General features: G+C 51.0%; 6 protein-coding genes across 9 annotated transcripts in view; 3 read left to right on the top strand and 3 right to left on the bottom strand.

The window, feature by feature from the left end:
• Positions 1 to 20,474, bottom strand: part of LOC144737057 (receptor-type tyrosine-protein phosphatase beta-like) — a 39,973-nt gene extending 19,499 nt beyond the window's left edge. The window contains exons 1-4 of the mRNA XM_078619706.1: positions 20,240 to 20,474; positions 13,014 to 13,219; positions 11,208 to 11,400; positions 7,576 to 7,691 (exon numbers count right to left, since the gene is read on the bottom strand). Of these exons, the coding sequence (XP_078475832.1) occupies positions 7,576 to 7,691; positions 11,208 to 11,400; positions 13,014 to 13,219; positions 20,240 to 20,294 (570 nt within the window). The 5' untranslated portion in view covers positions 20,295 to 20,474. The remainder of the gene's footprint in view (positions 1 to 7,575; positions 7,692 to 11,207; positions 11,401 to 13,013; positions 13,220 to 20,239) is intronic.
• Positions 20,475 to 36,176: 15,702 nt separating this feature from the next.
• On the top strand, positions 36,177 to 46,909 carry UBE2T (ubiquitin conjugating enzyme E2 T). 2 transcript variants are annotated; one of them, XM_078619676.1, is made up of 8 exons: positions 36,177 to 36,315; positions 37,241 to 37,378; positions 38,429 to 38,577; positions 39,521 to 39,590; positions 40,369 to 40,474; positions 41,795 to 41,893; positions 43,543 to 43,623; positions 44,942 to 46,909. In XM_078619676.1, the coding sequence occupies exons 3-8, from the start codon at positions 38,466 to 38,468 to the stop codon at positions 45,068 to 45,070; spliced, it is 597 nt and encodes a 198-aa protein (XP_078475802.1). In that variant the 5' UTR covers positions 36,177 to 36,315; positions 37,241 to 37,378; positions 38,429 to 38,465; the 3' UTR covers positions 45,071 to 46,909. The 2 variants fall into 2 exon arrangements, with proteins under 2 accessions (XP_078475802.1, XP_078475801.1); XM_078619675.1 differs by having other exon boundaries at positions 43,543 to 43,635; positions 44,942 to 45,905.
• A 1,805-nt stretch (positions 46,910 to 48,714) lies between these two features.
• CCDC34 (coiled-coil domain containing 34) lies at positions 48,715 to 57,985 on the top strand. Of its 3 annotated transcripts, none has more exons than XM_078619730.1 (7): positions 48,715 to 48,929; positions 51,838 to 52,079; positions 52,388 to 52,628; positions 53,332 to 53,439; positions 54,092 to 54,244; positions 55,027 to 55,159; positions 55,930 to 57,985. In XM_078619730.1, exons 2-7 carry the CDS (start codon positions 51,850 to 51,852, stop codon positions 56,127 to 56,129), a joined length of 1,065 nt encoding a protein of 354 aa, XP_078475856.1. In that variant the 5' UTR covers positions 48,715 to 48,929; positions 51,838 to 51,849; the 3' UTR covers positions 56,130 to 57,985. The 3 variants fall into 3 exon arrangements, with proteins under 3 accessions (XP_078475856.1, XP_078475855.1, XP_078475857.1); XM_078619729.1 differs by having other exon boundaries at positions 54,086 to 54,244; XM_078619731.1 differs by having other exon boundaries at positions 48,716 to 48,929; positions 52,439 to 52,628; positions 54,086 to 54,244.
• A 1,111-nt stretch (positions 57,986 to 59,096) lies between these two features.
• Positions 59,097 to 114,343, bottom strand: ZFC3H1 (zinc finger C3H1-type containing). Its single transcript, XM_078619733.1, is given in 36 exon segments — positions 59,097 to 60,563; positions 61,995 to 62,034; positions 64,505 to 64,606; positions 65,627 to 65,727; positions 67,357 to 67,522; positions 69,567 to 69,671; positions 71,016 to 71,126; positions 71,705 to 71,796; positions 72,188 to 72,280; positions 72,282 to 72,396; positions 73,654 to 73,801; positions 74,329 to 74,602; positions 76,098 to 76,301; positions 77,422 to 77,611; positions 78,856 to 79,030; positions 79,367 to 79,516; positions 80,757 to 80,858; positions 81,657 to 81,778; positions 82,834 to 82,965; positions 83,848 to 83,960; positions 85,015 to 86,028; positions 86,801 to 86,968; positions 92,452 to 92,626; positions 93,752 to 93,898; positions 94,847 to 94,968; positions 96,305 to 96,451; positions 98,094 to 98,435; positions 99,049 to 99,267; positions 99,550 to 99,656; positions 100,708 to 100,831; positions 102,082 to 102,389; positions 104,643 to 104,955; positions 107,488 to 107,526; positions 108,790 to 108,872; positions 109,481 to 110,632; positions 113,668 to 114,343. Coding segments are annotated over 36 exon segments (7,722 nt in total). The 5' UTR covers positions 114,158 to 114,343; the 3' UTR covers positions 59,097 to 60,326.
• On the top strand, positions 113,588 to 120,758 carry SVIP (small VCP interacting protein). Its single transcript, XM_078619732.1, has 5 exons — positions 113,588 to 114,790; positions 116,257 to 116,348; positions 117,649 to 117,699; positions 118,882 to 119,001; positions 119,646 to 120,758. The coding sequence occupies exons 2-5, from the start codon at positions 116,283 to 116,285 to the stop codon at positions 119,658 to 119,660; spliced, it is 252 nt and encodes an 83-aa protein (XP_078475858.1). The 5' UTR covers positions 113,588 to 114,790; positions 116,257 to 116,282; the 3' UTR covers positions 119,661 to 120,758.
• A 10,105-nt stretch (positions 120,759 to 130,863) lies between these two features.
• Positions 130,864 to 136,452, bottom strand: LOC144737056 (homeobox protein DBX1-like). Its single transcript, XM_078619705.1, has 5 exons — positions 135,859 to 136,452; positions 133,890 to 134,012; positions 132,177 to 132,352; positions 131,473 to 131,599; positions 130,864 to 130,889 (listed from the first exon to the last, which is right to left on the bottom strand). The coding sequence occupies exons 1-5, from the start codon at positions 136,220 to 136,222 to the stop codon at positions 130,864 to 130,866; spliced, it is 816 nt and encodes a 271-aa protein (XP_078475831.1). The 5' UTR covers positions 136,223 to 136,452.
• Positions 136,453 to 142,455: the final 6,003 nt, after the last annotated feature.

Raw genomic sequence — 142,455 nt, 5'->3', positions numbered from 1 at the left:
CGTGATTTTTATTTTATTTTTATTTAACTTTTATTAATTTTAGTTTACATTTTTTTACCTACGTGACTTTACCGAAAAAACCCAAGAATATGAATCCTTGCAGTCACGAAAGCTTCAAATCTAGAATTTGGTAGTTTTTCGCAGCGAGTATTCGACAATTGCGGAAAGGTGCCCGCTTTGGATGTCTGGCCCCAGTCAAAAGGTATTGGAGAGCCCTTATTGGGCCCTCAGGAAGGAAAGTATCCCCACCCCGACACACAAAGACAAAAGCAGGAAGCGCCTCAAATCAATTACCAGTCACATTCCAGGCGGACAGGAATTGGCCTTTGCCTCAGCGGATTCTTGGATCTATCTGTGCGGTGACTTCGCGTGTTACACACCCCCCCCCCCCCGCCGCTCCTCATCCCCTTCTCGTGTGCGTGGAGGGGTTTTCTCCGGGTTCTCCGGTTTGATCCGACAAAGATTTTAGATCCCCCGTATAGCCTTCACAGACAGTAGGGGCAAGTGCTGTTAGCAAGCACCTATGAAGGCCGGCATGGCACACGAGTGGGTGGGTGGCCAGCGCCACGCCCGACCGCCTTTGTCTCCCCAGTGGCGATGTTTACTGCACACCGCACCAGGTACTCATTTGAGGCTGAGTCGACCTAGGGGAGGACCAGGACCGAATCAGATAAATCGTCGCTTGGTGTTGGCCGTGAGCGGGAATCGAACTCAGGTCGCCGGGTTCATAGCGCAGCGTAGCGCTAACTGCTATGCTATCCACACACACACACACGCGCGTAGCCAAACAATGTTAATTTTGCTCATGTTTATATCTTGTTTGCATTCTATGGAGGAGCACAAATGTGTTCGATTGCCAGTGCCCTTGCGAATAACGTCCGGCAGTGCAGTGGGGATATTTTGCCGAACGAGTCTGACTCTGCTGATGAGCCTACAGAAAGTTGAAACCGGCCCAGAGTGGTCTTTTATATTTGCTCGCTAAAATAATGCCGTTAGAAATTGCATTCTAATTGCCACACGTGAGCTCCTCTCCCCCATGCCACGGGTGACGTTATTTTGGATTGCTTTCAACATTTCCATTGTACACAGTGACGGTTGTTTTTTTTCGTGTTTTGTTTTAGCCATGTTTATGAAATGTCCCTGCTTTTGTTCAACGCGGCCTCCGTAAAGCCTCTCTTCCCATGCGTGTATGTTTGTGTGTTGAACTTCGTTCGCGCCGTACGTAGCCAACCGTGGCCAATCGGAGTTGCGGGGGGAAGTCAACAAACTAAACAATGTGTGTGTGTGTTGAACTTCATTCGCACCATACTTAGTCAACCGTGGCCAATCGGGGGTGCGGGGGAAGGACACACAAACTGAACACAAAAAGCAGTTCTCAAGAAATGAGTTTGGCAATCTAAACGACGATGATTCAAAAGTTGCACAGCTCAAAGCGACTTCCGAATATCGGGAGGGAAGAGAGCGTTCCAGACGGCTGCATCTGAAAGCGCGTGATGCCGTGAGCATCTTTGTGCGATGGCGAGCCAAAAGCTGCCACCGTCGTACCAGCCCCTGTAAACCCTCGCTTCCCATGTAGTGTGCTGGCTACCGTCCTACCAGCGGCTTTATACAGCCCCATGTAAACCCTCCCTTCCCACGTAACGTACCTGTCACTTTGGCCGGGTTTCCATTGATAGATAGAATCTTAGCTCAATGGACATTACCCCAAATAAACTTGCTGACTTGCTGGATACCATTAATTTGGAAAGCCAATACAGATAGTCCTCGGCTTATGAACACCCGCACTTACGAACTAGATTCCATGAAATATTTGTGTTTGTTCCATTGGAACCTCACTTGCCAGAAGAAAAAATATGATAATTGTTTTATTACCCTTTTATCTGGCAACAAAACTGACACCTTTTTTACAAGGAGTCATGTTTGCATAGACCACAATACCTGCAGTCGTAATGCAAACAAAAAACATAACTCTGATAATGTATAAGCACTGTCCTTGAAGTTGATTGGTCCACACCCGAGACAGCTTTCCTTAGAGCCTAGTCTCACATGGTGTTGGACCTGATGACGCCAAAAGGCGCCTTTTGGCGTCATCTGGTGTTTGTTGTTTAGCATTGACTTAAAACGCGAACTCTCGCTTGCAAAATGCACTGTGTCACTTTTTTGTCCGGCTGAACGATCCTCCTTGAGATGTAGCGAGCAGGCCTCGTGCTGGGAGTGAGTGTTTGACGTGTGTGGGCATTTAAATAACGTCGATTACAGGGACTCCTTTATTTACGAACATTCGACTTACGAACTTTCAGAGATACTAACAAAACCTGGTCCGTATGTCATGTAGATGCCACGTGAAGAACCAGTGGCATCTACATCTGCAGAACATGAAAAGCCAGTGGCATCTACATTTGCAGAACGTGAAGAACCAGTGGCATCTACATCTGCAGAACGTGAAGAGCCAGTGGCATCTACATCTTCAGAACAAGGAACCAGTGGCATCTACATCTGCAGAACAAGGAACCAGTGGCATCTACATCTGCAGAACAAGGAATCAGTGGCATCTACAACTGCAGAACATGAAGAGCCAGTGGCATCTACATCTACAGAACGTGAAGAACCAGTGGCATCTACATCTGCAGAACAAGGAACCAGTGGCATCTACATCTACAGAACGTGAAGAACCAGTGGCATCTACATCTGCAGAACGTAAGGAACCAGTGGCATCTACATCTGCAGAACGTGAAAAACCAGTGGCATCTACATCTACAGAACGTGAAGAACCAGTGGCATCTTCAACTGCAGAACGTGAAGAACCAGTGGCATCTACATCTGCAGAACGTGAAGAACCAGTGGCATCTACATCTGCAGAACGTGAAGAACCAGTGGAATCTACATCTGCAGACAATAATAACCAGTGGCATCTACATCTGCAGGAGATTATACAACGTTTCAAGCCATCCCACCATGTTTAGCGTACACGCTGCACAACATGTTTGGAATGGACAGGAGTAAAGTTGGGACAAATCGACTTTCGAACAGAGACCTCTAGAACCTAACTCATTCGTAAACAGACGAGTTCCTGTCTGTGTTCCGACTCACGAACCGTTCAACTTACGTACGGGTCCCAGGAACGAATTACGCTCGTATGTCGAGGACTGCCCGTAGGCTGATGGACTAATCATAAGCCTATGAGACCTCATTTACCAGTGGCAAAATATAGCAGGTTTTTACCCTTTCAACTGGTACAAAACTGACACCTTTATACAAGGCATCATGTTTGCAATAACCACAACACAAGCAGTCAAAATGCAAACAAAAAGAAACAACACCAATGGAGACTAGGTTCTAATAAAAGCTGTCTCGGGTGTGGACCAATCAACTTCAAGGACAGTGCATATCATTATCATTATCAGAGTTGTTTCTTTTTGTTTGCATTTTGACTGCTTGTGTTGTGGTTATTGCAAACATGATGCCTTGTATAAAGGTGTCAGTTTTGTACCAGTTGAAAGGGTCAAAACCTACTATAATCATAAGCCTGTTTATATATATACATTCTACTTGAAGACACAGAATGAGAGTTCAGCTTACGTTCGAACGTGCGTTGCTACGTGTATATCGTAGGATCTTCACATCGCTGCGACCGCCCTGGCCGTGAGTTACAACGCAAAAAAGAAATGGTTGCGTCCGAGCTTTTTTGTGGGAATTGGTAAATCGCCGGACACACGCTGCTTGGAAGCCAAGTTCAAAAAAAAAATTTCATGATTCCAAAACGACTTTCTCGAGCCGACCCTCAGGGACCGCCGCTGGGCGAGCCGGCGACTCGAAGTGCCTCTGGCAATCGTCTCGGCGACAATGCAACAATGAAAGGAAAAAGGTTTTTTAGCGTTCGACGAAGCGAGGGGGGAAAAAAAAAATTGGTGACAACAAGTAAGAAAAATCGTGCGCGCGCGTGGATTTTGTAATTTTAAATATTAACTTTTCCAACACGCGTTTGTCAATTACTTTTGTTTGTTTGTTTAACCGTTGATTTTTCAGTTCTTCCACGTTTTGGGGAGGGGGTTCCCCAATGATTTTTGTAAAATTTAAACAGATTATGTCGGTGGTGACGATGCTCTTGTGTTCCCGTTACTGCGTTGTCGGTGGTGCAGACGCAGAGGCAACGATCCACCTCGGCACGTTGGAGCAATGCTCCTTCCTCGCAGCACGTGGAGAGGCCAGGGAGGTGTTAGAGTGGAATGTCTCTACCTCCCTACGTGCTATGAAGAAGAGGCCATCGTTACGCATTTATTTTAAGGCCACGGTGTTATTGACGGAAGGCGTTGAGTTTCTTAAATGGGCTCTGTCCAGCACCCCCAAAGGGTACAAGTCCCAAATCGCAGCACGACTCATTCCGGCACCTCCCATTTGCACGGTTGGCTACGTACGGTGCGAAAGAAGTTCACCATACATACATAGACTCGCACAGAGACCCATAGACTCGCACAGAGACCCATAGACTCACACAGAGATACATAGACTCACACAAAGACCCATAAACTCACAGAGACCCATAGACTCACACAGAGCCCCATAGACTTGCACAGAGACACATAGACTCACACAGAGACCCATAGACTCACACAGAGACCCATAGACTCACGCAGAGACCCATAGACTCACACAGAGACACAGACTCACGCAGAGACCCATAGACTCACACAGAGACCCATAGACACCCACGGACGGACAGAGTTGACGCGTTCACGCTTGCCAACCATAAGTTGGAAAGCATTAAAACGACAAAGGACCCTCGGTATACCCGTTTATAAATTATCGGGGCAACCCTGCTAATCTATGGGTGTCTCTGTGGGTTTCAATGGGTGCCTCTGTGGGTCTCTGTGTGTGTACGCGTATGTGTGTTGAACTTATTTACACCGTTCGTAGAAAACCCTGTTAATCTATGGGTGCCTCTGTGGGTGTCTCTGTGGGTGTCTCTGTGTATGTACTGTATGTTGAACTTTTTTCGCACCGTACGTAGTCACCTGTGCTAATCTATGGGTGTATCTGTGGGTGTCTATGCGTGTCTCTGTGAGTCTCTGTGTATATACTGTATGTTGAATTTTTTTCGCACCGTACGTAGTCACCTGTGCTATTCTATTGGTGTCTCTGTGAGTCTCTGTGTATGTACTGTATGTTGAACTTCTTTCGCATCGTACGTAGCCAACGGTGCAAATCGGAGGTTTCAGCGAGCACCAACGAAGGCCGGTTCACTGCGCGCAATCTGGTGGCCATCATCACGCCTGGCCGCCTTTGTCTCCCCAGTGTCAGAGTTATTGTGAACCCTCCGTTACAGACAGACAATCCGACATAGGTAATATATTGACGATCTTAACCTTGATAATTGTTTTTTTACCCTTCTATCTGGCAACAAAACTGACACCTTTTTTTTACAAGGAGTCATGTTTACATAGACCACAATACCTGCAGTCATAATGCAAACCAAAAACATAACTCTGATAATGTATGCACTGTCCTTGAAGTTGATTGGTCCACACCCGAGACAGCTTTCCTTAAAGCCTAGTCTCACATGGTGTTGGACCAGATGACGCCAAAAGGCGCACAACTCAAAGACAATGCACCATCAGAGTATGAGAGCTCGGGGTAAGCATTTACACCATTGGAACCTCATTTGCATTATGACTGCAGGTATTGTGGTCTATGTGAACATGACTCCTTGTAAAAAAAGGTGTCAGTTTTGTTGCCAGATAGAAGGGTAAAAAAACAATTATCATATTTTTACTGGCAAATGAGGTTCCAATGGTGATCTTAACCTTCGTTTGAAAAGCGTCAAACTGATAACAGAAGTAGTGGTGCCTACTGCACTATTAAAACACGACTTTTATTTTGCCAGGTAAGCCCCCACTGAGCTATGCAGCTCTTTCTTAGAAGTGACCTGGCCACAAATCACGAACGACAGCTCAACGAAGTGGCTTCTCATCATCGCGTGGAAATTGTAAAGCAGCCAAATGCTCTAAACGCGTGTTTCTAAATGTGGAGGGGGAAACTGCAGGACCCGGAGAAAAATCCACACGACCACGAGGAGAGAGAGACACCGCAAACTCCAAATATACATCAGCAGGCGTCAGGGTTGGGAACGAACCCACGACCTCCTGTATACCAGGCGAGGAAGTTAACATCTCCTAGCCACTGTGATGATGATGAGAGATGAAAACTCCAAATATACAGCAGCAGGTGTCAGGGTCGGGATCAGGATCGAACCCACGACCTCCGGTATACCAGTCGAGGTAGTCAACATCTCCTTGCCACCGTGATGATGATGAGAGACGCAAACTCCAAATATACAGCAGCAGCAGGCGTCAGGGTCGGGATCGAACCCACGACCTCCTGAATACAAGGCGAGGTAGTCAACATCTCATAGTCACCATGGCAGCAATTCAATTGGAATGCGCCAAACCTCGGAAGCTAAGCTGGCTTTGAGCCTGGACAGTCCTGGGAAGGACGACCGCCGTGGACATAATTCCAGCTGGGTCTGCCCGGGGTAAGTGACCCGGGAAAACAACAACAACAACAAACAAATATCCGCAACCGGCACACCGCATCGAGTATACGGGATAAGCCCTCACTTGCACAGGGCACCGTGAGCCGGGCGTGTGTGAATTTGTGTTGCAGAGAGCGCGCACTTCACACGGGGAACTCGTGTTGTGTGGGTGTGCAGGCCACGTGTGCAGGCCACGTGTGCAGGCCACGTGTGCAGGCCACGTGTGCAGGCCACGTGTGCAGGCCACGTGTGCAGGCCACGTGTGCAGGCCACGTGTGCAGGCCACGTGTGCAGGCCACGTGTGCAGGCCACGTGTGCAGGCCACGTGTGCAGGCCACGTGTGCAGGCCACGTGTGCAGGCCACGTGTGCAGGCCACGTGTGCAGGCCACGTGTGCAGGCCACGTGTGCAGGCCACGTGTGCAGGCCACGTGTGCAGGCCACGTGTGCAGGCCACGTGTGCAGGCCACGTGTGCAGGCCACGTGTGCAGGCCACGTGTGCAGGCCACGTGTGCAGGCCACGTGTGCAGGCCACGTGTGCAGGCCACGTGTGCAGGCCACGTGTGCAGGCCACGTGTGCAGGCCACGTGTGCAGGCCACGTGTGCAGGCCACGTGTGCAGGCCACGTGTGCAGGCCACGTGTGCAGGCCACGTGTGCAGGCCACGTGTGCAGGCCACGTGTGCAGGCCACGTGTGCAGGCCACGTGTGCAGGCCACGTGTGCAGGCCACGTGTGCAGGCCACGTGTGCAGGCCACGTGTGCAGGCCACGTGTGCAGGCCACGTGTGCAGGCCACGTGTGCAGGCCACGTGTGCAGGCCACGTGTGCAGGCCACGTGTGCAGGCCACGTGTGCAGGCCACGTGTGCAGGCCACGTGTGCAGGCCACGTGTGCAGGCCACGTGTGCAGGCCACGTGTGCAGGCCACGTGTGCAGGCCACGTGTGCAGGCCACGTGTGCAGGCCACGTGTGCAGGCCACGTGTGCAGGCCACGTGTGCAGGCCACGTGTGCAGGCCACGTGTGCAGGCCACGTGCGCTTAAGGACCACACCTGGGTGATCGTCTCGTTGCTGCTCAACTCGGCCTCGTCGCTGGGCAGGGCCACCTTGTACTTGGCCCTGACCTGGAGTTCAACCTCCTCCTCCTCCTCGTATGTTGGCCGTGGCTCTGCGGGCAGTCACAACAGGGAGAGCGGTCACAACAAGGGCAGTCGCAGGAGGGCAGTCATGGCAGGGGCAGTCACCGAGTGGACTGACAAGAGGGCAGTGACGAGAGTAATCACGGGGGAGGGGCGCAGCTACAATTGCCAAAAAGGTCGTCGCGTGAAAGGGCAGTCAAGGGAAGGGCAGTCAAACGGAGACTGATGTTCGCGCAGTTGCGGCCGTAACTACTGGAAGTGCAGTCACGGGGTAGGCCAGTCAGGGAACAGTAACAGAAGGAGAGTAACAGGTTAGTCACGGGGCAATTGCAGAAGGGCAGTCGCGGTAAAGGGCAGAAGGGCAGGTGGACCTGGCTCCGAGATGGAACCTCGGTCTCGTGAGCTGGTGTGAGAGCGTGAGATTGCGTGAGAGTGATTGCGTGAGAGTGATTGCGTGAGAGTGCGTGGAAGTGATTGCATTAAATTGCGTGAGACCGATTGCGCGAGACCGATTGCGTGAGAGTCAGATTTCTTGTCGAGTGAATGCATGAGATTGCGCGAGACCGATTGCACGAGACCGATTGCGCGAGACCGATTGCGTGAGACCGATTGCGCGAGACCGATTGCGTGAGACCGATTGCGCGAGACCGATTGCGCGAGACCGATTGCGTGAGAGAACAGAATGCAAGAGCTCACGTCTCCCTCCTCTCGACTGCGCGCCACGCTCACCTCTGAACAATCATCGCGGGCTATAAAGGATGTACAATTATTTTATTATTTATTATATCCGCGCACGGGACTTTGTTTCCAAGTCGTATAAATATCACAGGTCAGACGGGGGTAGTCCCTCTCTTTTTGTTGTTGTTGTTGTTTAAACCAGACGCTTCCAAACTTCTAAATCGCCACGTCCTCCACGGTGGCTAGGAGATGTTAACTACCTCGCCTGGTGTACAGGAGGTCGTGGGTTCGATCCCCGACCCTGACGCCTGCTGCTGTATATTTGGAGTTTGCGTCTCTCATCAAAATCACGGTGGCTAGGAGATGTTAACTACCTCGCCTGGTACGCAAGAGGTCGTGGGTTCGATCCCTACCCTGACGCCTGCTGCTGTATATTTGGAGTTTGCGTCTCTCATCATCATCACGGTGGCTAGGAGATGTTAACTACCTCGCCTGGTACGCAAGAGGTCGTGGGTTCGAGCCCGACCCTGATGCCTGCTGCTGTATATTTGGAGTTTGCGTCTCTCATCATCATCACGGTGGCTAGGAGATGTTGACTACCTCGCCTGGTGTACAGGAGGTCGTGGGTTCCATCCCCGACCCTGACGCCTGCTGCTGTATATTTTGAGTTTGCGTCTCTCATCATCATCACGGTGGCTAGGAGATGTTAACTACCTCGCCTGGTGCACAAGAGATCTTGGATTCGATCCCCAACCCTGACGCCTGCTGCTGTATATTTGGAGTTTGCGTGTTCTCTCTCTCCCCCCGTGGTGGCGAGTATTTTAATCTCCGGGTCCTCCGGTTTCCCCCCACCCCCCTTCACAGGTATAAGTTGTCTTGTGGTTGTTGTTTGACTTGCATCCCACTGGGATTTTTGCACAGCGTTGGTGTATGGTGCTTTTTTTCTGGAAGACTTTGCAGTTTTTTCCTGGATTTTTCTGTTTTGCGCATAGTCACTTCAAGATGTTTTCTTGTTCATGTTTTTGTTTTCTGTTTGTTGCGGTTGCACCCGATTCAAGAGCCGAATGGCTCACAGGGCTATACCAAATAAATGAAACTGAAACTGAAATCATCAACAGCACGCGTTTAGCGTATTGGGCTGCTGTACATTGCCACGTGATGATGATGAGCCAATTCGTTTTGCTATCATTTGTGGCCAGGAGATACGTAGCTCAGTGAGCCTTACCTGGTAACATTAAAAATAGAGTGTACTTCTCTGTGTATCCATCACTATATGTGTCAGCCTCTCTGTCCATCTATCCGTTTGTCTAAAAATTTGTCTCTGTGTCCCTGTGATGTGTGTGTGTGTGTCTGAGCCGGCCTTCATATGTGCTCACGAACAGCACTTTCCCCAAATGTCTGTGGAGGCTATACGGGGGATCTTTGTCTTGTCTTGTATAGCCGCAAGAGTCTGTTAAGGCTATACGGGGGTCTTTGTATACATATGCCTGTGTGTGTATGTCTGTGCGGATGTGTGTGTGTGTGTGCGTTTGTCTGTGTGTGTGTGGGGGGAACGGTAGTGTAGCGGTTAGCGCGCTGCGCTACGAACCTGGCGAGTTCGATTCCCACTCACGGCTAAAACCAGTGACGAGTATCTGAACCGGTCCTGGGCCTCCCCTAGGTCGACTCAGCCTCAAATGAGCACCTGGTGCGATGTGTAGTAAACATCGCCACTGGGGAGACAAAGGCGGCCGGGCGTGGTGTTGGCCACCCACCCCCTCGTGTGCCGTGCCGGCCTTCATAGGTGCTGCTCGCTAACAGCACTTGCCCCAACAGTCTGTTCAGGCTATACGGGGGGGTCTTTATTTGTCTTTGGAGCGGTCGTGTAGTGGTTAGAGTGGTTAGAGCACTTTATTACGACCTCGGTTACCCGAGTTAGATTCCCGGCCATGTCCAACATCACGGGTGAGCAATACCCCAAACCTTCACCACCAACCAGTGTGGTGAAGTATGGTCAAACCCCCCCCCTCCCCCGCAACTAGAACAACTTCTCATTGGTTAACCCTGTGCTGGAGAACCACGGGTGTGGAAGAGCATCATCAGTTACATCTGCAGAACGTGAAGAACCAGTGGCATCAACATCTGCAGAACATGAAGAATCAGTTGGTATATACATCTGCAGAACGTGAAGAAACAGTGGCATCTACATCTACAGAACGTGAAGAACCAGTGGCATCTACATCTGCAGAACGTGAAGAAACAGTGGCATCTACATCTACAGAACGTGAAGAAAAAGTGGCATCTACATCTACAGAACGTGAAGAACCAGTGGCATCTACATCTGCAGAACGTGAAGAACCAGTGGCATCTACATCTACAGAACGTGAAGAAAAAGTGGCATCTACATCTGCAGAACGTGAAAAACCAGTGGCATCAACATCTGCAGAACGTGAAGAAAAAGTGGCATCTACATCTGCAGAACGTGAAGGAACAGTGGCATCTACATCTACAGAACATGAAGAGCCAGTGGCATCTGCAGAACGTGAAGAACCAGTGGCATCTACATCTGCAGAACATTAAGAACCAGTGGCATCTACATCTACAGAACGTGAAGAACCAGTGGCAATGTAGTCACTACGCCACTGATAATGTAATCACTGATAATGTAGTTACTACACCACTGATAATGTAGTCGGCCGAAACCGAAACCAGACCAAAAGCAAAAAATTTACTTTCGGCCAAAACCGAAAGTTACAAATTAACTTTCGGCCGAAACCAAAAGTTTTCCGAAAGAGGCCATTTTCCAACTTTCGGCGTCAAAACCGAAACAAAATTTTGGTCGACCTCCAGACACGACGCCACTGCCGTACGCTCCCCACGCGTCTCACCTGCGCAGAGCGAGGCGAGGCTTCGCCCGGTCTCTGCGCGCCGCCACGAGCTCGGGTACTTGCGCTCGAAGTGTCGCACCACGACCCACGTGCCCTGCTTGCTGAGCAGCAGCGAGCGGTCGCGCACCGCCAGGAGGTCCGCGTCACGGTCGCGCGTCACGCACGCCCACCCGGGGGCGTGCCGGCAGCTCACCTGGTGGGGGGGAGGGGGCACAACACGCCGTGTAGTGTATAGTGTAGTGTGTAGTGTAGTGTATAGTGTAGTGTATAGTGTAGTGTGTAGTCTGTAGTCTGTAGTGTAGTATATAGTGTAGTCTATAGTATGTCGTGTATAGTGTATAATGTATAGTGTAGTGTGTAGTGTAGTGTATAGTGGTGTAGTGTAGTCTATAGTGTAGTGTATAGTGTAGTGTATAGTGTAGTGTATAGTGTAGTCTGTAGTGTATAGTGTAGTGTATAGTGTAGTGTATAGTGTAGTCTGTAGTCTGTAGTGTAGTATATAGTGTAGTTTATGGTGTATAGTGTAGTGTATAGTGTAGTCTGTAGTCTGTAGTGTAGTATATAGTGTAGTCTGTAGTGTATAGTGTAGTGTATAGTGTAGTGTGTAGTGTATAGTGTATAGTGTAGTGTATAATGTAGTCTGTAGTCTGTAGTGTCGTATATAGTGTAGTTTATGGTGTATAGTGTAGTCTGTAGTCTGTAGTGTAGTATATAGTGTAGTTTATGGTGTATAGTGTAGTGTATAGTGTAGTCTGTAGTCTGTAGTGTAGTATATAGTGTAGTTTATGGTGTATAGTGTAGTGTGTAGTGTAGTCTGTAGTCTGTAGTGTAGTATATAGTGTAGTTTATGGTGTATAGTGTAGTATATAGTGTAGTCTATAGTGTAGTGTATAGTGTAGTTTATAGTGTAGTCTGTAGTGTATAGTATAGTCTATAGTGTATAGTGTAGTGTAGTGTATAGTGTAGTCTATGGTGTAGTGTAGTGTATAGTGTAGTGTATAGTGTAGTGTATAGTGTAGTATATAGTGTAGTCTGTAGTGTAGTGTATAGTGTAGTCTGTAGTGTATAGTGTAGTGTATAGTGTAGTCTATAGTGTAGTGTATAGTGTAGTGTATAGTGTAGTCTATAGTGTATAGTGTAGTGTGTAGTGTAGTCTATAGTGTAGTGTATAGTGTAGTGTATAGTGTAGTGTATAGTGTAGTGTGTAGTGTAGTATATAGTGTAGTTTATAGTGTATAGTGTAGTGTATAGTGTAGTCTGTAGTCTGTAGTGTAGTATATAGTGTAGTCTGTAGTGTATAGTGTAGTGTATAGTGTAGTCTATAGTGTAGTGTATAGTGTAGTGTATAGTGTAGTCTGTAGTGTATAGTGTAGTCTATAGTGTATAGTGTAGTGTGTAGTGTAGTGTATAGTGTAGTCTATGGTGTAGTGTAGTGTATAGTGTAGTGTATAGTGTAGTGTATAGTGTAGTCTATGGTGTAGTCTATAGTGTAGTGTAGTGTATAGTGTAGTGTATAGTAGTGTATAGTGTAGTGTATAGTGTATAGTAGTGTATAGTGTATAGTAGTGTAGTGTATAGAAGTGTAGTGTATAGTAGTGTATAGTGTATAGTAGTGTAGTCTATAGTGTAGTGTATAGTAGTGTATAGTGTATAGTAGTGTAGTGTATAGTGTAGTGTATAGTAGTGTATAGTGTAGTCTATAGTCTATAGTGTAGTCTGTGTCTACACTACAACGTAGCCCATAGCCTACAGCAGTGATATCCGCGCCAAACGTTGTCATTCCAACCAAAACCTCTGTCGGCTCACCAGGCTGGCGAGCTGGCCCAGGTGGAAGCGGGAGCCGCTGTACCCCAGGCAGGAGCCCTCCGCGTGGCTGCGCAGGCGACCCCCGGGTAGCCACAGCCACCGCTGGCCGGGCAGCCGTTCGTCGCACTTCGACATCCAGAGACGCGGGGAGCCCGCGGCCGTGGACAGGCAGTCGGGGCTCTTGGCGTTGCGGATCTGGAACGGGTCTAGAGCAGCACGGGTCGCAGGTGAGATGGAGGAAACTGGCACGGGTCTAGAGCAGCACAGGTTGCAAGTGAGATGCAGGAAACTGGCACGGGTCTAGGGCAGCACGGGTAGCAGGTGAGATGCAGGAAACTGGCACGGGTCTAGGGCAGCACGGGTCGCAGGTGAGAGGCAGGATACTGGCACGGGTCTAGGGCAGCACGGGTTGCAGGTAAGATGCAGGAAACTGGAACGGGTCTAGAGCAGCACGGGTGGCAGGTGAGATGCAGGAAACTGGCACGGGTCTAGGGCAGCACGGGGCACAGGTGAGATGCAGGAAACTGGCACGGGTCTAGGGCAGCACGGGGCACAGGTGAGATGCAGGAAACTGGCACGGGTCTAGAGCAGCACGGGGCACAGGTGAAATGCAGGAAACTGGCACGGGTCTAGAGCAGCACGTGTCGCAGGTGAGATGGATGTAGTGTATAGTGTAGTGTACTACTTCAGTGTGTTAGAGAGTAAATCCACAAGATTTACAATTTGAGTGAACACAACACAAAACATAATTGATCGACGTTTTCATCCGTTTCAGATTTGACAACGCCTCATTGGAACCCCCGCACGGATACCGATTTGCGTGCACGCGGTGGTGAGTCGGGCCCGCGCACAAGAACAAACATCTCCCCTATACTCTTTGGTTCTTTCGGTAAAGTCACGTAGGTATAAAATAAAATAAATCACGACGTTTCGATTGCAACACAAGCAATCATCATCATCATCATCAGGTGATTGCTTGTGTTGCAATCGAAAGGTCGTGATTTATTTTATTTTATACCTACGTGACTTTACCGAAAGAACCAAAGAGTATGGATTCCTGCAGTCACGAAAGCTTCAAATCTAGAAATCTCCCCTATAGCCTTCAATAGAGCATCACTCGTGAAGGCCGGCACGGGCGCGCCTATTAAACTAACAAATTAAACTATAAAACTACGTAAAATAACACTATGTTTTAGCAGGTTAAGGCTCACTGAGCAACACCAGCTCTCGCGACAAATTATATCTCAAAGAAGTGGCTTATGATTAACCACGTGGGAAACGGAGAGCAGCCAATTAACTATAAAACGCGTGATGTTGATTCCAGATGTGGAGGGGGAAACCGGAGGAGCCGGAGAAAAATCCACGCGACCGCGGGGAGAGAGAGAGAGACACGCAAACTCCAAATATACAGCAGCAGGCGTCAGGGTCGGGGATCGAACCCACGACCTCCTGTATACCAGGCGAGGTAGTTGACATCTCATAGCCACCATGATGATGATGAGAGACGCAAACTGCAAATATACAGCAGCAGGTGTCAGGGTCGGGATCGAACCCACGACCTCCTGCGCACCAGGCGAGGTAGTTAACATCTCCTAGCCACCGTGACGCCCTATCGAAGGCTGGTGGTCACCAGCACCACACCCGGCCGCCTTTGTCTCCCCAGTGCTGACGTTTGCACATCGCACCAAGGACTCATTGAAGTTTTGATTTAAAGCTTTCGCGACTGCAGGGATTCAGGTACGCGTGCCCTAGACTGTCGAAACACCTGAACGTGGCAGCATTATGGTGTGCAGGGACGCAAAGAATTCCCAGCAAAGACACACACACACACAAACGCACAGATCCAGAATCTTGATTTGTACTGGAGGAATCCGATGAGCTAACGAAGCTCATTTTGTTCGCACGACACACGACACCAGCAGAACCAACACAAAATACATATATATGCACGCTCGCAAACGGAAACGCAGATATTTCGAATGAGAAAATGAGACGCAAGAGACGCACGGACAGAGACAGACATTCGCAGCAGCGAGGGGATTCGTATAGACACGGACAAACCCGCATATCCGGACCGCTAATAAGCAGTGACAGGCAGACACAAACATTCATAGACGTATACATAGCACGGACGGAGACGCGGTGACGCTCACCCAGGCAGACAAAGCAAATATCCCCCGTGTAGCCTTAACAGACTGTAGGGGCAAGTGCTGTTAGCGAGCACCTATGAAGGCAGGTACGGCACACGAGGGGGTGGCCAGCAATACGCCCGGCCGCCTTTGTCTTCCTAGCGGCGATGTTTACACATCGCACCAGGTACTCATTTGAGGCTGAGTCGACCTAGGGGAGGCCCGGGACCGGTTAAGACGATCGTCACTGGTGGTGGCCGTGAGCGGGAATCGAACCCGGGTGGACAGGTTCGTAGCGCAGCGTCGCGCTAACCGCTGCACCACCGCTCCCCCAGACAGACACACACACTGACGCACATACCAAGACACACACACTGACGCACACACAGGCACACACACTGACGCGCACACACTGACACAGACACACACACACTGACGCACACACAGACACACACACTGACGCACACACACAGACACACACACTGACGCGCACACACTGACACACACACTGACGCACACACACACTGACACACACACACTGACACACACTGACGCACACACAAAGACACACACACTGACGCACACGCGAATGGATGTAATACTAACACGGGGGGCACAAAGACAAAGATCCCCCGGATAGCCTTTGGACAGACTGTTGGGGCAAGTGCTGTTAGCGAGTAGCAGCACCCCATGAAAGCCGGCACGGTGGCACCCGAGGGGGTGGGTGGTCCGCCAACACCACGCTAGGGCTGACCGATTTGGGGAAAACGTCTAATTGCGATTTTTCTGACAGATATTGCGATTTGATCTGCGATAAAAAAAAATGTAAGTCAAGCTTTAATTCTAGATTTGAAGCTTTCGTGACTGCAAGGATTCATATTCTTAGGTTTTTTCGGTAAAGTCACGTAGGTAAAAAATTTAAATTAATAAAAGTAAAATAAAAAATCACGACGTTTCGGAGGCAACACAAGCTTCCGTCTTCAGGTGGAACCGTCACAGCACGATAGCTGTATCACGTCGTGATTTTTATTTTATTTTTTATTTTACTTTTATTAATTTTAATTTTTTACCTACGTGACTTTACCGAAAAAACCTAAGAATAGTCAAGCTTTAGTTCAAAATTCACTGTGTAATAGATGTAAAACATTCGATGGAGAATTATCACGTGATACCATCAAAATATGAACTGCTCTGAGTATCAAACTCTCTGGTTCTTTCGGTAAAGTCACGTAGATAGGAAAAATAATAAAAGAAACACGACGCTTCGGTCGCAACACAAGCGTCCGTCTTCAAGACTGCTCTACATATTGTAATGCAAGGATGAGAACTTAAAATATATTAATTGCTTCCAACGCGTATTTATTAAAATGTTTTAATTGCAATAGAACAATCAAACATATAACAATTGTGAAGTTAAACTAATTAAGTTATAATAATAATAGAATAAAACAATTCCCATAAGAAGATAATTAATAGGACGTTTCAAATCGCAAAAAAAATCGCGATTTTCTAATCGCATTGTTTGAAATTGCGATTAATCGATTTGAAATCGATTAATAGATTTGAAATCGATTAATCGATGTGAAATCGATTAATCGTTCAGCGCTCCACCACGCTCCACCACGCCCGACGTTGACTACACACCGCACCAAGTACTCACTTGAGGCTGAGTCGATCTAGAGGGGAGCACAGGTTCAGGCACCCGTCACTGCTGTTGGTGACCGTGAGTTGGACGCGAACTCGGGGGGTGTGGGGAGGGGTGCCGAGTTCGTACCGCAGCGCGCTATACCACTGCTACAACTACCGCCCCCCCCCCCCACCGTATCAACTCCACAGTCACACGCCGAGGACACAAATACAACACGAGCACACGCGCGCGCGCGCACGAAAATACACGGGAGGACACTCGGACACAGAAAGACAAAGATCCCCCATATAAATTTCGATTTAAAGCTTTCGTGACTGCAGGGATTCATCTTCTTGGTTCTTTCGGTAAAGTCACGTAAAAGGAAAATAATAAAATAAAATAAATTACCCCTATCCCCTCCCTTTGATGCTGCTAATCCTGCATAATGCACGGGCATAATATGACTTTGAAACCCCCCGCCCACCTCCTACGCATTTCACAAGTAGTGACTAATCCCATATCTGCGTTTCCCATAAATATGCTAAATTCCTCTTGATATGCAAATTCCTTTGTCAAGGCGCTTTTCTCCCACCAACCCAGCTTAAATATACGCTCCAAGCTTGGTGGTGTTTCATTCTTCACCTGAGGACGGCTGCTTGCGTTGTGGCCGAAACGTCGTGAGAATTATTTTATAATGTTTTATTTTTATTATTTTATTATTTTCCTTCTACGTGACTTTACCGAACGAACCAAGAAGATGAATCCCCCATATAGCCTTAACAGACTGTAGGGGCAAGTGCTGTTAGCGAGCACCTATGAAGGCCGGCACGGCACACGAGGGGGTGGGGGTGGCCAACACCACGCCCGGCCGCCTTTGTCTCCCTAGCGGCGATGTTTACACATCGCACCGCGTACTCATTTGAGGCTAAGTCGACCTAGGGGAGGCCCGGGGCCGGTTCAGATAATCGTCACTCGTGTTGGCCGTTGAGCGGGAATCGAACCCGGGTCGCCAGGTTTGTAGCGCAGCGTAGCGCTAACCGCTGCACCACCGCTCCCCACTTCTCGAACGCACGCACGCATGCCGAGACGCAACGGAGGCACGCAGCACTCACGGACACGTAACCCAAAGAGACACGCGCACACACAAGGACATGTGTGTGTACACACACACAGACGCATGCATTACTAAGACACACACGCGCACGCACACCGTGCAGTGTTTACATAGACACACGTAAACAGGCACGCCGAGTTGGGTTTAACACGTGGTAGGAGGAGGCTTTCGCGACCACTATGATCCATTAGAGGGCTTTTTTTCAGGTTAAATCGCGTAAATACAAATGTGTCGTTAAACCCGCCACCACCCGACATAGCCAATTAGTAAAGGGTTTGTCACGTAAACAGAACGTGACCAATTCGTTACTGGTACAGCACCACAACGATTGTGTGTTGGAGAGTAAAACCCACTACAACATCTACAACTATAGTGTAGTGTATAGTGTAATGTATAGTGTAGTCTATAATAGTGTATAGTGTAGTGTAAATTAGTGTATTGTATAGTGTAAATTAGTGTATAGTAGTGTAGTCTATAGTAGTGTATAGTAGTGTAGTATATAGTAGTGTATAGTGTAGTGTAAAGTAGTGTATTGTATAGTGTAGTGTATAGTAGTGTATAGTGTAGTGTAAAGTAGTGTATTGTATAGTGGAGGGTATAGTAGTGTATAGTGTAGTGTATAGTGTATAGTGTAGTGTATAGTGTAGTGTATAGTGTAGTGTAAAGTAGTGTATTGTATAATGTAGTTTATAGTAGTGTAGTCTATAGTAGTGTAGTGTATAGTGTAGTATACTAGTACAGCACTACACCGATTGTGTGTTGGAGAGTAAAACCCACTACAACATTTACAATTATAGTGTAGTGTATAGTGTAGTGTAAAGTAGTGTATTGTATAGTGTAGTGTATGGTGTAGTCTATTGTAGTGTATAGTGTAGTGTATAGTAGTCTAGTCTATAGTAGTGTATAGTGTAGTGTATAGTAGTGTAAAGTGTAGTGTATAGTGTAGTATACTAGTACAGCACTACACCGATTGTGTGTTGGAGAGTAAAACCCACTACAACATTAAAAATTAGATTACTGTGACGTGTTGCCGGTCATTATAAAAACAACAACAACCACCAGCATCATCAGGCGACGGCCAGAAGCTATGGGGAAATCCTCCTGTGCCAGTCTTGAACACACACGGACACTCGCACGCAGGAGTACGCGCAGACAGACAGGCACACTTTACACCACCCATCAGCACGAATTGGCGACGTACGGCGCGAAAGAAGTTCAACGCACGCGCACTCAAAGACGAGCATCATTGACAGACACAGCGATCAACACGACACACAGACACACACACACACAGAGTGCTTGAAACGGACACCACCATACGCACACTTTAAAATCGATTCAATTCACACGCGGTCAAACAACGGCACCGATGGACAGGACACGTTGTTTCACGTACCCAAGCGCACACACACGCGCGTTTAGCATTTAAAGCCGTCGGTCGGCTACCTGCTAACGTGAGTTGTACGCTCGTGCAATTGAAATCAATCTTGCACCTTCACCGTCACCGTCAGCAAAGGCGACACAGACCCCCCGTGTAGCCTTTAACAAACTGGTTCAACAGTTCTACTGCTGGATACATTTGTTTCCGCCTGAGGACGACCGCTTGTGTTGCAATCGAAACGTCGCGATATAAAAAAAATAATTCTACCTACGTGACTTTACCGAAAGAACCAGAGAGTATGATACATAGAGCAGTTCATAGTTTGATGGTATCACGTGGTAATGCTCCATCGCATGTTTTACATCTATTACACAGTGAATATTGAACTGAAGCTTGTCTTAAAATTTTGTTTTTATCGCAGATCAAATCGCAATATGTCAGAAAAGCCCCAAATGTTTCAGCCCTAGCGTGTGCCACCGTGCCCAATGCTTTCATGGGGTATGGATTCCTGCAGTCACGAAAACTTCAAATCAAATTGTAACAGACTGTTGGGGCAAGTGCTGTTAGCGAGCACCTATGAAGGCCGGAACAGTACACGAGGGGGTGGATTGCCAGCAACACGCCCGGCCGCCTTTGTCTCCCCAGTGGCGATGTTTACCACACACCGCAACCAGGTTCTCATTTTGAGGCCGAGTCGACCTAGGGGAGGCCCAGGGCCGGTTCAGATATAATCGGTCACAGTTGTTGTTGTTGTTGGCCGTGAGCGGGAATCGAATTCGGGGTCGCCGGGTTCGTAGCGCTAACCGCGTGCACCACCGCTCGCCACCACCGCCACTACCACAATTAAAAACAAGCCGCTTAATGAAATGTTTATCAATGAATTCCGCTACGCACGCACACGCCCCGAGAAACGTTCCAAAGCAATTTCCTTTCTTTGTGAAACTCAGCAAAGCCCCCCTCGTTTCTGCCACTCACCTGCCAGCACGTTCCCCGCGGCCAGTAGCAGACACAGCAGGATCAGCGCTGGCATGCTGATGCTGCCCAACACGAGGAAGACGACGGTTGTAATGGTGCTGGTGGTGCTGGTGATGATGATGACGATAGCCTCTCGATCGGTCTCGACAACCCTGCGGACATTCACGGTGTCGCGCGCCTATCGCTTCGGCTGACAATCGCGTTGAGTAGTTTGAGATTCGTGATGCTCAAAGAGAGAGAGAGAGAGGGGAGCAGAGAGAGAGAGAGAGCGAGAGAAGGCGTCCTCCGGATAAGCCCCCCCCCCCTCCCGGCTGTCGTTGTCCAGCGGATGGAATTCGCAGCGGACCGCTCGTCAGATAGGCCGTGACAAGGGCTGGTGACGAATTGAAATCGCTCCTTCTCTTCCTTCCACGCATTGTCACAGCCTGCTGACCTCCCGTCCACAGAGAGAGAGAGAGATGGGGGTGGGGGTGTAGCGAGTATCTCTCGTTATAATACCCCCCCCATCGCCACCAACTATGCCCACACAAACACCAAGATCCCCACACCCCCCCACCCACACACACACACCCGGATAGCGAGAATGGATTGTGTTTTTTGGGGGGGGTGGGTGGTAATGTTCATTCTAGATTTGAAGTTTTCGTGATTGCAAGGATCCATACTCTTTGGTTCTTTCGGTAAAGTCACGTAGGTGAAAATAAAAAAATAAGAATACAAGTTAAAATAAAGAATAAAATATTAAATATATTAAATCACGACGTTTCGATTGCAACACAAGCAATCACCATCACGTGTGAAAACTACGGAAATACATTTTTTTTTAGCTGAAAAAAGTTTCTTGCTGTAGTTTTCATACCCGAGGACGATTGCTTGTGTTGCAATCGAAACGTCGTGATTTTATTTATTTTATACCTTATACCAGAGGTGTGGACTCGAGTCATGCGACTTGGACTCGAGTCAGACTCGAGTCATGATTTTGATGACTTCAGACTCGACTTGGACTTGCCTCATCTTTGACTCGACTTGACTCGGGACTCGAGAGCAAAGACTTGAGACTTACTTGTGACTTGCATAACAATGACTTTGTCCCACCTCTGCCTTATACCTATGTGACTTTACCGAAATAACCAAAGAGTATGGGGTGGTAATGCTTCTAGCGAACAGCACCTATTGAACACGGCACACGAGGTGTGTAGGCTGGCCAGCACCTCGCACGGTCGCCTTTGTCTCCCTCCCCCTCACCCACCCACCAGGCGCTCCTATTTGAAGCCGAGTCGACCTAGGGGAGGCCCAGAACCGGTGCAGACAATCGTCACCGGTGTTGGTTGTGGCCGTGGAGCGGACATCGAATTCGCTTGGGGGTTGTGGTGGTGGTGGGGGTCGCTGGATTCGTGGCGCTGTGCGCTAAAGGGGCCATCCATTCAGTGCGTACGCAAAACTCTGTCATAACTTGACCCCCCCCTCTCCCTGTAGGCACGCGGACTTTTTAAACCTTCCCTGACTAACCTGCGTACCTACGCTTGACGCACCCCCCCCCCCCCCACGAATCCTATAGAACGGCCGATATTTAATCTGCGCAGAAACGATCAAAGATGAATAACACTGGTCAACAAAAAAAAAATTCTGGCCTGGACTTTTGCAGCTGTTTTAGACTAATTTCAGGGTGCTGATTCCAAATCTGATCTCAGATTTGCTCTATCACATCTCATTTTTATGCTATCGGCATACCCCATTTTCATTGATTTTACCCGAAATTAACTCCGTCACTTATGATTGCAAGTTGTTGAGAGTCAGTGACTGCTTTAGTGTTAAAATATGGTGCTGTATTTTTAGGATAGTGTGTTTATAATATCATTTTATGTAGATATCCACATTTATTTAATATTTTTCTTCCGCAGTTTTTATTGAAAATGCAATATTTTATATCTCGAAAACCTGATATGATAGACAAAAACTGATATCAGATTTGGAATCAGCACCCCAAAATTACCTTAAAACAGTTGGAATACCTTATGCCAGAAAAAGTGTGTTGACCTGTCCGTAATATTAACGTGTTTAAGCAAATCACGACGTTTCGATTGCAACACAAGCAATCATCATCAGCTGGTAAAACCACAGCAAGATTTGTTTCTTGCGGTGGTTTTCCCACCTGATGATGATTGCTTGCGTTGCAATCGAAGCGTCGTGATTTAATTTATTTTATTTTATACCTACGGTGACTTCACCGAAAGAACCAAAGAATATTGATCTCTGCGGTCACGAAAACTTCAAATCTAGAGTGTTTAAGCAAACAGAAACAGAGAGTCCACACCGCCGGATTATCTAACTCATTTGAAGGCCAGAGTCGATATATTATTATCGAGGCGTCACCCCACCCCCCCCGTTTCCTATGCGTACGCACATTGTCAGTAGACCCCCTATACGCAAGCTACGCATTTGGGTCAACCCCCCACCTCCCTGCATGCGTACGTACTAAACGGATGGCCCCTAAGGCCCATTGGGCCTATGATAGCTCGTTTTGCACAAGCGACCTGGCCGCAAACGATAGCCCGAAGTAGTGGGCTCACCATCGCGTGGAAATATCTAGCAAACCAAACACTCTCAACGCGTGGGTGACGTTCATTCTAAATTCGGAGGGGGAAAAAAACCGGAGGAAAAATCCACGCGACCACGGGGAGAGTCACACGCAGACCCCCGACGATTATACAGCAGCAGGGTCGGTTGATGGAACCGACGACCTCCTGTACACCAGGCGAGGGAGTTAACATCTCGCAATGTCCCACGTGGCTTGCAGTTCCGTTTCCCCAAATCGCTACAACCGCCTCTCGCTCTGCGTTTCGACGCAGACATTTGTTTCAAGCTGCGGGGAAAAACCTCCCGCGGGCTTATGGGGCCGTCCATAAATGACGTCACGCACCTAGGGGGGGGGGGTCAGACATTTGTGACGATGTGTGTTGAGAAATGTGACGTCACATCAAAATGCGCAACTTTATAAAATAAATATAGACAACACGTTCTACTTAATTAAATAGACTTTTTAATAAATGTGTTCTCCTACAACATCAGAGTGCAGCGCCACATTAAATAAGCACGTATCTGGCGTGGACCAATCAGTTTCAAAGACAATGCATTTATATACAGCCAGCATTGGTATAAACATGGGCATTTTCGTTCTTTTGTCTATCATGTGTATCAGACCTCCCCTCCCCCTCTCTGTCCATTGTGTTGGCGTGTGCAGTAGTTTGTGGCTTGCGCACAATCGCTTCCACGCCGTCGCCCACCCTTTTGGCCCCGCCCCCCCTCCCTCCCGATACGTTCCATTCATTGGCTACCATATTCTGATGAGCTCCCCCCTCCCTCTCCTCCCCCCTCAACTCGCTTTTAAGGGATTACATCTTGAATCATTGCCTCACTTGATGCAGCTAATCTGGCTGTGACGGTCCCACCTGATGACGGAGACTTGTGTTGCCTCCGAAACGTCGTGATTTTTCTTTTTATTTTATTTTATTTTCATTAATTTTGATGTTTTACCTACGTGACTTTACCGAAAAAACCTAAGAATATGCATTTATATTATCAGAGCGTGTTTTCTGTTTGCATTGTTTGCATTCCGACCACCAGTATTGTTCGAGACCGTGCAACGATGTGATGCGATTCGGGAAAGAGGAGCCCGAGATATTTAAAAAAAAATAGCTTTAAATTTCGATTTAAAGCTTTCGTGACTGCAGGGATTCATCTTCTTGATTCTTTCGGTAAAGTCACGTAGAAGGGAAATAATAAAATAATACAATTAAAACATAATAAAATAATTATCACGACGTTTCGGCCACAACGCAAGCAGCCGTCCTCAGGTGAAGAACAAGGTCTGTCGGGGAGACAGCATCTGAATGAAACACCCCAGGCTTGGAGCGTCTATTTAAGCTGTAAATATAATAGCCTCTAGGTGCGACCGTGCGAGAGACAAATCAAATCAATGGGGCGCCATACTATTTGGTTCTTTCGGTAAAGTCACGTAGTTAGGCCTGATGACGGTCGCTTGCGTTGCGATCGAAACGTCGTGATTTGTTTTATTTTATTTTATACCCCACGTGACTTTACCGAAAGAGCCAAAGAGTATGGATTCCTGCAGTCACGAAAGCTTCAAATCAATGGGGTGCCACCTGGACCAATTGCAGCACCCATTGAGCTTCAGGGTGCCACGGTGGCTATGAGATGTTAACTACCTCGCCTGGTACACAGGAGGTCGTGGGTTTGAACCCGACTCTGACGCCTGCTGCTGCTATATATTTTATTTGGAGTTTGCGTCTCTCTCGTCATCACGGTAGCAAGGAGATGTTAACTACGTCGCCTGGTACACAGGAGGTCGTGGGTTCGATCCCGACCCTGACGCCTGCTGCTGCTGTATATTTGGAGTTTGCGCGTCTCTCTCTCCCCCCCCCCCATTTTTGCGGGAATTTTTCTCCGGGTCCTCCGGTTTTTCCCTCCACATTTAGAATCCACGTGCCTTTATAAAGTGTTCGCCTGCTACAAATGTCCACGTGATACGCCACTTTGTCATTTATGGACGGCCCCTTTGTTTTTCAAACGTAAAAATATAAATTTAACAATGTTATTAACTACATAGAGGGTTTGATGAAGCAATGCAACAGCTGGAAAGGAATTCCATCTCCGGATGCAAGCACGTCAGTTGTGTTAACGGGGGAGATTAAGGGCCGTCCATAAATGACGTCACGCACCTAGGGGAGGGGGGGGGGGTCAGACATTTGTGACGATGTGTGACGAGGGGGGGGGGGGGGTTTGAGAAATGTGACGTCACATCAAAATGCGCAACTTTAAATATATATAAACAACACGTTCCACTTAATTAAATAGACTTTTTAATAAATGTTTTCTCCTACAACATCAGAGTGCAGCGCCACATTAAATATGCACTACAATGACAATAGTTTAAAGCGATTTGAAGCATGTTTTATTTTCAAAATGGAAATATGGTTTGGGGGGGGGAGAGCTTTGTGACGTCATATTTAAGGGGGGGGGGTCTGACCACCATCCACCACCACCACCCACCACCACCAGAACCACCTCCACCACCACCCCCACAACCACCCACCACCCCCACCACCCCCACCACCCCCACCACCACCACCTCCACCACAACCACCCACCATCACCCCCACCACCCCCACCACCTCCACCCCCACCACCACCACCACCACCACCCACACCACCCCCACCACCTCCACCACCACCATCACCACCCCCACCACCACCACCCACCACCCCCACCACCCCCACCACCACCACCACCCACCACCCACCACCCACCACCACTACCCCCACCACCACCACCACCACCCCCACCACCCCCACCCCCACCACCACCCCCACCACCCCCACCACAACCACCCACCACCACCCCCACCCCCACTACCACCCCCACCACCCCCACCACCACCCCCACCACCCACCACCCCCCACCACCACCACCACCACTCCCCACCACCCCCACCCCCACCACCACCCCCACCACCACCCCACCCACCACCACCCCCACCACCACCCCCCACCACCACCCCCACCACCACCCCCACCACCACCCCACCCACCACCACCCCCACCACCACCACCACCCCCACCACCCCCCACCACCACCCTCCCCCCCCCCGAGCGAGGAAGTGAGTAGGTGACCTGCACCCGGCCGACGGGAAAAGGCATCGCGCAGGAAGTGCGGGGCAGGCCGTAGCGACTTGCCTGCCCCCCCCCCTCCCCCCACCACCAACACGCTGCCTGCCCCCCCCCACCACCACCACCACCACCCTGCCTGTCCCCCCCCCCACCACCACCACCCTGCCTGCCCCCCCCCCCACCACCAGCACCACGCTGCCTGCCCCCCCCCCACCACCACCACCACCACGCTGCCTTGCCTGCCCCCCCCCCAGGTGCGGTGCGTCTCGAGGTACAGGAGGGGCACATTCCGAGAAGAGTCCTTCGAGACAACGACCGCTCCGTTCCGTCCGCCTGTCACCACACCCACATCCACCTCTCCCTCCTCCCCGGGTCATAAGCGACTGCTGTGTTTATAATTCGTTCACACCAATCTGTGTGTGTGTGTCACTCTGTTCGCACCGTATGTATGAGTTTGTGGGTCTCTGTGTGAGTCTGTGGGTCTCTGTGTGAGTCTATGGGTCTATGTGTGCGTCTGTGGGTCTCTGTGTGAGTCTGTGGGTCTCTGTGTGAGTCTGTGGGTCTGTGTGAGTCTCTATGCGTATGATTCTCTGTGTGAGTCGGTGGGTCTCTGTGTGAGTCCATGGGTCTCTGTGTGTGTGTATGGGTCTCTGTGTGAGTCCATGGGTCTCTGTGTGAGCCTATGGGTCTCTGTGTATGTCTATGGGTCTCTCTGTGTGTGTATGGGTCTCTGTGTGAGTCCATGGGTCTATGTGTGAGTCTATGGGTCTCTGTGTGTGTGTATGGGTCTCTGTGTGAGTCCATGGGTCTCTGTGTGAGCCTATGGGTCTCTGTGTGTGTCTATGGGTCTGTGTGTATGTCTATGGGTCTCTGTGTGTGTCTATGGGTCTGTGTGTGTGTATGGGTCTATGTGTGAATCTATGGGTCTCTGTGTGAGTTTATGGGTCTCTGTGTGTGTCTATGGGTCTGTGTGTGTGTCTATGGGTCTTTGTGTGTGTCTATGAGTCTCTGTGTGAGTCTATGGGTCTCTGTGTGTGTCTATGGGTCGCTGAGTGAGTCTATGGGTCTTTGTGTGAGTCTATGGGTCGCTGTGTGAGTCTATGGGTCTCCGTGTGAGTCTATGGGTCTCTGTGTGAGTCCATGGGTCTCTGTGTGAGTCCATGGGTCTCTGTGTGAGTCTATGGGTCGCTGTGTGAGTCTATGGGTCTCCGTGTGAGTCTATGGGTCTCTGTGTGAGTCCATGGGTCTCTGTGTGTGTCTATGGGGCTGTGTGTGTGTCTGGCACAAGCGTCGTGGTGACGTCACCGCCACTTAGTGGCGAATGTCGGTTGTTGTTGTGAGTCTATGGGTCTCTGTGTGAGTCTATAGGTCTCTGTGTGTGTCTATGGGTCTCTGTGTGAGGACTTTTTAGTTGTGTTGAGGCGCGCTATCATGTTAACTAATGACCATAAACAGATTTTTTTAATTTTCAGGTCAAATATAATTTACTCGAGTCCCCGATTAGTGCGGCTAAGTTGCTCGTGCAGTGATGGGATGAATGTCATTCGACGGTCCGTTTCAAAGTGGCAGTCCCCTGGGACTTTATTTGAGTTGGGTATGTAGTGTGTTGAACTTCTTTCGCACCGTACGTAGCCGACCGTTGCCAATCGGCCCAGGGTTTTTGGACCAGACCATGCATAACCACATCCGGTATTTATAAATCTCGCTTATGAGTAGCCTCACGCCATGTGCCACATCACGGATTTCATCAAGGCTGGAAAATATCACATTGAGAGGAAACGTAAGCCCCTCGGTAAGTCTGGCGTGGCCACGACTGCAGGTATGAAACAAAACCGCGGTGACTTGGTGCGGTGATGGGGGGGGGTAGTGCCGGATTATCATCGTTGCAAAAGTAGCTGTGTATCTACTTTGTAGCTGCTACAGGTGTAGCTGTTACACGTGTAGCTGCTACAGGTGTAGCTGCTACAGGTGCAGCTACTACAGGTGTGTAGCTACTACAGATGCGTAGCTGCTACAGATGTAGCTGCTACTACAGATGTAGTAGCAGCTACTACACGTGCGCAGCTACTACACGTGTGCAGCTACTACACGTGCAGCAGCTGCACGTGTAGTAAGTAGCTGCACGTGTAGTAGCTGCACGTGTAGTAGCTGCACGTGTAGTAGCTGCACGTGTAGTAGCTGCACGTGTAGTAGCTGCACGTGTAGTAGCTGCACGTGTAGTAGCTGCACGTGTAGTAGCTGCACGTGTAGTAACTGCACGTGTAGTAGCTGCACGTGTAGTAGCTGCACGTGTAGTAGCTGCACGTGTAGTAGCTGCACGTGTAGTAGCTACGGGCCCCGGACTTTCAAGGGCCCCGCGCTAAACGCTTTTAAGCGATCAATTCCGGCTCAGTGATTCTGCACTTGCTCTATTACTATAGTACTACACCGCCCTTCAACATTTACGACCGATTTGTCGCATTATCCGGGCCGTCTAGCAAATGACCAAAATCTAATTACTTTACTGTGCGAGTTAAAAAAACAAATACGCGTTTTAATATTTACGTGTGTTTAAAAAAAAAAAATTAGGGCCCCTTTATAACATTTGCGACAGGCCCCGCTACTAGCTTCATCCGGCGCTGGTGGTGGGGAGAGAAAGAATGAAGGGGGGACGTGACGGGCGGGGGTTGCAATGGGAGATGCAGGGAGATGCAGGAGGCAGTGGGGGAGGGAGGAGAGCGAACGAGCGAGCGAGTGAGAGCTCAGAGGAAGCACCGAAAACAATGGGACGCAGTTGCCGAGGCGGGGAGGAAAAGGAAGGCGCCAGTCCACAGGCGAGGAACATGACTTACGTCTCTCAGTGGTTCGGGCAGACCTGGGACCTCCACCCACCCACCCCTCCACCTACCCACCCACCCCTCCACCTACCCACCCACCCCTCCACCTACCCACCCACCCCTCCACCTACCCACCCACCCCTCCACCTACCCACCCACCCCTCCACCTACCCACCCACCCCTCCACCTACCCACCCACCCCTCCACCCCTCCACCTACCCACCCACCCCTCCACCTACCCACCCACCCCTCCACCTACCCACCCACCCCTCCACCTACCCACCCACGCCTCCACCTACCCACCCACCCCTCCACCTACCCACCCACCCCTCCACCTATAAAGTCGAGAAGAAGCGTCGTACTCCCCCGCGTAGGTCTACTCGGCATTGAATGTTTCGTTCTAGATTTAAAGCTTTCGTGACTGCAAGGATTCAGTTTTTTCGGTAAAAAATGAAATTAAAATTAATAAAAATAAAATAATAATAAATCATTTTATTATAATAATAAAATCATTTTGTTATTTTAGTTTCATTAATTTTAATTTCATGTTTTACCTCTTAGTTTTTTCGGTAAAGTCACGTAGGTAAAAATGAAATTAAAATTAATAAAAATAAAATAAAAATAAACATTGTATTATTTTATTTTTATTAATTTTAATTTCATTTTTTGCCTCTTAGTTTTTTCGGTAAAGTCACGTAGGTAAAAAATGAAATTAAAATTCATAAAATAAAATAATAATAAATAATTTTATTAGGTAAAAAATGAAATTAAAATTAATAAAAATAAATTAGTAATAAATCTTTTTATTATTTTATTTTTTATTAATTTGTATTTAATGTTATTATTTTATTTTTATTAATTTTAATTTCATTTTTTTACCTACGTGACTTTACCGAAAAAACTAAGAGCATTGAATGTTTCGGTTTAGGGGCACAACGGCACCTGGCGGGCAGGTGGAGGCGATTGAGGAAGAGATTTTTCGCGACTCGTGAATTTTGACAACACAAATGTTTGGTCGTTGGTTTACGTGGCTTATCGTCATCATCGCAATGATCTCGCTGTTCAAGGTTCAGTCGAAACAAAAACGTGTGTGGACCACTCTGTCGGATGTGGATAAAGCACAGAGAGTTGGCACAGTAGGGGGGCACAGGTGGTGCATCGGCCATTCGTCTCAGTCAGTCGACCCGTGGCACTGCTATATAGCTATTAAAATATATTTTCTGAAAGTCTGTTTCCCAAATCCTTGCAAAAGAGACTTTTTTTCTGATGGGCTATCGTCATCGTCATCATCGTCGTCATCATCGTCGTCATCGTCATCATCGTCGTCGTCGTCATCATCATCATCGTCATCGTCGTCATCATCGTCGTCATAATCATCGTCATCATCATCGTCGTCGTCGTCATCGTCGTCGTCATCATCGTCGTCATAATCATCGTCATCATCATCGTCGTCGTCGTCATCGTCGTCGTCATCATCGTCATCATCATCGTCGTCATCATCATCATCATCGTCGTCATCATCATCGTCATTATCATCGTCGTCATCATCGTCGTCATCATCATCATCGTCGTCGTCGTCGTCATCATCGTCGTCATCGTCGTCATCCTCTACAGCTATGGTCAATCCACTGCTGGATGAGTGGCTCACATAGCTGCCACCATCTCCTACATCTGGAACTGACAATTGAAAACGAATTTATTTCGAACTGCTTTGTGTCTTTAGTTTGTTGTCCTTCCCCTCGCACCTCCGATGAGCACGGTTGGCTACGTACGGTACGAAAGAAGTTCAATATACATACATAGACTCACACAGAGACCCATAGACTCACACAGAGACCCATAGACTCACACAGAGACCCATAGACTCACACAGAGACCCATAGACTCACACAGAGACCCATAGACTCACACAGAGACCCATAGACTCACACAGAGGCCAATAGTCTTAAGACACTGTTTATGAGGTTCCTGCATTCGGATGGGGGATTTTTTTTTGCTAAACCAAAATTATAATATTTTTAAACCAAGATTATATTATGTTTTTTTTTTAAATAAAAATTCAACTTTTTTAAAATCTAAATACTATTTTTTTTAAACCAAAATTATACTTTTTCTACCAAAATTATACTTTTTTTAACCAAAATAATATATTATTTAAACCAAAAATATTCTTTTTTTCCAACAAAAGTAATATATTTTTTTCTTAAAGGGGGTGTGTTTCTGTGTGCGCGTGTGCAAGGAAACCGAAGTGTCCAGAGAGCAAAACTAAAAAAAGAAAACCCCATCGACCCCCACACGAGTGTCGCTTGTTCACGACATACGAAGGCAATCCCCAGTGGCGAACGTCCAATGTAGTTGACGTTGCCATACACCCAGCACCTGTACAGCAGGTGTCACAGGTAGTCACCTGTACAGCAGGTGTCACATGACGTCACCTGTACAGCAGGTGTCAGATGACGTCACCTGTACAACAGGTGTCACATGACGTCACCTGTACAACAGGTGTCACATGACGCCACCTGTACAGCAGGAGGGGGGGAGTGTGATTCTCCAGAGCTCAGATGCCCGCTGCTTGTGCCTCACCTTCACCAACATCCCAATCGACCCGATGGCAACTGCAGTCTCACCGTGGCCGGCTACATGAAAGCGACACCCCCCCCCACCGCTCCCCAAGCGGTCCGCATTCATGGTTCACGTTGGACATTCGCAAGCCCCCTCGCCTTTCTCGACGAAGGCAGTGGCACAGAGGAAGGGGAAAATGGTCCCCCCCCCACTCCCCCTGCGGCATTCCGCTCATGATTGAAGCGACCGAGGCAGGCTTTCCCATCCGTCCCATCCCCTCCCCTCCTCCCTCCTTGGCAAGCGAGCACGCCCATTGTGAACTCGTGCACGTTTCCTCGGTTCCCACACTAAATATAGCAAACCAGGGTCCTGTAGATTCTACTCGGCACGGCTCCCTCACTGCCCAAGACGCGAGAGGGCTTCTCAGATGCTGCGCGTGCCCCCTCTGTCGACGGATGACCGATAAACTATGAAACGATAAGAAGGGGTTTTAAACGCTTGCTTTTGGATACTGGCACAAATGTTTTTTTCACATGTTGTAGTCGGTTTACTCTCTAACACACAAGCGGTGATTGTGAATGTTGTAGTGGGTTTACTCTCTAACACACAGGCGGTGATTGTGAATGTTGTAGTGGGTTTACTCTCTAACACACAGGCGGTGATTGTGAGTGTTGTAGTGGGTTTACTCTCTAACACACAGGCGGTGATTGTGAGTGTTGTAGTGGGTTTACTCTCTAACACACAGGCGGTGATTGTGAGTGTTGTAGTGGGTTTACTCTCTAACACACAGGCGGTGATTGTGAGTGTTGTAGTGGGTTTACTCTCTAACACACAGGCGGTGGTTGTGAGTGTTGTAGTGGGTTTACTCTCTAACACACAGGCGGTGATTGTGAATGTTGTAGTGGGTTTACTCTCTAACACACAGGCGGTGATTGTGAGTGTTGTAGTGGGTTTACTCTCTAACACACAGGCGGTGATTGTGAATGTTGTAGTGGGTTTACTCTCTAACACACAGGCGGTGATTGTGAATGTTGTAGTGGGTTTACTCTCCAACACACAGGCGGTGATTGTGAATGTTGTAGTGGGTTTACTCTCCAACACACAGGCGGTGATTGTGAATGTTGTAGTGGGTTTACTCTCTAACACACAGGCGGTGATTGTGAATGTTGTAGTGGGTTTACTCTCTAACACACAGGCGGTGATTGTGAATGTTGTAGTGGGTTTACTCTCCAACACACAGGCGGTGATTGTGAGTGTTGTAGTGGGTTTACTCTCTAACACACAGGCGGTGATTGTGAATGTTGTAGTGGGTTTACTCTCCAACACACAGGCGGTGATTGTGAATGTTGTAGTGGGTTTACTCTCTAACACACAGGCGGTGATTGTGAATGTTGTAGTGGGTTTACTCTCTAACACACAGGCGGTGATTGTGAATGTTGTAGTGGGTTTACTCTCCAACACACAGGCGGTGATTGTGAATGTTGTAGTGGGTTTACTCTCTAACACACAAGCGGTGATTGTGAATGTTGTAGTGGGTTTACTCTCTAACGCACAGGCGGTGATTGTGAATGTTGTAGTGGGTTTACTCTCTAACACACAGGCGGTGATTGTGAATGTTGTAGTGGGTTTACTCTCTAACACACAGGCGGTGATTGTGAATGTTGTAGTGGGTTTACTCTCTAACACACAAGCGGTGATTGTGAATGTTGTAGTGGGTTTACTCTCCAACACACAAGCGGTGATTGTGAATGTTGTAGTGGGTTTACTCTCCAACACACAGGCGGTGATTGTGAATGCTGTAGTGGGTTTACTCTCCAACACACAAGCGATGATTGTGAATGTTGTAGTGGGTTTACTCTCCAACACACAGGCGGTGATTGTGAATGCTGTAGTGGGTTTACTCTCCAACACACAAGCGATGATTGTGAATGTTGTAGTGGGTTTACTCTCTAACACACAGGCGGTGATTGTGAATGCTGTAGTGGGTTTACTCTCCAACACACAAGCGATGATTGTGAATGTTGTAGTGGGTTTACTCTCTAACACACAGGCGGTGATTGTGAATGTTGTAGTCGGTTTACTCTCTAACACACAAGCGGTGATTGTGAATGTTGTAGTGGGTTTACTCTCTAACACACAGGCGGTGATTGTGAATGTTGTAGTCGGTTTACTCTCTAACACACAGGCGGTGATTGTGAATGCTGTAGTGGGTTTACTCTCCAACACACAGGCGGTGATTGTGAATGTTGTAGTGGGTTTACTCTCTAACACACAAGCGGTGATTGTGAATGCTGTAGTGGGTTTACTCTCTAACACACAGGCGGTGATTGTGAGTGTTGTAGTGGGTTTACTCTCTAACACACAGGCGGTGATTGTGAGTGTTGTAGTGGGTTTACTCTCTAACACACAGGCGGTGATTGTGAATGTTGTAGTGGGTTTACTCTCTAACACACAGGCGGTGATTGTGAATGTTGTAGTGGGTTTACTCTCTAACACACAGGCGGTGATTGTGAGTGTTGTAGTGGGTTTACTCTCTAACACACAGGCGGTGATTGTGAATGTTGTAGTGGGTTTACTCTCTAACACACAGGCGGTGGTTGTGAATGTTGTAGTGTGGGTTGACAGCTATTGTGATTGTCTCCTCCGATAACCAAGTCCGTGAGACGTCTGGCTCCCGATCGATTGCAGCCAACATGAAACACACAACTAAAACACATGGTTTCCTTACGCTTTGGTTCTTTCGGTAAAGTCACGTAGGTTTCCTGCGTATCCCCCCCCCTCACTCATCCCCTCCCCCCTTTGAAGTGTCTTGGGGTGTACATTATTTGTTTTGGAAGGGAAGTGAGTGGGAGTAGCAAGCTTGTGTAGCGTGCAATGATTCACCGCCTGACGCTGAGACAGCACATCCTCGAATATGGGAAGACAAGCTGAGTTAGTTACATATTGGCACCACGAAAGCGATACAAATGTACAGTAATCCCTCGCCACTTCGCGGTTCAAGTTTCGCGGCCTCAGTGCATCGCGGATTTAAAGGCCTCGTTATACCTGTGCAGTAACACCATCATCATCATCATTCATCATCACATTCATCGAACTGCACAGGTCTGTCATCGTCATTGTCATCGTCGTCGTCGTCATTACTGGAGTCAAGTCTCAAGATACTACTGTCATTGGTGAGTGTAGAACACCATGATACGTATCGTATGAGAGAGAGAGAGTGAATGTATAATATTAAGGTTTTATAATTAAATAGATGTAAGTTAAATATATATTTAAAGTATAAATATACATATTTTAAACATTCTGGTACCCACACACACATATACAGAAATTCCTAGGGGGCCAATCCTACTTCGCGGATTTTCACCTATCGCGAGGGGGTTCCGGTCCCCATTAACCGCGATAAACGAGGGATCACTGTAGTGACATATGACGTCACTTCTGTGTCGGCCCGTACGAGGGCTGGGGGCCCCAAGGGGGTGCCTGGGGAGGTCACGTGGTGGAGGGACCCAGACCTTCACTTGAGGTGGGGGAAGGGAGGCGTGGCCTGGGCAGGGAGGCGTGGCCTGGGAAGGGAGGCGTGGCCTGGAAAGGGAGGCGTGGCCTGGGAAGGGAGGCGTGGCCTGTGAAGGGAGGCGTGGCCTGGAAAGGGAGGCGTAGGCCTGGGAAAGGAGGCGTGGCCTGGGAAGGGAGGCGTGGCCTGTGAAGGGAGGCGTGGCCTGGAAAGGGAGGCGTAGGCCTGGGAAAGGAGGCGTGGCCTGGGAAGGGAGGCGTGGCCTGGGAAGGGAGGCGTGGCCTGGAAAGGGAGGCGTAGGCCTGGGAAAGGAGGCGTGGCCTGGGAAGGGAGGCGTGGCTTGGGAATGGAGGCGTGGCCTGGGAAAGGGAGGCGTGGCCTGGGAAGGGGATATAAGCGGGGTGTGGACGCAGAGCGGGGGGCTGTTGTACTCCGAAGTGAAGACGACATCATCGGTCCTCAAGTCCCGGGTCGTCGTCCTGGACCAGGCAGCCCATTGCCTGCCTGGTCCACTCTGTGTCGTGTTTCAGATTGTTAGTGAGTTGAGGAATGTGGTCACCACCTCATGTACAGTGTTATATTACTTACCGTTTAATAAATAGTGTTGCCTCCAAGCTGTGTGTGTGTGCACCTAATTCGAACCCACTACACAAAGATTCCCTGAAGAAGACCCTCACTGCTTGCTGCATCGATCACCGTCAGTGGGCAACACAAGCGGCTGATCGCAACTCCTGGCGGCACACAGTCCACCAGGTCACCTCCTTCTTCGAAGATACCCGCAGGGCCTGTATAGAGGACAAAATGAGAAGGAGGAAGAACCGCGACCCCTCAGCACCCATTCCAGATCAGACCGATACTTGCAGCCGTTGTGGCAGGACCTGCCTGTCCGGCATAGGCCTCGTCAGCCACCAGCGTGCTTGCAGAAGACGTGGATGTCCTTCCTAGATCTTCGTTCGCGAAGCCAAGTAAAGCCATGATGAGGATATGCATTTTTCGATTTAAAGCTTTCGTGACTGCAGGGATTCATCTTCTTGGTTCTTTCGGTAAAGTCACGTAGAAGGGAAATAATAAAATAATAAAAATAAAACTAATAATAAAATACAATACAATTGTAGTTATTTTATTATTTTATTATTTCCCTTATACGTGACTTTACCGAAAGAACCAAGAAGATGAATCCCTGCAGTCACGAAAGCTTTAAATCGAAATTCAGATTTAGATTGTAATTCTGTTAATAAAATCCGTGACGTCATAGGCACTCAGCCCCGCCCCCTCTCCAGCCCTGCCTCCTGCACCCCCCCCTCCCGCCCAGATCCCGCCCGTGGGATTATCAACGAGATCTCGCGAGACTTGGACGAGTGCAAAAGCGCGCCAAATCCAGACTGCTACTACTGCTCCCTCTCGCGCAACGGCGCCCGTGACCTCCTCACCACGACTGTGACCTCTTCCTGACCCCCGTGACCTCCTGATGCCCGTGACCTCCTCACGCTCAACGTTGAGTAAGTGACCGACTCGGACGACTGCTCCGCTCACTCGCTTCGCTTTAACGGAGTGCTCCAGATACTGGACGTCTTGTGTGACCACCACCCCCCCCCCCCTCCATTTAATTCTATAAACTTCATATTTTTTTGTGGTAAGTACGGTTAAGGTTGATTAAATAATGAATATGCGAAGGGGGCCGGGGAGGAATGTTAACATTTTAGGCCCCGAATGTACTGTACCCTCGTGCTGTTGTGTAAACATCGCCGCTGGGGAGACAAAGGCGGCCGGGAGTGGTCTTGGCCACCCACCCCCTCGTGTGCCGTTCTGGCCTTCATAGGTGCTACTCGCTAACAGCACTTGCCCCTACAGTGTGTTAAGGCTATAGGGGAGATCTTTGTGTGCCTCGGTGCGGTGTGTAAACATCGTCACTCGTGTGCCGTTCCGGCCTTCATAGGTGCTACTCGCTAACAGCACTTGCCCCTACAGTCTGTTAAGGCTATAGGGGGATCTTTGTGTGCCTTGGTGCTGTGTGTAAACATCGTTACGAGGGAGACAAAGGCGGCCGGGCGTGGTGCTGGCCACCCACCCCCTCGTGTGCTGTGCCGGCCTTCATAGGTGCTACTCGCTAAACAGCACTTGCCCTGACAGCCTGTTAAAATGCTACACGTGAGGATCTTTGTGTGTGTGTTGGACGCCCCTCTACTACCACACGTGTTGTTATACAGTGCGTGTACAGGCAACCCGCGCCACGCGGGGTCTTATTTGGCCATACTTCACCACGCTGGTCCGCGCGGGGTTATAAAGTTCGCGGAAGCAGTGTTGCCACTCGTGCGGGTTCGACCCGGAGAGTCGGGGAATGGAGCATCTATTCATGGTGGCCAGGGATTATTGATTTGTACCCCGAGGTGTGGTAACGCAATTGCCTTGAACGTTTCATTGCAGTTTACTGAACAGTTGGAGAGAAGCTGCAGCAGCAGCTGGGAGCATCAACAGAAGAAGCAACTGGCACAGCAGCAGGAGCAACAGTAGCTGAAGAAGCAGCTGGAGCATCAACAGCAGCTGCAGCAAGAGCAGCAGCAGGTGATCCGGGGTGCAAGTGTTGAGGTGCAACAGAAGACGCAGTTCTTTAGTAGGGGCGGAATGCTAGCATTTATTAAGGGTTAATAACCGGGAACTTATAACGGCTTATGCCTAACAGTTGGCAACGTAGAATCTCTCCCCAGGGGAAAAGGTACTGGGAGGTACCTAGCGCTTCCCAGGCTATTTGTGCTCTTCCCTCAGCACCAACCGAGGGGCAGAGGTCCCAACCGGGTATCCGATACCCGTACCCTACCCGATACCCGTACCCTACCCGCTACCCGGCTACCCGTACCCGGCCGGGTACGGGTAGCCGTTTGCGACCCTGGTGCGGCCGGGTACGGGTACGGGTAGGCCGTGAGTCAATGGTGAGTAATCGTTTGTCACTCATTTCGGGTAGGGTACGGGTACGGGTAGGGAACGGGTACCCGTACCCGGCCTGGTACCGGGTACCCATTTGCGACCCTGGTGCGGCCGGGTACGGGTAAGGAATCAAAACTCGTTTGCGACCTCTGCCGAGGGGTCATCCAACTCGGTTAGACGGGTGAAGTAGCCCCCCGTACCCCTGGTACTAATTCTCCCTACCCCGGGGGTCCGACTCCCTCAACTCTCTCCGATCCTGGCCCCTCTGGACGACCCCCCTTACGATAATTGTTTTTTTACCCTTTTATCTGGCAACAAAACTGACACCTTTTTTTACAAGGAGTCATGTTTGCATAGACCACAATACCTGCAGTCGTAATGCAAACAAAAAACATAACTCTGATAATGTATGCACTGTCCTTGAAGTTGACACCATGTGAGACTAGGCTCTAAGGAAAGCTGTCTCGGGTGTGGACCAATCAACTTCAAGGACAGTGCATACATTATCAGAGTTATGTTTTTTGTTTGTATTATGACTGCAGGTATTGTGGTCTATGCAAACATGACTCCTTGTAAAAAAAAAGTGTCAGTTTTGTTGCCAGATAAAAGAGTAAAAAAGACCCCCCTTACGTCACGGGTTCCCCTTATATATCCCCGCGTAACATGACGTCATCACTCTCTGTCTCCCAGAGTGACATCTCGTCATCCACTACTCATCTACACAAGGATGATGCAGCGAGTGTCCCGCCTGGCGCGGGAGGTGGAGCGTCTGGCGAGCGAGCCTCCACCCGGCGTGTCGTGCTGGCTCTGCGACGAGGCGTCCGGGGAGCTGCGTGCTCGTAAGTACCCGCCACGTCCCCCCTACACGTTGTACCGTGCCGATTGTAATCATCGCTGTCATGCAGAGGATGTGGCTCGGAGGGTCGGTCTGAGCGCTATGACAACGGCAACCCGCTGAAGGTGGTGGCATTGAAGCCAGCTTGTAGCGGCCTGTAGTTTAAACAAGTTTCGCCAAATTCGCCGAGTTGATGGTCTCGGCCTGGTCATCGGTAAATGTACAAAACCCATTGCGTTTAAATTTGGTTCAGAACTTAATTTGGATAAATTCCAGCTCTTGAAAATTGATGAACATTACTCATGTGGGAGAATGCTACCAAAGTGCATAACTTTGACCACGCTAGAAGTATAGGCATTGGCTGTGTGCTCAGTGCTACTTGAAAAACAACAGGTAACTTTAACGCGCAATAAAATTCGAAACCATATTGCCAAGTTGAAAATGTTCACATCTAGTGTCCGATTAGTGCAGCTAAGCTACAATGACAGGTTTTATTGTATTCTCTGGTTCATAAGCCACTTTTTTTCCTGTATTTAAATGCAAAAAATGTGGCTTTATCTTATAATCAGGTAGCTGAGTGTGACACCAGATTCTTGTAACTACACAGGGCTCAAACTTGGGGACTCGTCTTTTTTGCGTTGTGGCCAAAACGTTGTGAGAATTGTATTTTATTATGTTTTATTTTTATTATTTCCATTCTACGTGACTTTACCGAAAGAACCAAGAAGATTAGCTACTTCGTTCAGCTATCATTTGTGGCCAAGTCACTTCTGCCTGGTAAAATTAAAAATAGTTTATTTTTTTATTTAATGGAAGTTGTGGGTCGTGTCTTGCCCAAGGGGGGCCATACGTTCCGCACCCATGCCCTGGCCGACATGAGTGCCCCTTTGAGGTGATTGCATCACGTGGGTTGTCTCAGCTTGGATTCGCATCTTGTCTCCATCTAGAGATCTTGGGAGGTGCGGGCACTCCCTACGAGGAAGGCATCTTCAGCTTGGAAGTGCAGATACCTGACAGGTAATGGACATGCTGGGAGCAGGTATATAACAAAGGGACACTTAACTCCATCACAAAACTAATCTGAAAAAATACATTGTTTTATATTAACCCCTGACTTCCACCCCTCTTCCATTATATTCACTATTATGGAGTGTTATGGACAATAATGGGGAGTGTGGTTGTTGCAATGGTTTGCCCCATGTGCTATGAACCTGGCTACCTGAGTTTGATTTCCCGGCTTTAAATGAGAACTGAACCAGTTCTGGGTCCTCAAAGATCAACCTGCAATAAACACATTCCTGTGGAGGGAGCTGGTAGGAACGTTGGGTTGCTCGGTCAATGGCCAGGGTCAACGGCGGCGTGGTGTATTCCGCAAATATGCCTGACTGTGAGGGCGGGCACAAGCCGGCGTGTGTAGGTTAAACATTGAGTTTTATAAGGGCACCACGGGATAACCAGCCCCTCCCCACCCAGCCCCAACCAGCCCCTCCCCACCCTCTCCTCCCCACCCAGCCCCTCCCTGTGGGCTGGTGTTACCAGGAGGTTCCTACCAGTACCAGCATGGTGGAGTAGTATTGTCAAACAACCTCCACAACCAACGGTGGGGAGCCCATCACCCAGAAGTGCATGCAAGAGGGCCATACTAGAATGCTTTTTGTGATGGTTTGTTGTCTGATTAGCACGGTTGGCTACGTACGGTGCAAAAGAAGTTCAACACACACACATAATCATTTAGTATCGTCAGTTGGTGTACGTGATTAATGCGCTGGTTTTTTTTGTTCTCATCTGTGTGCAGGTATCCATTTGAGCCCCCAAAGGTGACGTTCCTGACGCCCATCTATCACCCGAACATCGACACGGCCGGCCGAATATGCCTCGACATTCTCAAGATGCCACCTAAGGTGCTTATTTCCCCCAAGGTGCCTTCACACTCGCCTGGCTCTCTCCTAATTAAACAAAGGAATGTATTTCGGAAAGTGCCTTGGTGCTGCATATCCTCGTGTTGATGTGGGGAACTTATGGCCTACAGGCCAAATAAGGTTCGCGATTTTAATTTGGCACGATCCGCGGTCACGCGAGGCGTATTAATTTTAACGCATTTATTCTATAACGCCGAGGTTTATGTGTTAATGTTGTGGCCCACCATAGACCCAATAAAAAATAAGAACATTTTAAAGATTGTACAGCGGTTGTGCGTGCAGTGAAAGATTAAACGCATTTGTCAACAAAACGGCCTTAGAAGGAAAAAAATAGAAAAGCCCTCTTAACGACGGTAATTGGTTCCATGAAACCGGTCGTTAAGTGATTTGGTAGTTAAGCGAGTATAGGAAATACATGTTAAAGGCTTAATGCGTTCCGATAGCATCAAAGGTTACCTTTTTTCACCCAAAAAACGTACTTTATAATATTTAAAACAATTGACATTAAAACATAAAAATACTAACAACATTATAAACATATTAAACGAAACATGGGTAATCAATGCATTAATTAATATACACCGATGAATGGTCGGTAAGCGAACACATTGGGCTCCATGAAGGCCTGTCGTCAAGCAATTAGTCGTTAACGGGTGGTCGTTTAAAGGGGTTCTACTGTATACTCAAAGAATATATGTAAAAATAAATAAAAGGCGACATTTCGATACCTTTCTAGCCTTGGCTAACATCGATGGCGAGTGACATCTGAATTTGTCATGACCCCCTTCCCTAGTTCGACTCACCCCTAAAACACATTCCTGCGGAGGGAGCTGGTAGGAACGTTGGCTTGCTCGGTCAATGGCCAGGGTCAACGGCCGCGTGGTGTATTCCGCAAATATGCCCGACTGTGAGGGCAGGCACAAGCCGGCGTGAGTAGGTTAAACGTTGAGTTTTTTAAGGGCACCACGGGGTGACCAGCCCCATCCCACCCAGCCCCACCCTCCCCACCGAGCCACTCCCCACCCAGCCCCTCCCTCCCCACCCAGCCCCTCCCTGCACGACGGATGGACACAATAATCCCCTGTGAGCTGGTGTAACCAGGAGGTTCCTACCAGTATGAATACCGTTGTCAGTGTGTAAACGTCAGCACTGAGCAGGCCATAGGTGGCCAAGCATGGTGGGGTCCACGCCACCCCCTCGTGTGCCGTGTACTGGCCTCCAACAGTTGCTCGCGAACAGCACTTGCTCCAACGGGCTGAATGGCTTGAGGGGGGGGGGGGGGTTCGTCTGTTTCTCTGCTAGGGCGCATGGAGGCCCTCACTGAACGTGTCCACAGTCCTCACATCCGTGCAGCAGCTGATGGGGGAACCTAACCCGGATGACCCGCTCATGCCCGACATCGTACGTACTACTGTCCGTCCAGCGCCTTTCCCGGAGCCCTCCTCAACGATTAAGTTGGGGGGGTGCCGGGCAGAGGTCGCAATCGGGTACCCGATACCCGTACCCTACCCGATACCTGGCTACCCGTACTCGGCCGGGTACGGGTACCCGTTTGCGACCCTGGTGCGGACGGGTACGGGTAGGCCGTGAGTCACTGGTGAGTCACCGTTTGTCACTCATTTCCCAACGTCTTGTCTCTTCTCACAATTCAAGTTCCTAGAATCAACCCACCCGCGCCTGCAACATGGCTTCATCCCAGAGGTCACAATCGGGTACCCGTACCCTACCCGATACCAGGCCGGGTACGGGTAGCCGGGTATCGGGTAGGGTACGGGTACCCGGTTGCGACCCTGGTGCGGCCGGGTACGGGTAAGGAATCAAAACCCGTTTGCGACCTCTGGTGCCGGGTGGCCCTGTACTCAAAACTAAACTGCAGTAGACTCTCGATTATCCGCGCTAATGACGGGGAGGAACGACTGTGGATAATAAACAAAAATCGCGGATAATACAAAAATATGAATTTTCCGCGGATCTCTATGCCAAAAACGAACTATTGACCGATCGATAATGCGCGTGCTCGGTGACAACACTTTCCTGCTCCCGCGCAGAGGACTTTGCCCACTAAGTGGATAGCAGAGCCACGCCAAACAAAATTAAACTCTGCCCACTGTTGTAAAGATACGCAAGTACTGTACTGTATAGGCGATAACGTGGATTTCGGATTAACCGGAGCACATATTTGTTCGGTTTAAGCACGTGACTTGTAATAAACATGTCAAGAATAACAGTGTATAACTGTACTCTTTGGGTCTTTCGGTAAAGTCACGTAGATAGAAAAATATGTTTTTTAAATCACGACGTTGCGATCGCAACACAAGCACTCGTCTTCAGGTGAAAAAATACAGCAGGCGGACTTCTGAGGCAGGAGAAATATAGCGAGAGAACTACTGCAACAAGAGGTCATATTGGTTTCAGATGGGTACAACTCAAGGGTAAGTGGGCGGGGATAGAGATGGAATTTACAAGTAATATTCCTTGGCCATTACATTGCTAGAGATTAGCATGTTAATGTGTTAATGTAACCCCACGACTACGGTGCTGAAGTAGTCATTGTAATCTCTAATACAATGGCTCACCTGAAGACAGACGCTTGTGTTGCGACCGAAACGTCGTGTTTTATTTGATTATTTTTTCTATCTACGTGAAAGAAAGAACCAGAGAGTATGGATTCCTGCAGTCATGAAAGCTTCAAATTAATATTGAAATATCGATTATCAGCAGTTAACCAAATGATTAGAGATGAGAAACAGAGACTTAATATTGACTGTTGAGAAAAGTGGGTTTGGGCAGGCCGACATGACTAGGAGGGTTGACAATCGATGGACACGAATGATGGTGGAATTGCAGCCAAAGGAGGAAAATGCACCCGAAAGAACGACTAGCGAGGAGATGGATCGATGAGATCAGCTCATGCGCAGGAGCGAGATGGATCGGGGCATCGCGGGACTCTGAAGGATTGCGATGACGTGTGGGGGAGGCTGATGTTGGTGTAGTCTGAAACAGAAACCTTCTGATGGCGCGTTCTGTCTCCGCCCGTGCACCTCTTCCAGTCGGCCGAGTTTAAGTACAACAAGCCAGCTTTTGTCAGCACGGCCAAAAGCTGGACACGGAAGCATGCCATGGCAGAGAAGGTGAGCCCTGATGTATGTATGTTCAACTTTTTCACCGCACGTAGCCAACCGCGCTCATCGGAAGTGCGGGGTGGGGGAGGAATGACGACAAACAACACAAAAAGCAGTTCTGTGTTAATGTAGTCGGAATGTTCATACTTTAGTCTAGGCCAGTGTTCATCATTGCAAGGCCCACGGGCCACTGGTGGCCGCCTGGTGGCCTTTAGTGCGGCCCCTGACTTGTTGCCTCCCCCCGACATGTACATATGTGAAAACACCTCCCATCATCGTGCTGTCAAACCACTATGGTTTCAAATGCGTGGTGACCCTCGCACTGATGGTGTCTTATTGGGGAAAAGTGCCCCCCCCCCCCTCTGAAAATGTATGAACAGCACTAGTTTAGTCGATGACAACACCGTGGAATTTTAGTCAAGCCTTCGTCTGTGGCTTTCATGGAGTCAATCTCGTCTGGGTACAGTTTTGGTGTGGAGGGGCACGTGTTTACTCACCCTCTCCGTCCCTCCCAACTATCGGGTCCACCAATCCGTGAACTTGGTAAATCTTTTACAAATACATATATATCTAGTTTTTGTTCTTTTAACTATTTTTTTTATTACCAGGTAAGGCCCACTGAGCCATGCAGCTCTTTTTCAGAAGCGGAAATGTATTCTCAAAACGCACGTCAATTCTAAATGTGGAGGGAAAAACCGGAGGACCTGGAGAAAAACACTGGTCAACAAAAAAAAAAAATTGTGGCCTGGACTTTTGCAGCTGTTTTAGACTAATTTTAGGGTGCTGATTCCAAATCTGATCTCAGATTTGCTCTATCACATCTCATTTTATGCTATCGGCATACCCCATTTTCATTGATTTTACCCGAAATTAACTCTGTCACTTATGATTGCAAGTTGTTGCGAGTCAGTGACTGCTTTAGTGTTAAAATATGGTGCTGTATTTTTAGGATAGTGTGTTTATAATATAATTTTATGCAGATATCCACATTTATGTAATATTTTTCTTCTGCAGTTTTTATTGAAAATGCAATATTTTATATCTCAAAAACCTGATGTGATAGACAAAAACTTATGCCAGATTTGGAATTAGCACCCCAAAAATACCTTAAAACCGTTGGAATACCTTATGCCAGAAAAGTGTGTTGGGGATAGAGACCTGCAAACTCCAAATGTACAGGCATCAGGATTGACATCGACCCCACGACCTGTATGCCAGGCGAGGTAATTAATATCTCGCCACCACAGCGCCCCATATTTGGTCCTAATGGCAGCAGTGATGGCCGATGCGCTCATTAACACTCACGCGCTGTTGTTGTGGTGAGAAGGTTGAGAAGGCCACGGGAGGAGACATCGACTGGGCACCTCAGAAGGCCGTACCTTTGTTGAGGGACGACAAGAAGCAGCCCTCCGAAGACGAGGCTGGACATCACGAAGCCAAAAGAGTGCGGCTGTGAGCCCGATCACCTGGCCGCCTGGCTCGGTGCACAATTGTCAAGGAATCCTAGTCACCAAAATTGTGCCCATATTTGGATTTTTATGAAAGATTGGTTATATTTGTTTAGCTCTCTGATGTGTTTTGTTGCTCGTGCCACGTGTTGTTCAGCATAATGTCCGACGTTTCGCTGCAATGGGCTAGGAGCTTCTTCAGGGACTGCAAATGAAGAAGCTTCCAGCGCATGTTGGATAGAACGCCGAACAACAACTCAACAACACATCGGAGAGCGACACAGGAGCATGACTGCAAAAACCTGAGCGGTATCTTTTTTTATTTGCGTGTTCTTTTTTTGTCATCACAGTCCAATGGGATGGAGCAGTCGTTGAGTGGTTGGTGTGCTGCTGCTGCTGCTCCGCTATTAACCTTAGTGCAATTACCAATTAACAGTTTTTAGTTTAGCCAGGGTGAGAACTCCAGACCAGAGAGAAGTCTAATTTGTGAGCGGGATCTGCGTCGCCAATATGGCAAAGCAAGATATAAAAAAACAGCGAAATAGAAACCCATCAGAACCTGTTGTACGCTCCCCTGCCCCAACACAATCTCCCTCTTCCAAGCACCTTCACAATCACACTGACCAGCGTGGTGAAGTATGGTTAAAAACAAAAAGCCATGACGGACATAATATTGAGATGCCTTCATCCACGAGCAGATTAATAATTTGCAGAATTTGTGTTTATATTGCAATTGTGTTATTGCAGCTGCATGCAGCAAGCAGTGGCATCAATCCTGTGGTCATAATGTTACCACCAGAAATCCGAAACGTGCTGAATAAAAAATTAACCCGTAAAAACAAAGTTTTTCACTATCAATCCTTTATATGCGTGGCGGCTAGAGTCCTCTCGTCCTCTGGCTTGAGATGGCTGCCACCTATGGGTCAGATGATTGCCTGCCACCATTAAGCAATTGGTAATTAAATATAATTTTTTTTTTCCTAAAAAGTAAAATTTTGGAAAAAAAAATTCACGAAAATAAATTGTCACGCACAACGAGTCTGCAAAATGTCAGCTCGATTGGATCACGGGAAGTGGGTTAAAAAACGACCGAAAGATTTGCACGGTCGTAAGCGCGCAAGCAAGCAAGTGAACTTAATATAAAGGATTTAAAAATAAACACCTGGCAGGTCGCAGCGTCCTCTTCCAGTCTGATTAGTGTGGCTAAAATGCTTGCGGTGATGTCTAAATATAATTTGCGCATACCTGTCAACCCTACCTTGTTACAGACAAATTCAGAACTTACTTCTTGGTTCTTTCGGTAAAGTCACGTATAAAGATAAAATTATAAATTAAATAACAGCTATTATTTACTTTATTGCTTTATCTTTATACATTATAAATAAAGTAATAGCTATTATTTATTTATTATTTTATCTTTATACGTGACTTTACCGAAAGAACCAAAGAGTAATTCCTGCAGTCACGAAAGCTTCAAATTAAGATTCAATTCAGAACGTATTGGTCGCCCCGTGCCCTTATAAATCTCAACGTTCATCCTGCAGAGTCCCATCACAAGGGAGAAACACACAAATAGACAAAAACTTTTATTTTTCTACTCAATTTGCCTGTACAAGAATACAGGTAAACCGTATGGGTTGACAGGTGTGTGTGCGTGACCATGTCAGCGTGGTTGCGTGTGAAATGAGATCGCCTTATGCTAACCCTCGGCAATAAGTTGTACGAATGCAGTGTGTATAAAGTGTTGTATGTGTTTTTTAATATTAAATCATCCCACGTGTAACTTTTTTTTTATCGTCTTAATGTTTATCGATTCGTAGAAGTTAATAAAATTATAGCTTGTGTTACGTATTGACTTTTGTTTTTTTTGTGATAAACTTACAACATTTCATATCCAACCTGACCAATGAACCAAACTAACGCACTCAGTGCAGTATTTGTGCATGGTGTAACTCAAGTTCTATATCGCAGTTCACATTTGCAACTTTTCCTTTGTTCATGGTGAGCTTGGATATGCAATGCACTAGTTGGTCGGATAGCCCTCGAATTATGAACACAATTCGTTCCTGAGACCCCTTCGTAAGTAGGACGGTTTGAACGTCTGAACACAGTAATTTACTGTATTTAAATGCCCACACACCAACATTGCCAGCACAAGGCTGACTATCTTGCGGAGGATCGCTCCGCTGGACAAAATAGTGCCACGGTTAAATTGACAAGTGAAAGTTTGTGTTTTAAGTCCATGTTACTGGTAGGAACCTCATGGTTACACCAGCCCATAGGGGATTATTGTGTCCGTCCGTCGTGCATCAAAGGAGGGGTGGGGAGGGGCTGGTCACCCCGTGGTGCCCTTATAAAACTCAACGTTTAACCTACTCACGCCGGCTTGTGCCCGTCCTCACAATCGGGCATATTTGCGGAATACACCACGCCGCCGTTGACCCTGGCCATTGACCGAGCAACCCAACGTATGTGTGTTGTAACTTTCTGACCTGTCCCTACTGGACATATGTGGGAAAAGAGCGTGTATATCTTATCGGATTCCTCCAGTGTAGATACATATTCTGATTGTAATCTGTGGAAAAAGAGCTGTAAAACTCGTCGCATTCCTTCAGTATAAATATTTCGTTTGTGATCTGTGGAAAAGGAGCATTGTAGCTCATCGGATTCCTCCAGTTTAAATAATCTGATCTGTGGAAAAAGAGCTTAGTATTCTTTGGGTCTTTAGGTAAAGTCGCATGCTTTTGTTGCGATCGAAACGTCGTAGTTTTTTAAAATGTATTTTTTTAACCTATCTACGTGACTTTACCAAAAGACCCAAAGAATATTAATTCCTGCAATCACGAAAACTAAGTCAAGATTTAAGAGATTAGTAGCTAAATAAATATAAAGATTTTATTTTATTTTAGTTTTCATTCTATTTTATTTTGTTTATGTAATTTTTCACCTACGTGACTTTACCGAAAAAAACCTAAGAGTATGAATCCTTTCAGTCACGAAAACTTAAAATCTAGATTTGAAGCTTTCGTGACTGCAAGGATTCGTATTCTTAGTTTTTTTCGGCAAAGTCACGTAGGTAAAACATTAAAATTAATAAAAGTAAAATAAAATAAAAATCACGACGTTTCGGAGGCAACACAAGCTTCCGTCTTCAGGTGGAACCGTCACAGCCACGACAGCTGTATCAAGTAAATGGGAGATTGCAAGAGCTACCACTCCGTTATTTTGGCCCGTGCCTCCGTTTCTCTCCATCTCCCCCTCCCTCCCCTCTCCCCCTCCCTCCCCTCTTCCCCCTCCCTCCCCTCTTCCCCCTCCCTCCCCTCTCCCCCTCCCTCCCCTCTTCCCCCTCCCACCGCTCCCCTCCCTCCCCTCCTCCGCTCCCCCTCCCTCCCCTCTCCCCCTCCCTCCCCTCTTCCCCCTCCCACCGCTCCCCTCCCTCCCCTCCTCCGCTCCCCCTCCCTCCCCTCTCCCCCTCCCTCCCCTCCTCCGCTCCCCGCTCCCCTCTCCCCCTCCCTCCCCTCTTCCCCCTCCCACCGCTCCCCTCCCTCCCCTTTCCCCCCCTCCCCTCTTCCTCCCGCGCCCCGTTTGAATTTTCCCGCCAAACGCGACCGCAAACCGCCGCGCGCGGTGCGAGTCGGGAAGAAGCCGCCCCCCCTCCCCTCAGCGGTTGCCAGGCAACGCGAAGCCTCAAGCGAGCGGGGCCCTCTGTGTGGGGACGGCGCTCGGCCTCTAAGCAGTCGTTGTTTACATTTTAAAAGTGAATAAAAAACCCCCAAGGAAAACACTAAACGACGAAGAAACTATCGATCGCTATTTCGTTATTGTTGAAGACTCAAGAAGGCGCCCGCCAACTGCGAATCGACAACGGTGAGAGCGCCGCGTTGAATGAAGGCTGCGTGGTGATGACTAGGCCGCGTTTCGTTTAAGCCAAAATTTAAACTTTTTGTTGTTGGCGGTATCAAAGTATAAAAACATTCATAATAGGAGGGGTTTTGTTTCGGGTGAGATCGCGTAAATATAAAACGTGTCGTTAAACCCACCACCACCCGACACAGACAATTAGTAAGGTTTAACACGTCAACAGAACATGCCAATTCGTTACTAGTACAGCACAAGTTGTAAATGTTGTGGATTTGCTCTCCTACACACCGGTGGTGCTGTGTTAGTGACGGAATTGGCCACGTTCTTTCTAGATTTTAAGTTTTCGTGACTGCAAGGGTCCATACTCTTTGTTTTTTCGGTAAGTCACGTAGGTGAAAAAAGGAAAATAAATTAAATCACTTGATACATCACTTGATACAGAAATTTTGCTGTGATGGTTTCACCTGTAGACGGAAGCTTGTGTTGCCTCCGAAACGTGTTGATTTAATTTATTTTCCTTTTTTTTATGTACGTGACTTTACCGAAAAAAAAAGCGTATGACCACGTTCTGTTTACGTGACAAACCTTAACTAATTGGCTGTGTCGGGTGGTGGCGGGTTTAACGACACATTTATAAGATCTAACCCCCCCCCCCCCCAAAAAAAAAAAACCTATATAATGTATATTGGTCGCGAAAGCATCCTACATATTAAATTACGGGAAAATAATAATAGGTTTTATCCTTTGTCAATAAAACAGGGGTTAAGATGTTCAAACACCAAATAGAATCAAGTACTGCATGAACCTACACACAGCACTTGTGAACATGCAAACAAAAACCATGCTCTGATAATATATGCATTGTAATTTGTTTATACTGTATTATGTTTTCCAACGATAGCATCTTTGTTTTCTTCTCGATTTCAGCGTGTCTCAGATCATGTTTTAAATTACATTTCTGGTTATATACATCGATACTACTCCTTTACCCACCACGGAGATCCTCTTAAGCTTAATAGTTTCACCACTTTATTGTACTATTTGTGTATGTTTACGGGTTGTGTACTTTTAAACACTCTTTGGTTCTTGAAGTCTTAAGTTCATTCGTATCATCTTCATCACATACCTGCCAACTCGCACGGTTTACCCCGTATTCTTGTACAGGGGAATTGAGTTTTCAAGTCCATACGGTGCACAGCCGTTTTAATACGGGTGAAGTATTGGAAAATGACGGCAGGAAACTCCTTGACGGGAACACACTTCTTTTATTAAATCTTGACTTGTAACAATACAACGCGTGGCCTCTCTTCTTCACAATGCGCTTCTCTTGACTCTGGATTCTGTGCTGCCGGCTCTCTGTGCCTCGTGTAGACTCCGCGCCTCGGCTACACTCCTCTCTCGCCTCGTGTAGACTCTGCGCCTCTGCTACACTCTCCACTCGCCTCGTGTAGACTTTGCATCTCTCTCTCTGGCTACACCGTATGCATACTCGGCTCGTGTAGACCTTCCTCTCTCGCTGGCTACACCGTATGCATACTCGGCTCGTGTAGACCGTTCTCTCTCGCTGGCTACACACTATACATTACTCAGCTCGTGTAGACCGTTCTCTCTCGCTGGCTACACACTATACATTACTCAGCTCGTGTAGACCGTTCTCTCTCGCTGGCTACACACTATACATTACTCAGCTCGTGTAGACCGTTCTCTCTCGCTGGCTACACACTATACATTACTCAGCTCGTGTAGACCGTTCTCTCTCGCTGGCTACACACTTATACCTTACTCTCCTCTACTCTCCATTACTCTCCTCTCCGGGCTCTATCTCTGCACCTTCGTCTTCATTCTTAGATGGTTCCACTTTTGCCCCCTGCTCCTCTGTGCATCACCTTATATACCCCTTCTTCCCGGGAGACGGAGCGGATGCGGACCTCAACGTCGGCACCGCTCCTCAGTTACCCAATCCCCACGCGCTATCCCTACGATCCGGTTCCGCTCAGCGCGTGTTTCCACTCCCCGACCAATCACACCGCGCTGCTACCCGATCACTCCCTCTGGGCGCGTCACCGGCACACAGCCAATCAGCAGCACTACCCCCCCACCCGCGCACTGACGCCTGCTCCTCCCCGTCAGCGCGCGTCACCACACACACACCCGTACATACGCGCTGGCACACGACATATACACCCAGCGCGTATCACCACTACACGGGCACAGAAAATGTGTTTGTCTATTTGTGTTTCTCCCTTGTGATGGGGATTTTGTAAGATGAACGTTGAGATTTATAAGGGGCACGAGGTGACCAATAAGGTCTGAAGTGGTCTGTAATAAGGTCGGGCACTGATAAGGGGTTGACAGGTGTGTAGTGGTGAGTGTACTAGTGGTGAGTGTAGTAGTGAGTGTACTAGTGGTGAGTATAGTAGTGGTGAGTAGTAGTGGCGAGTGTAGTAGTGGCGAGTGTAGTGGTGGTGGTGGTCTATTTGTTTGTGTTTCTCCCTTGTGATGGAACTTTGTAAGATGAACGTTGAGATTTATAAGGGCACGGGGTGACCATTAAGGTCTGAAGTGGCCTGTAAACACATTCCTGCGGAGGGAGCTGGTAGGAACGTTGGGTTGCTCGGTCAATGGCCAGGGTCAACGGCGGCGTGGTGTATTCCGCAAATATGGCCGACTGTGAGGGCGGGCACAAGCCGGCGTGAGTAGGTTAAACGTTGCGTTTTATAAGGGCACCACGGGGTGACTAATGATGATTACTACAAGGTCCTTGAATGGTTCTGGGTTAAGGTTCAGGATAAGGAGTAAAGGGTCAGGGTTGTTAGGACCTCTCCATTTTTTCTAACCCGTTGTCTGCGGGGACAGTGGTCAAACCTCTGTTCAGTGAAACCAACTACATTCCCCCACCTTGCCCACACTGCAGACGCTTGGGGCAATGCCAACCTGCTCCGCGGACGGCGCTGGGGCTGGCAGGGGCGACACGGCGTCTCTGCTGAGCGGCTGTGCTGCCGGCGCCGGCGATGCCACCGGCACCGCCGGTGATGGGGCAGACTCCACGGACTCGCTGCTCTCCGCCATCTACCACAGCAGCTACGCAAGCCAGGACGAAGACGTGGAGGAGGACGGGCGAAAGCCCCGTTTGGCACGGTGTGGCCGGGAGCCAAGGTATGGTTGTTGTTGTGGTAGTTCTCGTCTCTCTTTAGCTTCCCACTGCCTGGCAAAGGCCTCCCCCATTTCCTTCCATTCCTTTGCGGAGTTTGTTCCTGTCCAGTATTGGCAAATCTGTATGATTTCATCTCACCGTGTTTTCTGTTGTGGATAGGTCACGGCTTTTTTGAGTCCACATATTTTTAATCCGCCAAGCACCAGCCAGAGCACTATCGTGATTTGCATAGTTTGCTTTTGTAGCTTTCTGACACGCCCCTACTGGACCTCTGTGAAAAAGTGCTTCGTAACCCATTGGATTTCTCCAGGATAAAGATTCCGATTCTGTACGGTGCGGTGGGCGGGGGGGGCGCGTGCAGCTCCCGTCGGGTGCAGGCGGTGGCGACGACCCACAGCCGGGATCGGAACTTCCCCAAGCGCAAATCCTCCCCGCGGGGACCTCGTAGAGAGGGTGGCGGCCCCCCGCCTGCTGGACTGTCGGCCTGGGAGGATTGGCTCGTGAGGAAGACTGTGGAGGAGCGGCGACAGCTGGAGCAGCGTGCACGAAGCGTAGGAGCGGGGAGGGAGGGGGGTGCCATTGGTGGTGGTGCTGGAAATTATATCTGGGAGTATGCCACGGGGGCAGACAGTGGGCATCTAATTAATTCACCCACCTCGGTGAAGCAGAACAATTAAGAGTTTGCGATTTTAATCAAGACATTTGTTATTTTTTGCGTAGATTTATTTTTATTGTCTTCGAGTTTGCCTCGTTTGTACAGTTTGTCCCATTAGCAGAAATGTAACAGGAGCGCATAATTTGTATACCATTTGCGTAAATACAAATAGATTCATTTTCTTGGTTCTTTCGGTAAAGTCACGTAGAAGGGAAATAATAAAAATAAAACAATAAAATAATTCTCACGACGTTTCGGCCACAACGCAAGCAGCCGTCCTCAGGTGAAGACCAGGTCTGTCGGGGAGACAGCGTCATTCAGATTATGTTTTATTTTTATTATTTTATTATTTCCCTTCTACGTGACTTTACCGAAAGAACCAAGAAGATGAATCCCTGCAGTCACGAAAGCTTTAAATCGAAATTTAAATACAAATGGATTCTTATGCAATTCAATACGTGACCTGGTGCATTGGCATTGTCTGAACAATTGATAGCTACGTTGACTCGTGTGAATGCACGAGTGCTGCATTGTCCAAGTGTCGTACAAGAAATCCTGTCTTGACACCACCAACACCGTCCACCTCTCTTCCTTCGCAGGAGCGGCACCGCGAAGAGAAGCAACGAACTGAAGAGGAGATCAAATCGGAGAAGAGCAGGAAGACAGCGGAGCGCGTGCACGAGTGGATGAGGAATAAATTGGAGCAGGTGGGATACGGCACAGGAACCAACAAAACTAAAACTAATCTCTTCTTGGATCTTTCGGTAAAGTCACGTAGAATGGAAGTAATAGAATAAGAAAAATAAAACATAATAAAATAATTCTCACGACGTTTCGGCCACGTCGTGAGAATTATTTTATTATGTTTTATTTTTATTATTTTATTATTTCCATTCTACGTGACTTTACCGAAAGAACCAAGAAGATGAATCCCTGCAGTCACGAATGCTTTAAATCGAAAAATAAAACTAATCTATTTTTATTTTTACTGGATAAGGCCAAACTGAGCTATACAGCTCTTGTTCAAAATCGACCTGGCCACGTTTGATAGTTCAACGTGGAAATTTATAGCAGCCAGATTATCAAAACGCGTGATGTTGATTCTAAATGTGCAGTGAAAAACCGGAGTACCCGGAGAAATATCCACGCGACCACGGGGAGAGTGAACATGCAAACTCCAAATATGCAGCAGGCGTCAGGGTCGGGATCGAACTTACGACCTCCTGTATACCAGGCGAGGTAGTTAACATTTTGCCACCGTGGCACTGAAATCATGTGGGTCCTGTGCGGGCGGGCGGGTTACGAATTCGCGGGCTGCAACGTCACGTCAGCCACCCCCCGCGGTGTGCTCAGTTGCAGCTCGAGGAAGAGCAGACGGAGCGCAAGGAGCGCACGAAGATGGAGGAGAGAGAGCAGGAGAGGCAGAGGATCTTGGAGAAGGCGCACGAGAGCTACCAGCAGTGGCTGCAGCACAAAGCCGCGGCCGAGAAGGAGAAGAAGCAGAGGCAGCAGGTGCGGCACACTCGCGCACTCCCTCCGCAACGCAGCCCCACCCCGCCCCGTTCCATCTCCACAACACAGACCACCCTGTTAACTCTCCACTCCGCCCGCAACACAGACCACCCTGTTAACTCTCCACTCTGCCCGCAACACAGACCACCTCGTTACCTCTCCACAACACCGACCACCCTGTTGCCGTTCCACTCCGTCCACAACACAGACCGCCCTGTTAACTCTCCACTCCATCCGCAATACAGACCACCCCATTACATTCTAGATTTGAAGCTTTCGTGACTGCAAGGATTCATACTCTTAGGTTTTTTTCGGTAAAGTCACGTAGGTAAAAAAAGAAAATTAAAATGTATAAAAGTAATAATAGAAATATTTTAAAATTTATAAAAGTAATAATATAAATATTTTATTTTATTTCTATTATTACTTTTATTAATTTTAATTTTCTTTTTTTACCTACGTGACTTTACCGAAAAACCCTAAGAGTATCACCCCATTACATCTCCACTCCCTTCACAACAGACCACCCCATTACCTTTCCACTCCCTCCACAACACAGATCGCCCTGTTCACTCTCTACTGCGTCCGCAACTCGGACCACCCTGTAAACTCTGTACTCCCCTTCACGTGTTCTCCACTCAGCAACACAGACCCCCCCCACTCCATCACCTCCAGTCTACCGAGATCTGAAGAGAAGGGGGCGCCAGTCGTGGTGATTTTGTAACTTTTACTTCACGAAAATTAAAGCATCGAGTCGAAACCCCCCCCCGCCCCCCATCCAGGAGGAGATGGAGCGGCTGTCGGCAGAAAAACGCGAGAGGAGGGAGAGGGCGGAGAGGGAGTTTCGGGAGTGGCTGGAAAAAGCGAAGACGAGACCTCGGCCAAAACGCGAGTGGCCGCTGGGCAAAGGAAAAGGTGAGGGGGGTGGGGGCGGGGACGGGGGTAGTGGTGGTGACCTCACGCGCAGTCACGCCGAACGCCTGAGTCGGCGACACAACCAGCACCCGAGGTTTGAGAGGGCATCAGTTAACCATCATAGCTTCAGAGCATTCAAGTCCCCGGGGGGGCACGAGCTGTTTCGACGGGTTACAATGCAGGGCAAAAACCCTGTGGGTTTTTTTTTTCCCTTGGTGCATTCGTATTTTAAATGTTAATTAAAACGTACCGCTCTTCGTTGTGTTTGCATTGTAGCCGCGTGATGTTAACCATCGCTGGGGTGCCACAGTGGCTAACTGTTAACTGCCCCTCGTCTGGTAGACAAGAGTTTCGTGGCTTCAATCCCAACCCTGATACCCGAGTATATTTGGAGTTTGCATGTTTTCCCTTTGGTGGTGTGGATATTACTCCTGTTTTTTTTGGTTTGGCTGCTATAAATTTCCACGTTACAAGCACACTTAATTGAGCTAACATTTGTGATAGTCAGGTCGCTTCTGTCAAAGAGCTCTATAGCAGCTCAAGGCCTTATCTGGGACAATTCGGTTTCGGTACCGAAAGTTGGCAAATGGCCTCTTTCGGCATTCTTTCGGTTTTGGCCGAAAGTAAAAATTTTATTTTTGGTGTCGGCCTAAAGTCAATTTTTTACTTTCGGTTTTGGCCGAAACCAGAACTTCAGTTTCGGTCGGCCTCTATTGAAAACCAAGTTTTTTTTTTTAACATGTAGCACCCCCCCCCCTCCCCACCCACAGGCACCTACAGCAACGCGGGCTACCCGGCGCCCAGCTTCTACAACCCCGTCCCCTGGAAGCCGATCCCCACACCTCCCCAAGACGCCGTCTGCCCCAAGTCGGCCAAGGGGAAGAAGGCACGGTGCTCCAGCGCCCCCGCCGATAGGCGCGGCGTACCCACTGCTGCGGGCAGACCCGGCGCCGCCAGACTAAGGTCCTAGAACTCCGATTCCCACCCATCGACCGACAGCCCGACCCTGTAGCATGAAACTAAAACTATTTATTTTACCAGGGAAGGCCCCATTGAGCTATATAGCTCTTTTTCAGATGGGACCGGGCCACGGATGAAAGCTAAAAGTGGCTCATCGCATGTAAATATATAGCAGCCAAATACTCTAACACGTTGATTCTAAAGGAGGGGAAAACCGGAGGCCCCGGAAAGAAATCCATGCGACCACAGGGAGACATGCACACTCCAAACATACAAGCATCAGGATCGAACCCACGATTGCCTGTATACCAGGCAAGGTGGTTAACATCTCACCATGCAGGTGCATTGTACTCACCCTGTAAGCTGTTGTGGTGAGAGTCAGAGGGCACGGCCCGCTCTGGGAGTTAGAGATGTCCTTCTAGAGCAGGGTCGGCGACCTGCTGCTCCAGAGCTGCATGTGGCTCTTCCAGGGACTGCTTCGTGACGTTATTTGAGGAGCACCGTCTCGGTTTCACCACACAGTGCAATTGCATTTTTTAAAAACCAAATTCGAAGAAATAAAAAAGTCCTTTCTTTTGGTTGCGGACCCCTATGGGCTATAGCTGAGATTACAGATGGAATTTCCTTATGCTCTCATTTATCCGTTGCCATACTACGTGCAGTACCGAAAAACCCTAGTTTATCATGTTTAACTAAACCACACGATTGTAATATAATTGTTAATTCTACGCAGCCCAGTACTGACCCTTAGTCGTTCCATCAGCACAAAGCAGCATGTCACCTTGTTTTGTTTTAGCCACACATCCACTTTGGAGGGTTGTGTTTGAACAGCCACGATGCCCACAGTAGCTGCCACCCCTCGCCGTCAAAGGGGATTGAGACTATTGAGACAGACCCAAGGGCTCTCATCGCGGTGGTGTGCGGCCAATAGAGGTGCATCAATTCGTATTGATTCTTAAGCTCGCCAAACATGCGTCAAATGATGTCTGTGCTGGTTGTGGGGTGGGTGTGTACAAATTGTGGGTACACTAATGGGTTATTTTACAGACACTACAATGTTCAAAATCGTTTCGAATATCAAATCGTGGCAATTCATTGAATTTCCGTGGAGGGGCGCGGGACTGTTGATTAGCGTGTAACATTGATTAGCACGGTTGGCTACGCGCAATGCGAAAGATGTTCAACATACATACGCACAACGCAGATGGGCCTACACCTCCAGCCTGCAACTTTATTGGATGTGGCGCGGCTACATGAGGCTGACTGCTTTGACACAAGACTGCAAACGATATTAATCTGTCGCTGACAGAGGGTGACCCCTGCCTGTACGTGTTGGTGTGTTGTTTGCCCGCCAAAGGTATCTCAAAAAGTCTTGTTCAGCCATTCGTTCATAAAATGTTGCCACATTCCCGATGTAACAGATACCGAGGGATTGAAATGCCTGAAATGGCACTTCTATTTTAACTTAATGGTATTTTTCTTTCGTGCAGAATGTTTAAAAGTTACTTTTGGCCCATCAAAAATTCTCTACAAGTTTTTTTTTTTTACCAGTTTGCCAAACAACCCTTACAGTGGTAGCTTGACGATGTGACTAATATAATGAGACTTCAACAAATGATCAGCAACTTATTCTGGTGCGGGTTGTTCCATGTGACCGCCCCCTTGTGTTTTCGGGGGTTTGTACCGTGTCCTTGGATACGATGTCCAACATTTTGGCATCGCAGAGGACAAGGCAGTACACATCTGGGAGCTTTTTTGTTTTTATTCCCAGTCCTTATACAACCGTGGACACACTTAGATCAACAACAAAACAAAAAAACTCAAACTGGGACCCTTGAAATTAATAAATGTTTTTTTTATTATCAACTGGCACTTTCGTCATACATTTTTTTGTACACATTTAAATGAACAATTGGTAATATCTATACGGTAAGTCAACGCTTCAGGAACGCTTTATAATCCCTGCTCATCCGTGGCATGACGTGGGCGAGGCGGGCGGAAGGGTGTTCTCCTGCGCACTTGCAGCCTACGGGTGATCGGAGCGAACCAGCCATTGCGAGCGCAAAAGTAGCGCAAACTTGCCAGCCGACCTCTCGTTTCTTGTAAACCGATCCAGCTTCACAGTCCCATCGCGCGAGAGAGAGAGAAACGGCCACTCTTGGCAAAGTGCTAGCGCTTGCTGGTGGTGGTCCTTGCCTTGGTGATGGGGTGGGGGACTATTCATCTGTCGCAGCAGTCCTGCAAAAACCGAGCCCTCCAGAGCAACTTTTAACACAACAGGTAAAGTGGAGCCATGGTTACCGTCTGTAGCAAATACTGAGAGTTCACAGCATTTCTCCTCCGTTTTGCATTTTTTCCGGGTTTTTTTTTAAGTTTCACGAGATTGCACCCGTCACAGTGAAAGACGTGCGGAGAAGACGCACGGGGGCCCCCCAACTAAAACCCAACGAGGCCCGCACCGAACTGCGGCGCAAAAACTCAAATCGATCGTTACGCTCCCACCCCCAACCGCAGCTTCGATGGACATTAAAAAGTAAATGCGAGGAAACTTTAATAATACTGCCTTCGGGGTCCCAGAACGAGTCACGTGGTGTCAGGCACAGGAGAGAGGAGGAGGGAGGGGGGGACAGGGGGCTTACTTACAGCGCAGCGGCTTGGGACAGTTGGGCAGGAGGAGGCGGTGGTTGCCCCCCCCCCCCCACGCGCCCCCCCGCCGCCACCCCCCTCCTCCGCCCTGGTGGGTGGCGGCGGGCACCGGCTGGCACCAGCGGGCACCGGCGACCGCCAGGCCGGGGGGGACTTACGAGGTGGCGGGTCCCGGCGAGAGCGTGACGGAGGAGGGCAGCAGCTCCGCAAGGCTGACCCCGGCCTCGCGGCACAGAGCCAGCGCACGCTGCACGGGCGCTCCCCCTTTGCCGGCGCCGCCGCACGCCGAAGACGACGCCGCAGCCTCCGCTTCCGCGAGCACAAACTGCACGCGGTGCATACGGTGGTGAGACGACGCGTTGGGGCGACGGGTTAGCGGCGACGATGGAGCGTTGGAGCCTTTTTCTTCTAGCTGGCGAGCCGATCATCGCGACACGCTTTGGGCCCACACAATACACGTGGGGCACCAAAGTAGGAGGGTGCTCGAGCGGGCAGAGATGAGAATTCCAAGATGAAAATTATCTTCCGAGAGAAAGGAGACGGAATGAAGACGACTGGTGGTTTGGCGGCGAGGTGGTGGTTGTTACTATTATTCTTGAGGCAAGACTTGGACGGATTGAGCACGTGTTAGGACCAGAGACAAAGACGATGCAATTAGAACGACGATGGGAATGCCGCCGGTGCACTGCGCAAGGAGTAAGAGGGAGACCCGAGGGCGAGAGGGAAGGATGCAGCTAGAGAAGGCAGCACAGAATAGCAGTAGCCAAGCAGCTGATCCCCAAGCAATAGTGGGGGGGGGGGGAGGGGCTTTTGGCAGAGAAGATTACACTTTTCTCGGTGCTTGCCATAGTGTGTTAGTCTCCACATTTTAATGTTATTGTAAGTTGATATCTGTTGCGAGGGACACGATTCGAAAGCGCATCAGAAGGCGGACCGGGATCAAGATGATGAAATATGGGCGAGCGGACAGCAGGTTGTGGAGTGCTTTTTGAAAAAACTTTGTGTAATGCAAAGCAACATCCTCAGGCATCATCGAGTTTAAATTACCCGCGATGATACGATCAGAGGGCATGGTACGCGGACAAAAGAAAATGGAACGAAAAGCGTGCAAAGCGTCATGAGATATGCGATTCGAATTGCACCTAAGTGACAGACGGAGGAACGCATCGGACAAATTGCAGGATGTCGCCCGTTAAGCAGAGTTAAGTGCGCGCTTGGGCATGGCCAATGCCTGAGACCGCTGACGGATTGTCGGTCAACGCAGAGAATCGCCCGGGAACAGATGGCCGGCCCCGGAAATGGAGCGATGAAATCGGCTCACGTGCAGAAGATGGATTTCTGCATCGCAAGAGGGATGGGCATCGGCTGTCGGGAGGTCTTTACCCAAAACCGAGATGGAACCACACTTTACCTCGCCACACATGACCTACCGATCCGACTGGTCAAGCCCATTTATGCTGCTGGGTGCAGCAATGCGGGCGGGCAGATTTAAGAAATTTAAGAAATCTGCCGCCGGGAGATGGAATCAAACCGGCTCCCTCTGGATTGCAAGTCTAGCGTGTTAACCACGACACCACAGCAGCGTCGGCCGGGGGAGTGATAACTCGGTCCCGACCTTCCCAAACGCATCCCCGAAAAACTGCAGAGCAAATAAATCTCGCAACCACCACCGCCGCCGCCGCCACCACCCCGTGTGTGTCGCGAGCGCTCGTGCGGTGCAGGTGCGGTCGGTTACATCTTTCCAGAGCGACGCGGAGAGCGGAAGGCAGTGCAGAGCTCGGACGAACAGGCGCCGCAGCTGGGGGAAGACACGGAGCACACACGGCGAGGGCTCGGGCAACGCGACGCTTTCTCCACGTCGCCGAGGGCGGGAAGTTGCCGAGCGATCGCGCATTCGTTGCAGACATTCGTGGTTTGAATTCGGCTGGCCGCCCTGGATAACACTGCAATAACTGTTACGCAATTCTGGCTGTCGCCTGATGAGGCTGGTTGTAATTACCGGCGGAAATCCGTACTCGAATTCATAACATAAGTTTTTGGGTCAGATCGCGTTATTTATAAATGTGTCGTAACCCTCCACCACCCGACACGGCCAAACAGTCAAAAACGTGTCACGTTTTCCAAAGGACAAAATAATTCACTTCTTTAGCCCACCGGTGTGTTGAAGAGAGAATCAACAGCATTTTAAAATTTGAGTAGTACGACGTTTCGCTGGTAATTACAATCAGCTTCATCGGGCAAGAATGGTGAAGCTCTCCTGTTGCTTCCGGTTATTTGTCTTTTTATATTAAACCCGATCATCTGAGATTGGGAGAAATCCGGTTTAATTGGTTCTAATTGCAGAACCGCACTTCTCAACGATGGGCTTCATCCATTCCAAGCTAAGGAACTCACTGGCGCCCACGATTGTGGAGGAGAAGCTCGTGTTCATCAAGACCAACCTGCCCGCCGCATTCTACGACTACCCCGTGCCCGATGGCCCCGAGTACGATAGCAGCACCAACGAGGAAGCAGCCTAAGCCTTGGATCAGAGTTTCGTATTCATCAAACCAGGTTCTAATTCCCCGAAATCGGGTTTAATTGTATTAAAGAAAAAACCCCGATGCCTGCCGCTGGAAAAAAATCGGGTTTTTTCCACCCATGGAATGTTGTGGGTTTGCTCTCCAACACACCGTTGTGCCGAGCTGGTAATTGGCATGTTTTGTTTAAGTGACAAACCTTGCTAAATGGCTGTGTCGGGGGTGGTGGCACATTTATACTCACGCGAACGAACGCAACAAAACCTCATGGATAATATTGGTCGCGAAAGGCTACGTGTTAAAACTATTACAGTACGCGCCATCTGCTTCACAGTGGCCATTAAAGATCCCCCCCTCCGACGCCATTCGCAAGCTTAGTAGGCCTCTACGCGTCAGCCTCGGGGGGGGGGGGATCCAAATTTGCCACATTTCGATAAGTACACCACAAATGATCGAATCCGAATTATACACGGCAATAAATCGGCCACGACCGGCAGAAACCGCAGGTCACTCCTGTAAACAGGAGTATACTGGTCCCGTGTCGAATTTCTCTCGCCCTATTAAAGCGTGTTCAACCTGTAACCTATAACTCAACAGTTTGCGACGATAAAATTGGCGGCGGCGGCGGCGACGATGACGACGCATGTTGCAGGCAACCGAGGCCGCGCTCAAATCACAAAGGCGGTATATATCGGTGCGTCGGTCCTCACCTCCGACGGGCCGTGAAGTTTTCTCGTGGCAGCGATAACTCTGCAATCGGGAAGAGGAAGCTGCTTTTAAAGCGGCGACGGAGACACAGCAGCTACAGCAGCGGTGGCAACAATTGGCAACAGCATAAGCAGCAGAGGAGCGGTAAACTAAACTAGAAACTATTTTAATTTTACCAGGCAAGGCTCGCTGAGCTATGCCATGGAATTTTATAGCGGCCAAATACTCTGAAACACGTTTCTAAATGTGGAGGGAAAAAAAACGGAGGACCCGGAGAAAAATCCACACGACCACAGGGAAAACACGCAAACTGCAAATATACAACAGGCGTCAGGGTCGGGATCGAACCCACGACCCTCTCTTGTATACCAGGCGAGGTAGTTAACATCTCCTAGCCACCGCGCCGGCCCAGATGTGACGGCAACAACAGGGGTGCACACCCAACATTGTCGCTCAGTATCCTGCGCGCTAAGCGCCAGCGCATTAGGCCTGGGAAACGATTCACGGTGCCGCAATTCTGTTCAAAGATCCATTACTCGGCCGACACTTAAAGCATTTGGGCAGCGGGGCAGCGGCGCAGCGGCGTGGATAACACAACTACTAGCATTCGTCATGAAGACTTCGGCTTTAAAAATATTTTTAAAAGTATACAGCGTGGGGCAGGGGGGGCGGGGGTAGTTTGGGACAATGGTTCTTCACAGCGCAGAGACGCAGGATGTTCCACTCTACCTCCCCGGCATCTTACGTGCTGCGAAGAAGGACCGTTGCTTGAAACGTTGGCCATTTCATAGTTTTTCTTTTTTTACATCGAAGGCCAGCGTTGGACAAATGCGTCGTTTTTGCGTCGCAATTTTTTAGCGCGGCGCGCGTTTCCCCCGCAAGCACAATTCCCGCCGGGCTCAAGCACCGATATCAGTCGACGGCTCTGTTCTCACGCTCGCGTGTACGCGCGTTTTGGCGCGTAAAAAAAAAACCTGCGCGGGTTAAAGAAATCGGTTCGTTAAAGGTTCGAGCAAAACCAACGCGCGTTACCGGTCGCCAACATTGTGGGCCGACGGAGGAAATCACGCGGCACGACACAAGACGGGTACCGCGAAGCGAAGGAAGAGCCGATTGTTAAAGCGCCGACTGCGAATCGTTACGTGCCGAGCGAGTGGTTGGGATCACCGCCGCCACCACGGCCAAAAGATGGCACCTGGCGGGGCGTTTGAACGAGGGGAGCGGCTTTCCTTATTTCGATGTAAAGCTTTCGTGACTGCAGGGAGTCATCTTCTTGGTTCTTTCGGTAAAGTCACGTAGAAGGGAAATATTAAAAATAAAACAAAATAAAATAATTCTCACGACGTTATGGCCACAACGCAAGCAGCCGTCCTCAGGTGATGCTGCTAATCCTGCATACTGCATAATGCACGGGCATAATGACTTTGAAACCCCGCCCCCCCACCTCTTACGCATTCCACAAGTAGTGACTAATCCCATATCTGCATTTCCCATAAATATGCTAAATTCCTCTTGATATGCAAATTCCTTTGTCAAGGCACCCCTTCCCCCCTCCAACCCAGCTTAAATATACGCTGCCAAGCATGGTGGTGTTCATTCAGACGCTGTCTTTCCGACAGCCCTGTTCTTCACCTGAGGACAGCTGCTTGCATTGTGGCCGAAACGTCGTGAGAATTATTTAATTATGTTTTATTTTTATTATTTTACTATTTCTCTTCTACGTGACTTTACCGAAAAAAACCAATAAGGGGCTTTCTTTATTTTTATAACCGCACGCCAACGTGACCACCGCCATCGGGGGTGACACTGCACGTCACACCTGCGAGCAGACGCCCACCCAGAACACCCAACAGGCAGGTTGGGGGGGGGCGGCGATGGTGGTTAATGGAAAGGGGGGGGGGGTTTGTACAACGATGCCGGTCGAAGCCTCGGCGGACAACGGCATCGGTGGCTTAAACGTTCACAAGACCGCTCGTCGAATCTTGCGGGCGTAACAAAAAAAAATCATCGATCAATTTTAATTCGCACGTACTGCGTGCGCACATTGACCCGCGGGCAGCCATTAGAGACCGCTACACAATTGATTCATCAAGCGAATCCTGATCCGGAGTCGTGATGATAACAATTGTGGTGATGAAAGCGTTGATAAATGATGGTTGTGGTGGTGATGTTGATGATGACAGCGATGGTGGTGGTACTACTACCCGCTGTTGATGATGATGATGGTAGTGACGGTGATAATGGTAAGGATGATGATAGTGATAATTGGTTGTCTTTCTCCTCCCCGTACCTCCGAATCGCACGGTTTGGCTACGTACGGCGTGAAAGAAATTCAACGTGCATACGATGACAGTGGCGGTCTCGGCGATGATGGTAATGATGATCGCAGCGATGAGCGTTGGTGATAATGGTGGTGGTGGTGAAGCACAGGGCACTGGGGATGACGTTCCGGCCGCGGGATTTTTTGTCTCGGCGTTCATTAAAGGCACCGAGCGTCGAGGCCCAACAGTACATTTTCCAGATGAAAAGACAGGAGGGCAGCCTCTGGATCAGCAGCTTGGCCTGTAGAGCAACGCTGTGGACGTTTCCCTCCTCCGCCTCTGCCACCAGCAACCTGGGTTGGGTTGGGGAGGTGGTGGGATGGGGGGGGAGGGGTAGAGGTAGGAGGGGGTAGCACAAAGGCAGCCCACCTTCCATCTTCTTCATCGTCATGAGCGCCATCGACCCACCCCCCCCCCTCCCCCCCCCCCACTACCGTCTCCGCCTTCAACATCACTCATCCCCTGGTCATCATCGTCGTTACAACCCAATCATTCCGGCTACGCTATCATCGCAACCCAACGTCAAAGGCCAATATCAACGTTATCATCATCGTCGTAAACGATCGTTGTCAGTCCAATTTCTAGCAACGCTACCATCAACACCGTCGCCACAACCAATATCACTTGTTGCGACTCATCATCACCGTCATGGTTCCAGCTGCCACCAACACTAACGTTGACACCAACATTGTTCCCACCACCATCATCGTCGTCCTGTCCCTCCATCCTTACAAACCGCACCACCACCGCGTAAGGAGGGTTATGCGATTGCAGGTTGGTGCAGTGCGCGGGTTAGCGCAGCGTGTGCCACGGCTGGATATGAGGAGCGCTGCTGGGGCTACGGCAGTGTGATGATGTAGCTTGCTGGAGCTGTGCATCATGGACGTACGAATGTTGAACTCCTCTCACACCGAACGTAGCCAACCGTGCATATCGGAGGTACGGGGGGGGGGGGGGCGGACAACAAACTAAACACAAAACGCAGTGGGAAAAAAATTCGTTTAAAAAAATCTAGATTTAAAAGTGCACAGCTCCAGCGCCTTCCTAATATCGGAAGGAGGAGCGTTCCAGACGGCCGCACAAGCGCGCATGAACACGCGCGATGCGGTGACCGTCTTCGTTCGACTGCGAACCAAAATCCGCCGTTGTGAGGATGACGGTTTATTGCCCCTCGACAAGACCAGCGACGGTAATGAGGCATCACACGGCCGGGCGAGCGCAGTGCGATGTGGCGGGCGAGAGGCTCGTGCCGGCATAGAGGAGCGTGCCCCCCCCCGTTGGCGGAGACGGAGGTGCCCCTTGCGTGGCATTACCGTAACGCCAGCGCGGCGTTGGTGGGCGCCAGCGCGTGCAGCCTCTCCAGCGCCGCCGAGCGTTGGCAGGGCGGCAGGCAGCCCACGTACACGTCCACAACCTGCACGCGGCCGCCAGCCGACCGACAAAAAGACGTTGGCGCCTCTTTTTTTTTTTTTCCACCGCACAGCGGAGCTGCGCAGAACGATAGGAGCGGAGATGAGCGCAGACGACGCGGTGACCTCACGGCGTACCGACCGATGTGAGATGTTAACTACCTCGCCTGGTGTACAGGAGGTCGTGGGTTTGATCCCGACCCTGACGCCTGCTGCTGTATATTTGGAGTTTGCGTCTCTCATCATCATCACGGTGGCTAGGAGATGTTAACTACCTCGCCTGGTGTACAGGAGGTCGTGGGTTTGATCCCGACCCTAACGCCTGCTGCTGTATATTTGGAGTTTGCGTCTCTCATCATCATCACGGTGGCCAGGAGATGTTAACTACCTCGTCTGGTATACAGGAGGTCGTGGGTTAGATCCCGACCCTGACACCTGCTGCTGTATATTTGGAGTTTGCGTCTCTCATCATCATCACGGTGGCTAGGAGATGTTAACTACCTCGTCTGGTATACAGGAGGTCGTGGGTTAGATCCCGACCCTGACACCTGCTGCTGTATATTTGGAGTTTGCGTCTCTCATCATCATCACGGTGGCCAGGAGATGTTAACTACCTCGCCTGGTGTACAGGAGGTCGTGGGTTCGATCCCGACCCTGACGGTGCCCGAGTTTGCATGTTCTCCCCGTGGTCGCGTGGATTTTTCTCCGGGTCCTCTGGTTTTACCCTCCACATTTAAAATTGACATTACGTGTTTTAGAGAATTTGACCGCTATAAATTTCCACGTGATAAGCCACTTCATGGAGCTCTCATTTGTGGCCAGGTGGTCTCTCAAAAAGAGCTATAGCTCAGTGGGCCTTACCTGGTAAAGTTTAAAGTTTAGTTTACTGTAAGTTCCCGCACGTAGCCTGCTCGTTGAGGCGAGCACCTACGAAGGCCGGCACGGCGCACGAGGAGGTGGTGTTGCCGTCACGGCACCACGGCCGGCTGCCTTCGTCTCCCCAGCGCCAATGTTGACACGCCGCACCGAGAACTCGGGTAAGGTGGAATCAACGTTGGGGGAGGCCCCGGGAACCGGTTCTGATATCACACGCCACCGACGCGTGGGTCTCTGCGCGAGTCTGTGGGTCTCTGCGCGAGTCTGTGGGTCTCTGCGCGAGTCTGTGGGTCTCTGCGCGAGTCTGTGGGTCTCTGCGCGAGTCTGTGGGTCTCTGCGCGAGTCTGTGGGTCTCTGCGCGAGTCTGTGGGTCTCTGCGCGAGTCTGTGGGTCTCTGCGTGAGTCTACGGGTCTCTATGTGAGTTTGTGGGTATCTGCGCGAGTCTATGTATGTAGAACATCTTCAGGACCGTACGTAGCCAACCATGCTAATCGGAGGTGCCGAGGGGTGGGGGAAGGACAACAAACTAAACACAAAGCACATTTTAAAAGTGCACAGCTCCGGTGACTTCCTACTGTCGAAGGGAAGAGCGAGGCGCTCTGGACGGCCACAGAGGCGCATCTGAAAGCGCGACGCAGCCACCGTGCCCGTCCGACGACTCGGCCAACAAAACTCCGCCCGCCGGAGCGAGGACGAGCGCGAGTTTCGCGCGATGGTCTAACGCTCCTTGCCGGATGGGAGCGCCGGGCGCGGGCACCTGGTTGTGGAAGGTGTAGTCGGCCCAGTACTTGGCGGAGGCGTGCGGGAGGGCGCGCCGCACCGGCACCGTGGCGAGGCAGCGGTGCACGAGCGCCGTGAACGACCGCAGCTCCGGCGCTTTGCTCGCCGACGCCAGCAGCCTCGCCTTGGCCTGCGTCAGGTAGCTGCGCACACGGACGCACGCGCAGACACGCACGCGCAGACACAACAACAACAACCGCCATTCGCCACTAAGTGGCGGTGACGTCACCACGACGCAGACACGCACACGCAGACACGCACGCGCAGACACAACAACAACAACAACCGCCATTCGCCACTAAGTGGCGGTGACGTCACCACGACGCAGACACGCACACACAGACACGCACGCGCAGACACAACAACAACAACAACCGCCATTCGCCACTAAGTGGCAGTGACGTCACCATGACGCAGACACGCACACACAGACACGCACGCGCAAAGATCTTTTCCCCCACCATATAGCCTTCAACAGACTTACTCTTAGGTTTTTTCGGTAAAGTCACGTAGGATAAAATAAAATTAATAAAAGTAATAATAGAAATAAAATAAAATAATAAATCTCGACGTTTCGGAGGCAACACAAGTCTCCGTCATCAGGTGGGACCGTCACAGCTAGATACAGTAAATTTAGCTGTGACGGTCCCACCTGATGACGGAGACTTTTGTTGCCTCCGAAACGTCGAGATTTATTATTTTATTTCTATTATTACTTTCATTAATTTTTCATTTTAATTTTTACCTACGTGACTTTACCGAAAAAAAACCTAAGAGTATGAATCCTTGCAGTCACGAAAGCTTCAAATCTAGAATTCAACAGACTTGTTTGGGGCAAGTGCTGTTTAGCGAGTAGCAGCACCGATGAAGGCCGGCACGGCAAACGACGGGGTGGGTGGCCAGCACCGTGCCCAGCCGCCTTTGTCTCTCCGTGAGCGGGGAATCGAAATCCGGTCACCCGGTTCGTAGTGGGAGCGCGCCCCACCACTACGCTAGCGCACGCGTGCACACCACTACGCTAGCGCACGCGTGCACACGGGAACGCGCACGCACGGCACGCACACAAATACAAATTCCCCGTGTAGCCCAACCAAACTATTGGGGGAAAGTTCTGTCAGCGAACCAAGGCCAACGGGTAGCACACGACACGAAGGGGTGGTGCGGCCGGTGCCGATGTCTACACACTGCACCGGCTGTTTAAGGCCAAGTCAACCTAGGCGAGGCCCAGGGCTGATTCAACGATGTCAGTGGCATAATTTCACGCCTAAAATACCCACTAAAAAACCGGCTTCACGAAGTCCTCCGGATAACTTGTGCGCTGGCGATCTGGTCCACAAAGCTATTAGAAACTATTTTTATTGTACTATTTTGAGTTTAATTTTCGATTTAAAGCTTTCAGGACTGCACGAAAGCTTTAGTTTACCAGGTAAGGCCCACTGAGCTGCACGGCTCTTTTTCAGATGCGACCTGGCTGTCACAAACGATAGCTCAACGAAGTGGGCTCATCATCACGCGGACATTTGTAGCAGCCAAATACTCCTAAGCTCACTTTTCTAAACGTGGGAGTGAAAAAAGAATCGGAGGACCCGGAGAAAAATCCACGTGACCACTGGGAGAACGTGCAGCTTGCATATAACTTATAATAATAGGTTTCTTTACTTTTTTTCTGGCAAGCAAACTGACACCTTTTTACAAGGAATCAAGGAATGTTTGCATTCACCACAACATCTGCGGTCAGAATGCAAACAAAAAACACAACTCTGATAATGTATGCACTGTCCTTGAAATTGATTGGTCCACACCAGAGACAGCTTTTCTTAGAGCCCAGTCTCACATGGTGTTGGACCAGATGACGCCAAAAGGCGCACAACTCAAAGACAATGCACCATCAGAGTATGAGGGCTCGGGGGACCGCAGGTATTGTGGTTAATGCAAACATGATTCCTCGTAAAAAGGTGTCAGTTTTGTTGCCAGAAAAAAGGGTAAAAAACCCATTGTTCTTACGCACCTATGATGAGCGCCGATGGCTACGTACAGTGCAAAAGTTCAATATACGGATGTCATGTCAGGGTCGGGCTCGAACCCACGACCTCCCGTGAACCAGGCGAGGTAGTTAACATCTCATAGCCACCGCTAACAGAGCGAGGTTGTGCCGCGCGGGTGCTCGTGCAAGCGTGGGCAACGCACTCCAACCACAGCAGCCGCAGCGGCTCCTCCGTCAGCTGGGCCCCCAGTGCAGCTTCGTGGGCGTCCGTCGCTCCGGCCGCGGGACTCGCCAACACCTGCCAGGAGCTACCGCCGCATGCCGCACACACGGTCGTCGCGTCAAAAGCCGCACGCCACACACAGCAACGCCGCAACAACGACACCGCCACCAACTGTTTTTAGTTTATACTCTTTGGTTCTTTCGGGAAAGTCGCGTAGGGGAAAAAAAGTATAATAAAAAAAACGTCAAAATTTTTTACAGTTCATAGTTTTATTTTATTATTTCCCTTCTACGTGACTTTACCGAAAGAACCAAGAATACAGTTCACAGTTGTTCCATCTTATTTACCGGATACGAGTCTATTTCCCCGACTTAATTACATCCTTGGCGTTCAGCAGTGTGGCTATTTTGTTGTGAGTACCATCATCTGTTTTGACGGCATTCGTTGTAGATGCGTAGCTCTTCCCCCCGCCCCGCGCACCTACAGCCCCACCCCACTTCCCCCCCCCACCACCCTGCCCAGTTTAAACCCCTCGACTCCGGCTTCTCTCCTACTTCAGTCAAATTTCTTGCTGTGGTTGTCACACCTGATGACGATTGCTTGTGTTGCAATCAAAACGTCGTGATTAATTTTTTTTATATTATTATTTTTTCTTTTCTTTTTCACCTACGTGACTTTGCCAAAAGAACCAAAAAATATGGATCTTTTCAGTCACGAAGGTAAGAGTCCCACTGAGATAAATATATCTTTTTCCGAAGCGACCTGACCACAAATGATAGCTCGACAGAGTTGTTCATCGTTTTTTACCCTTTTATCTGGCAACAACACTGACACCTTTTTTTACAAGGAGTCATGTTTGCATTGACCACAATACCTGCGGTCGGAATGCAAACAAAAATACAACTCTGATAATGTATGCACGGTCCTTGAAATTGATTGGTCCATACCCGAGACAGCTTTCCTTAGAGCCTAGTCTCACATGGTGTTGCACCAGATGACGCCAAAAGGCAAATAAGACTTCTTGTAAAAAAAGGTGGCAGTTTTGTTGCCAGATAAAAGGGTAAAAAAAACAATAATCATATTTTGCTACTGGCAAAGGAGGTTCCAATGGTGGTTCATCGTTGTTTGGAAATTTTATCAGCCAAATACTCTCAACGCGTAACACCGATTCTAAACGTGGAAGAAGAAGAAACCAGAGGATTCGGAGAAAAATCCACGAGACCATGGGGAGAGAGACACGCAAACTCCAAATACACAGCAGCAGGCGTTAAGGTCAGGATCGAACCCACGACCTCCTGTACACCAGGCGAGGTAGTTAACATCTCATAGCCACCACGGCGCACGAGTGAGGCCTAGTGAAGATTCGCATCGTATTGGTCACGAAAAAGTTCATCGTGGGGGGGGGGGGGGGGGGGGGGGGGGAACGTACCAGTAGCAGAGCCACAGGTAGCCCTGCTGGGCCTGCAGCGTCTCGCGCGAGACTCCGGCCGCAAAGTCGGGGGCTCGGAAGTTGTACGGCACGGGGCACCCGAGCAGCGACCTGGAGATAAACGCAACACGTGTTACGCAATACGTGTTACGCGCACGTACGAATGTTGAACTTCCTTCGCACCGTACGTAGCCAACCACGCTAATCGGAGGTACGGGGGAAGGACAAACTAAACACAACAAGCAGTTCTAAACAAATGAGTTTTCAATCAAGTTGATGATTTAAAAGTGCACAGCTCCAGCGGCTTCCTAATATCGGAGGGGAGAGCGTCCCGGACATCTGCAGAAGTGCATCTGAAAGCGCCGTACGATGCGGCGAGTCTTCGATGGCGAGCCAAAAGTCGCCGTGAGGGTGAATGGAGTTCACGTGATTGTGCTGCTTGACGAGTTCAGCAAGGTATTGGTGGTTCATTTGTGGCAAGCGCTCTGTGCGCGACTAATAAGCTAGGGTTCAGGGTTCAGTCGGCGAGCCTCGCAAACCCATCAATCGCACCACGATGAAGATGACCAGTCGACCCACGGTCCAGACTTGAAATCACAACCTTCCGGTTGCTATACCGTCTGCCGGCTGTGGTCACATGACACGTGCAAGTGACTCGCGAGGAGGAAGGGAGGAGGGGGGGGCGGCACCTGAACAGGAGCTCGGTGGTGGCAGCCTCTTCCTCCGCGAAGAACGCCGCCGCGAGGGACTCGAGCACAGCGATCGGCTTCTCCTCCACAGCCTGAATGGACACAGACGACAGACGGACGTTCCACACCTCGCAACGACCAGAGCTACTGGCGTGGTCACGACACAGACACCGTCAGACGTTCTTATAAGTGCGGAGGGGAAAAACCGGAGGACCCGGCGATAAATCCACGCGACCACAGGGAGAGAGACACACACACAAACTCCATATATACTACAACAGGCGTCAAGAGTCGGGATCAAAACCCACGACCTCCCGCATACCGGGCGAGGTAGTTAACATCTTGAACTCGACACCGACATCGACGGCCGCTCTCTGGACCTCGCGACGACACCTCACGGGGGCGCAACCAAATCATCTCGCTCCGGGCGGACCCCCCGCCGGAGCCGTAGCCATAGCGGCAAACCCCGGCTCCGCCACTCACGTTGGCGGCGAGGAACTTGGCGGCGTGGTAAGCGAGCCGCGCGTCCCTCGGCCGGCGCCGCAGGGCCTCAAGCCAGGCCCTTGCGCCCTCCGCCGCGTCGCCCCGCTGCACGAGCGTCTCCGCCAGCGCCGCGCACGCCTCCAGCTCCAGCGGGGGTCCCGGCAGCCTCCGTGCAGATCGTGCCGCACAGCGCAAGCGCCTCGTCCCAGCTGCGGGGTTTTGGAAAAGCGGGCGAATGAGGACGGAACGTACGGGAGGTGAGGACGTGGGGGGGGCACGCGGGGTGGCGAGAAGTTCTCCCTCGCCGGGGATGCGGGTCGCGGGTTAGAACCCGATACCTATTCTTGGGTTTTTTGGGTAAGGTCACGTAGGTAAAAAAATTAAAATGAACAAAAGTAAAATAAAAATGTTTACTTTTATTATTTTTTTCATATTTTTTACCTATGTGACTTTACCGGAAAAATTTTAAATTAATAAAAGTCAAATAAAAATAAAATATTTTACTTTTATTAATTTTTTTTTACCTATGTGACTTTACCAAAAAAAACCAAAAATATGAATCCTTGCAGTCACGAAAGCTTCAAATCTAGAACCCGATACCTGTTGTACATTTCGAGTTTGCAGATCTCCCTCCAAAATGTCTATCTCCACAGAGACCAGCGAAGGAATGCCCCACCAAGCTACGTAGCTCTATTTACAGAAGTGACCTGGCCACAAATGACGGCTCAACGAAGTGGCTTGTGCGCAAATGTATAGCAGCCAAATACTCTAAACGCACGTCGATTCTGAATGTGGGGGGACAAAGTGAGAGAGAGAGACGCACGCAAACTCTAAATATACAACAGGCGTCACAGGTCGGGGCGAGGGAGGTAACACCTCGCCACTGCGGCGCCCCACATTGTAGTAACAATGTGGGATGCATCTTCTTGGTTCTTTCGGTAAAGTCACGTAGAAGGGAAATAATAAAAATAAAACATAATAAAATACAATTCTCATGACGTTTCGGCCACAACGCAAGCGGCCGTCCTCAGGTGAAGAACAGGGCTGTCGAAAAGACAGCGTCTGAATGCTGTCTTTCCGACAGCCCTGTTCTTCACCTGAGGACGGCTGCTTGCGTTGTGACCGAAACGTCGTGAGAATTGTATTTTATTATGTTTTATTTCTATTACTTCCCTTCTACGTGACTTTACTGAAAGAACCAAGAAGACGAATCCCTGCAGTCACAAAAGCTTTAATCGAAATTGAAGTAGCTTATCGTCACGTGGAAATTCATAGGGGCCAAATGTTCTTATTCAACGCACGTTGATTCTAAATGTGGGCAGAAAGCTTTAAATCGAAAAATGTGGGATACGGCAAGACGGGCACGTGGGGGGGGGCGCGGCGGGTAGGGCAGGGTGACATGGAGACACGAGGGGGGGGGGGGGGCAGCACCAAGCGGCTAGCGGGGCGTGTGAGTGGAGACGCACCTTTCGCACAGCGTGTGCACGCGCAGCGCGTTCCTGTGGATGGGCAGGCACGCAGCCAACGTCTCTGCCCGGGCGTCGCCACCGCTGTCGCCGTCGTCGCAGTCGTCGTCAGCGCCGCCCGGACCACTGGAGCAAGCTCGCACGGCCTCTGTGTTGCGTGGCGGAGAAGGTGGGGGGGGTGGGGCGGGGGGAGAAGTTGCGGGCGCGTCGTGGTGTACCGTGCGCAAACACCCGTGCGGATGGCTCGATGGGGGAAGCGCCGGCTGATGAACTACATCATAAACTAGTTTTTATTTTAGCAGGTAAGGGGCCCTCCGCTGAGCTATGCAGCTCTTTATCACATGATAGCTCAAGCAAGTGGTTTATCGTCGCGTGGAAATTTATAGCAGCCAAATATTCCCAACGCGTTCACGTCGATTCTAAACGTGGAGCAACAAGCCAGAGGACCCGGAAAAAAATCCACGCGCAAAATCCATCCCGTCGGCACCTCCGATTGCCACGGTTGGCAACGTACGGCGCGAAAGAAGTTGAACGTGCACGCAAACATTGTACCAAAAATCAAAGCGGCGATCTCTCCGCCCGTAATAAAAACGTCACGCGCCTGCCAGCCGACGGTAAACGTCACGATGGATGCCGATAACCACCCGCCCCTCCACCCCTCCAGAGGTCCCCTACCCTGCAGCAGCACCAGCAGCGCGGCGGGCGGAGTCTTGAGGTCGCCTCGCCGGCGCCAGGGCAGCACGAAGGGCTCCTTGCGCACGAGGGCGCCGGGCAGCGAGCAGGCCGGGTCGGCGAGTGCGGAGGGCAGCTCGCCAAACTCGACGGCGTGAAGATAGGAGAGCCACGCGACGGCGCGGTCGGCGGGGAGCAGCAGCGCCGACACGCACGGCTCACGCGTCGCCTCTTCCTCCTTTTCTTTCCCGGCGGTGCCGTCGGCTTTCAGCGCTTGCTGTGGACGGACGGGCGCACGCGCATGGCACCACGTGTAAGAGACGCGCGCGCATCCTCCCGTGGACCAACGCCGCACGCAGATTAACGAGCTCTTAAGCAGTGTCATGAACGAAGGTTGCATGGAAGTCGTTCGTGCATGAACTACGATACACTATCCCTGTGTGTTTTTCAGATTGCGTTGTTCCCATGAAGCGCCGATTTTATGCAATTGGACGTTTGTTTCAAATTCACTGTACGTACGGTGCCTCTCCTCTTTACGCTCCCTTCGTTCGCACCGTATATAGCCAGCCGTGCCAAATCGGAAATGCGGGGGAGGGAGAACAAACGAAATGCAAGAAGCAGTTCTATAGAAATTAGTTTTCAATTTTGATTTCAAAATGCAGGGCACGATCGCCGACTTCTCTGAGAAAGGACACGGCATGTAAACTAAAGTATTAAAGTAAAATATGTTACATACTCTTTGGTTCTTTCGGTAAAGTCACGTAGGTAGAAAAATTAATATATCGAAACGTCGCGATCTATTATTTTTTCTACCGACGTGACTTTACCGAAAGAACCAAAAAGTATGGATTCCTGCAGTCACGAAAGCTTCAAATCAAGATTAAAATATTTTACATTTTAGCAGGTAAGGCCCTCTCTTTTTCAGGAGCGACCTGCTTATCATCATCACGTGGAAGTTTATAGCGGCCGAATACTCTAAAACGCTTGACATTGATTCTAAATGTCGAGGGGAAAAAAACGAAGGACCCGGAGATAAATCCACGCGACCACGGGCAGAGAGAGACGTGCAAACTCCAAATAATACAGCAGACGTCAGGGTCGGGATCGAACTCACGACCTTCTGTGTACCAGGCGAGGTAGTTAACATCTCCTAGCCACCGTGATAATGATGAGAGAGACACGCAAACTCCACATATACAGCAGCAGGCGTCAGGGTCGGGATCGAACCCACGACCTCCTGTATACCAGGTGAGGTAGTTAACATCTCCTAGCCACCGTGATAATGATGAGAGACGCAAACTCCAAATATACAACAGCAGGCGTCAGGGGCTGGGATCGAACCAACGACTTCCTGCACACCAGCCGAGGTGGTTAACATCTTGCCACTGCGTTAAGAGAAACGTTACACAGTTGGAATCGGACGTCGGCTGGACCGAGAGACGTCGCTACAACCATGACAGAGAGAGACACACAGGGAAGGGGGGGGTGGGTCGTGACTGCAGCTCAGAGGTCGCAACCGGGTACCCGATACCCGTACCCTACCCGATACCCGGCTACCCGTACCCGGCCGGGTACGGGTACCCGTTTGCGACCCTGGTGCGGCCGGGTATGGGTAGACCGTGACTTACTGGTGAGTAACCGTTTGTCACTCATTTCGGGTAGGGTACGGGTAAGGAATCAAAACCCATTTGCGACCTCTGCTGCAGCTAGCGCCGTGGCGAGCGCCAATCGGCGGGGCACGACGGCTCGAGCGGCTGCCGCCTCGTGCGCACCCGGAAGATTTCGAGCGCCAGCTGCAGGCGCCCCGTGCAGACGTTGAGCTGCACGCGGTAGAGCAGAGCCTCGAGCAGGCGGTGCGAGTGCAGGCGCCGGTCGGCCGCCGTCGCCGCCGCTGCCGGCGCCGTGGCCACGAGGAACTGGAGCAGACGGGAGCAGACGTAGTCCTTGCCCTCGTACGTCCGCTCCAGCGAGAGGTACTGTGATCGCACGCACGCACGCACGCACACAGACACAGACGTGAAAACCAAGACGAAAAAGATTGGGTTCCGGTACACAGCCTAGATACACTTCTCTGGCTACGCTCTGGGGTCCTCCGGCTACAATTAGCCTAGGGGAGGCTAATCTGACCCGACCCAGCCAAGGTGCGGGTCTGGACTCTGGCTTCCTCGGAACTCACCCTTACAAGGACGTAGAGCCGGGAGCACCAGAGTCCCACCAGTGGCCCTCACAGCGTCCCGGCCCTTACAAGGACAAGTGGGACGAGGGGGTCCAGGGTCCTAAGCTGGCTGGCTGGCGGGTCTTGGGTCTTGAGCTGCGACTGGCCCCGATCGGCCAGGGAGCTGCCCTTTTATGCCTCGTCCCCAACGAGGGGTGGGGTTGTGTGCGCCCCCAGATATCCCACAGAGCACACACAGCACCCCTGTTGGTGGCGCCAAGGGGCTCAAGCGTCTGGGTTGCCTGGGATCCTAGCGCCTGGCACCGAGGCTTATCTGTCTAGGATCCCAGAGCCCCCACACTTTCACAGGCTGTTGGGGCAAGTGCAGCGAGTGAACACCTAAGAAGGGCGGCACGGTGCACAATGCGGTGGTGTGGCCAGAGCCATGCCCGGCCACCTTTGTCTTCCCAGTGCTGATATTTACATGTCGCACCAGGTACGGGTCACCACGGCGCTTGTGCCAGGCCACGTGTACGCCGAGGCAATGTCAGGGGCAAGTGCTGTTAGCGAGCACCTATGAAGGCCGGAACGGTACACAAACGAGGGGGTGGGTGGCCAGCATCACGCCCGACCGCCTTTGTCTCCCCAGTGGCGATGTTTACACACCGCACCAGGTACTCATTTAAGGCTGAGTCGACCTAGGGGAGGCCCAGGACCGGTTCAGATAATCGTCACTGGTGTTAGCCGTGAGCGGGAATCGAACCCGGGTCGCCGGGTTCATAGCGCAGCGTAGCGCTAACCACTACACTACCGCTCCCCACGTACACGTACACACACCCGCACGTACGCGTACACACACGCTCACACACACGCGTACACACACGCGCACGTACGCACGTACACGTACACGCGTACACACACGCGATGCTCCCCCGTCTCACCTGCCACCACAGGCCGTGGTCGGGCGCGTATCCCACGGCCACCTCGCACATCTCCTGCAGCTCCTTGTGGCTGCCGACGCAGCCGGCGAACAGCGCCAGGTAGCGACCCCACACCTCGCCGCTGCCGCGGTTCGCCTCCAGCGCGCGCGACAGGCAGTTGAGGGCCGCGTTGAGCGCCTCCGTGGGGTCGCTAGGGTGGGGGGGGCGGAGGTCACAGTGGGACAGGGGGGTGGGGGGCGGTGGGACGGGAGTGGAGGGGCGGGATGGAGGTGGGGGCACATTGAGGAACACATTATTCGTGTGCTGTGTGTTGATTACATTTGCGTCTAACTGCTCAACCCGAGCTAGGAATGATGCGATATTCGCATCGCCTTTGTGCCGTCCACCTTTTGGCGTCGTTCTCTGCTGCAACACCGGTGGTGAGACAAGGCCAAATCAGCATCAAGGACAATGCACACATCATGGGACCTCCCTTGCTGCCAGTATCGAAATATAAGCATAGGTTTTACCCTTTTCTGGCACTAAAACAGTTGTGATAAGATGTTAAAACACCAAACTGAAGCCAATATTCAATTATGATAATAGGGTTTTCCCTTTTCTGGCAATAAAACAGTTGTGTTAAGATGTTAAAACACCAAACTGAAGCCAGTATTCAATTATGATAAAAAGGGTTTTCCCTTTTCTGGCAATAAAACAGTTGTGTTAAGATGTTAAAACACCAAACTGAAGCCAGTATTCAATTATGATAATAGGTTTTACCCTTTCTGGCAATAAAACAGTTGTGTTAAGATGTTAAAACACCAAACTGAAGCCAGTATTCAATTATGATAAAAAGGGTTTTCCCTTTTCTGGCAATAAAACAGTTGTGTTAAGATGTTAAAACACCAAACTGAAGCCAGTATTCAATTATGATAATAGGTTTTACCCTTTCTGGCAATAAAACAGTTATGTTAAGATGTTAAAACACCAAACTGAAGCCAGTATTCAATTATGATAATAGGGTTTCCCCCTTTCTGGCAATAAAACAGTTGTGTTAAGATGTTAAAACACCAAACTGAAACATTTTGCAAGGAATCATGTCTGCATTAACCACATATACTTGTGGTTAACATGCAAACAAAAAAAAAACATGCTCCGATAGTCTATACCAGGGGTCGGCAACCTACGGCTCCGGAGCCGCATGCGGCTCTTTACGGGCTGCTTCTTGACGATATGTACGTATGTACAGTATGTACTCAGATGCATTGCGGCTCTTGAAATACTGAATTTTGTACCGAATTGGAAAGAAATGGCTCTTCTTGTTATTTTGGTTGCCGACCCCTGGTCTATACATTGTCTGATTGGTCCACATCTTTGATGCTAGTCTCAAAGAAAGCTGTCTGGAGCAGCAGTGCCGTACTACCGGCGTGCGTGCGGGGGTGGGGGGGGCTGTACCACTCGGGCTGGTGGAGGTACTTGTAGGACAGCTTGATCCACAGCTGGATGTCGCCGGGGCTCCGCTCCACAGCCTCCTCGAGCCGCGCGGCGTCGTCCGAGCCGGCGCTGAAGTAGCGCTCGCTGCACGCCGCCGACACCGCCGCCTCGACCTGCCGTGCCACGGCTGGACCGGCTACACGGGCACGTGGTGAGAGGGGGGGGTGAGAGGGGGGGGTAAGAGGGGGGAGTGGGGCACAAGACTCACATCAGCCCGGTCTGTGCTGGGTCAGTAACCCGGAGAGTATTCCAGCACCCGCATGATCTGCGTTTGACGAGCGCCAAGCGATCGGGTGTCACCATGACGCGTGTCACCGTGTGTCTGCGCGTCGCCGCGTGTCTGCGCGTCGCCGTGTAGGTCTGCGCGTCACAGCGTTGGTGTCGACTAGCGGTGGTGTCTGCGCGTCACCGTGTGTCTGCGCGTCACCGTGTGTCTGCGCGTCGCCGCGTGCGTCCGCGCTCAATCTCTCACGCTTGCCGGGCCCGGGGAGCGCCCCGCGGTCAACGCCGCCGTCGTCGCCGCTCTCGCTGTCGCTCCCCCCGGCCGTCCCCGCCGCGTTCGTCTTCCTCACGGCCACGGGCCGCCACGCCCGCCGCTCCTTGAACGTGGTGAAGGGGGGTTCTGCGGTGGTGGGGGGGGGGGGCGGTACCAGTCAGCGCGAGTCTCCGGAGCAATGGCGCGTCACTAACCCCGACCCTACCAATCCCCTTGTTAGCCGAGTCCGTTAACACCCCCCCCCCCACCCACCATCACCCGGCACACCGAGCCCACCCCGCGGTTTTTACGGCTGCTGCGAATGGACTGCCTGCGATCACCGCACAGATCTTGTGCGAGACTCCCTTCCTGTTGGCGTCCAGGAATAGGTGCTGGGACCCCCTGGCTAGCCACGAGAAGGCGGTCCAGCAAACTGCGGACTAATATCATCTGTCCCCATTGTATTGCAGAGAGCGTAAAAAGACCCGGAACAATGGACGAAACAATCTAGACGTGTGGAGGACCGCAGAACTCGGGCAATTCTTGGCAGCACCGGCTTGCTGCCTTGGCTGCTGCCTTCCTCCTCTCTTCCCCTCCAAGAGCGAGCGAGTTCTGTGCGGCAGGCAGCGTCGCGTTACCGATGCCTGGCGGCAGTCGTAAGCTAGCAAGAGCGGTGATGGTAGTGGTGGAGGCGCCGTGGCTGCCCGGCACGCTTGCTAGCGGGGTCACACTCACGCTGGCGGGCCCGGTCGTTGACCTTGCCGCACTACGAACCCGGCGACCCGAGTTCGATTCCCGTTCACGACCAACACAAAGTGACGATTATCTGAACCGGTCCTGGGCCTCCCCCTAGTTCGACTCGGCCTGAAACAAGTACCTGGTGTGGTGTGTAGTAAACATCGCCACTGGGGAGACAAAGTTGGCCGGGCGTGGTGTTGTCCACCCACCACCTTCATGTGCCGTGCCCCGCTTTCATAGGTGCTCGCTCAAAGCACTTGCCCCAACGGTCTATTCAGGCTATCCGGCAGATATTTAGGTTTTTTCCGGTAAAGTCACGTAGATAAAAAATTAAAATTAATAAAAGTTAAATAAAAATAAAATAATAAATCACGACGTTTCGGAGGCAACACAAGCTTCCGTCTTCAGGTGGAACCGTCACAGCACGATAGCTGTAATCAAGTAAGAGGTTCCACCTAAAGACGGAAGCTTGTGTTGCCTCCGAAACGTCGTGATTTTTATTTTATTTTACTTTTATTCATTTAAATTTTTTACCTACGTGACTTTACCGAAAAAACCTAAGAATATGAATCCTTGCAGTCACGAAAGCTTCAAATCTAGAATTATCCGGCAGATCTCTGTCTTTATCTTTGGTGGTGACGACACTCACGGTGGCGGGCGCGCTCGTTGACCTTGCCCACAAGCAGCACGGCCACCTGATCGGCCGTCACGCGCTCCGTGTTGGGGCCCAGCACGCCGCGCACGTAGCTCTCTGCGCGACCATCGGCAAGGCAGGGGAGAGACGCCGCCTCTGATTAGCGCGGCCGAAAGAGAGTTCAACGTACATGCGTGCGTGCCAGACCACCCCCCCCCCCGCCCCCCCCCCCCCCAAAAAAAGAATAAACCACGCAGCGAAGACGTTTTCAACCGAGCCACCGATGCAGCGTGGCCGCGGTACTCCTACGTAGCGGTCAGCTGTCGATGACCCGGCGTGCAAATTAGGCGACAAGAACGTAAGGTAGCGTTTACCCACTTACAGTTAATTATACGTGCGCTGAAGAAGAGCCATTGAAGAGCCATTGCCCGAAACGTTACCTATTACCTATTTTAAAGGACACTGTTATCGACGAATGGATGTGTTGAGACTTAGCCATTTGATTTTTTTTGTTTCCTTTGAATGGCGGCGAACATGTAGATCGTCTCCGCCGTTTTCTATTGCTTCTTGAGTCGAGTCGGATTAAGGGCGGTGCGGCGTGGTTAGGACACCTGGAGCTACGGACCCAGCGACCAGAGATCCATTCCCAGCCACAGCTAAACATCAGTGGGCGTGCGACATCTCTTCATGAGGTACGTACGTTGAACTTCTTTCGCACCGTACGTAGCCATCCATGCAAAACGGAGGTGCGCGGGGGGGGGGGTTAAGAACAACAGACTAAACACAAAAATCAGTCCCAAAGAAATTCGTTTTCAATCTCGAAGCTGCTTGCCAACAGCACTTGCCCCAACAGTCTGCCAAGGCTATAAACAGGGGATCTTTGTCTTTGTCGAGTGTGCGTGCGTGGTGCTTTACCGGCCGCGGTGATTATCTCCTTCTGGGAACTTTCACTTGTACAGCCCAGCAGGGGGAGGTCATACGAGAGGATGTCTTGGAACAGCTCCTCCCGGCTCAGAGTACAGTCCGCCATGTGCTGCCTGTACCAGTCAGTAACAGCCACATAACAGCAGCAGCAGCATGAGTATGGGGAGGGGAGGGTTGTTGCTGTTGTAAGTTAGGCCACCATATTGCTCTGTTAACTGTGTTTACTTTTACACTATGAGACCTCCTTTACCAGTAGCAAAATATAGTAATAGGTTTTTACCCTTTTATCTAGTACAAAAACTGACACCTTTATACAAGGGATCATGTTTGCAATAACCACAACACAAGGAGTCAAAATGCAAACAAAAAGAAACAACTCTGATAATGATATGCACTGTCCTTGAAGTTGATTGGTCCACACCTGAGACAGCTTTTCTTAGAGCCTAGTCTCCATTGGTGTTGGACCAGATGATGCATTTTGACTGCTTGTGTTGTGGTTATTGCAAACATGATGCCTCGTTTCGATTTAAAGCTTTCGTGACTGCAGGGATTCATCTTCTTGGTTCTTTCAGTAAAGTCACGTAGAAGGGAAGTAATAAAATAATAAAAATAAAACATAATAAAATAATTCTCACGACGTTTCGGCCACAACGCAAGCAGCCGTCCTGAGGTAAACACCAGGTCTGTCAGGGAGACAGCGTCTGAATGGTACATTCAGACGCTGTTTGTTGCCTTGTATAAAGGTGTCAGTTTTTGTTCTAGTTGAAAGGGTAAAAAATTAACCCGTAAAAACAACGTTTTTCACTATAAATCCTTTATATGCGTGGCGGCTAGAGTCCTCTCGTCCTCTGGCTTGAGATGGCTGCCACCTATGGGTCAGATGATTGCCTGCCACCATTAAGCAATTGGTAATTAAATATAAAAAAAAAATTCCTAAAAAGTGTAAAGTTATGGAAAAAAATTTCACGAAAATAAATTGTCACGCACAACGAGTCTGTGTGCAAAATGTCAGCTCGATTGGATCACGGGAAGTGGGTTAAAAAACGACCGAAAGATTTGCACCGTCGTAAGCGCGCAAGCAAGCAGGCAAGCGAACTTAATATAAAGGATTTAAAAACCTATTACTACTGGAGAGAGCCGTCGCGTGTTCTGCCATCTCGCGTCTCACCAGGGGCAGTCCTCGTCATTGCACGTCCCCGTGAGCTCGAAGTGGCAGAAGCTCCAGCGCGGCTCCACCTTGTTGCTGAAGGACGGGGAACTCAGCAGCAGCTGCTCCTTGGTGCGGAAGTACGTGCTGAACCTAAACACCCAACGGAGACAAAGATTCCCCGCCCCACCGTGTAGCCTCAGCAGACTTTCGGGGCGAGCATTGTTGCGCAACAGCAACTACGAAGGTCGGCACGGCACGCGAGGGGGGCGGGGTGGCCGGCACCACGCCCGGCCGCCTTTGTCTCCCCAGTGGCGATGCTTGCACACACCGCCAGGTACTCGTTTGAGGCCGAGTCGACCTAGGGGAGCCCCAGTTCAGACAACCGTCACTGGTGTTGGTGGCCGTGAGCTGGAAGTGAACTCGGAAGGGGCCGAGTTCGTAAGGCAGCGCGGTAAACGCTGCTACACTAACCGCCCTCCGCATCAACGCCACAGACACGCCTGGACACAAACAGAACACAACAACAACAACCGCCATTCGCCACTAAGTGGCGGTGACGTCACCACGACGCTTGTGCCAGGCCAAACAAACACAACACTAACACATACACACACACACAACACAGGAGTGCACTCAAATTGACAGACGTACGCAAAACTAAGATGCACAGAGGCACGCAGCAGACACACACACACGGACATGCGTACAAACACAGACGCACGCATTACTAGCACATACACAAACAAAAATTTAAAAAAGTAAAATAAAAATCACGACGTTTCGGAGGCAACACAAGCTTCCGTCTTCAGGTGGAACCGTCACAGCACGATTGCTGTACTCGATACATAATTTAAATTTTTTACCTACGTGACTTTACCGAAAAAACCTAAGAATATGAATCCTTGCAGTCACTAAAGCTTCAAATCTAGAACACATAAACAAGACACCCACGCATAGATGCGTTTAACACGTAGTAGGAGGCTTAGGGGAAGAAGCCAGGGCCGATTGAGCACGGTGGCGGTGCGGACCCACCTGTAGGTCTTGAACGCGAGCAGTGGGCTCTTGTAGGGCCCAAACGGTTCGGCCACAGAGTCCCGGACGGCCGGGCGAGGCAGGCGCACCAGGTCAACGCCCGTCACCACATCCTGACGAGGCGGGAGGGGGGCGAGCGGTGAACAACACGGAGCGATCGTAACGACCCTGTCACTGTTAACGGCGGAGGCGACGCGAAACGCGAGCGGATGAAAAGACGCAGCGGATATGATACCACGCACCATTGGAACCTCATTTGCCAGTAAAAATATGCTTACCCCTGAGCTCTCATACTCTGATGGTGCATTGTCTTTGAGTTGTGCGCCTTTTGGCGTCATCTGGTCCAACACCATGTGAGACTAGGCTCTAAGGAAAGCTGTCTCGGGTGTGGACCAATCAACTTCAAGGACAGTGCATACATTATCAGAGTTATGTTTTTGGTTTGCATTATGACTGCAGGTATTGTGTTCTATGTAAAAAAAGTGTCAGTTTTGTTGCCAGATAGAAGGGTAAAAAAACAATTATCATGATACCAGGCGTTCTGCATACACGCTACACGCTGGGCGGACGCTAATGAATGGGTTTTTTTTTTTAATTGGATGCACTTTTTACGCAAAGAAATCTGAACACCTTCCTCCCATCTCGCTACAATGAGTTTGAGAGCCACAGTTGTGATTTAAACTAAACAAATTTTTTTTTTATTTTACCAGGTAAGGTCAGAAAAAAAACCTGGCCACAAATGATAGCTCAACGAAGTGGCTTATCACGTGGAAACTTATAGCAGCCAAACATTCTAAATGTGGAGGGGAAAAACCGGAGGACCCGGACAAAAATCCACGTGACCACGGGGAGAGAAACACGCAAACTCCAAATATACAGCAGGAGGCATCAGGGTGTGAATCGAACCCACGACCTCCTGTATACCACGCGAGGTAGTTAACATCTCCTAGCCACCGTGATGATGATAATGATGAGAGACGCAAACTCCAAATATACAGCAGGAGGCGTCAGGGTCTGGATGGAACCCACGACCTCCTGTATACCAGGCGAGGTAGTTAACATCTCCTAGCCACCGCGGCCCGCACAAAGCAACAGGTCTGTTTGTTTCGCCAACACGTCAGCGTTTAAACCGACGAGGCGTTGGGCCTCGCTGCGGGGGACTTTCACCTCCTCGCTGCTCGTCAGCCCCTCCGCCGGCAGCAGCATCCTCGAGAACTGAGCGAGCACCGCCTCCAGCTCAAGGCCCTGGGCCTCGGCCTCGGCCTGGGCCAGCAGTCCCAGGTCTCCCCCTGCCACCGCCTTGCCGCCACCGGCACCGGCGCTCTTCTCCGCCGCGCCCGCGCCCTTGGCTCGCCCGCGTCCCACGCCCCGGGCCGCGGCCGCCCCTCTCCGGCGCTTGCTGGACCTCGTCACCGGCGGCCGGGAAACCTCGACCTCCGGCGCCGCAGCCACAGAGCCGCGCCCGGTCCTAGCGGCCCCGACGGCCGTGGCCTCCGGGCCACCGCGGAGCCGGCTTGGCGTCGCGTCCTTGCCGGGCCGGCTAGTCGGCGCGTCCTTGCCCGACAGGCCGTCCGCCCCGGGCAGGTTGGGTCGCGTGACGAGGCCGCCGCCCGTCAGGGAGAGCCGGCGCGGCGTGGTCGCGCTCGGGGAAGTCGGAGGCCCCGACCGCTCGCCCGCCGCCGCCGGTGCTGGTGCCGGTGTCGCCTGCACCGCCGCGTCGTCGGCGTCCCCCTCCTCGACGGGACCGAACGTGAGCTTGTCCTGCGAGAGGTCGTGCAGCGACGGTTGGCTGACGGTGGGCGCGGCCGGCGGCGTCGACAGCGACTGCCCGCTGCGCCGCGCGCCGCGCGACCTGCCGCCACCTTGCGGCGCTTTCTTCTGCGCCTCGGTGGCGGCGACTGCGGCGATTTCGGTGACCGCGGCGATTTTGACGACTGCGGCGATTTTGACGACCGCCGCCACTTCGGCGACGGCGGCGGCGGTGGCCGCAGCGGCAACCGCCGCGCCGGTCTTCGGCCGTGCCGGGCCACCGCCGCTCTGCGCCGCCTTGAGACGCCGGATCTTCTCGGCGTACTCCTGCTCCAGGCCCTGCAAGCGGAGCTTCTCGCGCGCGATAAACTCCTGCCGGAGGTTGCCGGGGCCGCCCCCGAGGGCCGGGTCCAGCTTCACGCGCTTGCTCACCTGCGCGGGGGGAGGGGAGGGGCACCCGGACAGTTACACCGCCGCTCCACTCCCGCAAGGATCGCGACGGCATCGCTGGTGACCCCACACGAGCGGCCGCAATGATCAGACATTTCGATTTAAAGCTTTCGTGACTGCAGGGATTCATCTTCTTGGTTCTTTCGGTAAAGTCACGTAGAAGGGAAGTAATAAAAATTATATTATATTATTTTAGTATGTTTTATTTTTATTACTTTATTATTTCCCTTCTACGTGACTTTACCGAAAGAATCAAGAAAATGATCAGACAGTTCGATACGGGGCAGTGACCCCCCCCAGAGAGACATTATGGAGGTGTGTGTGTGTGGAGGGGGGGGTGTACCGTCACCGATGACCCAAATCACCCAGAATGCACCCCCCATCTAGTCGAGGCTCCCAAGCCAAGGAGGGTTGGGAGCCCTGAAGAGCGCTCGACCGCCATCAATGGAACGGTGTGCGGGGCGCCGTCGGCAGCAGAGGGTGCCGCAGACAAATACATCGTTGTACTGTATGACGCTGAAACGTCTATGTCCCCGTCTTCTTTATATGGACCATCATATAAATGACTATTTTCCAGCGTGTACCTGGACAAATAAATAAGCCTTTAGTTCGGATTTGAATAAGTTAATTGATTCCATTTGTCGGATGTGTAGCGGGGAGAGTGTTCCAGACTGGTGGTAATTTAAATCATTAAATTTAAATGATTAAAATACCACCGGTCCCACACACAAGGACGACAACGACGACGACTCACTGGCAATCCTCCGTCTCCGACGCCGGCGTGTGGCCGCGCCAGACCGCTGACGACCGGCAGCCCCTTGCCCAGGTGCTTGCTGACGAGGGCACGGGCCCGAGCCAGCTCCTCCTCCAGCTGCCCCACCACAAACGCCTTCGAGTCCATCCGCTGCTTGATGCGATCCACCTGGGGGGGGGGGGGGGCGACGGTTTTCATTAAGGGCACATACGACGCGACGGATTGATGTGGCACAGTATTACCGCACCCACCCCCCACCCCGCGACCCCACCACCCCCGGATTACTTTGTGGATGTGAGGTGGGAGGGTGAGGTGAGGTGGGACGGTTGGGTGAGGGGAGGTGAGGGTTGAGTGAGGTGGGAGAGTTGGGTGAGGTGGAAGAATTGGGTGAGGTGGGAGAGTTGGGTGAGATGAGGTGGGGAGGGTTGGGTGAGGTGAGGTGGGAGGGTTGGGTGAGGTGAGGGGGGTGGGTGAGGTGGGGTGGGTGAGGTCGGAGGGGTGGGTGAGAGGAGGTGGGAGGGTTGAGTGAGGTGAGGTGGGAGGGTTGGGTGAGAGGAGGTGAGAGGGGTGGGTGAGGTGAGGTGAGAGGAGTGGGTGAGGTGAGGGGGGTGGGTGAGGTGAGAGGAGTGGGTGAGGTGAGGTGAGAGGAGTGGGTGAGGTGAGGGGGGTGGGTGAGGTGAGGTGGGAGGGTTGGGTGAGGTGAGGTGGGAGGGTTGGGTGAGAGGAGGTGAGAGGGGTGGGTGAGGTGAGGTGAGAGGAGTGGGTGAGGTGAGGGGGGGTGGGTGAGGTGAGGTGGGAGGGTTGGGTGAGGTGAGGGGGGTGGGTTGGGTGAGAGGAGGTGAGAGGGGTGGGTGAGGTGAGGTGAGAGGAGTGGGTGAGGTGAGGGGGGTGGGTGAGGTGAGAGGAGTGGGTGAGGTGAGGTGGGAGGGTTGGGTGAGGTGAGGTGGGAGGGTTGGGTGAGGTGAGGTGAGGTGGGAGGGGTGGGTGAGGTGAGTGAGGTGAGGTGGGAGGGTTGGGTAAGGCGAGGTGAGATGAGAGGGGTGGGTGAGGTGGGTGAGGTGAGGTGAGGTGGGTGAGGTGAGGTGAGGTGGGTGGGTGAGGTGAATCAAAGCCATGTGGAGGAAGCGAAGGCCGATAGGCGACGGATAACGAGAAAGAACGGACGCCGCCGCTGTCAGCGACCTGAGTGCGGGCTTGAGGCGATGCTCATCGTGTCGCGAGTCAAAGTGACGACGTATTTGCGAAACGACCAAGGGGGAAGACGTAAATCGGGGTATGACTGCAGAAGCGAGACACGCCGATGTACCAAATGTCAGCTTTCTACCATAGGCCGCTGTACGTGAGCTGTATCGTTCAGTTTCGTTCCGACAAACGGGGCACTACTTTTTCTTTTGCTCAATATGTTCAACGTTAATAAAAGGTATCCAAGCAAAAAGTTCTCCACGCATTATCCTGCAGTTAATGAGAAAAGTGTAATTTATTGGCGCACTATATTGACTGCGTATTGAGACATAAAAAACTGTTGAGCTAGATTTTCAACCAATCAGCATCGAAAATGTAAGTAGGTCAGAGCCAAAATCAAGCCAATATCACTACGCACATGTAAACATGGAGGAGGACTTAAACAGCGCAGCTTCATCTGATAGCGGCGATCAAGCTCGATTAACACAGGTATGTTTACTCACTTGAATTGAATGTTATGCAAGTTAATATATTGCCAACTGGGTTTATAATTTATTCTTCATATCTTTAATATAGGACTTCTTCGTGAGGCAGCTCAAATAAAATCAGATGAGAGCATTCTGACACACATTCGTGGGAAAGACTGCATTGCAATTGAGGTCTGATACCACAAATCTTGCTATCGAGATTACACAAGATTTCTCAGCAAAACTGAAAAACATATAGGTAGGTACAAAAAAATGTTTGTTCACAAATCTGTGGGGTCACTCCAATTACATTTACATATTGCGTGTGAATGCAATGTAATTCCATAATCAAATTATTTCTCTATAGAAGGTAGGGCTTTAAATATACATGTCCTATCTAATGCTCTGACTGGAGCCTTCACTTAGCAACAGTGAGACGTATGCTGGCATTGTATTTTGCATATGACCGCCAAAATTATGCAAGGTACCTATCAGCATATTGGGTCGAGATGATCAATCTTCCAAAGACTCAACCACACTGCTATGAAGAAGTTACTGCAAAAGGAAACTGGACAGTACAGTGTAAGGATGCTAACAGGTTCTCATCCATAGCTTGTGACCAAGCAATAGAACAAACCTGCAACCGTGATTCAAAGACCAAAGGCGGCATAACTGGGATAACATTGAACAGAGGTGCCGTCCAGCGGTGGATACTGTCTCATCCTGAACGTTCTGCAATCACAAGGCAGTGTGAAATGATGGCTGGAATGCAACATGAAGAGAGGGGTCATAAAGAGTTGGATGCAACAAGAATTGCAAAAGACAATGCTGCTGTTATATCTTTGGTTTCAGCGGTTGAGTCTATGATCAATCCCTTGCTGCCTCGTGAAGATCTTGTATGTGTTAGCTCTGGTGTTGTTGCTACAAAGACCGTCAGAGATGACATACAAAGTGCTTGTGATGAAGGTGAAACAGCTCTGAAATTTTTCATCCAAGATCGAGTCCAGTCATCAAAAACAGACTTCTTCTCTCCAATAAAGTCCTTGAAGCTCACTACGTTTGGGGATCAAATGAAGAAATCATCCAAGACAAAAGATGGAAATCAAGTCATTCTAAAAAAGGACAGGAGACTCTTTGCACGACTGTTAGTGATACGTCAATCCCTGTCTGTAAACTTGAAAGAGATTCTGACATATTCACTTGGCAATATCTCATCCCCGCTAGCAAGCACTGATGGTTCATTAGCCAAAACAAATAAGGCTGCTTTTCTAGCTTGTTTAGAATCAAAGAACAAGGACTGTCATGTGAACAAGACTGCTGGTGATAATGGTGCCCTACTGATAGATGGCATGGCATTAATCAGGAGTCTCAAGAATATACCAGACACATTCGGTGAGCTTGCTGATGATCTTCTTCAACTTATGATTAAGATGGGTAGAAAGTTCAGTTGTCCAAGGGTCGATTTTGTCATTGATCACTACCCGGCAGTAAGCATCAAAAATGCTAAACGATCAAGATGTGCTGTTGCTGGACAACAATTACTGCAAATATACAGCATCAAGCAGAAGACTCCAAGTCAGTAGACCAAGTTTCTAGCCAGTGGTGAAAATAAAAAAGCCATGACAGACTTTCTCTTTGAGACATGGAGAACTGTGCCTTTACAAGCAGCTGGAAAAGACATAGCTATCTTTGTGGCACACAGAAATGTATGTCATCAACTCACTCTTAAAGATGGCATTATGTCTAGTCAAAGAGGTAGAATCTTTGACTTGTGACCATGAAGAAGCTGACACGAGGCTCCTACTTCATGCAAAACATGCCTGGAGTGAACTTTATAATAAGATAATCATCCAGAGTCCTGACACTGATGGCTAAGCTTCCCTCAGCAAAGATGGACTTTCTGACAGGAACAAAAGACAGGCAAAGAATGTTCGATCTCCAGGCTATTGGTTCTGCTTTGGGTCCTTCACTGACAGCGGCACTGATAGGACTACACACATTCACTGGCTGTGACTCAACTAGTTCCTTTTATGGGAAAGGAAAAGAGAAACCACTAAATATAGTGTCTGGAAATGCAGAGTACATCAGTGTATTTGTTGCTCTTGGGAGGCAATTTGAAATGGACAGCACCACATTTGTGACCATAGAACGTTTTGTGTGTGAGCTGTATGGAGAAAAGGTATCAGATGTTAATTTGGCCAGATACAATAGGTTCTGTGTCCAGTCCTCTTCCGAACAGGCATTACCTCCAACAAAAGATGCACTTACAGAGCACTTCAAGCGTGCTAACTACCTAGCTGCAATCCACAGGAGAGCATTGGATCCTTTTATAAATGCTCCCAGTGATCTCCCAGTGATCTCATCATATCATGGATGACTAAAGATCCAGCTTCTCAACAGATTTTGGGGTCACTCCACTGTGGGTGTAAGTCTCGTACTTGTCCAGGTGGAAGGTGCTCATGCCACAAGGCTGACCTGGCCTGCACTGACCTATGTAAACGTGTTCATTGTGACAATGTGAGATTAACTGAGGATATTTGTTTCATGTGAATCTGATAGTGAGGACAGTGATCTTGATATTTAGTGATGTGTACATGATAATAAAATTAATATAGGACATATATATTTAATATAAATCAATCAAAATTCAATCTTGCTTACAATAGTCATTGCTGTGAATATGTAGTGCAGTTGCTGCTCATGTATGCGAATTGACAATTCACCATTAAATGTGTTATTTTGAAAAGTGCTTTTTTATATTTAATATTTTGGCTTAATTATATTTGTTATTCAGATTTTACCTCAAATATTACCTTTCAATTGGAACAACATAATGAGAAGTAATTGGGATGTTAATGCTACAGCAGAAGTTTTCTTGATAATCTTATCATGTTTACTGTGCATAGATAGCAACTTCAGGTATATCACACATTTCAAACTGGTTTATTTTGTACTTCAAGTGGTAATTCTGCATTTTTGGGTTTATATGATAAACAGGTTTAAAAGTGCAAAATTCCCTATGGTTTCCCTTTTTTCAAAATGGGCACCTTTAGCATCATTTTTCTCAAAAACTGCAAGGTTGTGTGCGGAGAACTTTTTCCTAAGGAATCTCTATATATTTCTGATGTTAAATATTAAAAAAGTAGGTAGTGCCCCACTTGGTGGAACGAAACCCTATTTCTAGGCCTCTTTTAGGCTACCGACAGCGGCCTACCATGCCGGGAAGTGCCCTAGAGGTTTTTGAGACTTACATTAAGGTCTTTGTTTATGTTGCAGATAACATTTGAAGTGATATCTTACGTAATATTACAGATAATATTGGCCGCGAAAGCGCCGCGGGATTAAACCGAGCGGCGTGATATCTGCAGACACACTGGACCCCCTTACTTTTGCCAATCCTCACAGACCCGAATCGGGTGAACTGCGGTGGCTAGGAGATGGTATACAGGAAGTCGTTGGTTCGATCCCGACCCTGACCCCGACGCCTGCTGTATAGATTTGGAGTTTGCGTGTTTCTCTCCCTGCGGTCGCGTGGGACTTTCTCCGGGTCCTCCGGTGTTTTCCCTCCGCATTTAGAATCAACGTCACGCGTTTAAAGAGTATTTGGGCCGGTGTAACTTTACCACGTGATGATAAGCTACTGTCGTCTAGCTATCACCATTTGTGGCCCAGGTCGCTTCTGAAAAAAAACAGAGCTATAATACAGCTCAGTGGGCCTGAGCTGGTGAAACAAAAAGAGTAGAGCGACGATATTTTCGCGACGATATTTTCGCGTCTTTTTTCTCTTCTTGGTTCTTTCGGTAAAGTCACGTAGAATGGAAATAATAAAATAATAAAAATAAAACATAATAAAATAATTCTCACGACGCAAGCAGCCGTCCTCAGGTGGAGAAGCAGGTCTGTCAAGTAGACAGATATTTTCGCGACGATATTTTCCCGACGATATTTTCGCTCGCGATTTTTTTCAACGTTTTTTTTTTTTTAAACCCGACGCTCGCTCACCTGCTCGTCGATCTTGCGCATCAGCGTCGAGTTGGCCGAGAGCACCGTCTCCGTGGCCCGCAGCTGCTCGCGCAGGCGCAACGCTTTGACCTCGGCCAGGCGGACGCCCTCCGCCTTCTTCTCCTTCTGCGCCACCAGCTGCGACAGCAGCAACGAGTCCTTGGCCAGCGCCTGTCTGCGAGCGCGACGCAAGAGGAGGGAACTACACTCGCGCGCGGCCAGACCATCCCGTGCGTTCATTCGTCGCGCGCAGTCGGGGAGGGAAGGAGCGCTGCGCTAAACGTGCGACGTCTTGCGTGCGGCATTTGCATAAACTGCTCTTGCTGCCGTATGCCGGCGACTCGGGCGATTTGTTTGAACCGTGCGGATCACGTTGGGCGAACCAAGGGGGCAGCACCATTCCGGCCAGGCCAACGAACACAATAATCCAGCCGCACAAGACCGTTGATGATAAATGCGTGCCGTCGCTTAGCCTCGCTCGCTTCCACCCGCAGAGCCGATTATTAATAATAATAATAATTTATAAAGCGCCCTGAAACAATCGTTTTCAGGGTGCTCACAAAGGATATGGGCACCGTCCATGCGCAGGATTGATACACAAACCGTTACAGCGGCCAAACACACATGCTACACCTCCGCACACATACACACCTCTGACTCGTTGCAACCTGTCGGCACACACCGCACACACCGTACACACCACACACACTTCTGCCTCTCGAGCTGCATCCCTGTGTCAGCACCCATCGCACTTAACACACCACACTACAACAACCGCCATTCGCCACTAAGTGGCGGTGACGTCACCACGACGACGCTTGTGCCAGGCCATGTGCACACCAAAGATCCCCAGTGTAGCCTTAACAGACTGTTGGGGCAAGTGCTATTAGCGAGCAGCACCTATGAAGGCCGGCACGGCACACGAGGGGGTGGGTGGCCAGCACCACGCCCGGCCGCTTTTGTCTCCCTAGTGACGATGTTTACACACCGAGGCTGAGTCGACCTAGGGGAGGCCCAGGACCGGTTCAAATAATCGTCACTGGTGTTGGCCGTGAGCAGGAATCGAACCCGGATCGCCAGGTTCGTAGCGCAGCGCGCTAACCGCTACACCACCGCACACCACACACACACCCCCACGCACACCACGCACACCACGCACACCACACACACCACACACACCACACACACCACACACACCACACACACCACACACACCACACACACCACACACACCACACACACCACACACACACACCACACACACACCACACACACCACACACACCACACACACCACACACCTCTGCCTGCCGAGCTGCGTCTCCGTGTCGGCGATGGTGCTGCTGAGCGCGGCGCTCTGCGCTCCGCCCCCCGGCTCCGTGTCGGTGTCCGATGTGGCCGGGGAACCCTGCATGGTCTCCATGCCCCCCAGCCTCAGTCGCTCGCGCCTACGTGAGAGATGGGGGGGGGTAGAGGGCAGGCAGGTGACAGACAGCGGTCAGCACGCTGCGCTATGAATCCGGCGACTGATCTTTGATGCCGAGACCACGGCTTACATCAGCGACTCGTGATATCTCCCGTGAACAATTCCTGAGCCCCTTTAGCGATCCGCACCGACCGGCAGGGTAGGTCAGACCCCCCCCCCTCTCCAGAGGCCCCTTCAGTTAGGAACCTTTCCAAGTAAGAACCCTGACAACGGCTAACATCAGTGGGGGAGTGGCATCCGGGTTCTTCACCAGTTTGGTGGCCTACGGTTGAACAACCCCCAAGGCTGACATGGCATGAGGTGGGGGGGGAGGGGGAGGCTTTCATCCTGCAGTGGATTGATTGACGGAGGGACGGACAGCGCTAACTTCACAAATTCTTTCAAACTTAGTTGGATGGGGTCAAAGAGGTCAAGCTCCCTCCCAGTGGTGTAGGTAGAGGAGGGGAATGGACAGGCAGACGGAGGAGACATCTCTGCAGACAGCGACCACTCTGGGCGCTGTCTGGCTGCGACAACGCACCGATGACGTTGTTGAGGATTGTGGTGTCAATATTTAAACTGATGATGACGACGATGACAGTGGTGACATTAACGGCGATCGTGGCGATTACGTCGATGATGGCGACAATCACAATGGGGCTGGTAATGACACAAAACAACGATGGTGGTATTTGGTAATGGCGACAGTGGTTACGATGGCGTCGTCAGGCTCATGACGACGACGGCGATCGTGTCGAAAGTCGCGACGGTAACGACGATGACCGTGACCGCGACGACGGTTGGCAACGGTGAAAACGACGATGACGACGACAAGCGACGACGTTCGCCGAAGCGACAGCAACAGTTGATCGACGAGGGTTGATTGGAACAGGGGGGGGGGGGGGGAGGGGGGGGCAGGGGTTTCCGTTACTTCATAATCTCATCCCGGAGCCGGCGGTATTCCGGCTTCTGCGCATCCGGCATCGCCTCGGGCGTCTTCTGGGGGTCCCTGTTCTCTTCCGCGGCGTTCGACTTGGGCTTGGGTTTAGCTGCCTGTGGACAAAGACAAGGCAGCGTCGCGGTGGCGAGATATTAACTCCCTCGCCTGGTATGCAGGAGGTCGTAGGTTCGATCAAAACCCTCACACATCTGCTGTGTATGTAGAGTTTTGCGTGTTTCTCTCCCCGTGGTCATGTGGATTTTTTTTTTTCTCCGGGTCCTCCGGTTTTTCCCCTCCACATGTAAAAAGCATGCATTGAGATTTGAAAGATATCGGTGCCATAAATGTCCACAAATGATGGGCCACTTCGTTGAGCAATCGTTTGTGGCCAGGTCGCTTCTAAAAAGCTAGTTAATGCCTCATACTATTTGGTTCTTTCGGTAAAGTCACGTAGTTAGAAATTAAATTAAACAAATCACGACGTTTCGATCGCGAGACAAGCAATCATCATCATCGTCATCAGGTGATTGCTTGTGTTGCAATCGAAACGTCGTGATTTCTTTTATTTTATATCTCCGTGACTTTACCGAAAGAACCAAAGAGTATGGATTGCGTCACCAGGCAAAGGAGTTAATACCTCACTTGGCTTTGCCTGGTGGGATGGGGATGGTTTAGTTTTATGTGTTTGGGCGATTTGTTTACCTTTATTGTACTTTTCACTACTTTAGTGTTTTTGTTCCGTTTGTTGTTGGAACGTTCTTACCCCGGTGCCCCTACCGAACGTCTGTGAAAAGTAACTTTATAGCTCATCAGATTTCTCCTGCAGTGTAAATAAATATTCTGATTCTGAGCAGTGCGACGATTCACCCTCGTCCACCCACAGCTTCCACGACTTGCCAATGGTCCGAAGGTCAGGGTGGTGGTTTGGTAATGGGCTTTGGCAGCACGCTCAACCATATTTATTGTACCAGATTCAATATTCAGATTCTGTAACGAGCGCCGGGGTCACCGCGGACAAACAGCAGAACAAACACTACGGTTGACAGCAACAAAAACCCCCGACTGAGAATTAATTCTCTTTGGTTTATTCTGTAAAGTCACGTAGGTAAAAATTAAAATAAATTAACAAGTAAATTAAATCACGACGTTTCGGAAAGCAACACAAGCAACGTGACTTTACCGAAAAAACCAAAGAGTACGATGGATCCTTGCAGTCACGAAAACTTTAAATCTAGAATGAAGAGAAATCATTCGTTAAAAGCATCTTAACTCGTACCAATAGATTGGTGAGTGCGTGGCACGTCTATCGTACATCTTACACAAGGTCCAATCCATCCCCGTTGAGATCCACCAAAATCGACGACAACGGGCATTCGGCGAATAGGCCACGCTGCCCCGTCCGTATGTACGTGCTGGACAGGTAATACGTGCGTGTGCGAGCGCACGTACGTCGGCCGTGCGTCGCGCCTCCTTGATCATCATCTCCAGCAGGCCGGTGCCGAGGAGCCGTGAGCCGATGGCGGCCGCCGCCTCGCCCTCCGTGTCAGAGTCCGAGTCCCCGCCCAGGCTCACCACCACCGACTTGTGCTGCGGAAGCTGACACCGCATAACAACGGAGCTATTAACAAACAATGTTTTTACCAAGCAAGGCCCACCACTGAGCTACGGTCGCTCTTCTTCAGAAGTGACCTGGCTATCACGAGCCGCGAGCGCTTCGATTTTCGCCACCAGTGACCAACGTGGCGAGTTGTTAACTACCTCGCCTGGTATACAGGAGGCCGTGGGATCGATCCCGACCCTGACGTCTGCTGTTTAATTGGAGTTTGCGTGTCTCTTTCTCTCATTATCATCATCACGGTGGCTAGGAGATGTTAACTACCTCGCCTGGTGTACAAGGAGGCCGTGGGTTCCATCCCGACGCCTGCTGCTGTATATTTGGAGTTTTGTGTGTCTCTCTCTCTCATCATCATCACGGTGGCTAGGAGTTGTTAACTACCTCGCCTGGTACACAGGAGGCCGTGGGTTCGATCCAGACCCTGACGTCTGCTGTTTAATTGGAGTTTGCGTGTCTCTTTCTCTCATTATCATCATCACGGTGGCTAGGAGATGTTAACTACCTCGCCTGGTGTACAAGGAGGCCGTGGGTTCCATCCCGACGCCTGCTGCTGTATATTTGGAGTTTTGTGTGTCTCTCTCTCTCATCATCATCACGGTGGCTAGGAGTTGTTAACTACCTCGCCTGGTACACAGGAGGCCGTGGGTTCGATCCAGACCCTGACGTCTGCTGTTTATTTGGAGTTTGCGTGTCTATTTCTCTCCCTGTGGTCACGTGGATTTTTCTCCGGGTCCTCCGGTTTTTCCCTTCACGTTTAGAATGAACATCGCGCGTTTAGACCACTTCTCGTTGAGCTATCATTAGTGGCAGAGTCCCTTCTGAAAAATAAACTAATAGCTAAGTAGAGGCCTTGCCGGGTCTTCCACGTAAGGCTATGCGAGTCTGTATCTACAAGCGTGGAACACAGTGACACCACTGCCTCCGCACCAGTCATTTTCCAGCAGTATTTCAGACAAGCACCAGGGGTTACTCCTGAAGCCAGCAGGATAAGTAATATTTTAAAAAACTTTTTTTTAAACACGCTTTCATGAAATATACTAGTAATGGAAGAACTCCACAACTCCAGGAAGTAGGTTCGAAGCTTGCCATAACGTAAGGGGCCGTGGCCAAGTACAGCCAACGTCAGTTGAGCGTGGACAATTACACCCAAGCCAAAACATAACATGAAAAAAAGAATGTTAAAAAAATAAATATATTTTTTTATGATAGAATATAGTATCGTCATCAGTATGACACAAGTATACCACGTTTGCAGTCGATACCACATTGGGAAGTGGGTTAAAATTGAGTTAGAAGATTTGACGATACAACAACGACGACGACAACAGAGTTAAATGAAAGCGTGTAATAAATGGGGCTCACCTCACCACGGTTAATCGAGCGCAAGCATCGCATGCGGTGGTGGGGTAAAGTGTGAGTACTCCCACTTCTTTCGGGACGTACGTGGCCTGCGTGGAAGAGTAGGCCAACTACCACTCGGGGGAGGGGCTCTCGAAGGGGCTCCCCCCCTTCTACGGGAGGCACGTTCATCGAACACGAGCCGTTGGGTGTCCACGTTCAACTTTCACAGCACACCAACGACAAAGCACCGTCACCACCGACGACGACGACGCGGCTCCGTACCGTGATCTTGGGTCGCTTGGCGGGCGGGATTCGCTGCTGCAGCCGTGAGCTGCCACCGCCACCCGCGGCGGCGGTCGTGGTAACGGCTGTGGTGACGGCGGCGGTAACGGCGGCGGTGACGCCGACGCTGGCTGCGGTGGCGGCGGTGGGGGAAGCGGTCGAGGGGAGGGGCGATTGCGTCGCGGCCGAACGGGGCGCGGCGTCCATGCCGTTTCTGTTGATCGGCGTGGACGTCGCCAGCACGGACAGCAGCATCGGTGGTGGCGGTGGTGGTGGCGGCAACGGTGGTGGCGGTGGTGACGATGTCTTCTCGGGAGCAACCTCCGAGTCCGCCTCTTCCTTCTGTAAAACGATGCCGCATTGATCAGCATTTGGGACGCCATGCTAACTGCCCTGCCGCTGGTGTACACAGGAGGTCGTGGGTTCGAACCCGACTCTTGACGCCTGTACATTTGGAGTACGCGTGTTCCCCCCGTGGCCGCGTGGATTATTCTCCGGCTCCTACGGTTATTCCCTCCACATTTAGAATCGCGCGTTTTAGAGTATGTGGCTGCTATAAACGTCCACACGATGAACCACTTCGTTGAGTTTCGATTTAAATCTTTCGTGACTGCAGGGATTCATCTTCTTGGTTCTTTCGGTAAAGTCTCGTAGAAGGGAAATAATAAAATAAAACATAATAAAATAATTCTCACGACGTTTCGGCTACAACGCAAGCAGCCGTCCTGAGAATTATTTTATTATGTTTTATTTTTATTATTTTATTATTTCCCTTCTACGTGACTTTACCGAAAGAACCAAGAAGACACTTCGTTGAGCCAACATTTGTGACAAGGTCGCTTTTGCAAAAGAAGCTAATGGGCTCAGTGGTGGGGGGGCGGCCTTACCCGATAAAAATCACCACGGTAAAATAAAACGTTGGTATTCAGCGCGAGGGAGGGGGGCGTCTACACACCTCTGGCTTGGTCACACGCTTGATCTGAATGGACTTGAGCAGCTCCTCCCGCAGCAGCATCTCTTCCTCCTCCGCTTCGTCCTCGAAGGGGGGCTTCGGGGGTTGTTCGGGCTCCCCGGGGGGCAGGGGAGGGGGCTCGCAGGGCTCGGGGGGCACGGGACCCGGCAGGGCGGCCTCCACGAGTCTCGTGACCGCTGCCGCCTCCGCGAAGGACGACACCTGATCGACGGAGGGTTAAGATCGAGGGTGTCAAACACAACGGGCGCGTAGCGACGCTCCGCTCCCCCCCCTGGGGGGGTGGGGGTAGGGGAAGTGACCAGTCAATCCCACGGTTGGCAAGCACCAACTCAACCTCGGTGTCTCACGCGAAAACCCACAAGGGGTACCCCCCCCCACCGGAGGTCTTCCGCATACATTCACAGGTGCTACTCGCTAACAGCACTTGCCCCAGCAGTGCTGTTACAGGCTATACGGGGATCCGTGTCCATCTTTTAGTCTCACCTGCAGCAGGCTGTGTGGCGTGAAGGCCTGCACGGGAAGGCCCAGGGATGACAGTCCTTCCCCGTGTACGGCAAAGGGTTGCGGGGACACCACTGCAAACACGGGCACTGACATCATTTATGGTTTAATTTAGCAATTCAATCATTCCCATGCATGCACACACACTCCCCTTCACTCCCTGACCCACCCACTCACACACTCACCCAATGACTCGCTCGTTCACTGAACCGTCAGCGCAACCCTGCGCGTTGACGAAACCTCTGACACGGGGGCAAGCGGTGGCGCATTTTCCGCTTGCTGTTGCAGACGTTAGAGTGGTTCAAACCCGGCAGCAGCCCTGGTCAATACTGCGGGTCTATTAACCGTAAATACAACACGCCATTCGCTTGACATTTTTACGCTAAAGCTGTTATTTAAAAAAAAATAAGTGCAAAGTCCACGGGTGCCGACAACAATCTAAAATTTGATTAAATTAGTGGCAAGTTTGCTTGTGCCGCACAGGAGCAACTGCCACTCGGGGTCCGCCCTGTTAGCCAAGTCCGCTGCATTGCGCCCCGAGATGTACTGCATAGAAAGCGTGGCATGACGATTAACCCCTTTCAAGTTCCAAGACGTCTGCAGGTTGCGGGGTGGGTGTCCTCGTTCACTGCTGAATCTCGGAACGTTGCAAGCGGTTCAGCCTTCATTTTATTCAGAGGCGTCGCTGCTTTTAAAGACGTTGTTACTCGCCGCAGAGAACCGTAGCGACACGAACGCACTCTACGACAGCTGGCGCCAAACTGTGACATACCCCCTCCACGCGTGACTTTGTGGGAGCCTCGGTACCGATAAAGTTATTTCGTTACATTTTTCCTTTCCTTTCTGGTCCAACACCATGTGAGACTAGGCTCTAAGGAAAGGTGTCTCGGGTGTGGACCAATCAACTTCAAGGACAGTGCATACATTGTCAGAGTTATGTTTTTTGTTTGCATAGACCACAGGTATTGTGGTCTATGCAAACATGACTCCTTGTAAAAAAAAAGGTGTCAGTTTTGTTGCCAGATAAAAGGGTAAACAACCAATTATCATATTTTTTTTCTGGGGTAGACGTACATCATCGGAACGGTGACGGGGTTAAGCGACAATTACGATGATAGGAGGGGCGATCGCGGTGCTTACTGGGCGAGTTGCTCTCGCTATCCACCTCCATAGCAACCTCCTCGTAGTTGTCGTGCTGGAAAAGGTTCGCCCGAAGCTCCGACACGCGCCGTTCCCGCGGCCTCCTCTGCTCCACGTCTCCGGCCTTGGGTGGTGGGGGTAGGGGAAGTGACCAGTCAATCCCACGGTTTGGCAAGCGTCAACTCAACCTCGGCGTCTCACGCGAAAACCCACAGGGGGTCGTCCCCCCCCCCCGGAGGTCTTCCGCATGGATTGCCGTGCTCAAGTGATCTCTCGTCTTGAGGCCGAGTGAAATTACGTCGCTGTAAGGACGTGGGTTGCCAGGCCCCCTGGAGTCAGGCGCTCGAACTCGACGCGTGCGTGCGCGGACGATGGGAGAACGAACCGGAAGACAACCCAGTGCGTTTCTCACTTCGTTACAAAGTAGGCGAATTTGATACGCGTGAAACGTCCCTGAGACCAGGGGGAGGGGGGTCGTCAGAGGTCGCAACCGGGTACCCGATACCCGTACCCTACCCGATACCCGGCTACCCGTACCCAGCCAGGTACGGGTACCCGTTTGCGACCCTGGTGCGGCCGGGTACAGGTACGGGTAGGCTGTGAGTCACTGGTGAGTAACCGTTTGTCACTCATTTCCCAACGTCTTGTCTCTTCTCACAATTCAAGTTCCTAGAATCAACCAGAGGTCGCAATCGGGTACTCGGATACCCATTCCCTACCCGTACCCGGTCGGGTACGGGTAGCCGGGTATCGGGTAGGGTACGGGTACCCGTTTGCGACCCTGGTGCGGCCGGGTACGGGTAAGGAATCAAAACCCGTTTGCGACCTCTGGGGGTCGTCGGCAGCCAAAACAACCAAGAGGAGCGATTTGTTCTCGAATTAGTAAAAAAAATACTCCAGCCTTTCAAGAGCAGCAATGCACGTGGTGAATACGAGATGGTGGTCCTTGATAAATAACGTCGCGAAACAGCAGTTCCTGAGAGAGATGTGTGCGGGTCCTCAGCCGCAGGTCTCCGACCACTGCCCATGGTAAACTGGACTCCCATGGTCAACTGGAGACTCCATGGTCAGGGGTCGGCAAACCAAAACAACAAGACCACCCATTGTTTGATTTAAAGCTTTCGTGACTGCAGGGATTCATATTCTTGGTTCTTTCGGCAAAGTCACGTAGAAGGTAAACAATAAAATAATAAAGATATAAAACAATAAATGATTTCCCTTCTACGCGACTTTACCGAATGAATGTCAAGAGCCGCCGCTGCAGTCCTTGAAGAGCCGCGGCAGTTTGCCGACCTCTGCCCAAGACAAGACGGGCGGCGAAAAAAAATTCCCGGGCGTGGCGAAAATGGCACCGGCGACGCGCACCACACCCACCTTTCCGCCGCCGGTGCCCGCGACGCCGGGAGAGGCGGCCGAAACGCCGCCAGCGCCGCCGCGGTCGCCCAGAATCTTCATGAAGCGCACGTATTGCTCCTCGGTGCTGGGCAGCTCCCGGATGCGCCGGATCTCGTCGGCCTCCTGCCGCCGGCGCTCGGCCTCTTCGTTGTCGCGTCGCCTCCTCCTCGCCGCCGCCGCAATCACCTCCTGCCGCCCCTGCCAGGTCCGCGTGCGCCCTGCTGCGGCGGCGGCGGTGGCGGCGGAGGATCGCGCGCTGGGGCGCGGAGGCGCCGTGGATCGCGGCGCTGGCGAGGAGTGGAGATCAGGGGGGGGGGGGCGGAGGGGGGTAGGGAACGGAATCTGAATATTTGTCTGGTAAAATAAGTATGATTTGAAGCTTTCGTGACTGCAGGGATTCATCTTCTTGGTTCTTTCGTTAAAGTCACGTAGGTAGAAAATAGAATAAAATAAATCACGACGTTTCTGGCGCAACACAAGCGTCCATCATCAGGTAGGAAAGCGTGGTTTGCAGCTGAGGCAGACTGTTTTAAAAGGTTTAAAATGGGTGTAGCCCAAGGGTTATAAAGAAGTGGCCGGGGCTAGTGATGTTAATGTGAGAAATTGGCATGTAACTGTAAGATAGGAGAGCGGTCTTCGTCGAGGAGACCTTTTAAAACAGTCTGCCTCAAGCAGCAGGCCACGCTGTCCCACCCGATGGATGCTTTTTTTGCGCCCGAAACGTCGTGATCTATTTGATTTTATACCTACGTGACTTTACCGAAAAAAACAAAGAGTAAGGAAGATAACATCTCGCCACCGTGGCATACTTAAATAAATAAAGCGCTCAAGTTCGCGCGCAGGCCTGCCAGAACATGGGCGGGTGTGGCCAGCGACGATCGTTTCACGTGGCTCACACGCCCACGCCAGCGCGCAGGGCCGAAACGAGAAATATTTCTAAGAGAGTGAATGTTACATCGGAGTGCAATTTATCCGCCAAGGTTAAATGGCCCACGACTGGGTTTCAAACGGCCCGTGACCACACGAGGCGTGCCACTTCAGAAAGGGACCAAAAGCAGTCGTATGTGCGTGTGTATAGTGGGGAGCGGTCGTGTCGTGGTTAACGCGCCGCGCTATGAACACGGCGACCAGAGTTTGATTCCCACTCACGGCCAACACCAGGAACGATTATCCGAACTGGTCCTGGGCCTCCCCTAGGTCGACTCAACCTCAAATGGGTACCTTGTGCAGTGGGTAAACATTGCCACTAGGGAGACAAAGGCGGCCGGGAGTGGTGTTGGCCACCCACCCCTCGTGCCATGCCGGCCTTCATAGGTGCTCGCTAACCGCACTTGCCCCAACAGTCTGTTAAGGCTATATGGGGAATCTTTGTCTTTTTTATGTATGCTGAACTTGTTACTCACTGTACGTAGCTAACTGTTCTAATCGGAGGTGCAGGGGAAGGACAACAAACTACACACATAAAGCAGTTAAGGAAATTCGTTTTGCTATCTAGATCATGATTTCAAAGTGCATGGCTCCCAGTGCCTTCCTAATATCAGAAGAGCGTTCCAGACGGCTGCAGAAGCTCATCCGAAAGCACGCAATGCGGTGACCGCCTTTGTTCGATGGTTAAGCCAAAAAGTCGCCGTGAGGACGATCGGAATTTGCGCTCTGGTTTATGCCTTGCCACAGAATGCGGCATTTGAATATCGCCGATTTCGGAAACAAGACAGCGAACGCTGGGCTGGTTAAACCAGTTGTGCGAGTGCGTGACGCCCAGGCTTGTTTTTAGCTTCTGAGGAAAGGAATGAACCTTACGAGTCGATTGCAGTAAAAACACGCTGCGAACGCATTTCATCTTGTAATAGACACTACCTACAACAGAGCCAGTCCAGCACGGCTCGGCAGGCAACTGGTTGTTTTCGGCTGCAAGACCAGAGCCGTGTCTCACTGGCATAGAAGCCACAACCGCCCGGACGCCTGCTGCTGTATATTTGGAGTTTCCGTGTCGCTCTCATCATCATCACAGTGGCTAAGAGATGTTAACCATCTCGCCTGGTATACAGGAGGTCGTGGGTTCGATCCCGACCCTGACGCCTGCTGCTGTGTATTTGGAGTTTGCGTCATCAGGTGGGATCGTCACAGCTAAATTTACTGTATCAAGTGATACAGTAATATGATACAGTAAATTTAGCTGTGACGGTCCCACCTGATGACAGAGACTTGTGTTGCCTCCAAAACGTCGGGATTTATTATTTTGTTTCTATTATTTTTATTGTTATTATATATTTTTACCTACGTGACTTTACCGAAAAAACCTACGAGTACGAATCTTTGCAGTCACGAAAGAAGCTTCAAATCTAGAAACATAGTTCATCGTTTGCGCCTACATAGGGGTCCCCTCTTGCGAAGCCCAGCAGCGCGGTATCACCGCTAGGCTCGGCAAAAACATCCGGCGGAAAAAAAAAAAAAACACCACCGGTGCCGCGCTAACGCCCCCCCCGGGCACACCGGCACGGGTTGCGCAGCTCGCCAGGGAAGTTGAACGCCGTGCTCACTCGTGCGGGTGGTGCGAGGAGCTGGGCTGGGCCTCCTCCTGGCCGGGGTAGCCCTGGGCTTGGCTTGCGCCCCCCGCGATGCCGATGGCCTGGACGTCGTCGCGCCGGAGCTCCTGGACTTCGCCGGAGCCGTCCTTGATTTGGCCGTCGGCGCGCGTGGCTGCGCCTGCTTCTCGCGGCTCGACTGCAGAACCTGCCGCTCCTTCTGCTGCCACTTGTGGCTGGCGGACTTGAGAGCGAGCAGCCGAAGCTGCAGCTCCTCCTCATCCTCCTCCTCCTCCTCTTCGTTCTCCTTGCCCGCGCCGTCGGGGAGCTGTGGACGCGTGCGAGAGGAGGTGGAGGGGGGTGGTGGGGGCAACGGAAACGCTCGTGTTAATACGAAGTGAAGGCACGCAAGCCTGGCGATTCACTCGCTCGCGAAATTGCTGGGGGAAGGGCTGTCCCCCCAACAAGTGTTTAGAGGCCTACGTCACGCTGAGACACCCACAATTTAACGCACCCCACGTGATCAGCCGATTGCACAACTGTTGTGGTGCAATCATTTATAATGCTGGGCACACACAGGTGGTGGTGGTGGACGGGGGGGATATATATGAAATTAGCACTGTTGTTTCAGCTGCCACGGCAGGATATCGAACCAATGACATCTGGTGCTGGATGCGACGTGGCGACGAATGATAGATAGCTCAACGTATCGCGTGGAAATTGATCGCAGCAGCCAAATACTCCAAACGCATGTTTCGAAATGTGGAGGGAAAAACCGGAATACCCCGAGAAAAATCCACGCGACAACGGGAGGAGAGAGAGAACACATGCAAACCCCAAATATACAGGTGGCAGGGTCCGGATCGAACCAACGACCTCCTGCATACCAGGCGAGGGAGTTAACATCTCGCCACTGTGACGAGGTTGGCGACCGAGGGGAAAAGGCCTACAGCGATAAAGCCAGACGGCGGGGGGGGGGGGGGGTCCTTGAAAAAGTCAAGTGGACGGTTACGCGGCTCCGATCCCAGCAGACGGTCCTGGCTATTACTGCGGTGGTGGTGCAGCACGAACTATGAAAAAACCACTTTGCGTAAAAATACCACTACGCGTCAAAATACGACTGTGGACGTTAAAGATCCCGCGAGTAGCAGGTTGTTGCACGCCAGTGCCGCGGTCAAGATTTGCATAATTTGCAAAAGAGAATATGCAAATTACTCAATGATAAACACAGCAGCAATCATCCACCGGAAACTTGGCAGGACCCTCCCGAGAAAAAGTCGCGTGCCTCTCAAGAAAGGCTTTTCTAGGTTAAGCAAGCGTGGCAACAATAACGAAACTAAAGTTTCAACAGCTGTGGCATCCGGCGGAGGAAAGAAGCGATGGACGAGGAGGGCACAGTAAGCTTCGACGGGCATTGGCCGTCACGACCTCTCGACCTTTGCTCACAAACGTGACACAAAGGTTATCGCCGCGGCGAGTGCATCGTGGCAAAGAGTAGAGGGGCACGGAATCAAATTTGACACGGAGGCTTTCGCAACCGATATCATATTCATCATAAAAGTTTCGTTTGTAAATGTTGTGGGGTTCACGCTCCAGCACACAACCCGTGTGCGCTGAAGTGGTAACTAATTGGCGCGTTTTGTTGACGCGACAAACCTCACTGATTGGTCTGTGTCGGCTAGGCGGCAGGTTAACGACGGCATTATGATATACGCAATGTAACCATGGAGAAACTTTTATTATGAGCAGAATCAAAACACAAAGAGTGGATCCGACTCACGCCCTACACGGGCTGTTTGACGGACGAGGCATTTCTGATTCAACCGCTGATTGAGTGAACTCAAGCCACGAATATTTTTTTTTTGCCAAGGTCTGTGGGGGAAAATATAAACCAATGATCTATAGAAAGGTCACGGAACAAGGGGTGGGCGGTGGCCCAGCTAAAAGTTAGCTGTATACATTACAAATTAAATACCAGTTTACTTGTACATTTTTAAATACGGTAACATCACCGTTTAAACGTAAACAGAAATTAAACCGAGTGGATAACTGTGAAAAAAGAGCTTTCTAGCTCTCATCGGATTTCTCCAGGATAAATAAATAAATAGGATTCTGATTCCGGCAAATTTTTGGTAAATTTTCTTCATTTCTGGGGTGGGGGTTGTATTTTTTTTTTGGGATTTTGCTAGAACTTATGAGAAAAGCAAACTCGAAATACAGGTTTCCTGGTTGACATTGGTACATCCTCCCCTCTACCTCCCTCCTCCCCCCACGCGATTGCTGCCGTGGCACCAAGCGCTGAAACGTGGGGCATTTTGAAAGGCGATCAAAACAAAAATCAACCCGTAAAAACAAAGTTTTTCCACTCTAAATCCTTTATATGCGTGGCGGCTAGAGTCATCTCGTCCTCTGGCTTGAGATGGCTGCCACCTATTGGTCAGATGATTGTCTGCCAGCATTAAGCAATTGGTAATTAAATATTTAAAAAGTTTTCCCTAAACAGTGTAAAATTTAGGAAAAAAATTTTCACGAAAATTAATTGTCACGCACAACGAGTCTGTGTGCAAAATGTCAGCTCGATTGGATCACGGGAAGTGGGTTAAAAAACGACCGAAAGATTTGCACGGTCGTAAGTAAGCAAGCAAGCAGGCAAGAACGCAAGCAAGTGAACTTAATATAAAGGATTTAAAAAAGAACTTTAATCCCACGACGATTTCCCTGCTCTGATAGACTTCACTCAAAATTCGCGATTTTCTTTGCCCACCATGCCCCCCCCCCTCTGTGCCAATATCGTACAACCGTAAGACCACAAAAGCCACTGCCACACAACTGCTGCAAAGCTTGAATGTTAAGAGCCAACCTTCGGGGCAGGCCGTCCACTGTACAACTGCTGCAGGATCTAGCAGAAGGAAGGAAGCAAAAGGGAACGTGCGGAGGCATCAACACAGCGCTGGCCGTGATGATCTCGGCATCGATGACACGGCTCATGATTCCTGAAGCCGAAGTGAGGAACCAGAGATAACCAGAGATATCCCCCCCCGCCCCGCTCCCACCCCGTGCAAAATACAAATGCGCGAGAGAATTTTCACATCCCCAGCGATTCCACGAAACGTCAAGATTCCGGGCCGCAATTTTCATCCCGCTTGCGTCTCGCTCGAATTTTGTCCGTCTCATTCTCGAAAATGCTGCGGTGGCGAAATATTAACCACCTCGCCTGGTATACACAGGTTGTGGGGTTCAATCCCAACCCTGACGCTGTGTGCTCCTCGATAATTACACAACTTTTCGATTTAAAGCTTTCGTGACTGCAGGGATTCATCTTCTTGGTTCTTTCGGTAAAGTCACGTAGAAGGGAAGTAATAAAATAATAAAAATAAAACTTAATAAAATAAAATAATTCTCACGACGTTTCGGCTACAACGCAAGCAGCCGGCTACAACGCAAGCAGCCGTCTTCAGGTGAAGACGGCTGCTTGCGTTGTAGCCGAAACGTCGTGAGAATTATTTTATTTTATTATGTTTTATTTTAATTATTTTATTATTTCCCTTCTACGTGACTTTACCGAAAGAACCAAGAAGATGAATTACACAACTCTACACCTGGATATTTGGCGTTTGTATCGTCTCCCTGTCGTCGTGTGGACTTTTCTCCGGGTCCTCCGGTTTCACCCTCTGCGTTTAGAATCGACGTCGAGCGTTGAGTATTCGACTGCTATACATTTCCACATGATAAGCCACTTCGCTGAGCTATCATTTGTGGCCAGGTTGCTTCTGAAAAAGAGCTACATAGCTCAGTGGAGCCTTACCTGGTAACATAAAAAAGTTGTTTTATACACCCAGATTTATACGCTCCGCTAGCCCTATCAACATTCGCAGATGGTTTACATAAATAGCAAACATCCGACTCTCACATGCGGGGAGTGGGGTGGCACGTGCACCCCCCGCCCCCCCCATGATCCAATCGAAATCCTGAATTTCGATCGGATCATTGGGGTGATCCGATCGAAATTCATAGTACACAGTTGCGATCGAGACATACAATTCTTCCAGAAAATAATTGGCAGCATTTGCCACCCTGGGTGGTACCGATAAGCCATTTCGGGCTAAGGGCTCCAGGAGTGTGCGTGCGTGGGGAGGCTCGCACGCACATTTCGGTAACTGACCAGGTCTGGCGAGGAGTCGGGGGTCTTGCTGCTGCAGGAGGAATGGCTGGACTCTGCTGCCTGGCAAAGTTTGCTGCTAGAGCCTATACACAACACACACACACACCATCACTCATCGCTATGGATCATCATCATCACGGCGAAGACAAAGCCAGTGTACGCTTTGTCTAGTTTAAATGGGAATGGTTTAGTGATACGGCCAAGCGCACAACACGTTTGACGCTTGTGGCAGAGGTTCATGGTTCGAAAGAAGTGGCCGCCCTGGTTAATACTGCGAGTGTATTGACCATTAAAACGTCTTCAATTTGGACGTGACCTGTGTAGCTTAGATGTCAGTTCTGAACTGGTACTGTGTAGACCCCGGGTTCAAATCCAGGTATCCACCTGTGGAATAAACTGAATTTCAAGTCCAGTGAGAGGTGATGGTCTCAGAACAGTCACCAATGACTGCACACGCATAAAAAAACATCGCTATAAAATAAGTTCCACAATCAATTTGCCAAAATTCTTGCTCTGAGAATTAATTTAAAAAATATGTCACTTTAACTGTCACGTGGCAAATATTACTCTCTGTGCGGACCCAGAGGTCACTTGACGGGATCTCAAAGGCAGCTCTGCTATGTCCGGTTCTGCGGGCTGCCGCTCTCCCAACACCAAGGGGGTCGCGTCGCTCTACGAACGCAAATCAAACCTGCGCCATTTCCATCCTCCGTGATCCGAGGGCCTTCGTCTCCATCCCTCGCGCCACTTCCTCCGTCGTCCTCCGTCTCAAAATGTCCGAGCTTCTTCTTGTTGAGCTCGTCGAGCTCGGCGGGCTTCAGGATCTTTTGCCGCAGCGGCTTCAGCTCGAACGGACGGAACACCTTGGGCGGGAGCGCCGGCTGGGGATGCTGCTCCGGGCAAGAATTGAGCAGCGCCGCCGCGGGCTTCGGCGGCCTCTGCATCCTCTCGTCGTAGCGCCCCTCGTCTCTGGGACGCATCTCGTCTCTGGGACGCACATCGTCTCTGGGACGCACCTCGTCTCTCGGGCGCTCGTCCCACGACCGTCCCGGACCTTCCCCAAGCCAGTCTTGGTTGTAGGGTCCGACGGTGCAGCCGTCGCCACCGCCGCCACCACCGCCGCCACCGCCACTGCTACCCCTCGGTCGATCGTCGCGGTGAGGATCCACGTCCCAGCCCCTCTCGACGGCGGCATGCGAGTCTTTCCACTCGCGGTTGTCCCACGGCCCGTAGGGAACGCCGTCGCGGCTCCACGTCTTCCGCTCCCTCTCGTCCCCGTGCCACTCGCTCCAGTGCCTCCTGTTGTCGTCGTGGCGCTCCTGCCAGGCCTGGTCGTGCCACGGCGGCGGTGGTTGCGGCGGCAGCTTCTCTTCGTGCCGGTCATTCCACGGCACCTCGTCCCATGGCCGATTGTCCGCGTGCCGCTCTTTCCAGGGCGGCCTGTCGTCACCGTCGCCGCCGCCGCCACCGCCGGGTCTGCCGTCCCAGGGCCAGCGCTCATCCCGGCAGTGCCGAACGTCCTCGGCGTGCTCGGCCCACGCTCGTTCGCCACCGCCGCCACCGTGGCCGTCCTGCCAGGAGGGTCGGTGTTCATCGCGGCACCACGGATCGGCAGGGCGGCGCTCCTGCGGAAGCAGGGTCGGGGGACCAACCCCGCCGCCTGGGTACCAGGCGTTGGTCTTCAGGTCCTCCACCTCCCTCTCCTCCTGGTTGATCTCCTCTAGCTCCTTCTGGATTTGGCGGTACGTCTCCAGCAGCTCGTCAAAGCTCTCCTCGTGCTCCGGCTCGGGCCGTGCACCGTGGTTCGGGCCACGTGCCGGCATTATGCGGGGGAAGCCCATCTCTGAGCACCAAGTTAAAGCGTCGTGACATTTTGAAGTGGAAAAACGCATCACGTACACGTGCTGCAGCAAGACCTCCCACGAAGCTGGACTCGGATAAGCTGCAATTTTCAACTGCGCACGGTATGAGACGGCGTAATGCTCGACGCAAGTCTTGTGTCGGCTATCCGGGATGCTCTTATGAAGAGGACGTATGAGCGGCTGAGCAATGTAATGGGGTAAACAACTGATGCACATGTGTGCTTGCAATTCGAAAGCTATACGAAGTTGTGTTGTATCGAATTCGGGGTACTAAATCCACGTGCTTTACTAGGGCTCTTTCTTACTCGCAATCGTCATTTTATATCCATTTCACACAAAAAAACTCATCTAGCCCGTGAGAATTACCCTTATTTTCCTGGGTGTAAAAATCAGCCTTCCACCTTTTCCCCCTAGCGCATGACTCATGTTAACCTGCAGTTTGTTAAAAGTGAATGCTTCAAATAAAGATTGAATGCTTACGCTTTTTAAATGGTGAATATTGCATTTAAATATTCAGTTCACCATTCCTAACTTATTACAAGCTGATGAAATGTGTTTGTGTTATTTACATGTAACATTAACGATGTGTTATTTATTTGCAGTAAAATACCCTCCTCCCAATTAGTCTGGCCCGACACGGCCCATGTTGACATGAGGTGGCAGGGTCACTCAGAGGTCAATGCTCTTTGCTCTGAACCACCCTTGGGTTAAAATCGGGTTTCAGCCAAACGTGTTTCATCTGGGACCTCAAGTTCAGAGAGTTATTGGCTCCAACATGTCGACTACACAAATAAATAAAAAATCGTAACGTATTTGTTTCTTCACAAGTCAAATCACCGTACAACGCCGCCATATTCAACTCGCTGAGTTATGGGGCGAATATGCGACAAGGTCAGATTTGGGAACGTCAATGGAAAATAACAGTTACGCACCCATGCACATATACTGTGCCGGAAGTGGGCGGTTAATTGGTCAGGGCGAATGTCACGATTGGATATGCGACATTGTGCTTCTTTATTTTACCGTCTTACGTGTGTCACGTCACACCACACCAAAGGTCGGTTTAAGGGCACACAGTTCATTGTATAATTACACCTCTGGGGTGTTCCGACCCATAAAAAAATACTCGTCACTTCTTTGTGTTTTCACATCCTCCTACCTTCACAAAAAAGTCCCACCACAATGGGTCGTTAACAAAGAACGCAAGACATCGCGGTGTGGGAAACGCACAACGAAAATTGGACTCTTGGTAAACGTGAAAAATGTTTTTCATTCTGTCCCAACACTCGGGTTATTTTGGTTCTTAGTATTCCTAACAGACAGATGCTGCCAACTCCCAAGCCATTCGTATAAAATTATTGATAATCGACAAAATAACACATCGGCATGTAACGATTGCTTTTCCCACCGAATTACGATTTTTGGGGGGTATGAATGATTACATTAAAGAATCCGTTTTTTTTCCTTCATCGTGTTATCTGCACGGAGAATCGCGTGCGTACCAAGTATTGAAAATCAGAATCTTTATTTCGACCGGAAGAATCCGCAATACCGTCTTCTTTGTATCGTCTCATTTGTAACGTCTCAGTTTTAGTGTTCCATCTATACCGTCTCGCTTATTATACCATGCTATTTATGACCGCCACGTCTTTTTTCTCATTTTTACTATGTTAGCTTTAGCGGCGTCTGTATGGACCTCGTTTGTACAGCCTCATTTTGTCTCGTCTCTCACCCCGGAAGCGTAACCATACCCTGGGCTGCCATTCCGTCGTAAGTCTCGGCCAACAGCCTAGGTAAACCACACTGCTCGCTTGAAAAATTCTCACATGGTGGCGAGATGTTAACTACCTCGTCTGGTATACAGGAGGTCGTGGGCTCGATCCCAACCCTAACTCCTGCTATATATTTGGAGTGTGTGCGTCTCTCCCCGTGGTCGCGGTGGATTTTACTTCGGATCAAATCCATAATTTCGATCGGATCATTGGGGTTTATACGTAATAAATCGGCATTTTGCGACCCCCACTGCCACTATGTAGCATATTATTACTTGCCAGGGACTCTACGAGATGACAGGACAATAGTCTGAGTCCATAATTGGCAATAAGTAACGGCAAAGCAGTTATAAGCGACTCAGAATTGTGCGCAGTTGCGTATACAGCACAAGACTTCCCTGAAGGCATCAACACCATCAGCGAGCGCGATGCCGATCACACAACGCGGTTCGAATTAGACTCTCGATCGATGGCTGCGCCATAGCCGCACACGCGTCGAATAAAAAGCAAGGGACAACTCCTTACTTATTAACAACTCCTTACAACTCCTTACTCACTAACAACTCCTTACTAGCTAACAACTCCTTACTAGCTAACAACTCCTTACTTACTAACAACTCCTTACTTACCAACACCTCCTTACTTACCAACAACTCCGCCATTGGTTTCTAGTTTTGTTTTTAATTTAGTCTCGACTCTTAACCATGTTACTCCTCGACACCACAGCTCACCACACACACCCAATGTTATTACAAGCCGAGTCTATTTCACGCAACGCAATATCCTGTCAACCCATTACGTTTTTAGCCCGTATTCTTGTGCAGGGAAATAAGAGTTTTCAGATCCATACGGCGCACAGCCGTTTCAATACTTGCAAAAAAAATGTGTTTGTCTATTTGTGTGTTTCTCCCTTGTGATCGAAACGATCAGGATGGACCTTGGGGTTTTTAGGGGCACGGGGTGACTAATAAGGTCTGAAGTGGTCTGTAATAAGAAGTTACCGATAAGGGGTTGACATGGATGTAGTAGTGAGTGTACTACTCATAAGGGCCTCACAGCTATGCGATATTTCACCTCAAGATAGGCAAATCTCCCACCTACTCCCCCTCCCCCACTCGTTCTCACGTGAAACCTCACACGGCCGCATCTCACCACCCCCCACCAACCAACCAACCCACCCCGGCCCTCTCTAACGCAAAGCCTCACGCGAGCAAAACCGTGCCACGTCAACAACGGGTGGATACGGGACATCCTCAAGGGGAGCTGAGCTTCGTCCTCCCCCGCCTCCACCTCTCCGGCCGCGATGCCGCGAGGCCTCGACCCGACAACGCCGCCACCACCTCCTCCTCCACCACCTCGCGACCTCCCCGCTCCGCGTCCGCTCCTCCATTTGGCTCGTGGTAGCAGCCCGCGGAACTTGTACGGGCGGAAGACACCTGGCTGCTGCTGTTGCTGCTGCTGCTGATGCTGCTGCTGCTGCCCGTGACGATGTCCCTGACGAAGATGCCCTCGTCCCAGTGTCCCAAAGCCGCCGCCACCGCCGCCGTGGTAGGATCGCGGCCTACCCCGATGCGTAGCCTGCGCTCGCCTGAGCGGCTCTACCGGCCGCGACTCGAGCGAGGCGGCGGGACGACGAGGCTCGGGGGGGTTGTACGCGCCGTCGGACGCGTCGTCGATTTCGCCGTCCTCGAGTTCGCCGTCGTCCGCGACGTCGCTGTTCGGAGCGGCGTCCATGTGAGCGCGGCACGCGGAGAGTTTGAGCGACGAGGACGAGGAGCTGCTGCTGCTGCTGCCGCTGCTGCCACACGCGGCATCAGTGCGAGCGGTTGACCGGTGGAAGAATTGAGGGAAAGGGCGGCCCTCTCCTTCGTCTGTTAATGGTCGCGTGACGTCATGTCTACCCGAGAGTGGGCGTGACGTCATATGGAAAGGGAGTGGGGGCGGTGGGGAGCAGGTCCGTGATGTCATCGATGCGTTGCTCGCCCGCTGTGACGTCATGTGTCGGAAGGGCCTTTACGCCGCCTATACCCACAACGTTGGTGGTGGTGGTGGGTAGAATCGATTCCGCATCGCTCTCGCAAACGGCATCGATTACCTGCGACGATTTGCGAGCGGCAAAGTCGATCCGCGATTCTGTCGACCGCGGATCGCTATTAACACCAACAATTGGAATCGAAAGAATCGACTAGGGGCGGGCTCGTCCAAGTAAACAGCTGATCCGCGGCTGGTTGTTAGCGTTGTTGTTGTTGTCATCGTTGTTGTTGTTGTCATCGTTGTTGTTGTTGTTTTAAGCGTCCGAGCTCTCTCCTCGTTTATTCATCGACGCGGGCGACGGTTCGAGCGGGAGCGCCGCGTCCCGAAAGCCTCGTAAGTTGAACGAATCGTGGATTTAACCAACGCAGCATCAGAGACAAGTCAAGGGGCCAGATGTGGGCCACTTGACCAATTGACTAAATCTTCTTCTTGGTTCTTTCGGTAAAGTCACGTAGAGTGGAAATAATAAAATAATAAAAATAAAACATAAAATAATTCTCACGACGTTTCGGCCACAACGCAAGCAGTCGTCCTCAGGTGGAGAGCAGGTCTGTCGGGGAGACAGAGTCTGACTCTGTCTACTCGACAGACCTGCTCTCCACCGAAATTCAATGGACTAAAGTCATTAAACGAACGTTGTGGGGGTGTGTAGGTGACGTCCCGACGTTGACCCAACGTTGGGCTGCTTACAATTTATCTCAGAGGCGTGGGATGCCCAGCAAGTCATTATTAAATCCACAACAAGTCATTATTAAATCCCAAAAATGTGGGCACATTTGGGCCCTGTACCGTGCTAACGCTATCACGCAGCACTCAAAGCGCCGATACCACCACAGTGCAGGCTTTTCGGGGTCATGCGGATTCCGTGTGAAAGTTCTTAGGGCTAAAGGTGTCTTCTCTACCCCCCCCCCCTCTCGGGTCTGCTTTGAATGAATTGAGGCCACGTGTATGTCGCTTGAATTTGCCTCCCTGCGAAATTTTATTGTGCTTTTATTTGTTTGTTATTTTTGGTTCTTTCGGTAAAGTCACGTAGAAGAGAAATAATAAAATAATAAAAAATACAATTCTCACGACGTTTCGATTGCAACACAAGCAATCGTCATCAGGTGTGAAAACCACAGCAAGAAAATAAAAAAAAACGCCACTTTTTTCAACATTTTCTTGCTGTTGGTTTCACACCTGATGATGATTGCTTGTGTTGCAGTCGAAACGTCGTGATAATTGTATTGTTTTATTTTTTATTATTTTATTATTTCCCTTCTACGTGATCCCGACCCTGACGCCTGCTGCTGTATATTTGGAGTTTGCGGTGTCTCTCTCCCTGTGGTCGCGTGGATTCTTTTTTTCCCTCGTGATACGCCACTTTGTTGAGCTATCATTTGTGGCCAGGTCACGTCTGAAAAATAAGTTAATAGCTCAGTGGGCTTTATAACTGGTAAGATAAAAAAAAGAAGTATAAATTGTATGTATTTTTTTTATTATTTGTTAACCTTTCATGTTTTCGCGTTGTTCGTTGTTGTAACGTTACAACCCCATGCCCCTACTGGACATCTGTGAAAAAGAGCTTAATAGCTCATCGGATTCCTCCGGTATAAATAAATTCTGAGTCCAATCATCATCATCATCATCATCATCATCCTGTGGGGTTGATAAAATAGCTGCCACTTTGCAGAGAAAGTCCGCAAGTGGTTGTCCCGTGGGTGGACGCGCCGTAGGAATGGAGACTTTGCAGCACTGACTCAGGGCGATAAGCAGGGAAATCACTTTGACGTTTTGTTGTTGTTCGTGGTGTTCTGCAGGTGCGCGCATAGGTGCCTGCCTGCCCATGGGGAGTCTGTGCTTCCCTTGTTTGGGTGGGCAGAACGGGGACCAGGAGGACACACAGGACTTGGTGAGAAGCATCTGAACCCTCCGCATCAGCCCTCACGAATTAATCGATTCAAACGGCGCAATTGTCGCCCGGCTCCCTTTCACGTGAAGGAGAGGAAGTGAATCCATCTGAGGTGTGTGGCCGATGGGATGAAGCATTTCTTTGTTATCAAGGTAAAGGCCCAGCCTTGGAATTGCCTGGCTCATCGCCGGTGAGAAGCATCTGGACCCTCCGCATCAGCCCTCACGAATTGATCGATTCAAACGGCGCAATTGTCGCCCGGCTCCCTTTCACGTGAAGGAGAGGAAGTGAATCCATCTGAGGTGTGTGGCCGATGGGATGAAGCATTTCTTTGTTATCAAGGTAAAGGCCCAGCCTTGCAATTGCCTGGCTCATCGCCGGTGCTGACGAAGGGCCTCCGCTACCCCTTAGTCTTCCGTGCTGGCCAGAAGTTTTGGAAGAGGTGGCGACAGCCACACTTTACCCCACACCGCCTGACCTGCCGATCGACTTGACGGTGCTGGAGCCATTTGCGCCGCTGGGTCTGCAGAGACAGAAAGTGGATTTAAGAAACGTGCTCCGTTCATTCAACTGCCGTGCGGGGAGAATCAATCGGTAACCTCCGGATCGCAAATAATCCACCCCTCCATCTCGGACGCGTCGAGTTTCATCCCTTGCCTGCCGCTCCGTAGACTCCCGCAAGGGCCATTCGACGCGTGCCAAGTGATGCGTCGGCAGGGCGCCACTGTGGCGAGATGTTAACTACCTCGCCTGGTATGCAGAAGGTCGTGGATTCTACCCTGACGCCTGCTGCTGTGTATTTGCAGTTTGCATGCTTCTCTCCCCGTGGTCGCGTGGAATTTTCTCCGGGTCCTCCGGTTTTTTTCCCCTCCGGATTTAAATTCAACATCGCACGTTTCGAGTAATTTTCCGGCTCTAAATTTCCACGTGAAAAGCCACTTCGTTGAGCTGTCATTTGTGATAGCCAGGTGACTTCTCAAAAAGAGTTACACAGCTCAGTGGGCCTTACCTCGTAAAATAAAAATAGTAGTTGTAGTAGGTAACACCCCGAATCGCAACAGTCTACCTGTCCGCCTGGGCTTGTGATGTACGTATGTTGAACTTCTTTCGTACCGTACATAGCCAACCGTGCGAATCGGAGGTGCGTGGGAAGGTCAACAAACTCAAAAAGCACTTCTAAAGAAATTCGTTTTCAATCGAGAAAGACGTCAATTTTGCCAATACGCTGACCCCTGACCTTCTTGCCCCCCCCCCCATCAACCCCCCACCCACCCCGCCCCCCTCCCCGTGCTCCTCGCAGGAGCTAAGAAGAGCGCAGATGGCGGCGGCGGCAGAGAAGAGGATCCAGGAGGTGACGACGCTCAGCCGCACCGGGCTGTGACTCTCGCTCCCTCTCCCCCTCTGACCCTACTCCGGATGAACATCGCATGAGCCCAGAACCGGATGTCTTGCGCGTCCGGTACCGCCCGAGGTGGCAAGACTTTAGCGGTTCCAAAAAATCACTACGTGGCCTGTAACGGTGAAACGTGTGACAAACACGAGTGGGGCTTTCAAGTAATCCGCTCTTACTTGCCATGTAAACTCTTTTTATTTTTCTAAATATTTTTTATTGAATTTTTTCTAGAAGCGACCTGGCCACAAATGATCGCTCAACCAAGCGGCTTATCACGTGGGCATTTATAGCAGCCAAATGCGCGAAACGAAAGTTTTGAAATGTGGAGGGGAAAAACCGGAAGGACCCGGAGAAAAAAAAAAAATCCACGGGGAGAGAGAAACACGCAAACTCCGAATATGCGGCAGGCGTCAGAGTCGGGATCGAATCCCCGACCTCCTGCAAACCCGGCGAGGGAGATAACATCAACCGAGGACGAACTTAGCCGCACTAATCGGGTGCAAGAGAGGAATGTTTCACGCGGCATGCGAACCGGATCCGTATCGTGGGGGAGCGGTGGTGTAGCGGTCAGCGCTACGCTGCGCTACGAACCCAGCGGCACGAGTTCGAATTCCCGCTCACGGTCACTAACAACGGTGACGATTATCTAAACCGGTTCTGGGCCTCCCCTAGGTCGACTCGGGCTCAAATGAGTACCTGGTGCAGTGTGTAAACATCTCCACTGGGGAGACAAAGGCGGTCGGGCGTGGTGTTGGCCACCCACCCCATCGCGTGCCGTGCCGGCCTTCATAGTTGCTTTACTCTTTGGTTTTTTCGGTAAAGTCACGTAGGTTAAAAAAGGAAAACGAAAACTAAATTAAATTACTGTATCACTTGATGCAGTAATTTTGCTGTGAGTGTTCCACCTGAAGACGGGGGCTTGTGTTGCCTCCGAAACGTCGTGATTTAATTTTTCCTTTTTTCACCCACGTGACTTTACCGAAAAAACCAAAGAGTATGGATCCTTGCAGTCACGAAAGCTTCAAATCTAGAATTCATAGGTGCTCGCGAACAGCACTTGCCCCAACGGTCTGTAAAGGCTATAAGGGGGATCTTTGTATTTTTTTGTTTCGTTTTTTTTGTTGTTGTTTTTTTTTACAGTCGTCTGCCCGTGGCATTAAGGACCCCGAGGGGGTGGCGCGCAAGAAGAAGCAGCGGGAGGAGATGGAGCGCAAATTGGCGGAGGAGGCGCGGTCGCCCGGGGAAGGAGGAGGCCTGCGGGTGAGAGTGCGATGAAAACACTTTGTCGGTGACTAAAAAGGAATTTAGTTCACAATAGAGGGGGGTTTGTTTTTTTTGGGTTGGATTGCGTAAAGATAAATGTGTGTCGTTAAACCCGCCACCACCCGACACAGATTAGTAATTATTGGGATAGCTTTGTCACGTAAACAAAACGTGGCAATTCGTTTCTAGTTCAGCCCACACCGGTGTGTTGGAGAGTAAACCCACAACATGTACAATTGTGTGGCGTGTGTACGTGGTGTGTGTGTGTGGCGTGTGTGTGTGGCGTGTGTGTGTGTGTGGCATGTGTACGTGGCGTGTGTGTGGCGTGTGTGTGTGGCGTGTGTACGTGACGTGTGTGTGTGTGCTTGTGTCTCATGGTAGCCTAGCGGCTGGCTCACCGCGCTACGAACATCGGTGACGATTATCTGAACCGGTCGTGGGCCTCCCCTAGGCCGACTCGGCCTTAATTGAGCACCCGATGCGATGTTTGAATATCCGCATTGGGGAGACAAAGGCGGCCGGCTGTGGTGTTGTTGTGCTGTGCCGGCCTCAAAAGGTGCTGCTCGCTAACAGCACTTGCCCCAACAGCCTGTTGTTAAGTCGACAACGGGGTAACCTTTATTATCTCTGTGTCTTAACAGTGGCAGGTCGGCTGATGGCAAGGGCGAGGAAAGCATCACAGGCACTGGGAAGGAAAGGCAAACGCCACGCACAGATCTCTCTTGCCAGAGTGATAGCCCAGCCACCGCCTCTCGCAGAGGGAGAGAGAGGTAGCCCGACCACCTTTGTCTCTCTCTGTCCCAACATCTCTCTCGCACAGAGCGCAAGTGAATGTACGGACGCCGACACACGCACACGCTAGCACACTGACAAAGACACACACACACACAGAAACAAAGACAAAGATCCCCCGTAGAGCCTTAACACTCGGGGCAAGTGCTGTTAGCGAGCACTTATTAACGCCGGCCGGTGCTCGCACAGAAACACACACTGACACACACACACACACTGACGCACACACAGAGAGACACAGACATACACAAAGACACAGGAAGACACACTGACACGCACACACACTGACGCACACACAGACGCACACACAGAGAGACACAGACATACACAAAGACACAGAAACACACACTGACACACACACACACTGACGCACACACAGAGAGACACAGACATACACAAAGACACAGGAAGACACACTGACACGCACACACACTGACGCACACACAGACGCACACACAGACGCACACACAGACGCACACACAGACGCACACACAGAGAGACACAGACATACACAAAGACACAGGAAGACACACACACACACTGACACACACACACACAGAGAGACACAGACATACACAAAGACACAGAAAGACACACTGACACACACACAGACGCACACACAGACGCACACACAGACGCACACACAGAGAGACACAGACATACACAAAGACACAGAAACACACACTGACACACACACAGAGAGACACAGACATACACAAAGACACAGGAAGACACACTGACACGCACACACACTGACGCACACACAGACACACACACAGACGCACACACAGAGAGACACAGACATACACAAAGACACAGGAAGACACACACACACACACTGACACACACACACAGAGAGACACAGACATACACAAAGACACAGAAAGACACACTGACACACACACAGACACACACTGACGCACACACAGAGAGACACAGACATACACAAAGACACAGGGAGACACACTGACACGCACAGACACTGACACACACAGAGAGACACAGACATACACAAAGACACAGGAAGACGCACTGACACGCACGGACACGCACCAGCGCTTTTGTTGTCTTGGCTAGAGCCCCACCGTCTTGTGACCCCACGGGATTTGCATCTCCGCCTGCGTGCACGTTTGTATGTGTGTGTACGTACGTTTAACTTCTTTTGTACCGTACGTAGCCAACCGTGCTAATCGGAGGTGCGGGGGGAGAAGGACACCAAACTATGGGTCTCTGTGTGAGTCTGTGGGTCTCTGTGTGAGTCTGTGGGTTTCTGTGTGAGTCTGTGGGTCTCTGTGTGCGTCTATGGGTCTGTGTGAGCCGGTGGGTCTCTGTGTGAGTCTGTGGGTCTCTGTGTGAGTCTGTGGGTTTCTGTGTGAGTCTGTGGGTTTCTGTGTGAGTCTGTGGGTCTCTGTGTGAGTCTGTGGGTTTCTGTGTGAGTCTGTGGGTCTCTGTGTGAGCCGGTGGGTCTCTGTGTGAGTCTGTGGGTCTCTGTGTGAGTCTGTGGGTTTCTGTGTGAGTCTATGGGTCTCTGTGTGAGTCTATGGGTTTCTGTGTGAGTCTGTGGGTTTCTGTGTGAGTCTGTGGGTTTCTGTGTGAGTCTGTGGGTTTCTGTGTGAGTCTGTGGGTTTCTGTGTGAGTCTATTGGTCTTTGTGTGAGTCTGTGGGTCTCTGTGTGAGTCTGTGGGTTTCTGTGTGAGTCTGTGGGTCTCTGTGTGAGTCTATGGGTCTCTGTGTGAATCTATTGGTCTTTGTGTGAGTCTGTGGGTCTCTGTGTGAGTCTGTGGGTTTCTGTGTGAGTCTATTGGTCTTTGTGTGAGTCTGTGGGTCTCTGTGTGAGTCTGTGGGTTTCTGTGTGAGTCTGTGGGTCTCTGTGTGAGTCTATGGGTCTCTGTGTGAGTCTATTGGTCTTTGTGTGAGTCTGTGGGTCTCTGTGTGAATCTATGGGTCTCTGTGTGAGTCTGTGGGTCTCTGTGTGAGTCTGTGGGTCTCTGTGTGAGCCTGTGGGTCTCTGTGTGAGTCTGTGGGTTTCTGTGTGAGTCTGTGGGTCTCTGTGTGAGTCTATGGGTCTCTGTGTGAGTCTATTGGTCTTTGTGTGAGTCTGTGGGTTTCTGTGTGAGTCTATGGGTCTCTGTGTGAGTCTGTGGGTCTCTGTGTGAGTCTGTGGGTCTCTGTGTGAGTCTGTGGGTTTCTGTGTGAGTCTGTGGGTTTCTGTGTGAGTCTGTGGGTCTCTGTGTGAGTCTATGGGTCTCTGTGTGAGTCTATTGGTCTTTGTGTGAGTCTGTGGGTCTCTGTGTGAGTCTGTGGGTTTCTGTGTGAGTCTGTGGGTCTCTGTGTGAGTCTATGGGTCTCTGTGTGAGTCTATTGGTCTTTGTGTGAGTCTGTGGGTCTCTGTGTGAGTCTATGGGTCTCTGTGTGAGTGTGGGTCTCTGTGTGAGTCTGTGGGTCTCTGTGTGAGTCTGTGGGTCTCTGTGTGAGTCTGTGGGTCTCTGTGTGAGTCTGTGGGTTTCTGTGTGAGTCTGTGGGTCTCTGTGTGAGTCTGTGGGTCTCTGTGTGAGTCTGTGGGTTTCTGTGTGAGTCTGTGGGTCTCTGTGTGAGTCTATGGGTCTCTGTGTGAGTCTATTGGTCTTTGTGTGAGTCTGTGGGTCTCTGTGTGAGTCTATGGGTCTCTGTGTGAGTCTATGGGTATCTGTGTGAGCCGGTGGGTTTCTGTGTGAGTCTGTGGGTCTCTGTGTGAGTCTGTGGGTCTCTGTGTGAATCTGTGGGTCTCTGTGTGAGTCTGTGGGTCTCTGTCTGAGTCTGTGGGTCTCTGTGTGAGTCTCTGGGTCTCTGTGTGAGTCTGTGGGTCTCTGTGTGAGTCTATGGGTCTCTGTGTGAGTCTATGGGTATCTGTGTGAGCCGGTGGGTTTCTGTGTGAGTCTGTGGGTTTCTGTGTGAGTCTGTGGGTTTCTGTGTGAGTCTGTGGGTTTCTGTGTGAGTCTATTGGTCTTTGTGTGAGTCTGTGGGTCTCTGTGTGAGTCTGTGGGTTTCTGTGTGAGTCTGTGGGTCTCTGTGTGAGTCTATGGGTCTCTGTGTGAGTCTATTGGTCTTTGTGTGAGTCTGTGGGTCTCTGTGTGAGTCTGTGGGTTTCTGTGTGAGTCTATTGGTCTTTGTGTGAGTCTGTGGGTCTCTGTGTGAGTCTGTGGGTTTCTGTGTGAGTCTGTGGGTCTCTGTGTGAGTCTATGGGTCTCTGTGTGAGTCTATTGGTCTTTGTGTGAGTCTGTGGGTCTCTGTGTGAATCTATGGGTCTCTGTGTGAGTCTGTGGGTCTCTGTGTGAGTCTGTGGGTCTCTGTGTGAGCCTGTGGGTCTCTGTGTGAGTCTGTGGGTTTCTGTGTGAGTCTGTGGGTCTCTGTGTGAGTCTATGGGTCTCTGTGTGAGTCTATTGGTCTTTGTGTGAGTCTGTGGGTCTCTGTGTGAGTCTATGGGTCTCTGTGTGAGTCTGTGGGTCTCTGTGTGAGTCTGTGGGTCTCTGTGTGAGTCTGTGGGTCTCTGTGTGAGTCTGTGGGTTTCTGTGTGAGTCTGTGGGTTTCTGTGTGAGTCTGTGGGTCTCTGTGTGAGTCTATGGGTCTCTGTGTGAGTCTATTGGTCTTTGTGTGAGTCTGTGGGTCTCTGTGTGAGTCTGTGGGTCTCTGTGTGAGTCTGTGGGTTTCTGTGTGAGTCTGTGGGTCTCTGTGTGAGTCTATGGGTCTCTGTGTGAGTCTATTGGTCTTTGTGTGAGTCTGTGGGTCTCTGTGTGAGTCTATGGGTCTCTGTGTGAGTCTATGGGTATCTGTGTGAGCCGGTGGGTTTCTGTGTGAGTCTGTGGGTCTCTGTGTGAGTCTGTGGGTCTCTGTGTGAATCTGTGGGTCTCTGTGTGAGTCTGTGGGTCTCTGTCTGAGTCTGTGGGTCTCTGTGTGAGTCTCTGGGTCTCTGTGTGAGTCTGTGGGTCTCTGTGTGAGTCTATGGGTCTCTGTGTGAGTCTATGGGTATCTGTGTGAGCCGGTGGGTTTCTGTGTGAGTCTGTGGGTTTCTGTGTGAGTCTGTGGGTTTCTGTGTGAGTCTGTGGGTTTCTGTGTGAGTCTATTGGTCTTTGTGTGAGTCTGTGGGTCTCTGTGTGAGTCTGTGGGTTTCTGTGTGAGTCTGTGGGTCTCTGTGTGAGTCTATGGGTCTCTGTGTGAGTCTATTGGTCTTTGTGTGAGTCTGTGGGTCTCTGTGTGAGTCTGTGGGTTTCTGTGTGAGTCTATTGGTCTTTGTGTGAGTCTGTGGGTCTCTGTGTGAGTCTGTGGGTTTCTGTGTGAGTCTGTGGGTCTCTGTGTGAGTCTATGGGTCTCTGTGTGAGTCTATTGGTCTTTGTGTGAGTCTGTGGGTCTCTGTGTGAATCTATGGGTCTCTGTGTGAGTCTGTGGGTCTCTGTGTGAGTCTGTGGGTCTCTGTGTGAGCCTGTGGGTCTCTGTGTGAGTCTGTGGGTTTCTGTGTGAGTCTGTGGGTCTCTGTGTGAGTCTATGGGTCTCTGTGTGAGTCTATTGGTCTTTGTGTGAGTCTGTGGGTCTCTGTGTGAGTCTATGGGTCTCTGTGTGAGTCTGTGGGTCTCTGTGTGAGTCTGTGGGTCTCTGTGTGAGTCTGTGGGTCTCTGTGTGAGTCTGTGGGTTTCTGTGTGAGTCTGTGGGTTTCTGTGTGAGTCTGTGGGTCTCTGTGTGAGTCTATGGGTCTCTGTGTGAGTCTATTGGTCTTTGTGTGAGTCTGTGGGTCTCTGTGTGAGTCTGTGGGTTTCTGTGTGAGTCTGTGGGTCTCTGTGTGAGTCTATGGGTCTCTGTGTGAGTCTATTGGTCTTTGTGTGAGTCTGTGGGTCTCTGTGTGAGTCTATGGGTCTCTGTGTGAGTGTGGGTCTCTGTGTGAGTCTGTGGGTCTCTGTGTGAGTCTGTGGGTCTCTGTGTGAGTCTGTGGGTCTCTGTGTGAGTCTGTGGGTCTCTGTGTGAGTCTGTGGGTTTCTGTGTGAGTCTGTGGGTCTCTGTGTGAGTCTGTGGGTCTCTGTGTGAGTCTGTGGGTTTCTGTGTGAGTCTGTGGGTCTCTGTGTGAGTCTATGGGTCTCTGTGTGAGTCTATTGGTCTTTGTGTGAGTCTGTGGGTCTCTGTGTGAGTCTATGGGTCTCTGTGTGAGTCTATGGGTATCTGTGTGAGCCGGTGGGTTTCTGTGTGAGTCTGTGGGTCTCTGTGTGAGTCTGTGGGTCTCTGTGTGAATCTGTGGGTCTCTGTGTGAGTCTGTGGGTCTCTGTCTGAGTCTGTGGGTCTCTGTGTGAGTCTCTGGGTCTCTGTGTGAGTCTGTGGGTCTCTGTGTGAGTCTATGGGTCTCTGTGTGAGTCTATGGGTATCTGTGTGAGCCGGTGGGTTTCTGTGTGAGTCTGTGGGTCTCTGTGTGAGTCTGTGGGTCTCTGTGTGAGTCTATTGGTCTTTGTGTGAGTCTGTGGGTCTCTGTGTGAGTCTATGGGTCTCTGTGTGAGTCTATGGGTATCTGTGTGAGCCGGTGGGTTTCTGTGTGAGTCTGTGGGTCTCTGTGTGAGTCTGTGGGTTTCTGTGTGAGTCTGTGGGTTTCTGTGTGAGTCTGTGGGTCTCTGTGTGAGTCTATGGGTCTCTGTGTGAGTCTATTGGTCTTTGTGTGAGTCTGTGGGTCTCTGTGTGAGTCTATGGGTCTCTGTGTGAGTCTATGGGTATCTGTGTGAGCCGGTGGGTTTCTGTGTGAGTCTGTGGGTCTCTGTGTGAGTCTGTGGGTCTCTGTGTGAGTCTATTGGTCTTTGTGTGAGTCTGTGGGTCTCTGTGTGAGTCTATGGGTCTCTGTGTGAGTCTATGGGTATCTGTGTGAGCCGGTGGGTTTCTGTGTGAGTCTGTGGGTCTCTGTGTGAGTCTGTGGGTTTCTGTGTGAGTCTGTGGGTTTCTGTGTGAGTCTGTGGGTCTCTGTGTGAGTCTATGGGTCTCTGTGTGAGTCTATTGGTCTTTGTGTGAGTCTGTGGGTCTCTGTGTGAGTCTATGGGTCTCTGTGTGAGTCTATGGGTATCTGTGTGAGCCGGTGGGTTTCTGTGTGAGTCTGTGGGTCTCTGTGTGAGTCTGTGGGTCTCTGTGTGCATCTGTGGGTCTCTGTGTGAGTCTATGGGTCTTTGTGTGAGTCTGTGGGTCTCTCTGTGAGTCTGTGGGTCTTTGTGTGAGTCTGTGGGTCTCTGTGTGCGTCTATGGGTCTGTGTGAGCCAGTGGGTCTCTGTGTGAGCTTGTGGGTTTCTGTGTGAGTCTATGGGTCTCTGTGTGAGCTTGTGGGTTTCTGTGTGAGTCTATGGGTCTCTGTGTGAGCTTGTGGGTCTCTGTGTGACTCTATGGGTCTCTGTGTGAGTCTGTGGGTCTCTGTGTGAGTCTATGGGTCTCTGTATGAGCTTGTGGGTCTCTGTGTGAGTCTATGGGTCTCTGTCTGTACCTTGAACTTCTTTCGCACCGTACGTAGCCAACCGTGCTAATCGGAGGTGCGGGAGAGAAGGACACCACACGAACCACAACAAAGAGCAGCCCTGAAGAAATGAGTGTTCAAGATTTGTTGCACACGTCGAACGATTGCTCGAGGGAAAATATGTAAGATGACCGTACGTGGACATTTCACACACAAAGATCACACAGTGTAGCCTTAACAGACTGTGGGTGCAAGTGCTTTTTGCGAGCAGCACCTATGACAGCCGGCACGGCACACGAGGGGGTGGGTGGCCAACACCGCGCCCGGCCGCCTTTGTCTCCCCTGTGGCGAAGTTGACGCACCGCACCAGGTACTCATTTGAGGCCGAGTCGACCTAGGGGATGCCCACGACCGGTAGCCCTGCGCGCTAACCACTACACTACCGCTCCCCACACTCGTAGATACAACAACAACAACAACCGCCATTCGCCACTAAGTGGCGGTGACGTCACCACGGCGCTTGTGCCAGGCCATGTGCACCTTGAGGCCTCAACACATAGACACACAAAGACGAAGAAACACGCGTTCCGAGTGTACGTCCCTCGGCAAACGGTGTGTGACACACACACACTCACTCGCGTGTGTGTCGCACACACATACACACGCCACGCACACACACACGCGCGTGTGTATGTGTCGCACACACATACACGCCACGTACACACACACACACACTCATTCTAGATTTGAAGCTTTCGTGACTGCAAGGATTCATACAGAAAAAACCTAAGAATACCCACACACTCACTCACGCGTGTGTGTGTATGTGTGTCGCACACACATACACACGCCACGCACACACACACGCACACACACACACACACGCGCGTGTGTGTGTGTCACTCACGCCACGCACACACTCACTCACGCGTGTGTGTGTGTCACTCACGCCACGTACACACACACTCACGCGTGAGTGTGTGTGTGTCACACACGCCACGTACACTCTCACTCATGCGCGTGTGTGTGTGTCACACACGCCACGTACACACACACACACACACACTCATGCGCGTGTGTGTGTGTGTCACACACGCCACGTACACACTCACTCACGCGTGTGTGTGTGTGTCACTCACGCCACGTACACACTCACTCACGCGCGCGCGTGTGTCACACACGCCACGTACACACACACTCACGCGTGTGTGTGTGTGTCACACACGCCACGTACACACACACTCACGCGTGTGTGTGTGTGTCACACACACACGCGTGTGTGTGTGTGTCACACACGCCACGTACACACACACTCACGCGTGTGTGTGTGTGTCACACACGCCACGTACACACACACTCACGCGTGTGTGTGTGTGTCACACACGCCACGTACACACACACTCACGCGTGTGTGTGTGTGTCACACACTCACGCGTGTGTGTGTGTGTCACACACGCCACGTACACACACACTCACGCGTGTGTGTGTGTGTCACACACGCCACGTACACACACACTCACGCGCGCGTGTGTGTCACACACGCCACGTACACACACACTCACTCACGCGCGTGTGTGTGTCACACACGCCACGTACACACACACTCACGCGCGCGTGTGTGTCACACACGCCACGTACACACACACACACTCACGCGCGCGTGTGTGTCACACACGCCACGTACACACACACTCACGCGCGCGTGTGTGTCACACACGCCACGTACACACACACTCACTCACGCGTGTGTGTGTGTCACACACGCCACGTACACACTCACTCACGCGCGCGTGTGTGTCACACACGCCACGTACACACACACACACTCACGCGCGCGTGTGTGTCACACACGCCACGTACACACTCACGCGCGCGTGTGTGTCACACACGCCACGTACACACACACTCACTCACGCGTGTGTGTGTGTCACTCACGCCACGTACACACTCACACACGCCACGTACACACACACTCACTCACGCGCGTGTGTGTCACACACGCCACGTACACACTCACACACGCCACGTACACACTCACTCACGCGCGCGTGTGTGTCACACACGCCACGTACACACACACTCATGCGCGTGTGTGTGTGTCACACACGCCACGTACACACTCACTCATGCGCGTGTGTGTGTGTCACTCACGCCACGTACACACTCACTCATGCGCGTGTGTGTGTGTCACTCACGCCACGTACACACTCACTCACGCGCGCGTGTGTGTGTCACACACGCCACGTACACACTCACTCATGCGCGTGTGTGTGTGTCACTCACGCCACGTACACACTCACTCATGCGCGTGTGTGTGTCACACACGCCACGTACACACTCACTCATGCGCGTGTGTGTGTCACTCACGCCACGTACACACACACTCACGCGCGCGTGTGTGTGTCACACACGCCACGTACACACACACTCACGCGCGCGTGTGTGTGTCACACACGCCACGTACACACTCACTCATGCGCGTGTGTGTGTGTCACTCACGCCACGTACACACTCACTCATGCGCGTGTGTGTGTGTCACTCACGCCACGTACACACTCACTCACGCGCGCGTGTGTGTCACACACGCCACGTACACACACACTCACGCGCGCGTGTGTGTGTCACACACGCCACGTACACACTCACTCATGCGCGTGTGTGTGTGTCACTCACGCCACGTACACACTCACTCACGCGCGTGTGTGTGTCACACACGCCACGTACACACACACTCACGCGCGCGTGTGTGTGTCACACACGCCACGTACACACACACTCACTCACGCGCGCGTGTGTGTCACACACGCCACGTACACACACACTCACGCGCGCGTGTGTGTGTCACACACGCCACGTACACACTCACTCATGCGCGTGTGTGTGTGTCACTCACGCCACGTACACACTCACTCACGCGCGTGTGTGTGTGTCACACACGCCACGTACACACTCACTCACGCGCGTGTGTGTGTGTCACTCACGCCACGTACACACTCACTCACGCGCGCGTGTGTGTCACACACGCCACGTACACACACACTCACGCGCGCGTGTGTGTGTCACACACGCCACGTACACACTCACTCATGCGCGTGTGTGTGTGTCACTCACGCCACGTACACACTCACTCATGCGCGTGTGTGTGTGTCACTCACGCCACGTACACACTCACTCACGCGCGCGTGTGTGTCACACACGCCACGTACACACACACTCACTCACGCGCGCGTGTGTGTCACACACGCCACGTACACACACACTCACGCGCGTGTGTGTGTGTCACTCACGCCACGTACACACTCACTCACGCGCGTGTGTGTGTGTCACACACGCCACGTACACACTCACTCATGCGCGTGTGTGTCACACACGCCACGTACACACTCACTCACGCGTGTGTGTGTCACACACGCCACGTACACACTCACTCATGCGCGTGTGTGTGTGTCACACACGCCACGTACACACTCACTCATGCGCGTGTGTGTGTGTCACACACGCCACGTACACACTCACTCATGCGCGCGTGTGTGTGTCACACACGCCACGTACACACACACTCACGCGTGTGTGTGTGTGTCACACACGCCACGTACACACACACTCACGCGCGCGTGCAATCTCGCTCTAATTTATTGCTCCTCTCTGCCTAACACCCACAGTCGCCTCCCCCCGTCCCCCCCCCACCGGGGTGCACGTACGCGAGCACGGCCGTCTGTTCGCGAGTCGCCGAAAGCGTTTGTCCCGTCGGCGATTCCCCCCCCACCCCCCCGTGCCGTTCGGAGTGTTTGACGGACGGCCTCTACCGCGCACCGCCCCGGCAACGCGCTGTTGTTTACGCGACGTGCCATCGACGTTGTTTGTGACGTGCAAAATGATAAAACAAAATCGAAGGTAAAAGCTTCGTGGTTCCATTCCGACCGCCGGCCCCCCGAGATCGTGAACCGGCCCCCACGGACGCGAGGGGTCTGTGTGAGTCTGTGGATCTCTGTGTGAGTCTGTGGGTCTCTGTGTGAGTCTGTGGGTCTCTGTGTGAGTCTGTGGGTCTCTGTGTGAGTCTGTGGGTCTCTGTGTGAGTCGATGGATCTCTGTGTGAGTCTATGGGTCTCCGTGTGAGTCTGTGGGTCTCTGTGTGAGTCTGTGGGTCACTGTGTGAGTCTGTGGGTCTCTGTGTGAGTCTGTGGGTCTCCGTGTGAGTCTATGGGTCTCTGTGTGAGTCTGTGGGTCTCTGTGTGAGTCTGTGGGTCTCCGTGTGAGTCTGTGGGTCTCTGTGTGAGTCTGTGGGTCTCTGTGTGAGTCGATGGATCTCTGTGCGAGTCTATATATATATGTATATTGAACTTCTTTTGCACCGTACGTAGCCAACCGTGGCTAATCGGAGGTGCGGGGGGAAGGACAACAGACTAAATCATCAGCGTCTCCTTTGTGACGTGGACGCAAAAATATGTTTTTTTATGACGTGCGCGCGTGTTTATCTCGCTGGGCAGTAGTGACATCGTGTTCGGAGCGCTGCGCTACGAACCCCCCCCGACCCAGGTTCGATACCCAGCCACGGCTGGCGTCAGCGGCGGGTGATTTATGAACCTGTCCTGGCCGTCGGCTAGGTTGACTCGGCCTTAAATTGGTTACGTGGTGCGATGTGTAAAGGGCACTTGGGAGATATACGAAAGGCGGTCCCCCCGGGGCGCGGTGTTGGCCACCCCCCCACCACTCCGGCCTTCAATAGGCGCTCGCTAACGTACGCAGGTACGTACGTATGTTGAACTTCTTCCGCACCGTACGTAGCCAACAGTACTAATCGGAGGTGCGGTGGGGGGCGTGGGGTGGACAACAAACAACGAAAAAATTCAGTTCTAAAGAAATGAGTTTTCAATTGAGGCGATGATAGAAAAGTCAACAGTTCACAGCGTCTTCTCAACATCGGAAGGGAAGAGCGTTCCAGACGGCCGCGGAAGCAGCGGCGTCTGAAAGCTCCTCGCGACGGCGGGCGACTGCCTTTGTAGGTCGCACGCGAGGGGGAGATCCTTGGCCGCCTCCCTCCGCCCTCCGACCCGACTTTCCGGTTTTCCCGAACGCGTCTTTCCCCCCCCCCCCCCCCTTTGCCTGCCGTACTCCGTGCTTCCGTCACGGAGCGAGCGGGGAGCGATTGCGAGCCCTCTCCGTGTCGGTGAAGCCGCTCGCTGCCTCCTCCTCTCCTTCCTCCTCTCCGCCACCACCACCGCCGCCACCGCCACCTCCTGATATTTCCACGACGCCCATGCGGAAATCGCCATCGTCCAAGCCGCCCCCGGCGGTGCTGAGCAGCTCACGCTCCCTCGAGTTGCGCCATTTCATGCGGCGGTTTTGAAACCAGATCTTCACCTGTGGCAAGGAGAGAGAGGGGCAAGGAGGGAGGGAGGGAGATTACGTAAGGCCGCGTGGTTGAGTCGTGCTGCGCCGTGTGTACCTTGGCACGGCGACGCCCCCCGGCGCGTTTCCCCGCTCCCACGTGCCGAGAGCACAAAAACGCCCGGGCCAATATTATATTTTTTTTAAACAAAAAATTTCCACCTCGGCTGAATTTTCCCTCCCCTGACGAAGCTCCCCCAGGCGACGCGGAGGCAAAACGTCGGGACAACCCCGACAACACCACACCTTAGAGCCTAGTCTCACCTGGGTTGATGCCTTTTGGCGTCATCTGGTCCAACCCAGGTGAGACTGGGCTCTAAGGAAAGCTGTCTCGGGTGTGGACCAATCAACTTCAAGGACAGTGCATACATTATCAGAGTTGTGTTTTTTGTTTGCATTATGGCTGCAGGTATTGTGGTCTATGCAAACAGGACTCCTTGTAAAAAAAGGTGTCAGTTTTGTTGCCAGATAAAAGGGTAAAAAAACAATTATCTCACTTTGTAGGGTCAGACTTCCACACCCCCCCCCCCGCCCAGGAAAGAGGCCCCACCTGAGCGTCACGGAGGCCCAGGCGGGCCGCGAGGCGGCGCCTCTCGGGCCGAGCGATGTAGCGCTGCCGGCGGAAGGCCCTTTCCAGGCCCCGCCTTTGCTCCTCCGAGAAGACGGCGCGCTTGGGCGTGGAGCGCCGGGGCCTTGCTCGTGCCAGCATGGCCCAGGGGCAAGGCACTGCCGCGCAGAGTCAACGAGAGAAGGGAGAGAGGGAGGGCGGGGAAGGAGGAGGGGTCACCATCGGGGGTGGGTTACGTTTAAGCGGAGGTCCCCCCAAGGGGGCCTGATGGGTGGTGTTGTGAGATTGAGTGTGCAGGTGAGATGATGGGTGATGTGTGAGATTGAGTGTACAGGTGAGATGATGGGTGGTGTGTGAGATTGAGTGTACAGGTGAGATGGTGGGTGGTGTTGTGAGATTGAATGTACAGGTGAGATGGTGGGTGGTGTGTGAGATTGAGTGTACAGGTGAGATGAGGGGTGGTGTGTGAGATTGAGTGTACAGGTGAGATGGTGGGCGGTGTTGTGAGATTGAGTGTACAGGTGAGATGGTGGGTGCTGTGTGAGATTGAATGTACAGGTGAGATGGTGGGTGGTGTTGTGAGATTGAATGTACAGGTGAGATGGTGGGTGGTGTGTGAGATTGAGTGTACAGGCGAGATGGTGGGTGGTGTGTGAGATTGAGTGTACAGGTGAGATGGTGGGTGCTGTGTGAGATTGAATGTACAGGTGAGATGGCGGGTGGTGTTGTGAGATTGAATGTACAGGTGAGATGGTGGGTGGTGTGTGAGATTGAGTGTGCAGGTGAGATGATGGGTGGTGTGTGAGATTGAGTGTACAGGTGAGATGGTGGGCGGTGTTGTGAGATTGAGTGTACAGGTGAGATGGTGGGTGCTGTGTGAGATTGAATGTACAGGTGAGATGAGGGGTGGTGTGTGAGATTGAGTGTACAGGCGAGATGGTGGGTGGTGTGTGAGATTGAGTGTACAGGTGAGATGGTGGGTGCTGTGTGAGATTGAATGTACAGGTGAGATGGCGGGTGGTGTTGTGAGATTGAATGTACAGGTGAGATGGTGGGTGGTGTGTGAGATTGAGTGTACAGGTGAGATGGTGGGTGGTGTGTGAGATTGAGTGTGCAGGTGAGATGGTGGGCGGTGTTGTGAGATTGAGTGTACAGGTGAGATGGTGGGTGCTGTGTGAGATTGAATGTACAGGTGAGATGGTGGGTGGTGTTGTGAGATTGAATGTACAGGTGAGATGGTGGGTGGTGTGTGAGATTGAGTGTACAGGTGAGATGATGGGTGGTGTGTGAGATTGAGTGTATAGGCGAGATGGTTGTTATTGGGTGAGATTGAGTGTACAGGTGAGATGATGGGTGGTGTGTGAGATTGAGTGTACAGGTGAGATGAGGGGTGGTGTGTGACATTTAGTGTACAGGCGAGATGGTTGTTATTGGGTGAGATTGAGTGTCCAGGTGAGATGGGTGGTGTTGTGAGATTGAGTGTACAGGTGAGGTGATGGGTGGTGTGTGAGATGATGTGTGGTGTGTGAGATTGTGTGTGCAGGTGAGATGGTTGTTATTGGGTGAGATTGAGTGTACAGGGGAGGTGATGGGTGGTGGTGTGAGATTGAGTGTACAGGTGAGATGGTGGGTGGTGTGTGAGATTGAGTGTACAAGGTTCTCACCTGGTGAGTGAGGGCAAGTCAGGGTGCTCACCTGGTGGAAGGGGGCAGCCCAGGATGGGGTAGAAGGCTCCCTCCAGGTACAGAGGGAGCACGGTGGGGTTGGAGTGACGCCGGGTCAAGGGGTCAAAGGGCTCTCTCCAGGGCGAGTGTGAATCTGTGGGGCCAGGCAGCGTGGGTGGATACGTCTCGAATGAGCCACCTATCCACCCATTCATTCACTCGGTCACTCATCCGTGCATTCACTGAGTTCACTCGTTGATTCAATATTTCCACCCGTTCCCATTCGCACCACTCGACTATTCAGTTTGCGTGTTCGTTCATCCATTCACGGTCGTTTATTCAATAATGTATTGACTCACCAGTTAATTCACTCATTCAATCGTCTATTTACTCATTCACATATTCGCCGACTCATTAACCCATCGGCTGAGTGACTCGCTCCTCCTCACATTGCCTCTCTTTACTTAATCGCTCACTCGGCTGGTCAGTAATTAATTTAGTCGCTCAGTTCATTCAGTTGCTCAATCGTTCGTTAGATAATCCCATCATGCATTCAGCCAATCACACAATAGATGCATTCAATGGATAATTCATACACCAACTCAATTATTAATGAACTCACTCCCCCGCCCATTAATTAAGCCACTCGTTCAAGCACCAAATCTACTTTACTCAATCATGAATTCCATATAAATGTACATTCATTAATTTGGGCAGGTGAGATGGAATTCAGGTGAGCCGATGGGAGGCAGATGAGAAAGAGTAGAGGTGAGTTGGTGGAAGGCAGGTGAGATGGAGTTCAGGTGAGTTGATGGGTCCCAGGTGAGATGGAGCAGAGGTGAGTTGGTGGGTCCCAGGTGAGATGGAGTAGTGGTGAGTTGATAAGTCCCAGGTGAGATGAAGTAGAGGTGAGTTGGGTCCCAGGGGAGATGGAGTAGAGGTGAGTTGATGGGAGGCAGGTGAGATGGAGTAGAGGTGAGTCGGTGGGAGGCAGGTGAGATGGAGCAGAGGTGAGTTGATGGGAGGCAGGTGAGATGGAGTTCAGGTGAGTTGGTGGGTCCCAGGTGAGATGAAGTAGAGGTGAGTTGGTGGGTCCCAGGTGAGATGGAGTAGAGGTGAGTTGATGGGAGGCAGGTGAGATGGAGTTCAGGTGAGTTGGTGGGTCCCAGGTGAGATGGAGTAGAGGTGAGTTGGTGGGTCCCAGGTGAGATGGAGTAGAGGTGAGTTGGTGGGTCCCAGGTGAGATGGAGCAGAGGTGAGTCGGTGGGAGGCAGGTGAGATGGAGTTCAGGTGAGTTGGTGGGAGGCAGGTGAGATGGAGTTCAGGTGAGTTGGTGGGTCCCAGGTGAGATGGAGTTCAGGTGAGTTGGTGGGAGGCAGGTGAGATGGAGTACAGGTGAGTTGATGGGTCCCAGGTGAGATGGAGTTCAGGTGAGTTGATGGGAGGCAGGTGAGATGGAGTAGAGGTGAGTTGGTGGGTCCCAGGTGAGATGAAGTAGAGGTGAGTTGATAGGCAGGTGAGATGGAGTTCAGGTGAGTTGGTGGGTCCCAGGTGAGATGGAGTTCAGGTGAGTTGGTGGGAGGCAGGTGAGATGGAGTAGAGGTGAGTTGGTGGGAGGCAGGTGAGATGGAGTTCAGGTGAGTTGATGGGTCCCAGGTGAGATGGAGTTCAGGTGAGTTGATGGGAGGCAGGTGAGATGGAGTTTAGGTGAGTTGGTGGGTCCCAGGTGAGATGGAGTTCAGGTGAGTTGATGGGAGGCAGGTGAGATGGAGTAAAGATGAGTTGGTGGGTCCCAGGTGAGATGGAGTACAGGTGAGTTGGTGGGTCCCAGGTGAGATGGAGTAGAGGTGAGTTGGTGGGAGGCAGGTGAGATGGAGTAGAGGTGAGTCGGTGGGTCCCAGGTGAGATGGAGTACAGGTGAGTCGATGGGTCACAGGTGAGATGGAGTACAGGTGCGATGATGGATGGCGAGTCACATGGTGTACAGGTGAGATGATCACCTGAAGGCTGCTCCACGCGGGACAGAATGGCATCGACCCCAAACGCCAGCCGCGACGAGGCTGGTTGCCCAACTGTGGTCACCCCACGGCCCATGACCACCGGATTGTCCACCTCCAGCACCGCCCCCGCCGCCGCCATGGGGCGAGCCTCACCGGACAACGATCCCATCTCTGCCCCTTGTCCCGACGCCGGTCCCTGCCGCGTCGCTTCGGTCACCGTGGCCACCCCATGGCCGAGCAGGTCGGCGATGAGGAAGCTGTAAGGACGGGACGTCTCCACCGTCTTGGCCCGCGAGGACACTGGCCGCTCGTGGGCTTGGCAGTGGCGGCGACATTGGCCGGAGGCCAGGGCCACGGGGAACATCGTTCGAGGCGGACGCAGTGGCCACGGGAAATAACGCGAAATTTTGCGCGATGTTGTTTTTTCAAAAAATGTTTTACTTCGTACGGCCGGTGGCAATGCCCGTGGCTTTTATCGCGGCACGCGTGCGAGGTGATATCGTTATGCCAATGCGTATTGCAGCCCAAGACTCCCCGATTTACTTCCACAAGTCGAAATAAAGGTTCGCTCCACTTATATATAGACCTGCATGTGTATGGGGCGGGGGGGGGTGGATGGTGAGGTTATGTTTGCACGCGCGTGTGTGTGTGTATGTCCACGTGTGTGTGTGTGTCCACGTGTGTGTATGTCCACGTGCGTGCGTGCATCCACAAAGAGTGTTTTGTGTCAACCGTGGACTTAACCACACACCCGCCATCACCACCATCACACTCCTCCACCCCTCCCCTCCTTCCTTCTCCCCATCACATCCACGAGTAAATCCCAACCGACTCGAAATATTAATCCTCTCCTCCCCACACCCCTGGCCGACGCAGTGCATCGCTAATCGGGCGTGATGCAGCCTTTCGATGGGGAATAAACACGCCCTTTCATTGCCCTAATAGGGGCTATTATCAGGGCTATAATTCCATTATAACGAGGGCCCCTGATACGTGAAACCCGTCTTCTTTACATAAACGCACCGTTCCAAAGCCCCACCGCTCCCACGTACACCCAGCGAACGAGCACGCCACGACTACGATCTTTTTTTTTTTACAAATCCACAAAAGGTCGCGATTTTTTGTTTTTTTTAAATCACTTGCATCGTTTCATGAAGGCTGGCGAAGACATCGGCTTCGTCCGCTTGATTCGGAGTTTTTTTTTCTTCCACGAAAAAAAAAACATCTGATGGATAATATTGGTGGCGAAAGCCGACCACGACTACCACGTGTTAAACGTGATACAAACAAACGACTGGATTCGAAGCTTGCGTGACTGCAGGAACTACTCTTTTGTTCTTTCGGTAAAGTCGCGTAGAAAATAAAATCTAATCTTAATAGAATACGACGTTTCGGTTGCAACACAAGCAACCATCGTCAGGTAAGAACGAATGATAACACACAGACACGGGAACAGCATGGGCAGACACACATGCAAAAAGAGAGACACACACAAAGACACACAGATCGAGACACACACCAAGACAAACAGGTTTTGTTTGTGCTGACACCTCTCGGGAGGTATTTCAAGAGAGTAGAGAGGAAACACGAGCGCCAAAGGGAATTAGCATCGATATCTGCAGAATATGAAGAACCAGTGGCATCTACATCTGCAGAACGTGAAGAACCAGTGGCATCTACGTCTGCAGAACGTGAAGAACCAGTGGCATCTACATTTGCAGAACGCGAAGAACCAGTGGCATCGATATCTGCAGAACATGAAGAATTAGTGGCATCTACATTTGCAGAACGCGAAGAACCAGTGGCATCGATATCTGCAGAACATGAAGAATTAGTGGCATCTACATCTGCAGAACGTGAAGAACCAGTAGCATCTACATCTGCAGTGTGGGTGGGTGAGTGAGTGGATGGGTGGGTGGGTGAGTGGGTGAGTGAGTGAGTGGGTGAGTGAGTGGGTGGGTGGGTGGGTAGGTAGGTGGGTGGGTGAGTGAGTGGGTGAGTGGGTGAGTGAGTGGGTGAGTGAGTGAGTGGGTGAGTGAGTGAGTGGGTGGATGAGTGAGTGGGTAAGTGGGTAGGTGAGTGAGTGGGTGAGTTAGTGTGTGTGTCCACTCAGCCTCAAATGAGCGAGTACCCGGTGCGGTGTGTAGTAAACATCGCCACTGGGGAGACAAAGGCGGCCGGGCGTGGTGCTAGCCACCCACCCCCTCGTGTGCCGTGCCGGCCTTCTTCACAGGTGCTGCTACTCGCCAATAGCACTTGCCCCAAAAGTCTGTTCAAGGCTATACGGAGGCGGGGGGAACATTTGTCTTTGTAAGTGTATGCCCGCCGTTCGCATTGAGAATCGCACCGCTGATGCCCCCAACTCCACCACCACCACCTACGACTCACGCGGTGTGACATCTGCGTGCCTCTCTCTCACCTCTCTCTTTTTTTTTATTTACGATCAGTGGAAACCAGAAGATGCTCGGTGTATTCGGCACTTTACTTCGTTCATCATTTCGTTGTTTTTTTTTAAATGCTTTGATTTACGTCCCCCCCCCCCTTTGTTAAATGAAAGATTTAACACCTCTCCTCCCTCTCACCTCTCCTCCCCTCTCACCTCTCCTCCCTCTCCTCTCACCTCTCTCTCCTCCCTCTCACCTCTCCTCCCTCTCACCCTATCCTCCCTCTCCTCACCTCACCCCTCCCTCTCTCTCTCTCTCCTCCCTCTCACTTCTCCTCCCTCTCACCTCTCCTCCCTCTCACTTCTCCTCCCTCTCACCTCTCCTCCATCTCCTCACCTCTCTCCTCACCTCTCTTCTCTCACCTCTCCTCCCTCTCCTCCCTCTCTCACCTCTCTCTCCTCACCTCTCTCCTCCCTCTCACTTCTCCTCCCTCTCCTCACCTCTTTTCTCTCACCTCTCCTCCCTTTCCTCCCTCTCTCACCTCTCTCCTCCCTCCCTCTCACCTCTCCTCCCTCTCCTCCCTCTCACCTCTCCTCACCTCTCTCCTCCCTCTCTCATCCCTCTCACCTCTCCTCCCTCCCTCTCACCTCTCTCCGCTCTCTCCGTGCGCGTTCCGCGGCTCGCCGTGTGGGGACGCGCGCGCGGGGGGAGGAGGAGGTGAGGGGGAGGGGCCACCCCCCCCTCCTCCCCCTCTCCTCCCCCCCCCTCTCCTCCCCCGTGACCAATCGCGCTCACAAAAGGCGGGCTAAGGCGGTCCGTCTGGGTCGGGGGGGGTAGTGCCCCCCACCCCCCCCCCGCTTTAACTGGGCTACGGCAATCTCCGTCACCTCGCCCTCCAGCCCAACACAACAACACCTGCCGCTTTCACGCGGCAACAAACGGCGCCTTCTCCTCTCCTCCTCCTCATCCTCCTCCTCCTCCTCGCTCGGCTCGCTCGGCTCTTCTTGTTCAGCGCGCGCCACTTAACGTGGGAGCGCCAACAGCGAAGCCGCTCCAGCCCCCCCCCCCACATCGCTTTTGTATCCACACGCGCACACAACACGGCCGCCGCCTTAACCCATCACCACGGTCAGCACCCCCCCACCCCCCACCACACACCCCCCCCATCCCCCCACCTCCCGATTCCCCCCTCCCCCTTAATCCCCCCTCCCTCGATCTCCCGATCACCCCCCACCCCACTCCAGACTCCGCTCCCCCCCTACAACCCGCACCCCCCCCTCGACCCCTCCCATCCCCCCCCCTATCCCCCCCCCCCTCGACCCCCCCCCTCTCGACCCCCCCCTATCCCCCCCCTCGACCCCCCCCATCCCCCCCCCTCGACCCCCCCCTATCCCCCCCCCCTCGACCCCCCCCATCCCCCCCCTCGACCCCCCCCTATCCCCCCCCTCGACCCCCCCCCCACCCCCCCCTATCTCCCCCCCCCTCGATCCCCCCACCTCCCAATCCCCCCCCCCCTCCCGCTCTACGTAACAACGCCAACCCCCACCCACTCTCTCCCGGGGGTGGGGGGGGGGCTCACAATTGTGGGGGGGAGGGGTCAGACCTCCCCCCCTCCCCCCTCCCATTATGATTATTAGCCACGCCGAGTATCTGATTATCTCATGATTCCCCCTCGGATTCTGTGCGAATGCTGCACGAGTGGGCTAAGTCGGGTTTTGTGCGCGCCCGGCTCTCTCTCTCTTATTCTTATTTTCGTATTGTTTGCCCCATTCCTTAACGAATGTTATTATGTGTTTATAAATGTGTGTGTCTGTGTGTGTCTGTGTGTGTCTGTGTGTGTGTCTGTACGTATGTGTGTGTGTCTGTACATCTGTGTGTGTGTCTGTGTGTGTGTCTGTGTGTGTCTGTGTGTGTCTGTACGTATGTGTGTGTGTCTGTACATCTGTGTGTGTGTCTGTGTGTGTGTCTGTGTGTGTCTTTGTGTGTCTGTGTGTGTCTCTGTGTGTGTGTGTGTCTGTACGTCTGTGCCTGTGTGTGTCTGTATATCTATGTGTGTGTGTCTGTGTGTGTCTGTGTGTGTCTATGTGTCTGTGTGTGTCTGTACCTCTGTGTCTATGTGTCTGTGTGAGTTGGGGAGCGGTAGTGTAGCGGTTAGCGCTGCGCTACGAACCCGGCGACCCGAGTTCGATTCCCGCTCACGGCCACCAACACCAGTGACGATTATCTGAACCGGTCCTGGGCCCTCCCCTAGGTCGACTCGGCCTCAAATGAGTGCCTGGTGTGGTGTGTAAAAACATCGCCACTGGGGAGACAAAGGCGGCCGGGCGTGGTGCTGGTCACCCACACCCTCGTGTGCCGTGCCAGCCTTCAATAGGTGCTCGCTAACAGCACTTTCCACAACAGTCTGTTAAGGCTATACGGGGGATCTATGTACGTGTGTGTGTGTACGTGTGTGTGTGTACGTGTGTGTGTGTACGTGTGTGTGTGTACGTGTGTGTGCGCGCGGGTGTGTAAATAAGTCTCTTAATGCGTGGCCATTTCACATTAAACAAACGATCCTTCAATTGGGCTTTAATCGCTCTCACAGCTGTTCAGGAGAATACAACTTCTTAAGACGTCTGTGTGTGCGTGTGTGTGTGCGCGTGTGTGTGTGCGTGTGTGTGTGCGCGTGTGTGTGTGCGTGTGTGTGTGCGCGTGCGTGTGTGTGTGCGCGCGCGCCTGTGCAGCCTCTATGCATAACCCCGATATGGAAATAATAGGATCAGCGAGGGCCATGGTCAATCGACTGCTGGATGAATACCACCTCCACAATCCCGGTAAACGTGTCAACGTTGCACCAACGTTCCCGTGTTTATTGGGGTCCTGAACGAACCGGGCGCTGACCAGTGTGGTGAAGTATGGCCGATAGACACTTTTCATAGATCCATGATGCGGGGCTGTACATTTCCAATCATCTTCATCATCATTCACTGCTGGATGAAGCCCTCCCCAAGACGCGAATACATCTGCAGAGGTGTGCCATTGGAACCTCTTTTGCCAGTAAAAAATATGATAATTGTTTTTTTTTTGCCAGATAGAAGGGTAAAACACCAATTATCATATATTTTTACTGGCAAATGAGGTTCCAATGGTGTAAATGCTTACCCCGAGCTCTCATACTCTGATGGTGCATTGTCTTTGAGTTGTGCGCCTTTTGGCGTCATCTGGCCCAACACCATGTGAGACTAGGCTCTAAGGAAAGCTGTCTCGGGTGTGGACCAATCAACTTCAAGGATAGTGCATACATTATCAGAGTTATGTTTTTTTTGTTTGCATTATGACTGCAGGTATTGTGGTCTATGCAAACATGACTCCTTGTAAAAAAGGTGTCAGTTTTGTTGCAGCGGTGTGGTTTATGCCAAAGCCGTAATTATAATATTCAAATATGCTCAAAATGTCCCCCCCCCCCCCCCAATATATTGCTATACAAAAAAAAATTGCGATGCTATGTAGTGGAGTTTGTATGATCTCCCCCTGTTCTACAGAGTGTGAGTGAGTGGAGTTTGCATGATCTCCCTCTGTCCTACAGAGTGGATGAGTCAGTGGAGTTTGTACGATCTCCCTCTGTTCCACAGAGTGAGTGAGTGGAGTTTGTATGATCTCCCCCTGTCCTACAGAGTGGATGAGTCAGTGGAGTTTGTATGATCTCCCTCTGTTCTACAGAGTGAGTGAGTGGAGTTTATATGATCTCCCCCTGTCCTACAGAGTGTGAGTGAGTGGAGTTTGCATGATCTCCCTCTGTCCTACAGAGTGGATGAGTCAGTGGAGTTTGTACGATCTCCCTCTGTTCTACAGAGTGAGTGAGTGGAGTTTGTATGATCTCCCCCTGTTCTACAGAGTGAGTGAGTGGAGTTTCTATGATCTCCCCCTGTTCTACAGAGTGTGAGTCACTGGAGTTTGTGTGATCTCCCTCTATTCTACAGTGTGAGTCACTGGAGTTTGTGTGATCTCCCTCTGTTCTACAGAGTGTGAGTGTAGTTTGGATGATCTCCCTCTGTTCTACAGTGTGAGTGAGTGGAGTTTGTATGATCTCCCTCTGTTCTACAGAGTGAGTGGAGTTTCTATGATCTCCCCCTGTTCTACAGAGTGTGAGTCACTGGAGTTTGTGTGATCTCCCTCTATTCTACAGTGTGAGTCACTGGAGTTTGTGTGATCTCCCTCTGTTCTACAGAGT

Source organism: Lampetra planeri, chromosome 64 (genome assembly GCF_965212315.1).
Source record: "Lampetra planeri chromosome 64, kcLamPlan1.2.h2, whole genome shotgun sequence".
NCBI lineage: Eukaryota > Metazoa > Chordata > Hyperoartia > Petromyzontiformes > Petromyzontidae > Lampetra > Lampetra planeri.
This window is presented reverse-complemented; position numbering and strand designations above follow the sequence as displayed.

Bases quoted from the DNA above. Each gene is read 5' to 3' on its own strand.
- UBE2T (XM_078619675.1), top strand. From the start codon at position 38,466: ATGATGCAGCGAGTGTCCCGCCTGGCGCGGGAGGTGGAGCGTCTGGCG. The intron at 39,591-40,368 runs GTAATGGACATG...ATCTGTGTGCAG, and splicing joins GAAGTGCAGATACCTGACAG to GTATCCATTTGAGCCCCCAA. The intron at 43,636-44,941 runs GTATGTATGTTC...TGTGGTGAGAAG, and splicing joins CAGAGAAGGTGAGCCCTGAT to GTTGAGAAGGCCACGGGAGG.
- CCDC34 (XM_078619729.1), top strand. From the start codon at position 51,850: ATGCCAACCTGCTCCGCGGACGGCGCTGGGGCTGGCAGGGGCGACACG. The intron at 53,440-54,085 runs GTGGGATACGGC...CGGTGTGCTCAG, and splicing joins TGAGGAATAAATTGGAGCAG to TTGCAGCTCGAGGAAGAGCA. The intron at 55,160-55,929 runs GTGAGGGGGGTG...CCCCACCCACAG, and splicing joins GCCGCTGGGCAAAGGAAAAG to GCACCTACAGCAACGCGGGC.
- SVIP (XM_078619732.1), top strand. From the start codon at position 116,283: ATGGGGAGTCTGTGCTTCCCTTGTTTGGGTGGGCAGAACGGGGACCAG. The intron at 116,349-117,648 runs GTGAGAAGCATC...TGCTCCTCGCAG, and splicing joins AGGAGGACACACAGGACTTG to GAGCTAAGAAGAGCGCAGAT. The intron at 117,700-118,881 runs GTGACGACGCTC...TTTTTTTTACAG, and splicing joins CAGAGAAGAGGATCCAGGAG to TCGTCTGCCCGTGGCATTAA.
- LOC144737056 (XM_078619705.1), bottom strand. From the start codon at position 136,222: ATGTTCCCCGTGGCCCTGGCCTCCGGCCAATGTCGCCGCCACTGCCAA. The intron at 132,353-133,889 runs GTGAGCACCCTG...TCTGCGCGGCAG, and splicing joins GGGCTGCCCCCTTCCACCAG to TGCCTTGCCCCTGGGCCATG. The intron at 131,600-132,176 runs GTGGGGCCTCTT...TCCTTGCCACAG, and splicing joins TGGGCCTCCGTGACGCTCAG to GTGAAGATCTGGTTTCAAAA.